The 144,179-nt window shown below is 38.9% G+C and overlaps 2 protein-coding genes and 3 pseudogenes across 2 annotated transcripts; all 5 read left to right on the forward strand.

The window, feature by feature from the left end:
• The first annotated feature begins 42,729 nt into the window (after nt 1-42,729).
• Nucleotides 42,730-47,157, forward strand: LOC149207581 (beta-adaptin-like protein A pseudogene; annotated as a pseudogene).
• A 4,775-nt stretch (nt 47,158-51,932) lies between these two features.
• LOC149207582 (heat shock 70 kDa protein, mitochondrial pseudogene) lies at nt 51,933-53,236 on the forward strand (annotated as a pseudogene).
• Nucleotides 53,237-57,879: 4,643 nt separating this feature from the next.
• LOC149207583 (beta-adaptin-like protein A pseudogene) lies at nt 57,880-74,824 on the forward strand (annotated as a pseudogene).
• A 30,056-nt stretch (nt 74,825-104,880) lies between these two features.
• On the forward strand, nt 104,881-106,562 carry LOC149207584 (transcription termination factor MTERF15, mitochondrial-like). Its single transcript, XM_089395803.1, has 2 exons — nt 104,881-105,055; nt 105,095-106,562. Exon 2 carries the CDS (start codon nt 105,156-105,158, stop codon nt 106,368-106,370), a length of 1,215 nt encoding a protein of 404 aa, XP_089251929.1. The 5' UTR covers nt 104,881-105,055; nt 105,095-105,155; the 3' UTR covers nt 106,371-106,562.
• A 5,769-nt stretch (nt 106,563-112,331) lies between these two features.
• LOC149207585 (FRIGIDA-like protein 3) lies at nt 112,332-113,141 on the forward strand. The gene has a single exon (XM_089398083.1). The coding sequence runs from the start codon at nt 112,332-112,334 to the stop codon at nt 113,139-113,141; it is 810 nt and encodes a 269-aa protein (XP_089254209.1).
• Nucleotides 113,142-144,179: the final 31,038 nt, after the last annotated feature.

Raw genomic sequence — 144,179 nt, forward strand, 5'->3', positions numbered from 1 at the left:
TACATTTTATACACCAGACTTCTTCGTGCACTTCTGGCTGTGGTGCTCTGTCCTGCTTCAAACTCTGCATCTCCAAGCATAGGTTCTATAGTTGCGCATGGATTTGTTGAACTCCCAACCCAGGATCTTGTATTTGAGTCTCATGAAACCTCATCGCCATCTCCAATGCTTCAGCCTGGGTTGAAAGCTTTTGTTCTGATAGTGTCGTCCTCAGGTGTGGTGTCGGGGATGCCACAAACCATGCACGGAGCTGTTTCGGGAATAATTAGTATTTCTAAGAAATGCTAACCCTTTAGGTTTGGTAGCTAACCTAGAAACAACAGTTAAAACAATTCATTATTTTTCCTATGAACGACAAATAAGAGAAATATTATAAGGAACCAACCTATAACTTTCGCTTGATTCCTTGTTTGATCCCTCTCTCCCTTGACTGATCTCGCTGCTCCTCCCTGTACTTAACAAGCTTCAAGATTACCTATACAATTATAGAAACAAAGACCCGTCAAAGCATAATGATCCGTAATTCATAAATAACATAGAATTGAAAACATGATAAACATATGAATGCATTGACAGGTTACACAAACATAGGGGAAAAATCTTGAAAAGCTTTATTTATAGAAAGAAGGATTACAACCCATGAGTTCAATCCAATGCCATCCTTCCAGCTTCAAACCTTCTTCACCTCATGAACAACAAGAAATTCCAAAATACCACAATACTTAGCTTCAATACTAAAACCATCAGCATCTCCTTACAACTCAGAATTATTCAGCCTCTAGATCTCTTGGATGAGTGATCTATTTATACATGAGTGAAGGAGGTTGGATCATCAATGATGATGATGAATGCCTTTCCTTTTTTAGAAATTGGTTCCATGAAAGAGGGAGATAGGAGGTTGATGTTTCCTAATTCCTCTTATCATCCTTGGGCGAACTCAGAGGGGCAGGTGGCACTTGAGAAGCTTCTAGAGGTTTCCCATGGATGGGGAATCTTCAAACCTTCCTGGAACTTTGCCCAAGTTCGATCATAGCAGGCTAAAGAAGGCCTAAGTGTGATGCATAGCACTTAGTCAGTGTGGCACCTACAATGCATTGCAGCATAATGAAGGGCTTCCTACAATGATCTCTTTAGAAACACTTTTTGGATGAATTTTGTGATGGAACTTCTTTGGGAGTGAGGCATTCATATGATTAAGTTCTTTAGGGCATGAAACAACTATATTAGGGATTGATGAACCCTAATAACATCGACATTTAAGTTGGGGTTGATGCGCCCAAATAAATCTGTAACAGTTGCCCATAAATATCTATGTCGGGTGAAATGCTTTATCATGAGGATCAGAAGTTTTGAAACGGAAGGTGACCTGCATCAATTACAATACAATACATCATGATAATCTAATTTTTCTCATGAACTCGCTGAGGAAGGAATTCCCATGCTCAAATTATAAACTTTCATTACATGTACATAGATCAGATAGTCGTCTATAAATATAGACTTATGATTCTACAAATATAGATTTGTGATCCATGATTAGGATGACCATCTGTGTAAATCTTTTGTACATTTGATTTGGTACCCCTAAATATATCGCAGCCCAGATGGATGAAACTAGATCTGGGGTCTTCAATCTCGTTCAATCTTCACTCAATGTACAAGTCTAACCATGTGAATAGATGTTCTAAGGTCGAACATGGAGAGACATCACATGATTACCATCCAATGATGTAAGCTATTAACAGACGTGAAAGGGATCACCAATAATAGAGATGATCCTCAAGGTACTACAGTACATTCCACATGGTGTGAATAAATGATTTGATGTCGAACACCATGCAAAATCTTTCGGTCGAAGGCCATTGATGTCAACCTGTCGCCGGAAGCGAGAAACTTGCCATTGATGTATGCAAGCTTCAAAGCACTGAAAGGGTGTTTCTAAGTCAACTTCTTGGATGATGAGCTGATGTCGACAAGAAGTGACTCGTCGTAGGAGGGCCTTGATGTATCCCACATCTATGAAACAAAACAACGTAAATGATTTTTGGAGATGAGAATCGACTAACGACACAAAGTTCAGGAATGGTGATTATGAAAATGAAGGTTTATAGTATTGCAACGGATGAAGTTTTAACTGGATGACTTCTCTTGAACATATCAGTGACACTGAGATGAATTGGTAGTGTTGACCCAAAACAAAAGTGATGGATGGTGTGATAGACCAACAGTATGATAACCATCAAACTGAATGACCCAACCCAACTTAGTCACAGAGATGAAGTGAAAGTGTCATGTTCAAGAGCGACTCGCTACCATAAGTTTTCAAGACTTTTCCCATTTTCCCCAATCATTGTTGACCAGCACCTCTTTATTTTTTATCAAGCTTGAGGAGGAGAACATATGCTTGTTCTATAATTCCACCCTTCGGGTGAATCCATCGCTATTTGATATTTTAACGAGTCTAGCGAAGGTGAAACTCAGTTTTTTATAGATGGACAAGTTTGTCGCTATTTAATGTTTTTAACGAGTTTAACGACAAAGATAACTCGGTCCTTTTCATGTTTAGAGAGTTTGAAAAGGGACGAAAAGAAAGCTCTATAAGTTCTTTTTCGTAAAAATAATCCCTCAAGTTCAAAAAAGCATAAAACAATACAAGGGAGAACCTATTGATCATGGTCGATCAATGAGTACCTTTTTCATAGTTAATCTATCTCAGCCCAAAGAAGGGGTAAAACTATACTGAGTAGATATCGATTCTAATCCATTAACGAGCTAGAAACAACAAGCGCTCGGCAATCTTTTCATGTTTAGAGAGTCTGAAAAGAGATTAAAGAGGACTCCATTTTGAGGAACGAGTGGTGTCTAGGGTAGCAACTGGTTCTGGTGATGTTGGAACTTCTCAAAACATGTTGATTTATGTGAAGAGGCTAGCTAATAAGACCATTCATTGCAACTGTTCCTCAAAAAAGGTAAAACAACCAAGTGAAAGTGTATGATTGGCCAAAGAGATGGTGGCGATGGGATGAAAACAACCAAGGCTCATCTGATGAAGGAGGCTGATAGAATGGAAATCACGAGGGTTAAAAATGGAAATGGGTTCCTTTTTAGACAAGCTTGAACCATAGGGAACTATCCTTGGATTCAGTTTCATTTTTGCACAAGCTTAAAATGAAAAAACTATGCTTGAAATTGGTTTACAAGCTCCCAGTGTGATGAAAGTGAGAGTCTTATGTAACTAGATGGAAGTCGTTGCGGTGAAGCAAGATGGTTATCCAACACCTTTTGGCTTCGTTCAGATAGATAAAGGTGAATGGGGCGATTCCCTTCACATAAACTACAGGGAAACTTAACTTTACCACTAGGTGCATTCCCTCAAGCTTCATTGCATTCACCTAAGTAGACTACTCATGGCTATCAGGTGGATGGAATGAAGGTTCATTTACGAGATCAAGTGAAAGACTCGACTGGGATTTTACGAGATCTAATCAAAGACTTGACTTGGAACTTTGCTCCAGGGGACCTTGCTTCATTTTTTATTGAGCTTGACACAAGACAATGAATTCTACTCAGATTCCCTGTTTCATTTTTTAACGAGGTTGACACAAGACCAGGAACTATCCTCATAGACCCTTGTTTCATTTTTTAACAAGGTTGACACAAGACAATGAACTATCCTCGGACTCCTTGTTTCTTTTTTTAATGAGGTTGACACAGTAAAAGAACTATCCTAAGACCTAATCACGACTCATAAGGGGTCATGACTGAGAGATCTAGTTCCAATGCCCCCAGTACATGATGTAAAACATCACTAAATTGATCATCAGTTGATATAGGTATGGAACAAGTTGCCACATAATTAACCCGTGGTGGGGATGATACCATTGGTATAAATGGACCATTTAGGGAAGGTGGTTGGTTGGAAGGCATATTTGGACCAGGAAATGAAAGTTGGTCAACGGTGACAATTCTGCCTTCATGTGGGAAACAAATCACTCGAAAGAGTGTTGAAACAATAGCTCCCATGCCATAAACATAGTCACGCCCAAGAAGTAAATTGTAATCTAAAGGTCCTGGGACTGCCATCACGTTTAGATAAATGATTTTTCCTCCCAAAGTAATAGGTAACTGAGGAAGGATCCCTAACAGTTGACTAGTTCCTCTGTTAAAAGACAACATATTTCGGGTAACAGGCACAAGCGGCGGTGAACCAAGTGCTTTCCAAGAAGTTGAGGAAAGGATACTCACAGACGCACCTTCATCTATAATAGTGCCAGATACAATCATATTACAAACTTGTAATATGATTTGGAAGGGCACATAAGAAGGAAGGTAGAATCCTGCGAGTCGATTCCAATCAAAGGAAGTGACTAGACTACTTGGAGGGGGTCCCGTAGAAACAGGAGAATTAACCCATTGAGTTACGAGAACTAGAGGATTTTCCTTCTGTCTAGATGGAACAGGAGGACTGCCCCCAAGTTCATTAGAATCTAAAGAAACAAAAATAACTTGAGTGGTATCATTTTCACTCTCTTTGGGAAAGGTACAATTAGCTGAAGGTGAAATCGGGTCAACTGTTACCTCGACCTGCTTATTTGGGTTGGGTATAGACTCAGAGGATTCACTTTTAGAGAGAGTGAGTTTGACCAACAATTGATTCTGGTCAGTCAATTCATCAACTAGTGAAGGATTTAGGGATATTTTCCTGTAACTAGATGGAAGTCGTTGCATTGAAGCAAGACGGTTGTCCAACACTTTTTTGGCTTCATCCAGATAGGGAAAAAGGTGAATGGGGTGATTCCCTTCACATAACCTACATGGAAACTTAACTTTACCCTTCTTTCCATGAACTTTACTACCACTAGTTGATGGTGTGTCACCAACATGATCTCCAGAAGTTGATGACACAGGATGATGTGAATGAGAAGACCATTCTTCTAAGATCAGAGAAATATTAGGACAATTTCGAAGAAGATGGTCTCCTGCACAAAGTTTGCATGGATATCGAACTTTGTGAGGCTTGATGGATGGTTTCTCATCTGATGTTGCATTCAAAGCAATGGTTGCTTGGTTTTCCCTCTGCTGAACTTGCTTCTTCTTCTTCTTCTTCTTCCCTTTCTTCTTCTTCTTAGCCACCTGGTTACTACTACCAATACTTTCACCAGGCGAACAAGAAGAAGGGGAGGAAGAAACAAACAAGGAGGAAGGCAAAGGGTCAACTTTAGGATCAACTTGAGGTTGATTTTGTCCAGTTGGAGGTGTACTCGATTGCAGAGAAATCATGACATTTTGAACCAAGGAGGTTGAAAATAGCCATACTGGCAAGCCAATGGTAAATCCCGGAAGGGACAATGTTGTAGAAATTCCCACCTGTATATCACCTGATAATGCAATAGACTGAAACAAAATACTTGATCTACTTCTACAACCAATTTAGTGGAAGCTTAATCGAACATCAGCAACATCAATAAGAACACATATAACTGATATGGAGAAATCAATCACACATAACACAGAAGATATAACCCGGGAAAGCCTCAGCTTAAAACCCCACTCTCTGTATTATCATACATAGGATTTATACAAAGCCTTAACTCTCACACAGCTAGCCAACTCTTAGTATAATCCTCACAGATGAAGGTGGAAATACATCAAGATTACATAAAGCCTTAGCTCTCATAGATAGCCAGCTCTCAGTGCAATCCTCCTGGATGCTCACAGGCAATCAAGACTTCTCCTAAGCCTTCTCCTCTGCCATCCAAGCCTCCTATTTCCTTGCGCAGTTTTTCCTAGGTGATCCTCTTGTTACCAAGTGTAACATTGATCTCTCACACTGATCTCACACCCTATAAAACTGCACAATCCTCAAGGAACCTTAATCCTTCTACTTGGATGATTTTCCTTTATAGGAAAAATCCAACCAACTGATAATACATTGTCCCTCCTCTGATCTCAACTAGGTCTTTCTCTAAACTGACATGCATGAGTTATTTATGAGAGAATATTTAGTTATCTGAAGTGCAGCAGTTATATGCATGCAAGCATTAACTAATTGAACTCATGTTAATTTAAACAAAATGTTTAAATCAAGTATAACTGGACTTGACTCAGTTAACTGAGCCAACTAATTACTACTCGAATTAGAACTCATCCTTATCTCTTTAATTGATGGATAAATTCCTCAATTAATAGATAAATTGTTTCATGTCCTCACATAGACTTCAAGTTTGATTTTCCTTAACTAATTAACTCAAGATGAATTAATTAATTAATTTTCAAACTGCTGTTAATATCAAATTCGAGTTTTACTTCCTATTTTTAGTCTAGGGACTGACTAAAATAGGAATCTATCCTGAACTGCTAAAAATAGAAATTTGATTTTTAGCACTTCCTTTTTTCATTCCCTGTTGCCCAATCTAGCATTGGTATTCAAACTGCTATTTATAGTAGTGCTATTTTTAGCACTTCTATTTTTAGCATTTATTGTTGCCATTTTCAACACTCCCTCTCAACAAGAAAGGCATTCAACTCGAACTTGATCCTGTACCTTTGGAATGTTCTGCATGCAACACTTCTACCAACTGTGGTTGCTCCAGCAACTCTCCGAATAAAAAACTCCCCACTGACCTCTCTGGTGGGCTAGAAACATACTTTGATGTTGAAGTTCTACCTGTTGCTAACAAGTTCTCCCTCTCTAACCTCTGAGCTGCTACAACACTCCATGCATCTCACACTGTTGCACACCTCTATGTGCCATCCTGCACTGGTGCAACACTCCTGTGCCTCTCGCATCGTTGTAGCCTCCTAGCTCTACACAGTCTTGGGACTCCTGCACTGTAGCTCTCTCTGCCACTCCATCTACATCTGTCTCTACCCAATCAGTCAATCCTACTACTCCTCATCGGGGCTCATGTAGCAAATTCGAATCAAAGAGGTTGGGTACCTCAATGATACTGCCCCTCCTCCTTGGGACGATCACTCCACAGCACCCCACCTCCTACCTAGAGGTATGGCTACATGTGATTCCTCTGCCCACCTGGCTTGAAGTTTCCCCCTACTGGAGGTCTCTGCATGAGTGGATGCCGCCACCATGTCTCCTCTTGGCTTCCCCAGTTGTGTCTACTCCACAACCTCCTAAAGTTGCTTCACCAATCATGGCTCCTCCACAATCATCTCAGACTTCTTCTAGCGCTGCATGTTGAGAGGTAATGTACTCTCCCTCTCAACCGCCAAGTATCTAACCTTTGCCTTGCTACTCAAGGCTTTGCATGCATCTTGTACCTCAAGTGCATACAGGTTCTTGGCTAGCACACCAATCTGTTTCCACTTTCCCGCCGTCACAAATTTTTTTGGAAAAAGCGCTGATTTTAAATCAGTGATATCTCCCTCATCTGAACTCCGATTAAGCCGATTTCTTTTTTTGAATTTGGGTCTTTTTCTGCAAGGAATCCAAATCTGCTATTTGTTTCTAAAAATTTTGTACAGAAAATTTCATATCTGCTCTGCAAACTCTCGGCCCAAAACTCAAAACTTTAAAATCTCCTCCTAGTATATGGTTCTCTCCTTTGATCACCTTTGCTCTGATACCATGTAGAAATTCCCACCTGTAGATCACCTGATAATGCAATAGACTAAAGCAAAATACTTGATCTACTTCTACAACCAATTTAGTGGAATCTTAATCAAACATGAGCAACATCAATAAGAACACATATAACTGATATGGAGAAATCAATCACACATAACACAGAAAATATAACCTGGGGAAAGCCTTAGCCTAAAACCCCACTCTCTGTATTATCATACATAGGATTTACACAAAGCCTTAGCTCTCACATAGCTAGCCAGCTCTCAGTACAACCCTCAAATGAAGGTGGAAATACATCAAGATTACACAAAGCCTTAGCTCTCACAGCTAGCGAGCTCTCAGTGCAATCCTCCTGGATGCTCACAGGCAATCAAGACTTCTCCTAAGCCTTCTCCTCTGCCCTCCAAGCCTCCTATTTCCTTGCACATTTTTTCCTAGTGATCCTCTTGTTACCAAGTGTAACACTGATCTCTCACACTAATCTCACACCCTATAAAACTGCACAATCCTCAAGGAACCGTAATCCTTCTACTTAGATGATTTTCCTTTATAGGAAAAATTCATCCAACTGATAGTACATTGTCCCTGCTCTAATCTCAACTGGATCTTTCTCTGAACTAACATGCATGAGTTATTTATGAGAGAACATTCGGTTATCTGAAGTGCAGCGGTTACAAGCATGCAAGCATTAACTAACTGAATTCACATTAATTTAAACAAAATGTTTAAATCAAATATAACTGGACTTGACTCAATTAACTGAGCCAACTAATTACTACTCAAATTAGAACTCATTATTATCTTTTTAACTGATGGATAAATTCCTCAATTAATAGATAAATTGTTGCATGTCCTCACATAGACTTCAAGTTTGATTTTCCTTAACTAATTAACTCAAGGTGAATTAATTAATTAATTTTCAAACTGCTGTTAATATCAAATTCGAATTTTACTTCCTATTTTTAGTCCAGGGACTGACTAAACTAGGAATCTATCCTGAACTGCTAAAAATAACAATTCTATTTTTAGCACTTCCATTTTTCATTCCCTGTTGCCCAATCCAGCACTGATACTCAAATTGCTATTTATAGCAGTGCTATTTTTAGCACTTCTATTTTTAGCATTTTTTTTGCCGTTTTCAACAAATGTAGCCATATATGGAGCACCAATATTTCCAAATGGAGGAAAAAGACTAGGATTCCCATCAAAAGGAATTCCTTGATTGGTGGACTCCAGATTTGTTGCCGTAAGTTTCAACCTAAGATCAACTTAAGGAGTGAGCATGGAGGATGTTATTCGTGGTCAATTAATTTTTACTACACTAGAACACAACTTCGCTTTTTTAGTTTTAAAGAGTCGAGAAAAAGCAAAAGATGACTCTAGTCACCTTCAATTTTTAATGAGCCTAAAAGGACAAGTGCTCAGATGATCCTTTTACTTTTAAAGAGTCAAAAAGGAATGAAAGTGACTACTTTGGAGACTCTAGACAAGAGGTTTTACCAGAAAAATCGCAAAACTACAATATACACCTTAGTGATAAATGATAAAGAAATTACCAATGACTTTACTTACGGCAGTCAATCTTCCCGAATGTTGTGTTTAGTGCATTGTGATCGGTAAGGCTGCAGACTCGACTTCCTAGGGATAAAGGATTTCAACCTATTGGGGTATCCCACTATATACGCGATGGTACAGGGAGAACAACTCTGTACTTGAACTTATCGGATCAAAGAGGAGGAATCACCCAACCTTCAGTGAAAACAACAGCCACTAGGTTTAAAGACGCTGAAACACGTCTCTAGCCTAGACCTCTAGATATTTTCGTTAAGTTCCAGTGTGTTATTAGATTAATTGATGTTTATTTTAAGTTGTTATTTCTTAGAAATTTTCCTTTGAAGGTTCACCACAAAATATTTTCCGAAATTCCTAAGAATGCAACTAGAATGAGAAGCACTCTTTCCATTTGTTTTCAACAATGAAAATCCTAGTTATGAGGGATAGAGCATACATGTACTTTTTGGACAAGCAACAAAGAGCACAAACTAATGCAATTACCTAAACCATTCCTTTAAAGCATTCACAGACTTTAATATGCACAATGCATGTTTTTCTTTTCGGTTTCTCTTAATGTGAATGATGCAATATGAAAAACTAATGGCACAAACGATTCATAATTCTTTTCATAAAAATGACGATTTGTGACAATTTATTTTAAAGGGAAAGGAAGACTGTACGACACTTTCGATTTTAAAGAAATGAAGATTTTCGACACTTTAAATGAAAATACAAATCAAATGCACAAATAAATCAATCGATTATTTATGAAGGAAGACTTTACGACACTTCATTTTTTTGAAGAAAATGACAATTTACGACACTTTTCTATCGAAACGACAATCGATCAATACTTGTTTTTGACAATGCATTGTAAATGACAAAACAAATACATAAAAACATTCACCAATCCTAGTCTAAACAGGGCTGAATTAAAGGGATGAAGGTTGCTTTCAGTGATGAGACATCATGCATGTTCCACAAGCAATTAAATCAAAGATGAAACTGGTCAAAAACTTCAGTTCCTAGAGGGAAAACTGATCTTCAATAAATCAGTGTAGGCTGTAGTGATAGACAGTGCGATGCATAGCACTACGTCATGCGGGAACTGCAATGCATAACAAGTCTCAGTTAAGGACAGTGCGATGATCACAATGAGCGATTTTGAAGGTGTTTTTGTCTCATTCAATTCAATTTTTAGTGGATTAAGCTTGACTTCAATAAACAACAACAATTAAAGTGTAGTGGAATGTTCTAAGAAGCTACTAAACTACCAAAAGGGAAAAATGATCTCCCCAGCAGAGTCGCCAATTTTTTTAGGAATAATTAGTATTTCTAAGAAATGCTAACCCTCTATGTTTGGTAACTAACCTAGAAACAACAGTTAAAGCAATTCATTATTTTTCCTATGAATGATAGATAAGAGAAAGATTATAAGGAACCAACCTGTAATTTTCACTTGATTCCTTGCTTGATCCCTCTCTCCCTTGACTAATCTCGCTGCTCCTCCCCATACTTAACACGCTTGGAGAGTACTTGTACAATTATAGAAACAAAGACCCATCAAAGAATAATGATCCATAATTCATAAATAACATAGAATCGAAAATATGATAAACATATGAATGCATTGACAGATTACACAAACATAGGGGAAAAATCTTGAAAAGCTTTATTGATAGAAAGAAGGATTACAATCCATGAGTTCGATCCAACGCCATCCTTCTAGCTTCAAACCTTCTTCACCTCATGAACAGCAAGAAATTCCAACATTACCACAATACTTAGCTTCAATATTAAAACCATTAGCACCTCCTTACAACTCATAATTATTCAGCCTCTAGATCTCTTGGATGAGTGATCTATTTATACATGAGTGAAGGAGGTTGGATCATCAATGATGATGATAAATGCCTTTGCATTTTTAGAAATTGGTTCCATGAAAGAGGGAGATAGGAGGTTGATGTTTCCTACTTCTTTTGTCATCCTTGGGAGAACTCAAAGGGGCAGGTGGCACTTGAGAAGTTTCTAGAGGTTTCCCATGGATGGGGAATAACCTTCCCGGAACTTTGCCCAAGTTCGATCATCGTAGGCTAAAGAAGGCCTAAGTGCGATGCATAGCACTTAGTCAGTGTGGCACTTGCAATGCATTGCAACCTAATGAAGGGCTTCCTGCAATGATCTCTTTAGAGACACTTTTTGGATGAATTTTGTGATGGAACTTATTTGGGAGTGAGGCATTCAGATGATTAAGTTCTTTAGGGCATGAAACAACTATATTAGGGGTCGATGAACCCTAATAACATCGACATTTAAGATGGGGTTGATCTGCCCAAATAAATCTGTAATAGCTGCTGCACATCTGTGAGTGTCATATTAGCCTCGCAGATCATACTCTTCAGTCACTGATCTAGATCCCAAGGGGTCTTTCCCGGGAGCATCGTGATTTCTTTGAACCCAATGATTGATTACGTATCAAATTTCGGCCAGCTGAATTCTTTGTTCAATGCATTTTGGATCTCTTCTATCCCTACGTTTGGGTGATCGCTAGAGTGCTTGATATACCACGTCAATGCACGATCCTGCAGCGCGCTCACCAATGTAGCCTTCTTGATGTTATCATCCATAACCCCTTGTGCTTCCCATACTGCTCTTACCATGAACCAGAACTGATCTGGGTCCTCATTTCCTACTCCTCTGAATATGGGTAGCTTGATCGTATTCGCCATGCTGAATTGTGGGGTTAGTGAAGGTGGAGTGGGTGAAGATGGAGGTGAGGGAGGTGACACAGGGGGTGGCATGGATGGGGGTGGTAGTTGTGGAATTCGCTGCTTTATCAACCGAACTACATTTCTCGGAGTGAACTGAGCAATCTCCTCATCGCTTTCTCGTGAAGGTGAAATTATGGGACTGTTCTCTAATCCCTCGCTACCTTTGTAGATCTTTCCGCTCCGCGTTGTCCCAAACATTAATGTATTCGCATAACCATCTTTTCACATAACAGCATCTTAATCCAAGTATTCAAGGATTTAATGTACTTACCTCGCGGTCCCTTGAGAAACCATTGTTCTGCTTCACTGTAGCTCATGGTTGTGTCTATCGCGAACTCAGTGATGAATCCCCCTATTATCCGGTCGAGCCAGTGGTCCACAACTCTCACGATCTTGTCCTCTGATGCCTCTAACCTGCGCACCAACTCTGGAGTCCACACTATCGGTTGGTCAAGCTTATATCTTCCCTGGTTGTCGGCTAATCTCGTGATCCAATCATACAGTTATGTTGGAAAGGATGTAAAGAAAATCTCATGGATTTCTATATATACGTAGCAATCTAGCCACCTTTTCTCAGACAGCTATGGAGTTTGGTTTTCCTATGTCACGAACTCATGAATATTCTGATCTAACCACTCTTCAATTTCCTTCTTCATTGGGTTCCAGTGTTCCGACATTAGACATCCCTTAGGTAGATCCCAGTCCCGGCAATGGAACCATTTGTTGGCTACTTGGGGCCTGACCCAGGTTCAACAGTGAGTTTAGCCAAGCAAATCCTAGTACTATCGGCCCTTTCAGCAACAGTCCATGGAGCGCGGACTAAGGTCTCACCTGAGGTAGTATGGGAGGGTGTTGGAACCAGGTTTCCGCACCCTAGGGATGTCTTGATGTGGGAGATCGGTGCCCGATCCAGCCTTTGCGCTCACTGGATTACGCGTACTTGACAGTTTCTGGTGTTCTGTGGATCCGCGCAGCCTCAACCGTAATGTGATCCAAGTTAATTACCCAACTCTTCCTTAGTTAAAGTTTGTTTTCTAATTACAAAGACGATATTTACTCATAGACATACATATAAGTGTGTGCAGATAAAGAAACAGGTAACATCAACACATAACATTCATTTGCAGATCTATAAATCAGATGCACAATATAACCATCAATTGATCTTTATTATTAATATCTTCAAAGCTTGATCCAATATAGACTTGACTCTTCCCTGCGCACTCAGCTGCAGGGGTCCGCGCACTCAGCTACGGACTCTACTAGGCCTCTACACACTCAACTAAAGGGGTCTGCGCACTCAGCTGTGGACTCTACTAGGCCTCTGCACACTTAGCTGTAGAGCCTCTATCTCCTACTACAACCCAAGACTCGGACTTATAGACTCAGAGCTGTTTCATCATCCAAGAATATCATAAGACTTAAACACTACCTTCTACCCTTAGATCCTAGCTCTATTTATACAATCCCATGGTCTGCGAAGCATGGGTAGGCTGACACACCTTATATTAAATTTACAATATTTTAGGGCTAACTACCCTAGACTCTTCCACTATGAGCCCACATTTTATTGACCAAAACTCGGGCTTTAAGCCCCAAAAACTCACCATGGGGGCTTCGCTTCCTAACACATATACATTGGACTCAGATTTTCACTATTTTTAGGGCTAATTGCTGCATGCATTTACTACTTTAAATTGTGGAATTTTGTCTCTATTATAGCATCTCTCAATGTATGGGCCATTTAATGTGAATGAAATATCCTAGGGGTAATTCTAACAATGAATTGACCTTGATAATCCATCTCATTTTCACACCTAAGTATAAAAGTTGAAAGATTGCTTTCCTTTAACCTAGAAGGCTAGTGAAGTAGTCTTGAGGCCTCTTTGAACAAGAACCAAAGATCTTCGCTCATATTCATCATAGAATCCATTCTCCCAAGACTAAGGCACTGATCTACCAAAAGGTAGTCACCTAAAATCATATATTTTCACCTTTCTCTAGGTCAAGCCAAGTTGGGTCACCTAGGGAACCATTTTCCCTTAAAACTACCCATCCAAAAAGTTTGATCTCTTAACGTCTCCTGCGTTGGTGTTTCCTCAAGACCTCCTCCAAATTTAAGGCCATTTCAACAGTGGAGTTGTGAGAAAATCCAAGCCCTAGCTTTGGGATCAAACTTTTCCCTAACATCCCTAAAGGCTAGTACCTTATTTGATCAATTCAAACCTTTAAATGGATATTCTTTCTTTGATCCATTTTCATACCTTTTCCAGGTTAGGAATAATCATAGGTTCCCATACTCTTCTCCCATACCCTAAACTGGGTCCACTTGGTCATGTGTGGTCATGTTTTTTTGAAAAGACAATTCTTCAAGAACCATTCGGGATACCAATTTCAATAAGGATTTTCAGGATTGGGAAATTGCTTCATAAGTCATATCCCATAAACCTAACCCTCAAATCCTCCCTTCATTTCCCTAGAAGACATTGTACCTTTCTCAGAAAGTAAGCAAGCTCTATATTTCTAACTCTTCCAAGAAAGGGATTATTTGGGTCACTCCACATCCTTTCATTGTCTTACCCTCCATCATTGACTCCATAATATATTGGGTCTCCTCCCATCAGTGAATGTCAATAAATAGAAGGGAGCCTTAGTTGAGGTGACAATGAGATAAGTCTCCATTTGTTGCCCTTGACCTAGCATTTTCCCTTTAGGGATCCCCCTTTAGGTCCCCTGCTAGTATGAGTGGTATTCTAAGATAAGTATGAGAGCCTTGTGCTCAGATCTGTTGTTATGACATGTATAATGCATATTTGTGACATGTTTGACTAAACGTCTGTCATGGCTAGTAGGGGTCCATTCAAGTCATTGTTTAATTATTTTCATTACTATCCTCATTCTCATGTTATTTTGTCAATTCCAAAGGTTTCCTGAAGTTCCGGGTAGTGGCTTGAGTCATGGCCCTGAAAAGTGGCAAAGAATCTGGGGTCTCTAGCACATAACTACTTGGAAAAGTCCATAATCGTAGGCTTTCCTTGCTATGGGAGTGACTGGAGGCCTATATTCGCATGCATGCCTTGTCATTGGATCGACTAGGGCTCTAGGGAAATGAAAACGCAAGTTTCTTCAGGGGTTAAGAACTTGGAATGATTAGTTGACTCCTGGAGGTTCTGTGGCATGTGTGGAAGGTCATAATGGTTTTGTTTTGTTGGTTCCACTTATTTAACTATACGTGGGGAGTCGAATCACATCAGATTAGCCTCTCATCGCATGTTTACCCCAGTGGACCTGGTAGCTTGGGTAAATTTCGAAGGAGGGTGTTACAAGTTGGTATCAGAGAATGGTTCACCTCTTGGACTAGATGGACAGTGTGTGTTGGTCATTCATTCATGTCGGTTATGTATGTGTTCCTTATACTTGTGGTCTATGTTCTCGTTGCATACGCATGGTGTTGGTCATGTTTGTAGTGGTGTCGCCATGTGAAAGTGGATGGCATTGTTGTTGGATGGTGAAATCATGAGTGTATATCGGTGATGCATTGGTTATGCATGTTGCTCACATATTGTTATGCGTACATTAATATGGTTGTAGTTGTCATGCATAAAATCATGATGTGTGGTTGATATGGTCATGCATTGATGACTGGACTATGGTCAGGATGATTTCTATATGCTATAATGATTATGTTTGTACATGTATCACACTAATTTGGTTGATCTTGTAGATGAGGTGTTCTCCCTGAATTATACTGAGGTATGTTGGTTTGTTTATGGTTTGGTTTAGCTAACATAATATGCCTTGCAGGAAAGAGATCAAAGATGACTAGCAAGATGGTAGACTACAGTTCACGAGACTTTCCCTATGGATTAGATGATTAACATGGTGTTGGACACTCTTCTGACTTAGTAGACACATTGAGAAGCTTGAAGGCAAAAATAAGGAGTTGCAAAGTAGATAATAACAAGATCATTAAGGAACAAGAGAAACAAGAAGAAGTTAATGCAGTAATCATTTAGATTTTTTTCAGAATAGTAGAGTTAGGGGCCACTTTGGATCATCCATGGGCAGGATGATAATACTAATGGGGCATATGGTATTCGGTCTCATGGTGGTCACAGATCAGATAGGGATGAAACAGTTAGAGATGGCGGGCTCTTGGATACTCCCAATAGGAGAGGTGATGGACACAGGTACTATTCTAGTTTTGTTTCTGATAGACACTATGATCATCATCATTATCACCCTTACAGGAGGGATGATAGGGGATATTTTGCGGATGAGTTCAAGAAAGAAAATCCACCTACCTTTGATGAATATTTGAAGAAACTGAAGGATGCAAATTCTTGGTTACTTTGGATGAATAAGTTCTTTGAGCTACATGAGTACACAAAGAATATGAAGGCCAGGATAACTATCTTTAGACTCAAAGGGAAAGCAGACATCTGGTGGGAAGATGTGAAGCGGGTCTGAGACATCAGGATAGAGGACTTGAGTTGGCATGAATTCAAGAGGCTTTTAAGGAAGAAGTACTTGTCATAGAGGTACTATGACAGTAAGACCAAGGAATTTTATGAGCTAAAAATGGGATTAATGACAAATGAGGAGTATAGAACTAAGTTCTTGGAGTTATTGAGGTATGTACCATATCTTAAAGATGAGAAGGCTAAAGTTCAAATATTTGTCAGTGGATTGCCATTAGCATTTAGATATGGGATTAAATACGAAGAGCCTCGGTCACTTGAAGAAGTTATTGGGAATGAATCTCAGCAAGGATGGAAAGGAAAAGATAAAGGTAAAGATGAATGGTAGCCAAAAAAAACAAGGTATTAGAATGTAGAAGAGAAAGAGAACGTTGCCCCATACAAGAAGTTAAATGTAGCTAGGTAGAGACATGGGCCACAACAACATAATAAAAGTGATGATACATGACGGTTGGAGTGTTGGACATGTGGTGAGGAACATATTAAGAGATATTGTTTGTAGAATCAGGGTGGTAGGCCTCAGGAGGTGAAAAATGTTGGGCATGTTGGGTAGAGCATTCCTCGTATCTATGTAGCACTGGATAATAGGCAGGCGGATCGCCAGACATCTACCATTGAAATGGACAGTAAGATTTGTGATCAGTTTGTTTCTATTTTGATTGACCCTGGATCTAACTATAGTTATGTTAGTCCTGACTTGGTGGATAAGTGTGGGTTGAATAAAGAAGTGCATGCAGAATCTTGGTTAGTGCAACTGGCTACAGGTATAAATAATAGAGTTCATCATTGGGTAAGATTTTGTGCATTGGAATTGAATGGTATGTCTACGTCAACACATATAAATATCCTATTGTTGGGTTGCTTTTGGGTATAGACTGGTTGTATCTTCACAGGACTTAGGTGGATTGTTATGATAAATCCACTGAATGCTTAGATGACAATGGAGAACAAATAATATTGCACAGTAAGAAGAAAGAAACATCAGTTATGATGGTGACAACTATGCAGGAAAAGCGTAGTCACGGAAAAGGGTGTATGTTATTTGAAGTGCATATTTCTAGTGAAAAAGGTAAGGATGATGATGATGTGTAAGTATTAAGCAGGTACCCGATCTTGAAGTAGTTTCATGATGTGTTTCTAACAGATATTTAAGAGTTGTCACCTCACAAGGAAGTGGAATTTTCCATTGAGTTGGTACCAGGGGAAACACTAGCATCTAAGGCACCCTATAGGATGAGCACACCATATTTAGTAGAGTTAAAGTTGCAGTTGAAGGAAACGATTGACAAGGGATACATTACGCCAAGTGTATTGCCTTGGGGTGCATCGGTATTGTTTGTAAAGAAGAAGGATGGAACTCTCAGGTTATGCATTGATTACAAGAATTTGAACAAGATAACAATAAAAAACAAGTATCCATTGCTAAGGATTATGACTTGTTTGATCAGTTGAAGGGAGCAACAATGTTCTCAAAGATTGATTTGAGACGTGGATATCATCATGTACACATTAAAGAAGAGTACATCTACAAATATATTTCTGAACCAGGTATGGGAATTATGAGTTTGTTGTAGTTCCATTTAGTTTGACTAATACTCTAGCTACCTTTATGTGCTTGATGAATAATGTGTTGCATCCTTATCTAGACAAGTTTGTTATTTTATTCATTCATGACATCTTGATATATTCTAAGAATGAGGAAGAGCATGTTGAACACTTAGCAACAATGTTGAGATTGCTGAGAGAGCATCAATTGTATTCTAAGCTCAGTAAATGAGTGTCTTTCAGACAGAGGTACATTACTTGGGTCATGTGGTCTCGAAGGAGGGAACAACAGTGGATCCAGAAAAGATAAGGGCTATCATGGAGTGGGCAACTCCTAGAAATGTGGAAGAGGTAAGATCACTTATGGGGCTAAAAGGTAATATAAGAGGTTCATCAGGAACATCTCTCAGATTGCATATCCTATTATGTCACTACAGAGGCAAGGTAAGAAATTTCAATGGACGGAGGAATTTGCAACAAGTTTTGGGAAGTTAAAGCAGTCATTGACAAATACTCTAGTGTTAATGATTATAGATCCGAAAAAGGAGTTTGTGGTGTGTACAAATGCTTACAATAGAGGAATTGGTGGAGTGCTTATGCAGGAAGGACATGTAGTGTGCTATGATTAATGGAAGTTGAATGCGTAAGAGCATAATTATCTGACACATGATCTTGAGTTGGCATCAATCATCCATGCTTTGAAGATGTGGAGGCACTATCTTCTTGGCAAGAGATTTGTACCGATGAGCGATCACAGAGGGTTGAGGTACCTATTTGACCAACCAAATATGAATTCCATGCAAGGTAGATGATTGGTCATGATTAGTGAGTTTGAATTTGAGATCAGGTACATCAAAGGAAAGGAGAACATGGTCACAGATGATCTTATTAGGAGAGTACAAATGAATCATATAGAAACTATGAGTTCTTATGGGATAGATTTACAAGACCAAATCTTACAGGGATTTCATTAGGATGATAGGTATAGGGAGCTTATGAAAAGGTTACAATAGGGTACAGCTAATCGAGACATGGACTTTCTTCTCACAACAAATGGTTTGGTCAGATTTATAGATAAGTATAGATGTGCCAGGTAGTAGTGAGCTCAAGAATCTTATCTTGAGGGAGTTGCATGCGAAATCGTATTCAGGTCACCCAGGCTATTAGAATACATTGATCGTAGTGAATAAGTTCTATTATTGGCTGAATATGAAGAAGGATGTGGTATATTTTATGGCTAGGTGCTTGGATTTTCAGTAGGTGAAGGAAGAGTGTAAGAATCTAGATGGGTTACTACATCCAATTCGGATTCTAGAGTGGAAATGGGAGGTCATTTCCATGTATTTTATCACAGGTTTACCGAGGACATCTAGACAACATGATTCAATCATTGTTGTGGTAGTAAGGTTAACAAAGGTAGCACACTTCATTCCAGTGAAGTCTTTATATTCAGCTAGTGATGTGGCACAGGTTTTCATCATAGATGTAGTGAGGCTACATGGTGTTCCAAATAAACTTGTGTCAGATAGGGATGTTAAGTTCACTTCCAAGGTTTGGAAGGAGTTGTTTGAAGGTTTGGGTACAAAGTTGGCCTTCAACACAACTTATCATCCATAGAGCGATGGATAGACAGAGAGGGTCAACAGGATATTGGAGGACATGTTGAGGATGTATGTGATGCATTAGAAAAGGAGATGGGAGGATTACCTTCCATTGGTTGATTTTGCTTATAATAACAGGTACAATGAGTCTTTGAGGATGAGTGTGTTTGAGGCACTCTATGGGCGGAGTTGTAATACTCTTATAAGTTGGAGTGATCCGGTGAATAGAGGGTTGACAGGACCGAACATGTTGGCAGAGATCGAATAGGAAATGCAAGTAATTAAGAATAATATGAAAGAAACATAAGATAGGAAGAAAAGTTATGCATATCAAAACAAGTTGTTTAAATAGTTTCAGGTTGGGGAACATGTTTACTTGTGCATCAAGCCCAAGAAGAGCTCCTTCAAGATTGGATCATGTGCCAATCTGGCACCTCATTTTTTTGTACCTTTAAAGATTCTTCAAAGGATTGGACCAATAGCCTATCGACTTGCATTTCCTTCGAGAGTGAAATACCATGATGTTTTCCATGTGTCATTGCTTAAGAAGTATGTTAAAGACGTTGATCATGTGATTGACTAGTCTGTATTACAGATGGAGCTAGAAGGAGAATTATAGCATGAACCTCACTATATTTTGCAGAGAAAGATTCTCATGCTCCATAACTGATAAATCAAGTAGGTTAAATTGCAGTGGAATCACTTTGGGCCCGATGAAGCTACATGGGAGATGGCATATCAGATGCGAGCTATGTATCCTTCTCTATTCGTTGGTTGAGGGAATGACCTTGATATATGATTTTGTGTGATGTTTTGGTATATGTACATATGTATATGGATGTAAATACCACCATGAGATGTGTTATAAAGCCCCAATAAGTCATATGGGTGTCATGTCATTATATTTATAAGGTTGGTATGTTTTCATGTTGGTTTTCTTCTCAACAATTTGATCATTGTAAATACTGCAACGAGCTAAGTTATAGTTCTCCATGGGAAACATGTTTTTCTTTTCAGTAGTCTTGTCGGTTGTAGGTGTCATTGAAAACTGAGGACGGTGTTCCCCCAAGGGGAGGTTCTGTAACAACCCTGGTGAAAATTTCATGTAAATAAAGTTAATAAAGGCAAAATAATAACCATGGTTATGGGACACTTATTCCAAGATGAATGTTGGGCAAAACATCCTAGTGTGGGTGTTCATTTGGTTTATTATGGCTAAGGAAATTGACAAAGGCAATGAAAAAGGATTTGGAAAGGAAAAGTGGCATTAATTGACATTTTATTTATGAAAATAATGGAAATTAGGAGAAAAGGAAGGTGAAAGGTCACAGGTTGCATGTGAGGAGGAAAATGAAGGAAAATAATGGAAAAATGAAGAAAATAGAGGCCTCATTAATAAAAAGGCTTCTGAGGATCAATTGGTACCTTTTGTCAATTCATTTTTGGAGCTCTCTCTCTATTCTCTCTCTCACACACTCTTGGACATATAGTTTTCTTGCAGCACTTTAGCATTGGATCAAGAAAAGCAAAGAAGACAAGAGGAAGTAAATATCAAGCAAGGAAGAGCATGATCAAGTGGCTATAGTGAGATTCTTTGCAGGTATTGAGTTACATGAATGGTTTCCTTGCTAGTTTTGGAATGCATGGTTATGCATGTAGGTTTTTGGTTCTCTTATTGTCATAGGCATGGGTTTTTCGAGGTGTGACAATGTTTTTTAGCCTTTCCTTTCCATTTCTGGATAGCCATGGTGTGATGGGGTTCTCATGTTTTGGTTAAGTTGGATTGCCGGATGGATTCGAAATTGAGTGATGTGGTCTCTGAAAGAAAGAACACATGGCTTATTGACCCCTGGATCAGAATGTGGATTGTGGTAAAGCCTTGGCCTAGTAACCCCTGAACCAGACAATGGGTTTCAGTAAAGTCGATTTTGTGTTACCTCAGTGGGCCTAGGAATCGTCGACCAGTGAATGGTGGGATATATGGTAAAACATAGAGGTGGGTGCCCTCAATCAGGCCTAGGAATCCTTGGTCGATGAATAACGGGATATATGGTAAAGCATAGAGGGTGAAGTCTTGATTAACCCTAGGGATCCTCAACTGTTGTATGGCAGTATGTATGGTAAAGCCTAGAGTCAATGAGACATATAAATTCCTCATGATATAGGTGGAGAAATCGTGGCATCCATGCTTGTTTAAGGCCTATTGATTCGGTGTGGATTGCGGTCAATCATGGTTCTATTGATGAGGGTGAGGTGGTTTAGCCTCGGGAAGACTTGGTAGATTTTAGTTATGAGTCCCACATTCATGCTTGGAATATGGCATGGGGATGATTGGCTAAAAGAAATATTTGGTTCAACCAATCTATGGTCGGGTGGTACATGGAAGTCCCAAACCTGGTTGGTTTTTGAATTAATTAATAAAAGTTTCTTTCCCTTGGTATTTCATGTGTAAATGTAATGGGTTATATGTGGATCTTATGGTTGTTGTATCCTTGTCATTTATGTGGTTTATATGCTGGTTATGAGTATGTTTTATGACAATGGTGATGTATGACTCTCATCATGTTTTGATTTGTACATGAATGAACAATGAATATATGACCTCATGGATGATAATGAAAATAATGGGATAAGGCATCAATGCTTCATAGCAATTCTCAGATAAATATGAGACCCCTATGCTAATATTCGTTGTTATGACCTGTAGAATGCATATTTGTGACATGTTAGACGAAATTCTTGTCATGGATAGTAGGGTTCCAAGATAGTCATTGATCATTTATTTACATTAGTATCCTCATTCCCACCATATTTTTCATTTTTGAAGATTTCATGAAGTTTTGGGCAGTGGCCTAAGTCCTGGCCTTGAAAAAGCGGCACAAAATTCGAGGTCATATTGTGCTATTCAACAACCCCCGTTTATTAATAGTAGTAGTTAATATTACATTAATAAATGGGGACCCTTTAAAAAATCCTTCCAAAAATAAACTTAGCATTTAGGCATTTTTCTTATTTAATTTTGGAATGAAGCAAGATGTCAATCAAACCCCTTTTTCAAAAGAACTACTAAATGCTTGCCTTCCCACATATCACATGATTAAGCATCATCAAAAACCTTGCTAACCCACCAAATCTAGTAAAAATTGATTAAAAGAAGACTCCACGCTTTATACCTCGAAACTATCATATTTTGATTTAAGTAGGTCCTAAAGCTTTTCTTGTCAAAACCGAGTCTCACATCGCATATCGCTAATTATAAAGGGCCGACCTTAAAAGGTCACCTTAAAGCAAGTGAAATGTGAAACTGCGATGGCATTGTAACCTTTACCGCATCGCATTTCGAGCATTTAAAAGAGCACCACAAACTTAATCTCAGTTGATATTGTGAAATGCGATCAAGGCCTGGACCCACTCCTTGGATACATTACAAACAAATGTTTAGGTCTGTCACTTTTCAAAAAGGTATTTACATAGAAAAACCTGACAAGTAGCTATGTTTTGAGGCAATAAATGAGTGGCTCGCATCTCGCATCTCGCAGAAATGTAAGGGAAGGTAAGAAAAGCGAAAAGGCATAATGTGATATTGCGATCTATGATATTGCTTCGCAAATCAAAAAACTGGCATTATCGCAATTCAAAGGCTCACCACCCTAGAAGCTTTCTTCCCAACTTATGATGCAGACATTTATGAGCATTAAAGCTAAGAGATAACAAAGCATTAGTGGGCATTTAGTAAGAGTTAACTGCATTTATGTATGAAGAGCCATTTAACGTGATATGATATCTTCTCACTTGCATTCAAATAAAACTCCTTTCATATCACCTTTTCAAAGCTATCTACATTATTTCATTTCATGTTCATTTTTATCTTTGTATATCTGATAGTTGTTGTTCTTCACTTTCAAGAAAAATCCATAGAGAAAATCTTTGGGAGCAATGGTGAAGAAAGGCAACTAGCAGTCATCTCTGAGAAATCAAAAATGACTCCTCTATTTACGGATACCACATGCAGTAGGTAGGGAGGAACCTCTACGTGGGAAGCCATGTATAATATACTGGAAGAAGAGCGACCAAGGATTCTGGAAACGAAGGTCACGGTTGACAGTCGTGATTCTTCAAATGCCTCCATGTTTGAGATAGCATGCTCATTTTTGCATCACATAGTTGCGCATCCAAAAAATAATCCCTTATACAGACATGGTTAAATGGGTTATTGATGAAGCTGACATCTCAAACAGAGAATTCAGGACCAGAAGCCAAGAGGTTATGGGATATTTTATGCCAGACAACATGTGACTTATGTACCACCGACCAGAGCCACAAGTCATCTACAACAAGCAGTTCATCGAGAAGTTTTCCAAAGAGAATGAGGACCCAATAGAATGCACCTAGACCTGGTCAAATAATGAGGGAAAAATAAAAAAAGACAAGAATAGTATGTACTCTACTGCATCTATTTGTCCCTCTCATAGTTTTGCAGTGGCCATGCTATGTAGACTATTTGGAAAACCTGATAGCACTAAATTCTCTGTAGAATAGCTGCCATTGATAGATGCAGCTGTAAACGCAACTATAATGAATTGGGCACAAATTTTGTCTGAGAATCTAGCAAGAACAATAATGGAGTATAGAAGGAAAAGATGTGTTGCTTCGAGGGTTTACCCTCCATTTTTTATGAGTGCCTATGTAATGGATGCAATTTATTTTGGTTCAAAATTTCCTGTCATGGTATGGAATTGGACTATCCAAGATCCACTTCCCATTCATATATACCATAAAGACATGTGGGAATCACAGTTTCAACCACACTTTTACAAAATTTCTCATGGAGTCATGCTCCCTATCCACAAACATCTTTACAATCAAGATGCCCCCAGGTTATCCAAGGAAGCCAAGGTAGATATCCTCCCAGTGGCCAGATGGATTGGGGTGGAAACATTCATGTATATCAGGGTATTTGACAGCATTACCTCCCCCATGTCCTCCCATACTATGTTCCAGACAAATTGATGGCTAGAGAGATAGCTTATCAAATAGCTAGTGAGGATGGGATGAGCGAAACATTAAAGGATTCAAAGAAGTCCATTTGGCCTACATTTCCTTTACAATGTGGATCATTTGCATTGCACGACCTAGGGCATGCATTTAAAGAAGTAGAGATCATGTTATCTCTGAATTACCTAAATTCCTAGGAAGGTAATATGACCCATTTGACACTGTCAAAGACTTTACCACCATGGTAAAAGTGAAAGTATTCAGTAATGAGGAAGATGCATTTGATGACATCTTCTTACAGAAGAACACGTTCACAGAGGTGAAGCATATGGCACAATTACTTTTTGACCGTGAAGATCTTGAATCCTTTCACGATTATAGATAAAGGAGGTTATTGAAGGTCCCATTGGACCAATTATTGATTGAACCAATAAGGGAGCCTACTCCTAGTGTAAGTATAGAAGAAGATTCCAAAGAAAATTCTAAAAATGATTCTGGAGCAGAATCCCAAGAGAAGTCTACCAGGGAGTCAGAGTAGTCAGAGAAACAATCACAAAATGGGAAAAGTAGAAGCAGGGAGTCGGAAAAAGATACAACCCAATCTATAGAAAAGACAGCTGAGCAAACTTCATCTTGCAAACAGGTTGAAATCCTTTCCATGTTAGGATATTCCGACACATAGAAAATAGTTAAGTATAACTTGGTCTAGTGTAGAGTTAGGTAAAGTGTGTTACTTTACTATGTACTTTTGTAACTTACAATCTGACAGTCACGATATGTAGTGATCTGACGGTTCATTCTCTACTCGGTATTACCGACACTTGATCCATGGCTTAACACCTGATTGGTCCATGATATCTATTTAAAGAGCATGGAGGGTCACTTGTAGTGTAACCGTTCATGAGAGAAGCTTATGTAAATTTTCATTCTTTTATTAATAAATTGCCTGAAGTGGCCGCGTTGGCTCAGGACATGGACTGTTTCCCTCTTTGAGGGTTTTAACCACGTCAACAATACTGGTGTATTGATCCGTGATCTATTTGTGAGTGGTGTTCTTTCGTGTTCTTTCTGAGGAACTTACCCTGTAAATTCCTACATGGTATCAGAGCTATTTGAGGGCCGCATCCGTTGGTGATCCAAATCTGAAGCCAGTAGAACTGCATCCGACTGCCGTTTCCTAGATCTACTGTTTCTGACTATTTTTGAGCCGAGAGGACTGCTCTATTGTGTTAGGAGCATCTGTTCCAGTGAGGAACCCCTTTCGTTTCACGCGAAAAGGTTTCTAGTAGCCCTAGCTATGTCATTTTTAAGATCTGGAGGTATACAGTGTTTACTTGCAGTTTCTAGTTATTTTCTCTCTGTTTATTTCAATTTATTTAGCTCTTTGTTTTTTAATTACCAGATCTATACCTTTCATTTCTGCGTATGCTCTTTGCCCCACGACTTTGTGTGATTTGGGCAAATCAGAAACAGAGAGGAAGGATTTTTCTCATGCGTATGCTCTTTTTCGCTGCGCCTTAGTGTGATCTCGGAAAATCAGAAACATTGACGAAAAGATATAGTTTCCAGCTAAAGCTAACTTCAAGCCGTAAGGTTTTTTTTTTGTATGTCTGTGTTGGGTTTTGTGTTTTTTTTGTAGGGAAAAAAAGAGCTTTCTCAAGTAAGCACGCAACCCAAAGCCTCAGTGACTTGACAAAAAATCCTTCCTCTTTTCCAAAAATTACTAACCTTTTAATCTAGCTCACTTGGTCCAAAGCTACTTTATGAGAATAGAGGTCTTGAGTTCAAGTCTTTCTTGGTCCAAATATATTTTATTAGATTAAGTTTGGAAAGGCAGAGGATTTTTTTTAATATAACATTATCATTCATTTCCGCACATTCCCACACTTCGTCGGCATCTTCAACAACTTTTCTTCAAAAATCCATAACTTGTTCATCCCAAAGCCATTTTCTGTCCATGTTCAAGACCTTTAGACTTCTCTTGGAAGGTGTTAAGGTTAAGAAAGAAGATGGTAACTTTATCTATTCCATTCTTACTAAGTTGGGACTAGCCTATTCTGTGTTTGTTTCCACCTTCCATTCTACAAGAGAAGCCTTCATTTCTCAAGGACAAGCCTACAAGTCCCCTTCCTTTGATTCCTTTTGTGATTCTTTAATAAGAGAACAAGAAAAACTCTTACACCTTGGTCTTCTTAATCTTGGAAACTCTTCTAAGAAAGCCTTAACCACCTAGCAACAACCAAATTCAAAGAATCCTAAGAAGCCATATCCTAAAAAGAATGGTCCTAAACCAAACAAGGGTCCTAAGCAATTTCAGCCTTAAAATGAAAAATCATTCCAACAAAATGATAAGGCAAATAAAAACAAAGGGAAGAAGACTGATAGACATTGCCACTTTTGTAGTCGAGATGGCCACTTAGAATCCAAATGCTTTAAGAAGATGGAAGCAGCAATGAAGAAGCATAACATCCATTTGGAGCACTCTTCCACTTCAACTTCATCTTTAGGAATAGCACTTTCTGCATGTGGTTGTCAAACATCTCAGTCAAGATATGCACTAAATGCATCTTCTTCTTCTAATTCTCATGAGTGGCTCATTGATTCTAGAGCTTCTTATCACATGGCCAAAAACAAAGCCATGTTTCCTTCTTTAAATGATTGTAACACAAAAAATATATATGTTGGTGATGATAAATCTCTCATTGTTGTAGGAGCTGGAACTGTTCATATAGACAATGGTCAATTTAATGATGTATTATGTGTTCCAACCTTATCCTGCAACCTTCTATCTGTATATCAGATAACTCATTCAGATGAAGGTAAAATCGTTGAATTTTCCCCTCACGATGTTGTAATTAAGGACCTAAGAGATTCTAGACAGATTTTAGCTACTGGCATTGCTGATGATTCTACAAGGTTGTATAAGTTTAACAACTTTGGGTCATCAAATCTTCCCTCAGTATTTGTTGCTCATAATGATGAAGTGATCAAACTTTAGCATGAGCGATTTGGTCACTTAAACTATCGCTCCCTTCACAATCTATGTAAAGAAAATATGGTGACAGGTCTTCCAATGGTATCTTGCAAAGATGGTGTTTGTTCCAGATGTGTACTCGAAAAACATCATTGAGATAGTTTTGAAAAACGTGCCTCTTGGCACGCCTCAGCCCCTTTACAGCTTGTGCATAGTGATTTATGTGGTCCACTTCCAATTGTTTCATTCTCTGGCTACAAGTATTTCTTAACTTTCATTGATTATTTCTCCAGACGCACTTGGGTATACTTCTTAAAACTCAAGAGTGAAGTATTTAACATGTTTTTCGCCTTTAAGGCCTTTGTTGAAAAACAATCTGGACATCAAATTATTAAGCTAAGATCTGATAATATCAGAGAATATGTTAACAACAAATTCATCAACTTTTGCACTGAGAATGGAATTCAAATGCAACATATTGTTCCATATACTCCACAACAAAATGGCGTAGCTGAAAGGAAGAATCACACCTTAAAGGAAATGGCTAATTGTATGCTTCAATCTAAAGGACTTAGTCTTAATTTTTGGGCAGAAGCAATTAACTGTGCAAATTACATAATAAATCGCACTCCTACTAAGGTTTTAAAGAATATCACTCCAGAAGAAGCATGGAGCTCAATTAAACCAGATGTAAGTCACTTTCGTGTTTTTGGAAGTGAAGCATGGGCCCATATTCTAGATGAGAAACATAAAGCTTTAGAACCTAAGAGTGAAAAATGTATTTTGTTGGATATTCTGAAGATGTCAAAGGATATAGACTTATTCCACTTAAGTCCAAAAATATTATCATTAGAAGAGATGTAAAGTTTGTTGAAAATATATCGGCCTATGAGCCTAGTTCGGCGGATGTGCCACCTCTCTCTATCTCTTCTAATTTTGAAAATATTTCTTCTTCATATGATGAAATCGAGGATGAAATCCTTCCCCACCTTCTCAGGATCCTTCTTCAACTCCTCAGCATCCAAAATGGATCCGTGCTACTCGGGATGAAGCAGGTGATCTTGCCAGTGATCCTACAGATCAACGACATACACATTCTCAGTTCGATAGAGCCTCTTCTTTACTGGCTCAAGGTTTAGCAAATTATGATCCTAACACCTTTGCAGAAGCTTCAGGCCATCCAAATTGGGACGCAACTATGAATGAAGAATATCATTCATTATTGGCAAAATGATACATGGGATCTTATTCCTCTACCAAAGGGACAAAAACTTGTTAGATGCAAATGGGTTTACAGAACCAAGTATGGACCAGATGGAAAAGTTGATAAACATAAAGCTCGTCTTGTTGCTAAGGGTTTTTCACAAGTTAAAGGCATTGACTAGACTGAAACCTTCTCCCCTGTTGCCAAAATGAACTCTATCTTCCTTTTTCTTTCCCTTGCTGCCTCTTTCAAATGGGAAGTCCATCAGATGGATGTTAAATCTACCTTCTTGCATGGGGACTTGCATGAGTAAATCTATATGGAACAACCTACTGGCTTTATAAAAACAAACTCCAGCCTTATATGTCAGCTTAAGAAATCCCTTTATGGTCTCAAGCAAGCTCCTCGGGCTTGGTATGCCAAAATGGATAGCTTTCTTTTAGAAACTGGCTTTTCTAGGTGTCATTCTGACAATACTGTCTACACCAAGAAAGTGGGCAAGTCTCTTATCATTCTTGTTCTTTATGTTGATGATCTTATCCTCACTGGTAGTGATCCCAACCTTATAAACCATGTGAAGTCCAACCTTAAAAAGAAGTTTGAAATGACAGACTTAGGACACTTGCATTATTTTCTTGGTCTTCAAGTCTTGCAATCCAAGGAAGGTATTTCCCTTTCCCAGTCCAAGTATGCATGTGATCTTCTATGCCATTTTCACATGGAAGACTATAAGCCAGCTCTTTCTCCCTTTCAGTCTGGAGCCAAACTTTCAGTCCCTTGTACTTCCCCTGAAGTAGATGCTACCTTATACTGTCAACTTGTTAGAAAACTTTTATATCTGACCCATACTCATCCTGACCTTTCCTTTGTTGTTGGCCTTATTGCTTGGTTTATGCAGAACCCACATGAAATTCATTGGAAAGAATCTAAAAGAATACTTTGTTATGTTCAAGGTACAGTCCAGTTTGGGATTCATTACAGTGCAGAAGCATCTCCTCTGTTGGTTGGTTTCACTGATTCTGATTGGGTTAGTGACCCTGATGATCGAAAGTCTACTGCAGGTTATTTGTTCACTCTTGGTTCGGGACCTATTACATGGGGTTGCAAGAAACAAAGTTCCATTTCTCTTTCTTCAACAGAAGCAGAGTATCATGGTGCTGTAGAAGCTAGTAAGGAACCCCTGTGGCTTCGTCAGATCTTGTCCGAGTTTGGCTTTCAGTAGTATCATCCGACTACACTTTGGTGAGATAATCAAAGTGCCATTTAACTATGCAAAGATCCAGTCCAACATCATTGCAACAAACACATTGAACTGCACATGCACTTCATCAGAAATCTCATTCACGACCATGTTCTTGAAGTGCAATATTGTTCAACAGATGATCAAGTTGCATACATCTTTACAAAGGCTCTCACAGAGGCGAAGTTTACTAAACTTTGATTTATGGTTGGAGTTCAGGAAGTTGTCACTAAGTGGGGATAGGCTATAATGCCTCCTTCCTTCTCCTATTATGTCATATTTGTACATCCTTCAATGCTATCCCAAATTGTTCTTAAGGGGGGATGTTAGCACATTTCGACACATAGGAAATAGTTAAGTATAACTTGGTCTAGTGTAGAGTTAAGTAAAGTGTGTTTCTTTACTATGTACTTTTGTAACTTCCAATCCGACGGTCACGATATGTAGTGATCCAATGGTTCATTCTCTCCTCGGTATTACCGACACTTGATCTGTGGCTTGACACCCGATTGGTCCATGATCTCTATTTAAAGAGCATGGAGGGTCATTTGTAGGGTAACCGTTCATGAGAGAAGCTTATGTATATTTTCATTATTTTATTAATAAATTGCTTGAAGTGGTCCTGTTGGCTCAAGCCATGGACTGTTTCCCTCTTTGAGGGTTTTAACCACGTCAACAATACTGGTGTATTGATGACGTGATCTGTTTGTGAGCGGTGTCCTTTGGTGTTCTGTCTGAGGAACTTACCCTGTAAATTCCTACATTCCATCTCCACCCAGCCAATAAAACCCCTGGTAATTGATTTAGAGGAAGAATGGGAGAACTTTAATAAAAAGCTCCATACAGAGGAACATGCACCAGAGTTGAAAACTCCACAACATAAAGCAACTCAAGAAATTACAACATAGGAGACTGTAAATACTCAAGAGGTAGAGCACATTCCTATCACTCCTACCTCTGAAATTGTTTTGAGGATTGAGGAGATTCCTCATTTAGATGTATTCTATAGTTCAAAACACAAAGCAGTTGTTAAAAGACAAAGGAAGAAAAGGAAATTGGATTCTACAGTAGTTAGTACCCCTGATAATGAACCAATGGATGTTGTCTGGAAAGACTCACCCATCGATCCACCTGAAAATATTACTAGACTGTCACAGTGTTGGAAATAATACTGAGAGGGGGGGTGAATCAGTATTATCAAATCAATATAACTTTTTCATTTCCATATTAAGATTCATATACGCTACTTCAATTAAGGCAAACCGCGTGTATACGCAACTGTGTGTAATGCAACAAGCGTATATCCAGTAAACTTATGATTCAGTTAGTTGATACTTAATGAGTGCATCAGAATATTATTAACCATATGAACAGTAAACAGGAGCAGTAAAATAGAACAGATCATCACACACAAGAAGCACACATGAACACCATGATATAAGGTGGAAACCCAATGTGGGTGAAAACCACCTGCTGGAAGTCGTCTCTATCTTCTTTTAATAAGAAACTTCTTTTTAAAATATTTCTGTACTGGTGTAGTCTTATACCAGTACATAGGCTTCTACCTACAGAAGGCTACAACCTTCTCTCGTTCTCCAACTTCTCCTGGAAGGGAGTTGCAACCCCCTTAGCTCTTATACTAGCCGATCCTTTTACTAGTACGTAGGTGTTGGCCTACTGAATGCTCCAACCTTCACTCGTTTTCCAGCTGCTACTGGAAGGGAGCTACCACCCCCTTAGCTCTTGTACTAGTTGATGTACTAGTACGTAGGTGCCGACCTACAGAAGGCTACAACCTTCTCTTTTCTTCCTCCAGGTACCACGTTTCATAAATTTTCAGACTGGATACTCTTGAAGCACAACACCATAATTTGAAGGCCACGTTTCATCCAATTTTCATACTGGACCCATCAATATCATTGAAGAACACAATCAATCAACACTAGCATCATCAATCTCTGAATCACCCAATACTGAAACACTGAAACCCTGTCAAAAAACTACAATCGCCAGAACACAGAGCAGAACACATAACTCTGCAACAATGTTCAGATCTAACCCTATCATCAAAAATCATGCATCAGAGTGCATACGCTACTTGGAAGAGCCGAACCAGCGTGTATACGCAACTTCACCAAAGCTAACTAGTGTATATGTCATTAATTACTTACTTATGTCTTCGCTGCACTTCCTGACTTCAGACATAACTAGATCATTACATATACAAGGATAATAAGCATGTTAGCAACCAGATCTAGTCCATCAGATCACATACAGATAATTCATTATGATCCTGATCCATTATAGATCTCATCCATCAATACATAATCAACCAATCTGAATATGCAGAATACAGACACCAGTAAACAGTCACCAGAACTCAGACTTTGCATCAACTACCAGAACCACCTGTAACTTCAAACATCATAGCTCAAATGTTATACGCTACTTAGATGTATCTAACCTGCGTATGTATGCGATTTTATTATAGTCAAACAGCGTATACATCTATAAATATTCATTCATGGTTTGTAGCTATTCCAAACTTGAGTTATACCCAGATCATAATATTTACAGAACATTACATGCGTCAGTATACATATCTAGACTTAACAAGATCAAACTGTATAGAGATGATTCATTCCAAGCCATTAGATCCTGATCTATCCTTAGATCTTGTTCTCCATCAACCGCTGAGATTCCTCCTTAGCTCAGATCAAGCAAGGTATCATGAACCCATAACCTGCATACTGGATCTCATACTTCATCAGATATTCAAGATTTTCTCCATGCTTTTGCCTAATGATCTTCTTCTCCTTTTATAGTCTTAGGCCTTACTCAATACCATGGTCCAAAACCATTTAGAACCAATACTAAGGACCCAATACCTGGGTTCAACACTTTGGATGCAATACCAAGGTCTAAAACCATAGGTCTAAATACCACGGACCCAAAAATAAGCTTTCCCACATGTACGCACTTTTCCGTGCATGAAAGTGCGTGCATACGCACACGTGACTTTTGATCAGCAATCCCGCGTGTATACGCACCTTTGTATATAGTGAACTTGCGTGTATACACTACTTGGTATATAGCGAACCTACATATATACGCGACTTGGTATATAGTGAACCTGCATGTGTACACGACTTGGTATATAGTGAACCTGCGTATATACTTTTCTTTCTTCATTCTTTGTAGTCTAATCATCAATTCTTTGCTACTGACATGTTGCACTATGATCTGTCATCTGTGTGAGTTGCCATCAAGGACAACACTTGTATCATAATGCCAACACACAGTTTGCAGGTGCCTATGCTACAACAACCATCGACAAAGCAACAGAGGTGCAAATGTTTCTTAAGGAAAAAGAAAATAAAATTATGTCACTTGAACAACAATTACAACAAGCCGAAACACAGTTAGCTAAGCTCCAACAAGAGTTCGAGCAGATACAAAGAAGTCATCAAACCAGCTTAACAGAAAAGGAAGCCCAAGAAATAACTTATCTGCATAAGGATGATCCAAAAATTGATCAGTTTATTACTGAAGTGCTTGGCCTTAACTCCCAACTGATGCACCAAAAGGAATAATTATGCCAGAAGATTCCGTAATGTAACTCTTATTGCGAAACAAGCGACAAATTAACAAGTCAAGTCATTGAAATGAGACTTGAATATGATGAAATCTTTAAAAAAGTCTCCAACTTCATCACCTGGCAGAATTTAGAAGATGGGAGAAATGCCAACTTACCTAAATTGGAGGAGTCACACAAAGAAATCTTATTTGCAAACTGGTATTCTCGACTTAGAGAGGTAGAAAAGGCAACAGCAGACACGAAAACAGCAACAAACAGTGTTATCAAGAATATTAATAAAAATGTACATAGCGCCAACCTGGTAGCAGAGTCCATTCCAGGTTTTCTTCCTAATGTAAAATATCTTGAACTACAGTGGAGGCAGGCAACAGAAGAAAAACCAGAAGCAATTAGGCAAACAACCAGGTTAAACTGGGAAGCATATTGGTGACATTTAGTGAAACCTCACAACGAGTGGATGACCTTGCGATGCCTAACCACTTCTACGGAGAAAATGGTGCCAAAACTAACCAACGTCGTGTTCACTAGGTAGTTGAAAGATGAAATTTGCCAACCGACACAGCTCAAGCCCAAGATGGACATTTGCGATCTAAAAGATCAAATGCAGAATAGTTAGTCACCATGTTCATTTCTATTTTTGTTTTATTTTTCATTATTTGAGGAAGGTTGTTTAAACCTCCTCAACTATTTTTGTAATAATATATTTTTAGTTTTATAGTTTAGTATTTAAACCCCTCTCATGCATTTAGAGAGGGGCCCAAAAATTTTATCAGAAACAATCTTCAAAACATGCACTTTTGTCCCTTTGAGGAAGTTCTGGTGAAATGAATGGAATAGGATTTATTTTTATCTTATCTGGCATCTTCTACTGAAATTGCACTTTTGTACTCTTAGATGGTGTTGGATGGATTGGAAGTAGATCAATATTGTTGAAGCACATGAATAGCAATTATTACAAATGGTACTTCTATCTCGTAATTCTCTTCTACTTATGTATTAAGCAATAATTTCTCTTCAAGTTCTTTATGTATGAAAGTTTGAATCTTGGTTAGCATTTATTGCACTTCTGTATGATGATGGCCTAAATTTTATGTTGAATACATGAATAATTCTTATGCGATATATATTTCACAATCATTTTGGCTAAATTTTTATACAAAATGATTATTGTTAAACAATTTCATTTCTTATAGCAATTGAATTATCTTTATTACCAATTGTTTTTGGACATTATTGTAGATCACATATTTCAAATTTATTCTCGAGTATAGTCATAACTAGATAGAGTTTAAATTAGGATAAATGCATGTGATCATTAGTTTATATTAGAGTACTTTTAGCTTAAAAATTACTCCAAAATATCACATATCACCCCATTAGCACTATCATAAATTAGATTGGGAAACTGGTCCCATATCCCTAGTCGAAGCCACTACAAATGGAAAAGGAGTTGCCAACCAAGGTCCGGACCAGGTGGTTTTCCCCCATGTTGAAGCAATGATTTTCAAGGCTTCAACAAGTCCCTTACACAAAACTACCTGGACAAGTTCATAGTCATTGGCTTTCCTTGTTGTGGGAGTGACTAGAGGTCTATAATCGCATTCATGCCTTGTCATGGGAGCGACTAGGGCACTAGGGTAGTGAAAAGGCAAGTTTCTTCAGGGGTTAAGCACTTGGAAGGGTTGGTTGGCTCCTGAAGGTTCTGTGGCAGGTGTGGAAGGTCATATTGGTTTTGTTTTGTCAGTTCCACTTCCTTAACTATACATGAGGAGTCAAATCACATCATCGTAGCCTCTCATCGCATGTTTTCCCCAGTGGAACAGGTATCTTGGGTAAATGTGAGAGGAGGGTGTTATAGGATCAAATCGTTTTCCACTCTAAAATAGCTTTACATCTCAAGAGATTTGATCCCTCTTAGATTTTGGTAGATCTAGAGTTAAGATTGATTTAGGCTAGTCTAATCATCAATAATTATTAGGTGGATGGTACAGATTTAACCTCCATGAAATATTGTAGAATATTTGTATAGAGTACACAAATTAATGATTGACATTTATTTCTAAAGTAGTTATGCTTCTTTACTCTTTTAATTAAATTTATTAATTACAAAATATGTGAAATGAAAAAGGTTTTAGGCACAAAAAGGGATTATTGCTTCATACAAAATCAAGTCATAATATGGAAGAGGCATTCGAGTTGTTAAACGACTATGGTTTGACCAAACCTGCCCAGATTAGAAGGGTCGTCCTCTCCAAACTTGATTTTTTATTTATTAGTGCCAAAAGAATCATACAACCTTAGCTCACTCTCCTTGGTACTTTCATGAGGAAAGAGCATATCTATAAACTATGCATTACAGGTGCACAGGTATTTAATACCAGCGAGGATAAGATGAAATCAACAATTTCACTTTTTCAAGAACTATGTGTTGAGGGTCCAACATTATCAAAGCTAGTGGTGAGGCAGTCGTGGTTGCTCATGATTTCAGAGGAAAAAGTTGTGGATTCATTTAAATAGGTCGAGAGTTTGGGGTTTAAGAAGGGATCAAAGGGGTTTGCAGCTACCATGCGTGCAATGTTGGGGTTAGGGAAAGAACACATAGATAGAAGGCTATGGTATTTGAGAAGTTTAGGTTTCTCACAAAAACAAATTTCAAAGATATCAAGCTAGAATCTAGTCATTCTGGTGATTTCAGAGAAAAAATTAAAACGACATGTGAATTTTCTGATCAAATCTACAAGGTTTACATTGGCTGATCTTTTGAATTATCTAAATGTCCTTGGATACAATATGGAGAAGAGAATAATTCCTCGATATAGAGTAATGGAGGCATTGGAGACTATGCAGGTGTTGAAAACAAAGATGATATGTCCTCAATATTTTCAATTAATAGAAGAACATTTTTTGGAGAAATATGTTAATAAGAATGTTTAATCCTTGGTTCTGCAAGATATTTACCACTGGGTGAGAGATGGAAAGTTGAGAAACGATGAGGAGTCATGTGTTAGAGTAGATGTAGTACCAAGGCTAGAGGGCCTGGACCATGACATGAAAGCTAGAAAGTTGAGCATGGACAAGGGAGCACTCAATGGATCAAACATGGAGAAAGTCACTAATGAATGCAAGGATTATGTTCGATGATGTAATGGAATTGAACTGCAGATAGCATGATTATTCATCAACAAGTGAAGAAAACTTGTGGCGACATATTACCTGTATTAAATGGAAGTGAACTTTATAATCTATGTCTAAGTGTTTCAAAATAAAAGCTGTTGTTAGTTTTAATGGATTATTGATTATTGTATGGATGAAGTTGCCTCTGGGAATACCATGAATTTTACTAGATGGTAGGAACACTGCCAGAGTGGAATTTTTGAAATACCATATGTGTAATTTGTACTTGGTTTACATATTTGTCATCTGTAAAGGTAGTTTGTATTAGCAAAAGAAGAAACTTGCATTCAAAAAGCATTCAAAATTCACTAGTTGTTTGGACTTTCAATATGACTAGTTGTTTGGAATGTTCAGAATTTCAATATGGCATTTTCATTGCACTATTTTTTTTTTGGTCAGAGAACCCACTTTATAGTAGTTATATGGTGTATTTGGCAATTGAATGGTTAAAAATATTGTTAGGTCCTTATACTACTAGTGTAACCCCTCATTGTTATTAGTACAACCCCCTTATTATATTGTTGCACCCATGTAGTCCCCATATTGTGATTATTGTGCCCCATAGAAGCCCACTATTGTTATTATTGTGCCCTTACATTATTATTGTTATGTCGGCTCTCATTATACTATGACCCCTTAGAGTCCTATATATAGAAAAGAGGTCTTGTCATTTGTATCATCCAAGAATTGTTCATTTGTGTAATGTAAAGGAGGTTTCCTCCTCGAAGAGGCTTATTTTGAAGGTGTTCATCTTTCTTTTCTATATTTTTGTGAGCTAGTGTCATAACATTTGGTATCGGAGCTTTGAATTCTAGGGTTTCACTGTTCCAAATAGGTCATCGTGGAATTTTCGCTATAAAGTTTTCCTGTGATGTTTCAGAAGCTAAAAACAAACCCATTTGAGATGACAGCTCGCTAAACCTCGAGTCCGAATTTCAGATCTTGTGTCGCTATATTTGCAGAGATATGATCTGAGGAAGTTAGGATTTTACAAGCTCCAGAATTCCATCGCAAATAGGCCATCGTGGTATTTTCGCTATAATTGTTTTTCTACAAAGTTTCAGACTATGAAATTAAAACCCATTTGAGACAAATATTGGGTGAAGCTCGGGCCCAAATTTTAGATCTTGTTTTGTTATATTTTCAAAGATACAGTGAAATACATTTAGGGTTTCTATAGGCTCCTGAATTACATCCCAAATAGGTGACCTTGGGAAAATCGTCATAACTTTCTCTCTGAGCATAAAATTGAAATTTTGTAAGACGTTACAGAAATGAGACGGACTGTAGTTTTCTGTGCATCAGTTTCAGGGCCTAAGGTTGAAACAATGACACGTGGCACGTCATACAAGTTTTCTCTACTAAACCAGTCTATAATTATGTCATCGTGGGAGATTTGACATAACTCTTCTTTGTAGAATCCAATATTGATCAGACTTGTGGGGTTAGAAAGAGGACTCAGAGGGCTACTATAGGATGCAATTTCATAACTTTGAGAGTTGATATTACAGAGTTATAATCTTTTGCAGATCGATCTTCGAAAATCAAGAAAAGACAATACGAGGAAGTTTGATGGCAAGGATTTGTTAAATTGGATACTACAGATGGAGCAATATTTTGATGTACATGGGGTGAAAATATTGCAAAAGGTACTTATTACACCTTTATATTTAGAACTGAATCAATTTTTATGGTATGAAGGGCTTTGTTCTCGTAAACCACTTGTCACGTGGTCAATTTTCACAGAGTAAATGATAGCACGTTATGAGGATACAAAGAGAAACACCTTCTTTAACCAATTGATAAATCTCAAACAAAAAGGTTCAATGGTAGAGGACATTGAGGACTTTCAAAAATTGAATATAAGGGTAAATGATATTCCAGAGAAGCAAAGGATTGATGTCTTCACAGGGACTTTAAAGGATAACATTCAACATGAGGTTAGTCTTTGGGAACCTAATTCATTGGAGAAGGCATTTAGGTTGGAAATAAAAATTGAAAGTGAAATTATGGAAATAAGGAATCCCATCACTCACGACTATAATTATGGAACTGCTTTTTCTCCTAGCCTTCCACAACCTACAAGGTTTACGCCACAACAATTGGAAGAAAAAAGAGAACAAGGGCTTTGTTACAATTGTGATAACAAATACACTAAAGTTCATAAGTGTGCTGAGAAGAAATTATTTTACATAGATTATGAAGAGGAGGAAGAACAATATCAAGAAATATCAAAAGAAGAGGATATACACCAGGAACCAATGCTAGAGAAAGAAGAAATGAATCTAACCATATCTTGTAAAGCATTGGCAAGAATTACCACTCCTAAAACTCTCAAGATAGAAGGACATATCAAGAAGAAAAAGGTTCAAGAAGTGAAACATCACATCAAGAAATAAGAAATGAATGCGACTATATCTTCTAATGCATTGGCCTGAATTACCACTCCTCAAACTATCAAGATAGAAGGACATATCAAGAAGAAAAATGTTCAAGAAGTGAAAGATCACATCAAGCATCAAGAAATGAATCTGACCATATCTTGTAATGCATTAGAAGAAATTACCATTCCTCAAACTCTCAAGATAGAAGGACATATCAAGAAAAAAAAAGATTCACACAGTGAAATACCACATCAAGCATCAACAACAAGTTCTCCAACTTTTAAAGGATAACACCACTTTGGTGCAGAATCGAACGAAACAATAGGTAGATCAACATCGCAGTGAAAGAAGTTTTGATGTAGTCGATTGGGTATTTCTACAGCTACATCTCAAGCAAGCTATTTATGAGAAGGAAATGTTGGCAATACTACATGCACTTAAGAAATGGCAACCTTACATAATGTGAAGACACTTCAAGGTAAAAATGGATCATGATAGTCTTAAATACTTTTTAAAACAAATATTATCTTTATAAGAACAGAAAAAATGGGTCACAAATATGTTGGGTTATGATTTTCAAATCATCTACAAAAAGGGGGAGCAAAATGTTGTTGCAGATGCACTCTCAAGAAAGGATGAGGATGTGGAAGCATTGTTTTGTGTTATTTCTATTATCCAACTAGATTGGATAAATGAAGCAAGGGATGAATGGAATAAGGATGAAGAAGTGTGGCCACTCATTCAAATGTTACAGAAGATCCCAGTTCAAACAATATTGCCAAAAATTCACAAGGAAGGAAAAATCATATTGGAACCTGGAGCAGTCACAGAAACAAGAACCCGACAGCTACGAAATCGATCAATTTCAGAGTATCTCGTCAAATGGAAGAACTTACCCACTGAAGATTCCAGATGGGAAGACAAGAATTTTATACATAAATATCAAGAACTACTCAAGCATTGAGGACAACACTTTTTGAAGGAGAGGGGCATGTTAGGTCTCTATACTACTAGTGTAACCCCTTATTGTTATTAGTACAACTCCCTTATTATATTGTTGTGCCCATGTAGTCCCCATATTGTTATTATTGTGCCCTTACATTATTATTGTTATGTCAGCTCTAATTATATTATGACCCCTTAGACTCCTATATATAGAAAGGAGGTCTTGTCATTTGTATCATCCAAGAATCGTTCATTTGTGTAATGTAAAGGAGATTGCCCCCTCAAAGAGGCTTATTTCCTCCATATCCTCGTAAGGAGGATTCTTCTTTTTTTCATTACAATATTATTAACTTTTGGATGCATTGTAGGGATAGAGTAGCTTCTTTGACAAGATACACGTTTAATCTTTAATTTTCACAATCTCAATACTCCTTTCATTGTTGATAGCATTAGAGATGTTAGGAAACTTTGTTTGAGGCAAGGAAGTTGTTGGAATTAGATTTTAGGATCCATCGTATGGTTAAACCTAGGAAAAGTAGACTTGGCTTTAGAATCTAACCTATTTTTGAACTACAATTGCAATCCTCAATGTTTTAGAAGCTAATTGAACTACAATTGCAATAATCAATGTTTAAGGAGATACACAAACCGAATGTGCTCAAATTAGCTCCAACTTCCATTATGTCAAAGACATTGACCCTAGGCTATTTTTTTTTAGGTGCTTACGCGACAACCTATGGCATAGAATATTTTTTCCTTCAAAATTGACATGGGTACACTGGTAAGACATCGAGAGAGTCATGAATTTATTGAACAATATAAGCAAGATTTTGCAACCCAAATTGGGTTGTGCAAGGATATAAATTCTTATGATCTTAACCTATTCTTGAAAGAACTCAATATTGATATTGAGAGTGTTATCACTTAAGAATTCTAATTTCAAAACCGCTCACATTAGTATGATGGTAAAAAATTCAGTGCTAGTCTAGTTTTGAGTTTTTGTTTGCCTTAGAGTCTGAGTCTAAGGAGTCCACTATGCATCCTCATTCACCACTAGTCTCATAATTTACACAATTTCCATGTGTCAACTTTGTTCAAAGGTTATTATGTGCTACAAAGCTCTTTTGGTGATTCCGTAGCGCATAAGTCAGTTTTAGGTGTTTTTGCAGCGCAACATGTTTCTGGTGATTTCGTAGCGAAACACAGTCTAAGTGATTTTGTGCTGATCCATAGCAAATCTCACCCAGCTGTCATACTTATCAGAATCCGCTGTGTTTTAGATCGTTAGATGTCGTGGTATTGGCACATGTTGCAGTTGTTGCTGAGAAGGAGACAAAGGGTTCTGTTTACTATCTGAATGCATTTAATGGAAAGTTGCTTGATGGCATCAATCAAAAGATTCAGTTCCTCAAGATACAGTTATCTTGACACGAAACAACCTTCACATAAAGAATGGTTATTTCCTAGCATTGCTCGAAATCAAGGCACAGGACTTCGCAACCGACAAAGCATCATATCAGAAAGTCCACCTAGTAATTCTGTTGGGTTTTTCTTTGGATCAACACCACCAGACAACCATGGGGGAACAATGGCATCCTCAAAGCTTGCATCTTCTCCTCATGGATCATGTCTTGGCAGTGGCAGTTTTGCTGGAAGTAGTTCGCCAGTTGGTTCCATGCCAAAGTCTTTTCCTCCTTTTCAGCATCCAAGTCATGAACTTTTGGAAGATCATGGTTTTAAACAACAGAAATATTTGAAATACTACAAGCGTTGCCTGGCAGAGCGCAAGAGAGTTGGTACTGGTTGCAGTGAGGAAATGAATACTCTCTACAGATTTTGGTCATTTTTCCTCAGAAATAATTTCAACCGCTCCATGTATAATGAGTTCCGAAGATTAGCACTGGAAGATGCAGCAGCAAAGTATAATTACGGCATGGAGTGCCTTTTTAGGTTCTACAGCTATGGATTGGAGAAGAAATTTAAGGAAAGTCTCTATGAGGATTTTGAACAGTTAACCATTGAATTCTACAAGAAGGGGAATCTCTATGGTCTTGAAAAATATTGGGCATTTCATCATTATCGCAAGAAGGATGCCAGGCATTTGAAAAAGCATCAAGAATTGGAAAGGTTACTTACAGAGGAGTTCCGAACAATACACGACTTTCCACCAAAAGATAAATTGCCCAAAGATGTTAATGCAAATGAGAAAGCGAGCAATGGTTTATCCTCTATGGATGATGTGAAGACTGGGATATCCATCTGCTGAACAAATCTTGTTGATATTTGAGCCATCAGTTGCATATCTTATCATATATCAGGAATTTTGTTGTGTTATTCAGTGTTCCAGTCTCATTTTCAAGGGCTTCTCCAGGCGTATGTCTTGTCAAGAGAAACTCCATTAACCTCAATGTAATTAAAGAATTACCATCACTACATTGACATTTGTTGTTCTGTCTCTTGAAAGGTCGATAATTGGAGCACAAATTTTTGAGATATATGGGCTAGGTAAAGAAGTGGTTGTATTATGGCTAGGATCTACCACACGAACAATTGTCCTGTTGGTGTTGCTAGCCAGAGAGAGGAATTGCGGGCACGGTTTCCTGGTGTACTTGGAGATTTGGTCAACTTTTCCTTGTATGTTGCAGAAGAGGTTAGAGGTATTCTTGCACAGCTGGGTTATGCGAAGTTGGATGATATTATTGGAAGAACAATCATATGCAGTCTTGAGCCATCTACATCTGTTGGTGACACGTGCTCCAATACTGTTTTCATCAGATTATAAGCATTTTTATTGTCGCTACAGTGACCCTTCATATGTGAAGAAATTGAAGCTTGAGATGCTTACAGTCGTGGCAAATGAGAGTAATACATATGATATTGTGACGGAGCTCAGTGAATATGCTGCAAATGTTGATGTGGCCATTGCAAGAGAGTCTGTCCGAGCAGTTGGAAAAATTGCATTGCAGCAGTATGATGTCAATGCCATTGTTGACCGCCTTCTTCAGTTCCTAGAGATGGAAAAGGATTATGTCACTGCAGAAACTCTGGTTCTCGTGAAAGACCTTCTAAGGAAGTATCCGCAGTGGAGTCATGACTGTATTGCAGTTGTTGGGAACGTTAGTAGCAGAAATGTTCTAGATCCTAAAGCTAAAGCTGCACTGGTTTGGATGTTGGGAGAATATTCCCAGGATATGCTTGATGCCCCTTATGTTCTTGAAAGTCTAATTGACAGCTGGGATGAAGAAGACTCAGCAGAGGTTCGGTTGCATTTGCTGACTGCAGTGACAAAGTCCTTTTTCAAGAGACCTCCAGAAACCCAGAAGGCATTAGGGGATGCCCTGGCAGCTGGGTTGGCTGATGCACATCAGGATGTTCACGATAGAGCATTATTTTACTATAGACTTTGCAACATGATGTGAGCATAGCAGAGCGTGTAATTAATCCACCTAAAAAAGCAGTTTCTGTATTTGCTGATACTCAGAGCAGTGAAGTCAAGGACCGTATATTTGATGAGTTCAACAGTCTTTATGTTATTTATCGTGAGCCTTCATATATGTTTATTGATAAGGAACACCGGGGACCATTTGAATTTTCAGAAGATATGGGCTCTTTGGCTACTACCACAGGATCTACTAACAATGTCCTCCCAAGTCAAAGAGTCGAAGAAACTGACAATGATCTGTTATTAAGTGCATCAGAAAAGGAGGAAAGTCAGGGTCATGCTACAAATGGATCTTTATCATATAATGCTCCTGACTACACTGGTAGTTCTAATTTATTTGTCTCCCATTCTCCATCTCCTACAACTGTTCCACCTGGATCTGAAATTGCAGTGTCAAATGCAACACCTCCTGCATCGATTCAACAGGCAGGTTATGTCATTGATGATTTGCTCGGGTTAGGCCCTATCATGAGTGCACCACAGATTCCTGCATTAAAACTTAGTCCTAAAACAACACTTGATCCTGCCACCTTTCAGCGTAAATGGGGTCAGCTTCCACTTGCTCCAACACTGAAGACCAGTCAAACAGGGGTATTTTCCTATGTTTCAGGACAATGGAAAACGTGTGACATTGAAGACCAACATGGAGCCTTGAAGATCCATCACAGCCACCGCCAAAGGGAACCAGATGTCAGAGAACGAAAATGATTGTAGACCAAGGCTGTCACGGTGTCAGAATCCTACTTGATTTAGATCTCTAAAAACTCCAGTCAACACTTTGTTGCATTTATTAGTTAGTTAAATGGTTGATAGGTGTCATTAGAAGTAGTTTTCGAATTCCCCTCATGCTGGAGGAGGAATCTCGATTAGTTAGAATAAAAACTCTATATATAGCTGAAACAGCAATGTAATCAAGGTTGGAAAACTTTATAACAGAGCATAGTATTTGGCTTATGTAAAGACTCACTTTTAGTAATATAATTTTGATTTTACTTCTCAGGATTCATGAAGGATTTTTCATATTCAGAATGTGTGATGTTGTCTTCTTCTTAGTTATGTTTACAGTGGTATGGATGTATAATCACTCAGAATTCACTGAATGTGCTCTGATTTCCTGTATGCATCTATAAACTGTGTGGTTCCTTATGAGTGTATATTATGAATATTCAAATGCTGAATGCCCTAACTTCCATGTAAGGTCAAGATCTTTGTTGTATTGAAGTGTTGTTGACTCCATAGGCCCAATGGATACTTGTTTAATGTATTTCCAGCATTCGTATTTGTCACAGTTGTTCTACAAGAGTTAGCCATCTTAGTTTTAATCAAAATCATTATTACACCCAGAGAGAGCCCTCTCAGGTTGAGGAGGCTAAGCCTCAGCCTAAAGTAGGTCTGAAATAGTTACTTAGAGTCAACCTGACCAGCAGCCTATCAGGGTCTGATTTTGAGATAACATTTTGGTGCGTCTGCTGGGAGTCTGAAGATTATTCATTCCCGAAATCAAGAGGCTGAACTTCTGAAGGTAGCAGGAGCTCAGAAGAATTTTTGAGGCTGCAAATCTACCTTGGCAACTCCATTGTTGAAGAATTCGAAATTCATAGATTCATGGTGATTCCACTGGAGTTATGAAGGACCCAGATGCTATCATTCTTATTTCAAGGTATGCATGCATAAATTTTTCAGGAATTCATGGTTTCCAAAATCATTTTCCCAAGGATGCATATTTTCTAAGGAATGGTCCAAAATTCAATGGAGAAGATCTGAGTTTAACTTTGAAGCATATATCAGATTTTTGTGATTTTACCGAGCTTCTTAGGGTTAAACATGAGGATGTTTGCATTATGTTGTTCTATGATTCATTTCAAGGGAAATGTAAACGGTGGATTGAAAGCTTTCCTGCCAAATCCATCAAGTCATTTGAAGACTTTTGGTTTATGTTTTTGGAGGAATGGATAGATAGATCAGATGTGGTGGCAAACTCTCCTTCAATTCAAGGTTTCAAAAAGTGGAATGATCATCATATTAATGAAGAAATAGTTGAAAATTTTTCTTTGTCCTTGTCTTCTTATCTAAAATCATTTGACTGCAAGGCAGAGGATAAGATGAAATTTTTGGATGAATTTGCCAAAGACATTGAGAAAGACATTGAAGGTTTAGAAGGTCAAATTCAGGCATATAGTCTTCATAATCATGATCATTATTTTCAGAAGTTTTCTATGGCAGAACACAAGGAGAGAGTGTTGCTTCCTTTCTTTTTCACGATTGAAGAACTGTACACTGTTGTTGAAGATCAGTTTGCACAACCAGAAAGTTACAAGAATCATCAAGTTGATCATGTATTCTGGGATCCTATAGCCAAATATATGGAAGAGTTTTACTTTCCAGTGTTTCAGTTTTTCTATGAAGATCAGAGGCAATTTCAGTGGCACTGGTCATCACAATATCATTGTGGCTCTGAACTGCGATGCAGTCAAAAAACTCAAATATCAGATAAGACAAATGATTGGCTACATTGGAAATTTCACATTGATTGAGCTGAAAGAAGTTTGAATTGATAGGGTAGGTAGGTAGGAAAATGCAAATAAGCTCAAGGTTGACTGAGCATTTTTTTTTTAGTAGATGTAGATTTCTTTTTCCTACAGTGATCATCAAGCTTAAGCCTGAGGTGAAGGCCCAAGAAGCTTGAAGGGGATGTTTGTCAAGCAAATCCATGTTTTTTATAAAGAGGACAAAGCACTGGACCTGCATGTTCTTAGTGTACCACAGGGGCACACTATCCCAAGTGGAGCCACCTGTTATCACTTAAGAATTCTAATTTCCAAACTGCTCACATTAGTTTGATGCTCTGTCCCAAGACCTATTTTTCAGCCAGAACAGAAGCTTATATCTCATGTCATCTTCACTTACCATTATATCGGCAATGCAAGAAAAAGGAGGTGAGATACATCAGAATGGTTAACAGGCAACTGAGAGCTGGGATTAGAAGCAAGAAGAAACAAATTGAAGACTTAAAGATACAGTTGAGAAAACTAAAAGAATCTCCATAAAGAAATTTCACTTCAAGTAAGGATATGTTTCAGAGTTTTGATGGTTTTGCTTGGTATTAATCTTTTCAAACGTTCCCATTCAGATTTGGAGGTTTTAACAGTAAAGTGCTTAAATAGCAAAGTTTTGGGTTGAAACTGTGATTTTTGAAACAATTCAGCAGTTTTGTAGCGCGCTACGAAACTGCTGACGGTGATAATTAAATCTCAGCAGTTTCGTAGCGCGCCACGAAACTGCTGAAGCTAAATAATCCAATCTCAGTCACTAGTTTTGAACTGCAAGTGGAAATGTTGAAAAGGGAATATCTTCAAGGGATCCTGCAAAATTATCAATCTTCAGCAAAGTTAATACAGGTGGAGGAAACATGTATTCGAATGCAACTTTAAACTTTTGTCATAAAGTGAACACATTTACTACAGTCCAAAATATGTCAGGCAGCTTGGAGGAGCTTTTGTCTTCACACATGGACAAAGGTTGACAGCACACAAAGACATGGCATTCTGATATTTTTGTATAATCAAAGGAGAAATACATGTTACAGTTTATTACAAAGCTTGTTGCAGCTCGCAATGAACTCAGAAGTTATTACAGCCAGGTTATAGATGAACAATTGACATGAATCAAGACAACTATTTCGAGGAGGCTCTCAAAATGCGCAATCTTCTTGAAGAATTTCATGGTGATCATGGGCTTCGCCCCCCAACAATACTTGGTGTTCGTGAGCATGTATTTACTGGAAGTGTATCATCTTTAGCCTGGTTCATGTCTAACCAGGAAACAAGTTTTGTGACTTTGGGTCAACGTGTCCTGGCAAATCCTCTCAAGGTCCGTATGCATTATGGACATCCAGATGTCTTTGATAGGATTTTTCATATCACACGAGGAGGCATAAGCAAGGCATCTCGTGTCATTAATATAAGTGAAGATATTTATGCAGGCTTCAACTCCACTTTGAGACAGGGAAATATCACTCATCATGAGTACATTCAGGTTGGAAAAGGACGAGATGTGGGACTTAATCAAATTGCTCTGTTTGAGGGTAAAGTTGCTGGTGGCAATGGCGAACAGGTTCTTAGCAGAGATGTATATAGACTTGGAACGCTTTTTGACTTTTTTAGGATGTTGTCGTTCTACTTCACGACTGTTGGCTTTTATGTTTGTACGATGTTGACAGTCTTGACAGTCTACGTTTTTCTTTATGGTAAAGCATACCTGGCCCTGTCTGGTTTGGATATTGCAATCACCGACAAAGCTCGTTCTTTGGATAGCACAGCTCTGGAGGCAGCTCTCAATACACAGTTCCTGTTCCAAATTGGTGTATTTACTGCTGTGCCAATGATCATGGGGTTCATCTTAGAACAGGGATTTCTGAAGGCTGTTGTGAATTTCGTGATAATGCAACTGCAATTATGCTCTGTGTTTTTTACATTTTCCCTTGGAACAAGAACTCATTATTTTGGTCGGACTCTTCTCCATGGAGGTGCCAAGTACAGAGCAACTGGAAGAGGATTTGTTGTCCGTCATATCAAATTTGCAAAGAATTACAGGCTTTACTCTCGCAGTCATTTTGTAAAAGCATTTGAAGTGATTTTACTACTTATAACAAGGAGAATGCTATTCTTGTTTATGGTAGAGGTTGGAGAAATGCTGTGGTAAAGGTGTGAACCCCGATGAGGCCGTTGCCATGGGTGCTTCCATTCAGGGTGGTATACTTCGTGGTGATGTGAAAGAGTTACTTCTTCTTGATGTTACTCCTCTGTCGTGGGGAATTGAAACTCTTGGTGGTGTATTTACACGGCTTATCAACAGAAACACCACAATTCCAACAAAGAAAAGTCAGGTGTTTTCAACTGCTGTAGATGGTCAAACTCAGGTAGGAGTGAGAGTATTGCAAGGTGAGCGGGAAATGGCTTCAGATAATAAGCTGCTTGGCGATTTTGAGCTTGTTGGCATTCCACCAGCACCCAGAGGTGTACCTCAAATAGAGGTTACCTTCGACATTGATGCAAACGGTATTGTGACTGTATCTGCTAAAGACAATGCCACGAATAAAGAGCAGAATATCACTATCCGGTCATCTGGAGGACTGACAGAAGACGAGATAAAGAAAATGGTGAGAGAGGCTGAGATGCATGCTCAAAAAGATTAGGAAAAGAGGGCATTAATCGATGCTAGAAATGCTGCAGACAGCACGATATACTCAGTAGAGAAGAGTTTGAGCGAATATAAAGACAAACTTTCTTCAGATGTCATTTCTGAAATAGAGTCAGCTGTAATAGAGTTAAAGAAAGCAATTGCTAATGATGATGTTGAAGATATCAAAGCAAAAAACTGATGCAGCAACTGCGGCATCCTTGAAAATAGGCCAGAGTGTACAACAACAATCTGGTGGCTCATCCTCTGGTTCTCAAGGTGGATTTCAAGGTGGAGCCTACTGTTATCATCAGAGCAGCAAGCGTTTGCAGTGGTGCAACACCTAGACAAGAACAGGGTTTCTCTGACTGTTATGCTGGATGATGGTCAAAAGAATGAAATTTTGAGGGAGATTATTGAACTAGATCCTCAAAAGGGTATCTTACAAAGGTTTTTATAAATAACTATCTGCGTGTAGATATGTCTCATGAATTTAGGGCCTTGATAACCGCAGAAGACCATTCTCTTGCATTATTGCAACAAGGTGAAATCGTTTGGAGCAAATTCAAGACACAGCACTCATTCCAATGCTGAAGTTATCTCAGTTCTCAGGTTCTTCAAAAATATTTCAGATAGCTGAGTATGCCCCTAGTGGTACTTAGCTGACAAGTTCTTGATGCTGATTGCTTTCATTTCCAGATCATGCATATCTCTTATCAAATAAGAGAAGTAGATGAGGACCAGGGACCATTAAAGATACAGTAGAATATATTATACATATTACAAGACTGTGTTATGGACAGTGTGAGGAAAAATAGCAAGGTTGCAACTGATGAAGAGAGAAGAAAGCGGCAAATCTTTTTAAAAGTTTTTGGCAGCACACATGTACATGGGAAAAGCTTACAACGCATCAAGGACGTGGCAGTCTGCTCCATTTTGGGTAATTAAAGGATAAAGGACATGCTTATTTGCATTCGAATATTTTGGGGAAAACTAAAGACCAGTAAACAGGGGTAGTTTCCTATCTTTCAGGGCATTAGAAAACATGTGTCATTGAAGACAACCGTGGAGCCTTGAAGACCATCACAACTAAACTAGAAGGGAACCAGATGTCAAAGAACGAGGAATCATCTTAATTAAATCCATCATGCATGTAATATGGAGTTAGAGTCATAGTTGATTTAGATCTCTAAAAAAACTCCAGTCAACACTTTGTTGTATTTATTAGCTAGTTAAAGGGTTAATAGGTGTCATTAGAAGTAGTTTTCGAATTCCCCTCATGCTGGAGGAGGAATCTCGATCAGTTAGAATAAGAGCTCTATATATAGCTGACACAGAAATGTAATAGGGGTTGGAAAACTTTATAACAGAGCATAGTATTTGGCTTATGTAAAGACTCACTTTCAGTAATATAATTTTGATTTTACTTCTCAGGATTCATGAAGGATTTCTTATATTCAGAATGTGTGATGTTGTCCTTTTCTTAGTTTTGTTTACAGTGTTATGGATGTATAATCACTCAGAATTCACTGAATGTGCTCTGATTTCCTGTATGCATCTATAAACTGTGTGGTTCCATATGAGTGTATGTTCTGAATATTCAAATGCTGAATGCCCTGACTTCCATGTAAGGTCAAGATCTTTGTTATATTGAGGTGTTGTTGACTCCATAGGCCCAATGGATTCTTGTTTAATGTATTTCCATCATTCATATTTGTCACAGTTGTTCTAGAAGAGTTAGCCATCTTATCTTAATCAAAATCATTAACCCATCTACAGAGAGCCCTCTCAGGTTGAGGAGGCTAAGCCTCAGCCTAAAGTAGGTTTGAAATAGTTACTTAGAGTCAACCTGACCAGCAGCCTATCAGGTTCTGATTTTGAGATAACATTTTACCTGTTATCACTTAAGAATTCTAATTTCCAAACTACTCACATTAGTTTGATGCTCTGTCCCAAGACCTATTTTTCAGCCAGAACAGAAGCTTATATCTCATGTCATCTTCACTTACCATTATATCGGCAATGCAAGAAAAAGGAGGTGAGATACATCAGAATGGTTAACAGGCAACTGAGAGCTGGGATTAGAAGCAAGAAGAAACAAATTGAAGACTTAAAGATACAGTTGAGACAACTAAAAGAATCTCCATAAAGAAATTTCACTTCAAGTAAGGATATGTTTCAGAGTTTTGATGGTTTTGCTTGGTATTAATCTTTTCAAACGTTCCCATTCAGATTTGGAGGTTTTAACAGTAAAGTGCTTAAATAGCAAAGTTTTGGGTTGAAACTGTGATTTTTGAAACAATTCAGCAGTTTTGTAGCGCGCTACGAAACTGCTGAAGCTAAATAATCCAATCTCAGTCACTAGTTTTGAACTGCAAGTGGAAATGTTGAAAAGGGAATATCTTCAAGGGATCCTGCAAAATTATCAATCTTCAGCAAAGTTAATACAGGTGGAGGAAACATGTATTCGAATGCAACTTTAAACTTTTGTCATAAAGTGAACACATTTACTACAGTCCAAAATATGTCAGGCAGCTTGGAGGAGCTTTTGTCTTCACACATGGACAAAGGTTGACAGCACACAAAGACGTGGCATTCTGATATTTTTGTATAATCAAAGGAGAAATACATGTTACAGTTTATTACAAAGCTTGTTGCAGCTCGCAATGAACTCAGAAGTTATTACAGCCAGGTTATAGATGAACAATTGACATGAATCAAGACAACTATTTCGAGGAGGCTCTCAAAATGCGCAATCTTCTTGAAGAATTTCATGGTGATCATGGGCTTCGCCCCCCAACAATACTTGGTGTTCGTGAGCATGTATTTACTGGAAGTGTATCATCTTTAGCCTAGTTCATGTCTAACCAGGAAACAAGTTTTGTGACTTTGGGTCAACGTGTCCTGGAAAATCCTCTCAAGGTCCGTATGCATTATGGACATCCAGATGTCTTTGATAGGATTTTTCATATCACACAAGAAGGCATACGCAAGGCATCTCGTGTCATTAATATAAGTGAAGATATTTATGCAGGCTTCAACTCCACTTTGAGAAAGAGAAATATCACTCATCATGAGTACATTCAGGTTGGAAAAGGACGAGATGTGGGACTTAATCAAATTGCTCTGTTTGAGGGTAAAGTTGCTGGTGGCAATGGCGAATAGGTTCTTAGCAGAGATGTATATAGACTTGGAACGCTTTTTGACTTTTTCAGGATGTTGTCGTTCTACTTCACGACTGTTGGCTTTTATGTTTGTACGATGTTGACAGTCTTGACAGTCTACGTTTTTCTTTATGGTAAAGCATACCTGGCCCTGTCTGGTTTGGATATTGCAATCACCGACAAAGCTCGTTCTTTGGATAGCACAGCTCTGGAGGCAGCTCTCAATACACAGTTCCTGTTCCAAATTGGTGTATTTACTGTTGTGCCAATGATCATGGGGTTCATCTTAGAACAGGGATTTCTGAAGGCTGTTGTGAATTTCGTGATAATGCAACTGCAATTATGCTCTGTGTTTTTTACATTTTCCCTTGGAACAAGAACTCATTATTTTGGCTGGACTCTTCTCCATGGAGGTGCCAAGTACAGAGCAACTGGAAGAGGATTTGTTGTCCGTCATATCAAATTTGCAGAGAATTACAGGCTTTACTCTCGCAGTCATTTTGTCAAAGCGTTTGAAGTGATTTTACTACTTATAACAAGGAGAATGCTATTCTTGTTTATGGTAGAGGTTGGAGAAATGCCGTGGTAAAGGTGTGAACCCCGATGAGGCCGTTGCCATGGGTGCTGCCATTCAGGGTGGTATACTTCATGGTGATGTGAAAGAGTTACTTCTTCTTGATGTTACTCCTCTGTCGTGGGGAATTGAAACTCTTGGTGGTGTATTTACACGGCTTATCAACAGAAACACCACAATTCCAACAAAGAAAAGTCAGGTGTTTTCAACTGCTGCAGATGGTCAAACTCAGGTAGGAGTGAGAGTATTGCAAGGTGAGCGGGAAATGGCTTCAGATAATAAGCTGCTTGGCGAGTTTGAGCTTGTTGGCATTCCACCAGCACCCAGAGGTGTACCTCAAATAGAGGTTACCTTCGACATTGATGCAAACGGTATTGTGACTGTATCTGCTAAAGACAAAGCCACGAATAAGGAGCAGAATATCACTATCCGGTCGTCTGGAGGACTGACAGAAGACGAGATACAGAAAATGGTGAGAGAGGCTGAGATGCATGCTCAAAAAGATCAGGAAAAGAAGGCATTAATCGATGCTAGAAATGCTGCAGACAGCACGATATACTCAGTAGAGAAGAGTTTGAGCGAATATAAAGACAAACTTTCTTCAGATGTCATTTCTGAAATAGAGTCAGCTGTAACAGACTTAAAGAAAGCAATTGCTAATGATGATGTTGAAGATATCAAAGCAAAAAATTGATGCAGCAACTGCGGCATCCTTGAAAATAGGCCAGAGTGTACAGCAACAATCTGGTGGCTCATCCTCTGGTTCTCAAGGTGGAGCCTACTGTTATCATCAGAGCAGCAAGCGTTTGCAGTGGTGTAACACCTAGACAAGAACAGGGTTTCTCTGACTGTTATGCTGGATGATGGTCAAAAGAATGAAATTTTGAGGGAGATTATTGAACTAGATCCTAAAAAGGGTATCTTACAAAAGGTTTTTATAAATAACTATCTGCGTGTAAATATGTCTCATGAATTTAGGGCCTTGATAACCGCAGAAGACCATTCTCTTGCATTATTGCAACAAGGTGAAATCGTTTGGAGCAAATTCAAGACACAGCACTCATTCCAACGCTGAAGTTATCTCAGTTCTCAGGTTCTTCAAAAATATTTCAGATAGCTGAGTATGCCCCTAGTGGTATTTAGCTGACAAGTTCTTGATGCTGATTTCTTTCATTTCCAGATCATGCATATCTCTTATCAAATAAGAGAAGTAGATGAGGACCAGGGACCATTAAAGATACAGTAGAATATATTATACATATTACAAGACTGTGTTATGGACAGTGTGAGGAAAAATAGCAAGGTTGCAACTGATGAAGAGAGAAGAAAGCGGAAAATCTTTTTGAAAGTTTTGGCAGCACACATGTACATGGGAAAAGCTTACAACGCATCAAGGACGTGGCAGTCTGCTCCATTTTGGGTAATTAAAGGATAAAGGACATGCTTATTTGCATTCGAATATTTTGGGGAAAACTAAAGACCAGTAAACAGGGGTAGTTTCCTATCTTTCAGGGCATTGGAAAACATGTGTCATTGAAGACAACCGTGGAGCCTTGAAGACCATCACAACTAAACTAGAAGGGAACCAGATGTCAAAGAACGAGGAATCATCTTAATTAAAGCCATCATGCATGTAATATGGAGTTAGAGTCATAGTTGATTTAGATCTCTAAAAAAACTCCAGTCAACACTTTGTTGTATTTATTAGTTAGTTAAAGGGTTAATAGGTGTCATTAGAAGTAGTTTTCGAATTCCCCTCATGCTGGAGGAGGAATCTCGATCAGTTAGAATAAGAGCTCTATATATAGCTGAAACAGAAATGTAATAGGGGTTGGAAAACTTTATAACAGAGCATAGTATTTGGCTTATGTAAAGACTCACTTTCAGTAATATAATTTTGATTTTACTTCTCAGGATTCATGAAGGATTTCTTATATTCAGAATGTGTGATGTTGTCCTTTTCTTAGTTTTGTTTACAGTGGTATGGATGTATAATCACTCAGAATTCACTGAATGTGCTCTGATTTCCAGTATGCATCTATAAACTGTGTGGTTCCATATGAGTGTATGTTCTGAATATTCAAATGTTGAATGCCCTGACTTCCATGTAAGGTCAAGATCTTTGTTATATTGAGGTGTTGTTGACTCCATAGGCCCAATGGATTCTTGTTTAATGTATTTCCAACATTCATATTTGTCACAGTTGTTCTAGAAGAGTTAGCCATCTTATCTTAATCAAAATCATTAACCCATCTACAGAGAGCCCTCTCAGGTTGAGGAGGCTAAGCCTCAGCCTAAAGTAGGTTTGAAATAGTTACTTAGAGTCAACCTGACTAGCAGCCTATCAGGGTCTGATTTTGAGATAACATTTTGGTGCGTCTGCCGGGAGTCTGAAGATTATTCATTCCCGAAATTAAGAGGTTGAACTTCTGAAGGTAGCAGGAGCTCAGAAATCTTTTGAGGCTGCAAATCTACCTTGGCGATTCCATTGTTGAAGAATTCGAAATTCATATATTCATGGTGGTTCCACTGGAGTTATGAAGGACCCAGATGCTACCATTCTTATTTCAAGGTATGCATGCATAAATTTTTCAGGAATTCATGGTTTCCCAAATCATTTTCCCAAGGATGCATATTTTCTAAGGAATGGTCCAAAATTCAATGGAGAAGATTTGAGTTTAACTTTGAAGCATATATCAGATTTTTGTGATTTTACAGAGCTTCTTAGAGTTAAGCATGAGGATGTTTGCATTATGTTGTTCTATGATTCATTTCAAGGGAAATGTAAACGGTGGATTGAAAGCTTTCCTGCCAAATCCATCAAGTCATTTGAAGACTTTTGGCTTATGTTTTTGGAGGAATGGATAGATAGATCAGATGTGGTGGCAAACTCTCCTTCAATTCAAGGTTTCAAACAATGGAATAATGATCATAGTAATGGAGAAACAAGTGAAAAAATTTCTTTGTCCTTGTCCTCGTATCTAAAATCATTTGAGTGTAAGGCAGAGGACAAGATGAAATTTTTGGATGAAGTTGCTGAGGACATTGAGAAAGACATTAAAGGTTTAGAAGGTCAAATTCAGACATATAGTCTTCATAATCATGATCATTATTTTCAGAAGCTTTCTATGGCAGAACACAAGGAGAGAGTGCTGCTTCCTTTCTCTTTCACGATTGAGGAACTGCACATTATTGTTGAAGATCAGTTTGCACAACCAGAAAGTTACAAGAATCATCAAGCTGATCATGTATTCTGGGATCCTATAGCCAAATATATGGAAGAGTTTTACTCTCCAGTGTTTCAGTTTTTCTATGAAGATCAGAGGCAATTTCAGTGGCAGTGGTCATCACAATATCATATTGGCTCTGAACTCCGATGCAGTCAAAGAAATCAAATATCAGATAAGACAAATGATTGGCTACATTGGAAATTTCACATTGATTGAGCTGAAAGAAGTTTGAATTGATAGGGTAGGTAGGTAGGAAAATGCAAATAAGCTCAAGGTTGACTGAGCAAATTTTTTTTTTTTAGTAGATATAGACTTCTCTCTCCTATGGTGATTATCAAGTTCAAGCCCGAGGTGAAGGCCCCAGAAGCTTGAAAGGGATGCTTGTCAAGCAAATTTCTGTTTGTCATAAATGGATAAGGCACTGGACATACGAGTTCTTAGTGTACTACAGGAGCACACTATCCCAAGTGGAGCCACTGTTATCACTTAAAAATTCTAATTTCAAAACCGCTCACATTCATATGATGGTAAAAAATTCAGTGCTAGTCTAGTTTTGAGATTTTGTTTGCCTTAGAGTCTGAGTCTAAGGAGTCCACTATGCATCCTCATTCACCACTAGTCTCATAATTTACACAATTTCCATGTGTCAACTTTGTTCAAAGGTTATTATGTGCTACAAAGCTCTTTTGGTGATTCCGTAGTGCATAAGTCAGTTTTAGGTGTTTTCGCACAGCAACATGTTTCTGGTGATTTCGTAGCGAAACACAGTCTAAGCGATTTTGTGCTGATCCATAGCAAATCTCACCCAGCTGTCATACTTATCAGAATCCGCTGTGTTTTAGATCGTTAGGTGTCGTGGTACTGGCACATGTTGCAGTTGTTGCTGAGAAGGAGACAAAGGGTTCTGTTTACTATCTGAATGCATTTAATGGAAAGTTGCTTGCTGGCATCAATCAAAAGATTCAGTTCCTCAGGATACAGTTATCTTGACACGAAACAGCCTTCACATAAAGAACGGTTATTTCCTAGCATTGCTCGAAATCAAGGCACAGGACTTCGCAACCGACAAAGCATCATATCAGAAAGTCCACCTAGTAATTCTGTTGGGTTTTTCTTTGGATCAACACCACCAGACAACCATGGGGGAACAATGGCATCCTCAAAGCTTGCATCTTCTCCTCATGGATCATGTCTTGGCAGTGGCAGTTTTGCTGGAAGTAGTTCGCCAGTTGGTTCCATGCCAAAGTATTTTCCTCCTTTTCAACATCCAAGTCATGAACTTTTGGAAGATCATGGTTTTAAACAACAGAAATATTTGAAATACTACAAGCGTTGCCTGGCAGAGCGCAAGAGAGTTGGTACTAGTTGCAGTGAGGAAATGAATACTCTCTACAGATTTTGGTCATTTTTCCTCAGAAATAATTTCAACCGCTCCATGTATAATGAGTTCCGAAGATTAGCACTGGAAGATGCAGCAGCAAAGTATAATTACGGCATGGAGTGCCTTTTTAGGTTCTACAGCTATGGATTGGAGAAGAAATTTAAGGAAAGTCTCTATGAGGATTTTGAACTGTTAACCATTGAATTCTACAAGAAGGGGAATCTCTATGGTCTTGAAAAATATTGGGCATTTCATCATTATCGCAAGAAGGATGCCAAGCATTTGAAAAACCATCAAGAATTGGAAAGGTTACTTACAGAGGAATTCCGAACAATACACGACTTTCCACCAAAAGATAAATTGCCCAAAGATGTTAATGCAAATGAGAAAGCGAGCAATGGTTTATCCTCTATGAATGATGTGAAGACTGGGATATCCATCTGCTGAACAAATCTTGTTGATATTTGAGCCATCAGTTGCATATCTTATCATATATCAGGAATTTTGCTGTGTTATTCAGTGTTCCAGTCTCATTTTCAAGGGCTTCTCCAGGCGTATGTCTTGTCAAGAGAAACTCCATTAACCTCAATGTAATTAAAGAATTACCATCACTACATTGACATTTGTTGTTCTGTCTCTTGAAAGGTCGATAATTGGAGCACAAATTTTTGAGATATATGGGCTAGGTAAAGAAGTGGTTGTATTATGGCTAGGATCTGCCACACGAACAATTGTCATGTTGGTGTTGCTAGCCAGAGAGAGGAATTGCGGGCACGGTTTCCTGGTGTACCTGGAGATTTGGTCAACTTTTCCTTGTATGTTGCAGAAGAGGTTAGAGGTATTCTTGCACAGCTGGGTTATGCGAAGTTGGATGATATTATTGGAAGAACAGTCATATTCAGTCTTGAGCCATCTACATCTGTTGGTGACACGTGCTCCAATACTGTTTTCATCAGATTATAAGCATTTTTATTGTCGCTACAGTGACCCTTCATATGTGAAGAAATTGAAGCTTGAGATGCTTACAGCCGTGGCAAATGAGAGTAATACATATGATATTGTGACGGAGCTCAGTGAATATGCTGCAAATGTTGATGTGGCCATTGCAAGAGAGTCTGTCCGAGCAGTTGGAAAAATTGCATTGCAGCAGTATGATGTCAATGCCATTGTTGACCGCCTTCTTCAGTTCCTAGAGATGGAAAAGGATTATGTCACTACAGAAACTCTGGTTCTCGTGAAAGACCTTCTAAGGAAGTATCCGCAGTGGAGTCATGACTGTATTGCAGTTATGAGAACGTTAGTAGCAGAAATGTTCCAGAACCTAAGGCTAAAGCTGCACTGGTTTGGATTTTGGGAGAATATTCCCAGGATATGCTTGATGCCCCTTATGTTCTTGAAAGTCTAATTGACAGCTGGGATGAAGAAGACTCAGCAGAGGTTCGGTTGCATTTGCTGACTGCAATGACAAAGTCCTTTTTCAAGAGACCTCCAGAAACCCAGAAGGCATTAGGGGATGCCCTGGCAGCTGGGTTGGCTGATGCACATCAGGATGTGCACGATAGAGCATTATTTTACTATAGACTTTGCAACATGATGTGAGCATAGCAGAGCATGTAATTAATCCACCTAAAAAAGCAGTTTCTGTATTTGCTGATACTCAGAGCAGTGAAGTCAATGACCGTATATTTGATGAGTTCAACAGTCTTTCTGTTATTTATCGTGAGCCTTCATATATTTTTATTGATAAGGAACACCGGGGACCATTTGAATTTTCAGAAGATATGGGCTCTTTGGCTACTACCACAGGATCTACTAACAATGTCCTCCCAAGTCAAAGAGTCGAAGCAACTGACAATGATCTGTTATTAAGTGCATCAGAAAAGGAGGAAAGTTGGGGTCATGCTACAAATGGATCTTTATCATATAATGCTCCTGACTACACTGACAGTTCTACTTTATTTGTCTCCCATTCTCCATCTCCTACAACTCTTCCACCTGGATCTGAAATTGCAGTGTCAAATGCAACACCTCCTGCATCGATTCAACAGGCAGGTTATGTCATTGATGATTTGCTCGGGTTATGCCCTGTCATGAGTGCACCACAGATTCCTGCATTAAAACTTAGTCCTAAAACAACACTTGATCCTGCCACCTTTCAGCGTAAATGGGGTCAGCTTCCACTTGCTCCAACACTGAAGACCAGTCAAACAGGGGTATTTTCCTATGTTTCAGGACAATGGAAAACGTGTGACATTGAAGACCAACATGGAGCCTTGAAGATCCATCACAGCCACCGCCAAAGGGAACCAGATGTCAGAGAACGAAAATGATTGTAGACCAAGGCTGTCACGGTGTTAGAATCCTACTTGATTTAGATCTCTAAAAACTCCAGTCAACACTTTGTTGTATTTATTAGTTAGTTAAATGGTTGATAGGTGTCACTAGAAGTAGTTTTCGAATTCCCCTCATGCTGGAGGAGGAATCTCGATCAGTTAGAATAAAAACTCTATATATAGCTGAAACAACAATGTAATCAAGGTTGGAAAACTTTATAACAGAGCATAGTATTTGGCTTATGTAAAGACTCACTTTCAGTAATATAATTTTGATTTTACTTCTCAGGATTCATGAAGGATTTTTCATATTCAGAATGTGTGATGTTGTCTTCTTCTTAGTTATTTTTACAGTGGTATGGATGTATAATCACTCAGAATTCACTGAATGTGCTCTGATTTCCTGTATGCATCTATAAACTGTGTGGTTCCTTATGAGTGTATATTCTGAATATTCAAATGCTGAATGCCCTGACTTCCATGTAAGGTCAAGATCTTTGTTGTATTGAAGTGTTGTTGACTCCATAGGCCCAATGGATACTTGTTTAATGTATTTCTAGCATTCATATTTGTCACAGTTGTTCTACAAGAGTTAGCCATCTTAGTTTTAATCAAAATCATTATTACACCCAGAGAGAGCCCTCTCAGGTTGAGGAGGCTAAGCCTCAGCCTAAAGTAGGTCTGAAATAGTTACTTAGAGTCAACCTGACCAGCAGCCTATCAGGGTCTGATTTTGAGATAACAGAGAGCATGGTAGATCATAAGGCCCCAAGAAAGAATGAATGGGTTATCTTATAAATTTGGTAAAGCTATGCGAGACTTCATCGACCCCGCACTTCTTAGAGTTTACAATGAAGATTTCCAAGTGGACAATCTATGTACCAAGATTAATTGAGAGCATCAAATTGATCCATATAATTGTTCATATTGAATTGATCTCCAATTGGAGACTAACCATCTTACTAAAAGTGGCTTACAAAATTATTGCTAAGGCCCAAGGTTGATAATAAAATTTATTTCAATAATTTTTTTGGAGAGTTGCATGGATTTATATCATTGACATTTTAGAGGGCCTATATTCAATTATCGTCATGATTAATGATCATTTCAAAGTTGTTGTTGCAAGTTTAGAGATATTATAGATAGGCCCAAAGGACATATTTTTGGACACTTCACACTATCTCCAAGCCAATTTTTTCTTTATGAATGTATTAGTAGACTTGATCAAATTAAGATTATTATAGTGGGATTTATTTTTCACAACTTGGCTATAGATTGGGAAGGGATGGAATGGGTGAGAAAAAAATGGTCCAAAAATCATATTAATGAAAATGGACATTGAAAAATCTTATGATGATGTTGATTTGTATTTCATTAATTACAACCTTAGATCCCAAGTTCATCAAAGTAGTCTCCACCCTATTTTTTGATGCATCAACTAGAATATATTTGAGAAAATATACCTCAAAGACTTTAGTCATTATAGATACATTAGGTAAGCTTTGCCTATTAGCCCCCTCACTCTATTTGTTGGTAGTTTATGTCTTAGGCTATCTAATGGAACATCGAATTAGTTGCATGTGTCATGTTTGAGATATTTTTTCCAGTTAAGGTTAACAATCAATCAATGGTCATTTTATTGTTTTTTATATTCTCACAGTTCAATTGGATAAGGACATTGTGAAAAAGAAAAATGGATCCCATCTATGAAGTTTACAATGTGTTTTGTGCTAAGATTAAATAGAGAAAAAAATCATTGTTATATCACTCAATGTATTCCTCCTTGGCTAACCTAATATCAATGATTTGTGGTAACCAAGAGTAATTTTTGGATTTCTAGGGACCCCTTTTGGCTAGTGTTCACGGTGTTGGACCCGCCAACATGTCAAGGGATCTCCCCCGTAAGAAATTCCAACTAGACCTCATACCGTTTGGAGTAGGAGTCCCAAAAGCAGGTAGTAAAGTAGTGCCTTAACTGGGGTAGCCCGCGGAGGCAAGTATGATAACTTTGTTGGAAGCAAGTGTGTGAGCTTGTAGCAAATCAAGTGACATTCATGGGGGTTCTAACACATAGAGGGGAAAAGGAAGTGTGTCCCTTAGAATCCTATAATAGTACGCAGCCTGAAAGGAACACATGAGCGGAATGACATCACAGGCTAGAAGCAAAATAGTCCACAATCCAAAGTGATGGGTTAATACAACAACACGTCTTCAACAAGATTCATACAATTGCATACAAAATAGTTCATACACAAATGCGTAAGTTAAATAACATACATTGCTAAAGTAACTAGAATAGTCGAACTACAATAAAAACATATGCATGAAAACGTGTTGGCTCAGTTATATTATTAAGTGAAAGTTCCATCCATACATACACCATTGACAACCACTAGCCCAAATAGTGGAACATTACAGTCAACACTACCTGCTCCTCCAAAGAGATGTACTCGCTCTACGCTGTGGAGAAGCCAAGGCTCATCATAGTACCCTCCAAACCTTCTCTAAGAATTGCCTAGCCAAAAGCTTGGCTCCCAAAAGCCTCTTCTATGAGTTATGAGGTTCTATTTATAAAAAAGGGTGGGGTGACCCTTGACATTCACCTTTCTGACTCTTCGACTACACTCATGGCTCTTCAACTTATTTACAAATAACTCTTTACATTACATAGTGACTGTTCACATTCCACTAATGACACTTGGAATTTCACTTACAACATATTTACAAGTAATATACATTTTCCACATGTACCCATGTGAGACAAAATAGGCTAGAGACAACCTAACAAGACAAAACACTATGAATCTGGATTTTGGGGAAAGACCAACTTGGCAACATCCACTTGATGCTTCTCGATCATCTAATGATGCCAAGCCTGGTACTATGCTATGATGTCCCAAAACTACTTGATGTTCTCTTACTAAAAGCAGACCCTTGCCTCCATGGAATCCAGGCATATGGTCTTGGAACCTGCTTCTATCTCGTCTTGAAGCATGTTCAACTTGTGTATACCATGAGAGGACCACCAGTGTGCTTCTGCATGTTTGGTGCATTCACCTCCAAGTCATCCCTGGTGGCCTCTCACCTTAGCTGCTCAATGTACCTAGCGACCTCTAACCGAACTTGGTTCTTATGCTTAGCTTCGGTGAGGGAACCTGCATCTTTTCACTCTCTTCCTCAACTGCTAGCTATTCCAGTTCATCAGCCTAGATTGGCGTTGTTTTCTATGTCATTCCGCCTTGCCCTTGTTCTTCTTCCTGTTTCTGCTTCTTTTCCTATTCTTTCCTTCTCGGCTCCTGTTCCTCCTTCGGTTCTTGTTCTGCTTTCTACCATATTAGCTTTCTACCTCCAAGCCCTGATCTTCTCTCTTCCTCTGAGCTGTTGTTTGTGTCTTCTACTTCATTTTTCTTATGTTGTCAAAGTTGCTTGCATGAAGATTGAATGCGCTTTCGCTCTGCAACTTTTTTCTCCCTTTATTATGTCAGCAATTTCCTCTTTCCCTGATCTTGTACTAGATTGCTACCTTCTGCCACTATTGCTGGTCTTGCTTCCATGTTAGTGTTGATTCCTTTTCTGTAAACAGTTGGGCATCTGCATATATTGGCAAGTAAACTAGTTCTTTCTCAACTGCTTCCCCAGTACTACTTTCAGTGGTTGCTCTTGAAGCAACTCTCTTTGGTTCCATGGTACAATGACTACTAGAGAGAAGTGCTTCACGAGTGTGGTACCTGTGGGACAAAAAGGACACTCATGGAAATCAAACATTAGCTCTTATAAATCTAACTTCATAGCATGATCAAGTAGCAACCAAGGCATCTGATGAGAAGAATTGCACAGTTTGTACTGACAGGGGTGAATGATTGACTGTTGGAACTACACACTGCGCCATCCTAGCAGTCAGTGTGGAAGCTTGATGACTGGAAGTGTGTAATGCACAGTTTAGTTTAGGTCAAGGCCTGGGAGAGACTCTGCTCAAATTTATAAGTGAGCTCTAGAGGTGTCCATTACATAGACAAAAATTGATTTCCTGACACGTATACTTGAGATTAAGGACAAAAATGACACTTGGAAGAAACTTTTAAAGATGGCAATGTGTCACCTTCAGGAAACTAATAATAGATCCCTACTTTGTAGGGATGATTTTCCTCTTAGCCTCTTTATTTTCGGGAAAATTACTATGCACTACTTGGAAATATTGCGTAGTTCTGAGAAGGATTGGGAAACTATCTCTTTCATGTCCTGAGTAGTTTCTGAGCACAATAGGTTCTACAGAATTTCTGGGTTGCCTCTTAGGCTCTTCGCAATTTCCCAGCTAAAGGCAGGCTGTTAGCTGGATCTTCGCAATTATGGAGCTAAAGGAAAACTTGCTAGCTTGGACTGCTCTGCATAATTTTCGAGTTGAAGACAAGTTGCCAATTGGGTCTGCGCAATTCTGGAGCCAAGGCTCACAGTTGGGTTGAACTACACATTTGCTGAGAGCAAGGTTGGTTTCCCTCTAGGACTGTGCAGATTTCCAAGGCAGTGAAAGAACCAGATTGTAACCAAGTCACGGGGAGATCAGCTTATGGTTATTCAACAAATCAAGTAAGCAAACACAAGATATAAAGCAAAATATAAACTCAAATAAAAGCACAAGTACTTGGGCAGTGTAAGACAAGCTAGTGGGATTTTAGTAGGGAGGCTCCAAAACGAAGTGAAGGCAAAATTTTGACGAGGTTTTGTAGCCGCTACAACATTCGTGACACACTGGTAGAACTCTAGCTCTGTATATGGACCTTGTCTCGTGTAAAGCGATTATAACTCCATCTGAAGTATTGTTCGATTATTTAATTATCATGGGTTCTTCACTAGCTTGATTTAAAGATATAGTCCCTACCATTCTCTTGATCGGTCATCACACATCCCAAACCAACCAATTGAGTTGTTTCGATTAAGGATGAGGGGTATATTGATACACAAGTAATATAGACTATTAGATTTTTAGTTTCATCTCTGGTGTTGCTCCACTGCCAGCAGGCCTAAACAGTACCCTGATAGTGTCACTTCAAGAAAAAAAACATTGCTCTGCTACTAGCGAGCCTGGACAGTACCCCGACAGAGTTATTTTCTTCACCTCTTTACGTGGAAAGCCTTTTTATTCTTTCACCTTTATTTTATTATTTTTTCATTTTTCATTTTTCATTTTTCAGAGAACTGTGCATAGGCACTTATTTATTTCATGAGGTAAAATAGGTATCCTGACTTATTGAGAGTAGAAGAGGTTGTCCCTTCAGAGAAAGATGTTATATACACCTCTGACATACTTGTTAAGGTTTTTCCCCTCACCTTACTCTACTTGAATGAGTTGACAAGGGTTAACCGAATATACCAAATCGATTAGAGTAGGTGGTACTAGTTAAAAGTGCACGCGTTGTGACTTCACCAAGATTCACTCTAAAAGGAATATATTTTCCATCAGGGTATCATCAACTGAAAGAACACAAGATCTTCATAAAGAGAGGGGATAAATAGATAACCAAATGTTGATAGTTGTACAGGCCCTCTTGTGTTTGACCCTGCTTTTCTCAAGTGCCAAACATGGTTTCATGGGAAGTTAATCCTATGGCTACATAAAGAAACAAAAAAGCAAGGGACATAAGTAAAATGAAATAAAAACACAAAATAAAACACAAACAAGAAAGAAAACACTACTCCTACTCCTAAGATAAACAATTCATGGGCCCATTCACGTGAAATTATATTTCCAATTCAACCATTGACACATTGGTTGGCCCATGTAGGTGAAGGCATGGTTAACAAGAAAGATATTTAGAAAAACCAACAAGCAAGAAAAATAAAATAATGAAAACCAACATGCTCGAAGTTTGAATGCGTCCATAGAAAAGAAAAGAGTAAAATCACATGATAGACACTCCATGGACATACCATGGTGTTGCATCACACTGTGTGCAGATGATAAGCGTGCACACTCTTTTGATCTCGAAAAACGAGAAAAAATGTAGAAATAAGAAAACTTTCATTTAACAACATGACTTTCTACGTACAACTCCTCCAATGCATGAGCAATACAATCATGTGATTTTGGTGGAGGATGTGAAATCTATGGATCATGTTGATTTTCAATGCAAACATTAGAGTGATGAGGAGCCTGGGGTGGTTCAAACAATTTATGTTCGGGAGCGGAACTGACCTCAAGACGGTGAGAACCTGACATAACCATTAGCTCGGGCTAAAGTGCCTTGACAACTTGAGGGGTTTCCACTTCATCAACAAGTATATCATCAAAGACGGTGGGTTAGAAAGATAAATAGAAAGTGAATCATAATCATGATCCAATGAGTGAGTCAAAACATCACAACAACCATGATTAGAAAAATTCAAGATGTACATCGACATCCTCATGATCTGACGAATCATATAGAGGGGTTGATGAGAAACAAAATTTTTCACTCTTGGAATTTCTAGAAATGAAAGATGACATATTAGATGGATTTGGAAAGAAATGTTTTTCCTCAACACAATAAAATGATCGACTGACATCCTTTGTGTCCTATGAATGATCAAAAGTAGAAACATCTGGGAATGAATTTTCACAAGAAAACTCAGAAATGGCAGGATCAAAAAAGATTTCAGGAAAAAGTGGATGAGGTGTGTTACATAGTATTTTGTCACACCTCCTACACTTCCATGTGACATACCCTGGAGTGCCTGAAACATGACCATTATGTAGTGTACTCATTCAGATATGCAGTTTAGATCCTCCCTAAGACATTGATTGGAAAATTCCTTGAGCTTCCCCTGAAGGAAATAACTCTTAAACCCTAATTTGAGGATCATCACTCTTATGAGGCTAAAAACAACGATGATATCTTGTTGCAATATGCTCGACCAGTGATGGCATTACTCTATTCAATTGTATACCTGCAATGATGCCAAAAAGGAAATTTTCCCAAAGAGGATGTTAAGCTTTGTGATATAGAAGCTTCTAGAGTGGCAGGTTGGAGGTTGTTTAGCGTAGATGAGGTCATGGTTTCCCAACTTGGCCTCTTGGTCTTATCCCTATTAGCTACCTCCTTGAGATGAGGGCTTACTCCTATCTTTGGAGATATCCTAACTCCCTTTCCCAGCCTATATATTCATCTTCTCCCATTCCTAAATGGTTGGTCAGGTTAGAGGCTAGTTGGTTTATGTCTATTTGCGCCCTTATGCTAAGATTGTGCCTATATGCTACTCATTTGGCTTAGAGAAGGAGTGCTTGGAGAGCTTAGCTTGGACTTGTATATTCATTCAAGGAGAGCCTATTGGCATCAAGTCTTGGTTTTATGCTTCCTCCCTTATTCTATTAATATACAAATGCTGGTTCATTTTCCCTAAATGTGTATGCTCATGTATCATTTAACTTAACATTCCTTGATCAGTTAAGTAGGTTGATTTTGAATATGCTATTTGTATTTGCATGCATTGTTGTGTCTTGATCTCTTGTGGAGGTTCATAAACGCTGAGAGTGGCAGGAACGAACCCATGACACAAGTGATTCAAGGTTTTCAACAAAGGAGATTGAGATAGCATCAAAACGTGGTAGGTCATCTTCTTCATCTCTCTTTTCAATTGCAACTTAGGAAAGTGTCTAGTAGATTGTCACTTCGATTGTTAGACCCACTCATTGGGCTAGAGGGATCATCTCTATCTGTAGAAAGGATTTACCTAGACAACAAAATGGTGACTCCGCTAGGGAAGCTATAACCCTTTCCATTCAATCCTTCACCTTGAATTTGTGATGAGTTTGAACAACCGCTAGTTTTCTAGCTTGTTTGCTTTTCTGTAACTATTTTCACTAGCTGGAGATTGCTTGAGGATATTGATTTTTGTCTGATCTTGAAGATTTTTTTATGTTTTCTTTATTTTTCTCGCCCATCATGGTTTTCTTCCTAACAGTCGTGATGACATCGCGGATGTTTTAATTACAGTTGCGGTTATCCCTCTTTTGCCTATGACAAGCAGGATGATCCCATAGTATAAGAGAAAATAGGGTTTTTCTTCTTGTTTTCAGTCTCTATGTCCTCTATCGATGATTTTCCAAATTGTCTATGGTGTTTTCTATTGATTGTCTTGATTAATTTGAAAATTTTGTCTCATTGGATTTGAAGTGAAATCTTATTGAGTTTTAGGGTTTCTAGTCAATTGGTCATCACTTGCTATTTGTTGGTGTAGTTGAGAAGCTTGTTTTGCTGATTGATTGAGTGTTGTTTTCTATGGAAAACATTGAAAACATCGTTTTGCATTTGTTTTAGCTTGTATTTCGAAATTTACTTTTCGTGAAAAAGCATTAGATTAGTTGCATTGAAAAGTTATTTTTGAGATTCATCATTGAAAAGAGATCATGTTTTCCAATGATTAAGAGCTAAATACTATATTAGGTGCATCAAATCGTTCAAAATGAAATAAAATCATAATTCATATAAATGCACCTTAGTAAAGTCAAAATAATTTTGCTTTCGAAAAGTTGCATTTAGGATAGTGAAAAGTGGAAATCATTTTTTCTTTTGGCATTGCATTTAGTGAAATGAAAGATTATATTTCGTTTTCACATTTTGCATTTGGAAGGCGAAAGTGAAATTTAGTGGACGAAATTTTGCATGATGCATTTTGTTTGATGCATTACTGATTGAAATTTCTTCCCTTGATTAGTCTAGCTTTCATTGAAATGGAAAGTTTTCCTTTTCTCATATAGTTGCATCATAAGTGTTCAGGTGACATTGTTTTGAGCCTCAAAATGGAAACTTAATTGAAGATAAACTTTAAAATTTACCTCAATTTATCTAAGGAGCATTTGAAACATAAATTTCATATTTAGTGGTCTAGGCTAGAGACGTGTTCTGGTGGCTATAAAACTCAGCAATTGTCGTTCGTAATACTCTTGCATTAGAAAGTGCTAGCACGAACTTGTGCTCCCCGTACCATCGAGTATATAAAGGGAGACCCCCATAGGTTGCAAACCTTTATCCATAGGAAGTTGAGTCTGCCGCCCTACAAACGTGATACACCGAACACAAAATTCGAGGAGATTTCCTTCATGAACGTCAAGCCCTTGGTAAATTTATTTGCTAAGGTGTATATTGTAGTTCACGATTACTTGGTAATCCTTTTTCCTAGAGTTACCTAAGTAGTCATTTCGATCTTTTCTGACTCCTTAAATTTGAAAAAATCATCGAGCACTTGTCCTTTCAAGCTCGCTAAACCAACAAAAGAGACTACAGTCACCTTTTTCATCCTTTTCTCGAATCTTAAAACATGAAAAGGAAAAGTTTTTATTTAAAATTCTAAAATTAATTGACTATAGAACAACATCCTTCCTGTGGAAATACTCCTTAGTATATCTTAGGTTGATACTGATAGCAACATTTCCTAAGTTTACCAGTTAAGGAAACCCCTCTCATGGGAATCCTAGTTCTTTTCCTTCTTTTGGAAATACTGATGCTCCTTATATGGCAACGTTGTCCCTTCCTGGATTGACCATTGGTCTACCAATTTGGTTGTTTTCAACCTCGATGGTTCCGAGTGTCCAAACTTCTTTTCAACCGAGTTCTCCTCCACTTGAACAACATCAACTTCATGTTGATCCTAAAGTTGACCCCTCACCTTCTTCACATATTTCTTCACCCCGTTCTTCCTCTTCGCCTGGTGAAAGTATGGATTCTAGTAACCAAGAAGCTAAGAAGAAGAAGAAGCCAAATAAGAAATAGGGCAACCAAGCAACCATTGTTACAGATGCAACTAATTAAAAAATCTTCGAACCTGCCCCAAAAAGTAAAATTCCCTTGCATGTTATGTAAGGGTGACCACCTTCTTCGGAATTTTTCTAATATTCCCAAGGTCTTAGAAGTGTGTTCCACAGGTTCACATCAACCTTTGTCACCAGCCTCTCGAGATCATACTGGTGATAAACCCTCAACTAGTAATAGTAAAGCTCATTGGAAAAAGGGAAAATTCAAATTTTCTTGTAAGTTGTGTGAAGGTAATCATCCCATTCACCTTTGTCCTCTTATGGATGAAGCTTCTAAAGAGTTTGAAAACCTTACAGCTTCTCAACCTCGTCTTCCAACTAGGTACCAAAAGCTTTCCTCTAATCCTTCACTAGTTGATTAGTGATTTATCAAAAGTAATCTTTGGTCAATCTCACTCTCTCTGAAAGTGAGTCTCATGAGTCCATTCTCGACCAAACATTGGTTAAGAAAATAGTAGAATTGGTTCCACCTTCAGTTAACCATACCTTTCCAGTAGAGATTGAACCCCATACCGCTCAAGTTCTTTTGGTTTCTTCAGTTTCAAATGAACTAGAGGGAAATCCTCCTGTTCTTGAGGTGCATGAGAGTAGTTCTCCTGCTCCCATAGAGTAAGAGGGCAGATCTAACATTCCTACGACACCCCCTCCAAGTAGTTCAGTCACTTCTTTTGATTGGAGTCGACTGGCAGGATGTCATCTTCTGTCTTATGTGCCTTTCCAGATTACAGTACAGGCTTACCATATGGTCATACCTAGCATAGTTATAGATGGGGGCGCATCTGTTAGCATCATGTCCTCAACTGCTTAGCAAGATTTAGGTTCTCCTCAGCTTGTCCCTGTCACCTATAATCTGTTAGCTTTTGACAGAGGAACTAGCAACCGTTAGGGATCCTTCCTAAGTTACCTATTATTTTGGGAGGAAAGGCTGTCTATATAAATGTGATGGTTGTCCAAGGCCCTTTAGATTTTAATCTACTCTTTGGCCGTGACTATGTTTATGTCATGGGAGCTCTTGTCTCTTCCCTCTTTCGATTGATGTGTTTCATGCATGAAGGAATCATTGTGGTCATTCATCATCTTACATTCATTGGTCCTGAATCAACTCCCAATCAACCATCATCCCTAAATGGTTCCTATATGCAAGCAGTATCACCCCCCCCCCATAGGTTAATTACATGGCCACCTATTCCATGCCCACATCTACTAATGATATAGTAGGTGACATAGTACACCATATACTGGGAGAAATTAGAGCCCAATTTTTCCATTGGATCCCTGGACATCTATCCATTCCAGAGTGTTGTTCCCCCATCTGATGAGAATCTCTTGGAAGCCATGGCCTCTTTTGGTCTGTGAAACAAGGGATGGAGAAAAGTTCCTTGTCTTGTGTCAATCTCGTTAAAAAATGAAACAAGGATAATGGAGCAAAGTTCCTTGTCTTGTGTCAAGTTCGTTAAAAAAAGAAACAAGGACAATGGATCAAAGTTCCTTGTCTTGTGTCAAGCTCATTAAAAAATGAAACAAGGACCATGGAGCTGAGTTCCGTGTCTTGAGTCAAGATCCTTAAAATATGAAACAAAGGATACGAGGATAGTTCTTTTACTGTGTCAATCTCATTAAAAAAATGAAACAAGTGTTGGAGCAGAGTTCCTTGTCTTGTGTCAAGCTCCCTAAAAAATGAAACAAGGGGTGGAGTAGAGTTCCCTGTCTCATGTCAAGCTCGTTAAAAAATGAAACAAGGACCATGAGGATAGTTCTTTTACTATGTCAAACTCATTAAAAAATGAAATAGGTCCCCATGAGCATAGTTCCTTGTCTTGTGTCAAGATCGTTAAAAAATGAAACAATGACCATGGAGCAGAGTTTTGTGTCTTGTGTCAAGCTCATTAAAAAATGAAACAAAGGATACGAGGATAGTTCTTTTACTATGTCAACCTCATTAAAAAAAATGAAACAAGTGTTGGAGCAGAGTTCCTTGTATTGTGTCAATTTCCTCAAAAAATGAAACAAGGGGTGGAGCAGAGTTCCCTGTCTTGTGTCAAGCTCGTTAAAAATGAAATAGGTCCCCATGAGCATAGTTCCTTTACTTGAGTCAAGCTCAGTAAAAAATGAAACAAGGTGTCATGAGCATGGTTTTTTCATGTGTCAAGCTCGTTAAAAAAATGAAACAAATCCCCTTCCTATTTGATTCTTTGATTAGATCTCATAAAATCCTAGTCGAGTCTTTCAGTTGATCTCACAAGTGAACCTTCATTCCATCTACCTATTAGTAACCAGTAGTCTACTTAGGTGAATGAAATGAAGCTTGGGGGGCATGTACCTTGAATTGAGTCATTATGTTGGGGGCATGCAAACTTATCTCAAGCATAGTTTATCTTTGTTTCAAGCTTGTGTAAAAATGAAACCAAATCCAAGCATAGTTTGTTTCCATTTCAAGCTTGTGAGAAAATGAAACCAAATCCAAGCAGAGTTTATCTTTGTTTCAAGCTTTTGTAAAAATGAAACCAAATCCAAGCATAGTTTGTTTCCATTTCAAGCTTGTGAGAAAATGAAACCAAATCCAAGCATAGTTTATCTTTGTTTCAAACTTGTGTAAAAATGAAACCATCTTCAAGTATACTCAATCATAGTTTCCCATGTTTCAATCTTGTGTAAAAATAAAACCATCTTCAAGTATACTCAAGCATAGTTTCTCATGTTTCAAGCTTGTGTAAAAATGAAACCATTCCCATTTTACATCTCAAGATTGCCATTTTTTATCAGTCGATTTTTGCCAGATGAGCCTTGGTTTTTTCATTCCATTGTCACCATCTCTTTCGCCGATCATATGATTTCACTTGGTTGTTTTCCTTGTGCCTGAGGAACATCTACGATGAGTGGTCTTATTAGATAGCTTCTTGAACATTAGATGTTATGAGCAGTTCCATCATTACTGGAACCAGTTTTTATCCTTTTATACCACTCGTTCCTCTAGGAAGAGTCATCTTTCAACTCTTTTCTGACTCTTGAAATATGAAAAGATTTCTTAGTACTTGTCATTTCAAACTCATTAAAGTAAATGAATTGACGTCATCTCAGTATAGGTTTACCCCTTTTTTGGGCTGAGATTGACTATTTATGAAAAAGGTACACCTTGGTTGACATGGTCAAGAGGTTCTCTTGAATATTGTTTTACACCTTTTCAGGTTTAAGAGACAAATTACGAAAAACGGATATGATGGAGTTTTCTTTTTCATCTATTTTTCAGACTCTCTAAATATGAAAAAGGCACCGAGTTATTCTTCCGTCGGACTCCTAAAACTTAAATGACAAAAGACTTGTCACCATGACGAGCCTAAGTTTCTCCTTCCTAGGACTCATAAAACTTACTAGGATGAATTCATCCAAGGGGTGAACTTATACGACAAGAATATGGTATCCTCTTAAAGCTTTTGTAAAAATAAAGAGGTACTCACTACAAATAGTGGGAAAAAATGAAAGTGAAACATCTCTTGTATAGGTAGCATGTTGCTCTTGAACATGACACTCATTTGTTTCTTGTGTCGGGTTTGGGACATCCTCACTTAGTCACTTGTCCTTCCAGGTTTGGGTAATCCATTTCGCCTCTCATTTTATTATTCCACTTTATTACTATGACCCTTGGTCCTATGTTGAGTCAAATGCTGCCACACTCCGGAGTCGTGTCGCCGATATGTTCAAGAGAAGTCCTATCTGCAGTTTATTACCTATACATTGTCTGACTCTTTACTACAATCTTGGATCCTACATTCCACTTTATTCCTTGTTTTGTGTCGATGATCGGGGACTCACTATGACTCTCCTTCAATGGGTCACTTCCTGTCGACTTCAGCTCATTATCCAGGAAGATGAATTAGAGACTCCCTTTCAGTACCTTAGAGCTTGCATGCCTCAATGGAAAGTTCTTTGCATTTGGTGACAGGTTTTCATAATTGGCCTTCGATTGGGTGATTCCATGAGTGTTCGACTTCAAATTTGTTATCACATTCATGAATTGTATTGTCGTACCTTGAGAGCCATTGTAATTATGGGTGGTTCCTCTCATGCTTGTTAACAGTCCACATTAATGGCTAGTAATCAGGTGGTTTTCTAGCATGTTCAACTTTGACACATTCATTTGCATGTTAGAATTCATACTTTGATCGGGTCGAGATGGAGCGCAAGACCCTGAGTTTTGTCTGAAATAACTCAGGCTATGTGGAGTTGTGTATTGTTCATGATTGTACACATGTTTCTTCTATATAGATGGATGTGACCTTACCGTGGGACTTTACATTTATGATGATCCTTTTATACCAGATGGCTACGTCCATGCCTTGGATCTTAGATTATAGATGATCCTTATGTATTGGATGGTTGTGCCCATGCCATGGATCCTTTCATATAGTCCTTACTATCTGAATGGTTGCATCCATGCCGTGGATTCATGTTTTTACATCAGATATGTATATGTCGGCTTAGGGGGCCTTAACCCAAGTTCAAAGTTTGTTTTTCCAAACAAATCCCTACACTAATGTCCCTTTCGACATCAATTCATGGAGCGCAGACTGAAGTCTCACCTGAAGTAGTATGGGTGGGTGTTGGAACCAAGTTTCCACACCCAGAGATGGGAGTGATGTCATTTTATTCCCTAAACCCGTCTTCTCGCAGATCGATAAGCCTTTAAGTCTTATCGATGTAACGTCCTTTTACCCACCCCTAGACCTCTGCGAAGGCCTACGACTGTCTTTCGCATACCCTAAATAGGTGAATCCACCACTTACGTGCCTCTGTGATTCCTTCTAAGTCCGTATTTACCCAGATTGGGTTAAGTGTTTAATAACTTCCATCTACAATAAGATATTCTTCATGTCAACAATTATTATTACTTGTGTTCAGATAACACTATTAATCATTTAAAACCGCGCATCAATACAATATGATTTCATAAACCCATTATTCATTATAGCATAAAAGCACATTCTTTCATAATAGAAATAACAGACAAAACTCAAGATTTTCTAGAATAATCTCTTTATTAATACTTCAGTTCTACTTACAGACTCAAGACTTCCTTGTGCACTCAGCTACAGGGTTCTGTGCACTTAGTTGCAGACTCTACTTTAGGCCTCTGTGGACATAGCTGCAGAGCCTCTCTTCTACTCTAAGAATTTTTCGCTCTTACTCTTACTAACCCATTATATTCATCTTCTTCATCATCATTCCTTTTTTTTTTCCTTAGAATCTCTAAGAATCTCCTTTTTATACAATCCCATGGTCCGCGGACCATGGGTGGATCTACAAAAGCCGATACAACTTACATAAAAGAAGGGTAAAACCCCTTTATGACACTTTACAATCTACGCACTCCGTGACCACATCTTGTGGAGACTTTACATTTTCTACAACAAAACTTGGGCTTTTTTCCCCAAAACTTAGGCTTTTGCCCCAAAATTGACCATAGGGGACCTTGTCCCAATAGGCCCCCAACACAAATTTCATGGCTCGCCCTCGAGTCACTCTACTGGCACGAAGATCTTACTGTGGATACCTCCCAACTCTACTTTTTCCACTGCCACCTCAGTCGTGCTCTGCATGGCTACCTATCTTATCTGCTCCACCAGCTACTCTGTTGCTGGTCCTACACTGTCTTCCTTGATTTTCTGCTGCATACTTTGCAGGCTCGCTAACTTCTCCTAAATTTTGGTTGAAATAATGTAGGCCTCATCCAACCAAGGCCCCAATCTGGCCTTGAGGACCACCTGTTTCCTCTATGCTGCTTCCACCTATTCAAGCAACTGTTTCGCCTCATGCAACTTAGCCAATCGTTGTGCTATAATGATGATGCGCGTCGTCACCCTTGCTTCATCATACTATTGTTCCAATTCACGAGCTTCGGTATTTAACCTCTGTAGGTTAAGATCTTCCTGCAACATCGTGACTACCTCCATGGAATTCTCAAAGAGTGCGGTACAATCCACCACCGCGACAACCACTGCTGCGACTCCATCCTTTATAGTTGCTTCGCGTTGTTCTTTGGCCTCTAGCGGAGTTGAAGGCTGTGACTTCAACTCAAGCTTTGTAATTTTCAGGTTCAGTTCAAACTGAACCTCGACCACTTTTGTCTTTGCATTGTGCACTCCTGTAGCCAACTTCCTGATCTTTGCGTCGACTGACGCTTCCTCCAGGATATGTAGTTTAGGGACTGTTCTGCATGCCTTGGCCACCACAGCTGTAGTTTGTTCGTTTTGTGCCTGATATTTCTTCTGTGCTTCAAGCACTGCTGATTTTTCCATGAACATATGTTCATTTTTTACTTTGTACTCGTTGATCATGCTCAATTCTCCTAGGCCTTAAATTTTTCTATCACACCTGCTTATAGTGTGTGAAGAAACTCACTGGGGAGTGTGGCCAGGTTGAGGGCAATATTCTTCAAAGTGATGACAATAGCCTTGTCGACAGCTTCCACCACACTCAAAGCTCCATCAAGTGTTGTGACTACCCATAGATCCATTAGCCGAACCATCTCTGCTGCTTGAGTGATCCCCACTGCCAAACTGGTTGATGCATCACTACTCTGTCTTGCACCTACCTAAATTCTCGTCATCTGGATCTACAGCTCACGTAGATCCTTCTGTATGGATATCAGTGCATGCTTTTGCTGCTACTCAAAATGTTGTTGTAGTTTGGCTATTGTATCTTGTACCTTATCTCCAATATCATTCAAGTCGCCCTCCATCAAGGTAATTGGATCTAGTGACGACTTAGTGGTTTTTGCCTTCTTGCGCGGTCCTTCCTTTTCTTTCTCCCTATACCACTTCACTCGGAAGGGAGTGCTCTCCTGTTGATCTCTGCCACCCTGCTCTGACCACTCTTCCTCCTTCATTTTAGGTGAAGGAGACTTGTGACTCCTTTCGAAGCCACACTCTTCCTTCTCTGCATGTTCCTTTGTGGTGCGCTCTGCTTCTATGCAAGCCTTCTCCTCAGCCTCTTTCTTCCTCTTCTCAGCCAACTGTTGAACCTTCTGTTTGGCCGCTTCCTTTTTCTTTTTCTCCATGGACTTGCTAGTCCCGACAACCACATCAGATGCAAAATGCCACTATATTGTCTAATGCTTGATGACCTCTGCAATAGCATCATCCGTAGCAAGGTAGGGTAGGTCGAACCACTTTTGCTCTAGATCCTTCTGCGCCCGAATATACACATGATAGAAGTCCACTTTGAACTCCATGTATGCCGATAACTGCTCAAACACGTTAGGGGACAACCATGGTTGTTGGTTGATGGCCGTATGAATGATTGCATCCATCAAGACCTAGAATTTTTTTGACTCCATGACCCGTGCGGGGTCCTTTGTTACCCAAAGAGAGGCAAACTGTACAACCTTCGACAAATCCTTCTCTACAGGAGGAAACTAAGTATCCTCCAATAGCTCCCATGTGACCAACACAATAGACAATGGAAACCACACGTATTGGAATGGCTCACTGACATTCTATGCCTCTGGATAGTTTGTGAGGATCTCATTGCATAAGTAGCGAGACCAGTTGAACTATATGCTCTCTGCGCACTGTGCTTCCAACGAAACCATTGGTGCCAACACCTCGTCCGCGCGACACTTCCACATAACCTTGCCAGCCAGAATCTGCGTGGCAATCTTTACCGTGGGGTCAGAAATGGAAGTAATCGAGTATCTGTGTGGCTTCTTCACAAGTTTAAACTTGTCATTCATATTCTCAGCGAGGTCACACTCGCTCGTCTTTCCGCCAAACACCTTGGCTGGATTCAGCCCTGAATGGGGCAATAGTGTGATCAGATGGATCAACATATCGATGACAAGGATCGGCAAGTTTAAACACAAGCACCCATCATGCACCAGGAACAACAACTGCTTAATGACAACCAGTTTTATATTTAAGCGATGGTAGTGGGGCACCCACAATAGGTTTAGCGACCCTGACTTGCTGACTCCATGAATCCATTCCACAGGCCCCAACGTGGTGACACTAGACTCTTTGTGGAAAACCCTCTGCAAGAAGGTGTCAGTAGACAAGTGGGGGAACCGCTCATGGTCCTCTAAATCATAATCTTCTAGCTTCAAGTGAGGGATCCGCGCCAATCACGGACCTTCAAAGGTGATTTTTTCTGGCAACAGGTGTGTGTGAAGACCAAATTTCTCCCCATTTGAGTCCTTGGTGACCTTTTTCTTTCCTTTGCATAGAGGAATATACTCTGGCATCTTAGAAATAGGGTCCACCCCCTCAATTTCAATGTCTTTCACACCTTCCTCTACCTCCAGATCTACCACTTTCCCCTTCTCCGTCACGCTCGAATTTTCTTTTCACTGAGCCTGTATAGTTGCATGCTTCCTCAATGACTTACACACCAGCATCGACTTCTTTTTCTTATCCTTCTTCAGCTTAGGGACCTCTCTCGTCGACGTAGGCTTCAGCCTAGGTGACCTCAGCATTGTAGGCACTGCTGTTGGAACCTCCATACTCACAACCTCAGGAGATCTCCCTCAGAGGCAATAGTCCCCCCAGTGCTGGAATTTTTTGTGAGCCCTGATCCTAACATGATATCCCGAATAAGCTTTCTGTCTGACTTGGGATACTGATCAAATACGAAGCTTGTGAACAAATCCTCAAGTAACTCATGGTTCATGCGCAATAGACAACAAACTCTTAGAATGCAAAGTGTTTTTCGTTGGATGACCATGTGTAATTTATAGGTGAATTCAAATTCAAATTTGATCGTTCCCCCCAAAATTCGTCCATAAATGCTAGATTGGTGGCAGATTTTTGAAGATTTCACTCTTAAATTTAGCCTTCAATGCCTTAAATGTCGCTCTCCCACTCCTCTTATCCATCTCCTAGGAGTCAAATCATGAACAGTGATGGTAACGGTTACTTTCTAACTATCTGCACGTTCTCACCCCCGATAGCGCAGCTCCCTTCACACATCTTATGGTACTGTGACACCCTCCTGTTTCGTGCTGACCCCTTGTCACACAACTCTACAAACTAGGGGGTGTAGTTTATAGTCACGCGCCTCCTTGTAGATGCCTGGAGTGCTAAGACTGTGCTATGATCATGTAGTCATTAGGCTGGATCCTCGTTGTATGGCTTCAATCAGCTTCCATTTACCTTTCCCGAAAGTGGCTCTCCATTCAATTTCACGAGCTGAATTGCTCCACCATTGGTAATCTCTTTGATAACGTATGGCCCCATGTTAAGTTATGTTATGCTCTATGCTTATAACAGTTTACTTCTTTTTCTTATTATATTCCACGGATTAGCAATCACATGTACATAAAGCAAAGTGCAAATAGAACATTAAACAATTAACAGAAAACAAGCCAAGACAAAACACACAAGATGTGGCGGCTAGCCAGGGACAAACCCCACAATGTGTGGGGAAACCCTTTGATCAAATCTTATTTTATATTCAATAATTCAGCAGAGAGAAATAGTACAATAAATCTGATTTATATCAATAGTAGCAAACCCTAGATTAGTAGCATCAACATTAGCGGCTTCATCATCAAAACTAGGGCAGTCGATATCTCACAAACCGACCGTCGGATTAGCTTGATTCCACCACCAAAAGTTGCAGGCTTCAGAGGAGGTTCAGATGAACCTATAGCACAGTTCAGATGAGGAGATAATCTGGTCCATGCAGGTCAAACTTCACTTCTACAGTTGCAGCTTTAGTTTCAGCAGCTTCCTTCAAACTAAGGCAGTTGATATCTCGCAAACCATTTGTCGGATCGACTTGATTCCACCACCAAAAGTTGTAGCCTTTAGAGGAGGTTCAATGATCCTACATCATAGTTCGGATGAGGAGATATTCTGGTCCACGTAGTTCAAACTTCAATTTTGCAGTTGTAGCTTTAGTTTTAGCAGCTTCCTTCAAACTAGGGCAGTCGATATCTCGCAAACTATCTGTCGGATCAACTTGATTCCACCACCAAAAGTTGCAGCCTTCAGAGGAGGTTCAGATGAACCTACAGCACAAATCAGAAGAGAAGGTTTGATGGTCCACATTGGTCAAATTTTGGATATGCAGTTGCAGCTTCAGTTTCAACAACTTCCGGCTTCACATGTGTGAGAGAGAGACCTTTTTCTGCGCAGTAGAGAAGAGACTCTTTTCTACGCAGTAGAGAGAGAGATGTGATGAGATGAGTGAGTGCAAATGAGGAAAACTCCTCCTGTATTTATACACAACGTCGATGTTTGAATAGATGCGACTGTTGGGCTTCTGAGCCTACATGAGTTGTAGGTTGGCTTGATAATAATTCCATAATCAAAATAAATTCATATCTCCATGAATACTTATCGGAATTGGATGATCTTTAGATCAATCCTACACCTCTCAACGAGAGGAATCTAATGAACATATTATCAGCCATGAATAATATGACCCACATGAAGTTTGGCCCTAGTTTCCAATTTCAACACCCCATCCAGTGCATCTGAAATTTTCCTAGAAACTTATCAAACTTACTATCATATAATAAAACTAAATCGTTTACCTTGAAGGTGCACTATTTGATGTGCCAATCATGCCACACTTTTTCGTGTTGCTTCTGAACTTGCTAATGGAATCCAACCAAAAATCTATCTTCCTCGAGCTCTATCAGTTGTGCAAGCCTCTCTTCTAAAGCTCTGTGGTCCGCCATTCCTATGAAAGCCACTATCCATAGATTAGGCACGATATACTCCATAGGCATCATAGCTTCTACACCATAGACCAACCTAAAAGGTGTCTGACCAGTAAGATTTTTACAAGTAGTTTTATAGGCATGTAACATTGCTTGCTACGTGCACGTCCCAATCATTCCTCTGCACGTTGCAAACCTTTATCAATGCGTTCTCCAATATCTTATTAAACACCTCAACCGCCCCATTGGCCTGAGGATGATATGGCGTACTCTTCTTATGATAAACCTGGAACTCCTCCATCAGCGCGCTGATTGTTTCATTAATGAAATGCGTACCGTGATCGCTCATTAAAATCTTCGGGCAACCAAACCTGGTCAATACATATTCAAATAAGAACTTCGTTGTTGTTGCCCCTGTACAGTCCTTTACAAGTTGTGCCTCCACCCATCTGTTCAAATATGTGGTCGCAGTGATGATGTACCATGCACCCGTCTTCTTGCCTAGAGGTTGAATCGGTCCTATAAAACCAATTGCCCATTTCTCAAATGGTTGCAATGATACCTGCGAATGCAAAGGCAGCTCATCCCTCCCCAATGGCCTACCCATCCTCTGACATGCATTGCACACCCTACAATGCGCTTTGGAATCCTTATGCAACATTGGCCACCACAACCCAGTGCGTAAAATCTTCTACATTGTTGCTTTCCCTGCATAGTGGCCTCCCACAACTCCTTTATGAGCTTTAGCAAGGATACTATCTCAAAGTCAAGCACATAATTTCACAATATTTCGTTTGATCCCATCTTATACAAATGGCCTGCAATAACATAAAAGTCTATCACCTACACCACTAATTCCTTCTTCTATTGGCTAGTGTATCCCTCAGGAGCTATTCATGTAGTCAGGAAGTGGATAATGTCTGCAAAGTGATTTTCTACTACGTGCACCATAAAGAGCTATGCGTCAAGCCGTCCTTCCTCCAAATTGGTAGGCTCCTCTCCCATTTCAATGCGCAACAGATGGTCTGGCCCTGCATTCAACCTTCCCGGCTTGACAATCACCTCGAAATCATACTCCTGAAACAATAGCAGCCATCTGCATATTCCCCCCCCCCCCCCCAACATAGGCTTGTTGACTAGGTATTTTAATGTAGAATGGTCTGTATACATCTTAAAGTGTCTGCCTAGCAGGTAATGTCTAAACTTCTGGAGTGCGTACACCATAGCCAACCCTTCGCGCTCTATTGTTGAATGATTTTTTTAAGCCTTAGACAACTTCCTGCTCACAAATGCTATAGGGTGATCTAATTCTCCTTCACTGACCTGTGTCAGTACTACTCCCAGATCAATACATGAAGCATCCACATGCACATGAAACTCCTTCTTCCAATTCGGGAAGACTAGGATCAATGCGGTGACCATTTTCTCCTTCAATACATCCAAACTCTGCTGACATTCTTCATCCCAACAGAATGTAGCATCCTTCTTTAGTAGCTTTTCCATATGCACAATAATCTGAGCATAAATTTTGATGAACTTCTGATAGTCTCCAGTGTGGCCCAACATTGTGCGCAATTGTTTAACACTCCTTGGTGCCTCCAAATTAATGATAACCTAAATCTTAGCAAGGTACACCATAAGTCCTTGCCTGCATACCACATACCCCAGCAAGATCCCAAAAGGGATGCAGAACAAGTAGTTTTTCAAGTTTAGGTCAATCTGATACTTTTGACACATATCCAACATTAAGCACAGACTATCCACATGGTGCTTGACTAGCCCAAACACTGTCCAATCATTGAAATAAACCTCCACGAATTTGTGAATGAACTCCTTAAACGTTGTGATGACTACGCGTGAGAAGATCGTAGGCGCATTCTCAAGTCCGAAAGGCATCACAGTGTACTGGAAACATCCCCATTTTGTCGTGAAGGTGGTCTTACTCTGGTCTTATGGCACGATCTTAATCTGATGGTATCCAGAGAACCCATCAGTAAATGAGTAGGCTTCCTACTCACCAAGATTATCCATTACTTCATCGATGACAGGAGTTGAAAAGGGATCATGAACACAAGCATTGTTAAGCTTTCTGAGATCTATGCAAATCGTGATTTCATCCTGCTGCTTCTTTTCCTGAACGATCATTGGACTCACCCAATCAGATTCTTCCACCAGTTCAATAATACCCGCTGCAAGCATCTTGTCCAACTCCAAGCAGACCTTTTCCTTGTATTTGGGATTGAGGCGATATGGCCTCTACTTAACAGGCTTCACATCTGGTTTCAAAGTTATTTTCATCACTCCCAAATTGCTTATGATGCCTTTCAGGTCCGAAAATTTTGTGGGAAATAAATACTAATATTCGTGAAGTAGCACAACGACCTTTTCCACCGTAGCATCATCCCAGTAGTCCCCTATCTTTGCAAACTTCAGCTCTGCCTCTGTGCCAATGCTCACTTGTCTGGTTTTCCGTGGCGTGGTGATATTTGGATTCTCTATTTGTGGTCCTGCAACTTCGTGGTGGCCTTCTGCCTCTAGGATATTAATGTTCCTTGGATCCTCATCTTCTTCCTCAGAAGTCACACTACAGCAATCCAGCGCATGGCACAACTAGGTGCTCCAATCTGGTTGAATCAAATCCAAAGGATCCTGTAGTATTCTGAAGTATTATTTATGTTGCATCTCTATGTGTATGGTTATATCTGTAATTTTTTGCGTTCCTATTTAAATCTGGATCAGTGATATCAGAGTGGTCTGCTCTTTCTTTGTCTTTCTTTGCATGTTCCCAATGAGGTTGGGATATTAGGAGTTAGGGCTTGAACTGGTCGAACCTTTGCAAGACCAGCCTCGCAAATCTCAACAGCCTCCCATGGCGGACAAAAAGAAAGACAGGGGGGAAGGATATCTTATCAAAATCTTACTCGAAGAGGCCCTCGAGTTACAAAGGAACGCGATTATGGACAACTTTGCCCAAATCCTTCAGTGGCTACCTAGGGGTGACACATCTACTTCCATCAGCTACTCTGGAAGAGCCACACCCTTGAAGGTACAAGTTAACTTTAGCATTCCTATATTTGAGGGTCAGATAGATGCAAATGTCGTAGATAAATGGTTAAATCTGCTAGAAGGGTATTTTTCTGTTCATGGATTTTCCAGCTGGGAAAAGATTACTTTCGCTCTTCTCAAAGTCACCCCCCACGTCAAGGACTGATGGGAAATCTACTACAGGCAGAAGGATGAAAGTATGACCTCACTATTTTCAGCCGCACCCACTTGGAATTCATTCCGGGCTGCCATCAAGGAGCATCACTACCCTGTCGGAAGCTATGAGGATCAATACATAAAGTGGACCACGTTGCGGCAGGGAAGGGACCAAGACGTGCCAGAGTTTACCAATATTTTCCATACCCTTCACACAAAGTTAGGTATCAAGGATTCAGAGCAGCATTTGGTACTCAAATACTGCGGCTGCCTGCATAGGTACATCCAAGACAAACTAGAATTCCTGAACATCTGCTCGCTCAGCATGACATATTGATATGCCGTCAAGATTAAGAAAAAGTTTAAACAAAAGAAGCGTGACTTTGGATCTACGAATCTGAAACAAGGGAAAGGTGCCCCCAAACCATAGAACAAAGGACAAAGCCAAGGCAAGACAACCCAAGACAACCCGTCAAAGCCACAAGCAAAGAAAAACGCCGCAAAGCCGAAAAAGGACATGGGAAAGTGGTGTGAGTTCCATAAGAGCTCCACTCACAACACAAGTGAGTGTCAGGCCAAACAGTCACTGGTGGCTGAGCTAAAGGTTTCAAAATCAGATGCATGTTCTAACTCTTAGTTAGAACCTGAGAGGGGGAATGACAAAGGGAAGCTGATTATCGATGCAGAGGCCAACACCATTGTTGCCACCACGAAGATCCAGAAGGAGGAACCCGAAGATCCAGAGGAGGAGGAGCACCTCTTCCACTCCTAGATGTGGGTAAAGAGCTCCCCGCTACAGTTCATTGTCGACAACAGAAGCCAAAAGAACCTAATTTCAATAGAGGTCGTGAAGAAGCTAGGCTTACCGACCACAGCACATCCACAACCATACACCATCGGTTAGCTTCACCAAGGACAAGATCTTCACGCGAGCCAGCAGTGTCGCCTTCCATACAACATCAAGCCCTTCACGGATGAGGTATTGTGTGACATTGCCCCCTTTATGTTTGTGATGTATTATTAGGCCAAACATACTTTTGGAAGCGACATGCTGTGTATGAATCAAGGCCTCATGCTGTTATTGTTACTTTGGGAAATAAGTTGTATAGGATACCGGAGGTAGCACTGCATACCGCCATCTCTTTGGTTACTAAAAACAATGCAGAAAGCTCATTTCCAAAACTGGGAAATTTGTTTTCCTGATGATACACCCTCAAGGAAAGAAGAAGATGGTGGCCACAAACTCCAAACAGTGTCCCTCCGCACAACAACTACAGATGGACAACATCGTGGAGGAGTACGAGGACATCTTCACCTCCCCTGCAGGGGTTCCTCTGCACTGTCATGTCAAGCAGTCCATCGATCTGACCCTAGGTGTGCTATTGCCCAATGGACCAATATATCGGTGCTCCATTCTAGAGAAAGATGAAATAAAGAGGCAGGTACGGGAGCTACTCCAGAAAGGTCACATCCATCTGAGTTCATTTCCCTGTGGGAGCCCGATCATGTTGGTACAAAAGAAGGATGGGACTTGGAGACTCTGTATTGACTATTGGACGCTGAACAAGATCACTATCCAAAATAGGTACCTGATCCCATGGATTGATGACCTCTTGGACCAACTAAAGGGGGGAAAATATTTTAGCAAAATCGATTTGAAGTCAGGGTATCACCAAGTACCAATCAAACCCTCTGATGTGTGGAAGACTGCCTTCAAATCCAAGGAGGGCCTTTTTGAATGGTTGGATATGCCTTTTGGGTTGATGAATGCTCCTGCAACCTTCATGAGGCTAATGGATGACATCTTACGACCATTCGCCAACTCATTTGTAGTGGTATACTTGGATGACATCCTGATCTTCAACCAGAGTTGGGAAGAACACCTCCACCACATCCGATAGGTTCTCCAAACACAAGTTATGTGCCAATTTGGAGAAATGCACTTTTGGCATGACCGAGGTTTAGTATTTAGGATACATTATTGATGAATGAGGGGTGCATGTGGATCCAACCAAGATCCAAGTCATTCAAGATTGGCCATCTCCAACCACTTTGACAGAGCTCTGCAGCTTTCAGGGTCTTGCCAACTTCTACCGCAAGTTCGTGTTGGGATTTTCTCATATCACTTGGCCCTTGAGTCAAGTCACCAAGGGAGGAGCGAAAGAAAAAATCTTTTGGTCTGAATCTCAACAGAAGACATTCACAGAGTTGAAACATCACCTCTGCTCGGCACCAGTGCTCGCATTACTAGACTTGCAACAACCATTTGAGATCGAGACAGATGCCTCTAACTATGCTATTGGGGCAATCCTTACTCAACACGAGCATCCAGTGGCATATCACAGTGAGACACTTTTAGACACAGTCCGGAAGTATCCCACTTATGAAAAAGACATGTATTCCATTGTGCAGGCCTGCCGACATTGGAAGCATTGTATTTTAGGGAAGGAAACGGGCATCCACACAGACCACCGGCCCCTGTAGTTCATACAGACCCAAGGGAAATTGCAGAATGATCGCCATCAGAAGTGGTCCATATACCTACAACAGTTCCATTTGAATATCAAGTATAAGAAGGGAAACGCCAATAATGTTTCAAATTGCCTCATTCGACCACCGATCATAGCGTTAACCACCGTGCTCAACTTTTGTGGGCATGAGACTTCTGATTGGTCACTTCTCTACAAGAGCAACCCAGAATTTGGCCACACATACCATACACTCTTGGAGGGTCATCATGTTCTAGATTTTCACCTCCAGGATGCCTTGTTATGCCACCTGGGTCACCTTTGTGTTCCTTCAAGCAAGCGTAACAAGATGATTTGGGAAGCACAATACAGTCAGGTTGCTCAACATTTCGAGGTCGAGAAAACGGCGGCAGTGCTACATAACTATTTCTATTGGCTAAATCTTCGACAGGATGTTGGGAAGTACATCAATCTTGCACTGCCTGCGTCTTTACCAAATCGACCATCAAGAGGCAAGGCCTCTATACCCCGCTGCCTACCCCTAGTCAACCTTGGGAATCCATCTCCATGGATTACATGTCGGGCCTTCCTTCCACTAAGCATGGAAATGACTTTTTTTTGTGGTTGTCGATAGGTTCTCGTAGATGGCCATTATAGCAACCTACAAGAATAATATCACAATAGAATCCATTGCTAAAATCTTCTTTGAACGATTGTGGGTAAACTTTGGGATCCCACAGTCTATCATCTTAGATTGGGACAACAGGTTCCTCAATACATTTTGGTCCAGTGTCTATTCGATGCTTGACACCAAACACACTAAGTCCATAGTCTTCCATCCCCAAACTGATGGCCAGACAGAGTTTTTCAATAGGATGATCGTACACATTCTGTGCATGCACAACTCAAAGCATCCACACACATGGGATGGGAGCCCCCCTATGTTCAACACAACTATAACCGGGCTCTCCATAACTCGACTGGCCACAACCCTTTTCAGGTGGGCTTGGGATTCCAACCACTGTGTCCCATTGATGTGGCCATGCCATTTGAAGTTACTCAGGCACATTCTACTCATGTCCAGTTCAAAATAGAGAAGGAAAACAACTTCATTGAGCGCATACAACATATCCACCAGCAGGTCCATGAAATTCTAGAGAAATCAATGCCAAGTACAAGAAGCGACATGATTAACATCGGGTGCCACACAAGTTTCAGGTGGGTGACAAAGTCTGGTTGAATTTGCAAAAGGAACGCCTTACCATAGCCTATCGAAAACTCAAACCACTCCGATATGGTCCTTACAACATTACCAAGGCCGTGGGAGACAATGCATTTGAGCTCAGCATTCCCCCATTCCTTGGCCTGCACCTAGTGTTCAATGTGGACCGCCTTCGACCATACTTCGCACCATTACTAGACACATCCGACATTGCAGAACATCTCACACCAATAGAGTTAAATCCAGATTGCATGGAACAAGCTGCAACTAATCAGATCATGGACACACAGGTCAACCACACTCACCAGCAGAAGATCCAACTATATCGAGTTGTCAAAGCAGGCCAACTCCTTCACCAGGGAAAGTGGTTCACCAAGGACCAAGTTCAGCAGAAGTTTCTGCATCTCATGGAGGAACTCAATGCAATGGGGACCATTGCTTCCTAAGGGGGGAGGAATGATCCAGGTGGATATTTATGGCCACCTGCCAATTCCACTTGGACCCCCACCATTGCTTCTTTCAGTTTTTCCATTTCCTTAATTGTAGCACAATTTACTATTTTTAGCAGTTTTTTGGGTCCTAAACTTCCGGAGCCGTTTTGAGGCCCTAAACGAGGTTTTTTTTGGAAAACTAGGAGCAACTATTTCTCATCCCAAAGTTTTAGTCCTCAGATAGATCTTTCTAACGAGGTATTGTGCGCATCAAACGAAGATCGTATGCCAAAGTTACGACCCCAGGAAGTTGATGTACCAACTTACCCAAAATAGGGCCCATAGTTTGGCGCTTCATCTCCTAGGGTTAGGTTTTTGGATGGTTAGGGTTTTCCATTGTTCCTCAACAATAAATAGGCCTTCGAGCCTCATTATAAGAAGGTTCAGAGGCATGTAGCCGCCACATCTCTTCTCAGAGATAAGCTACCATCGCCCTAGCTAGTTTATTTCCATTTTTGTTTGTAAGCATATTTCAGTATTTTACAGTAATGAAATGAAATATTATTTATGTTGCATCTCTGTGTGTATCGTTATATCTATAATTTGTTGTGTTCCTGTTTAAATCCGGATCATTCACAGGGTCGTAACTTTGGCATACGATCTTCGTTTGACACGCACAATACCTCGTTAGAAAGATCTATCCAAGGACTACAACTTTCAAGTAAGAAACATCAGTGTATGACCCATGTTGCTCCCGGTTTTCCCAAAAAACGTCGTTTAGGACCTCAAAACGGTTATGGAAGTTTAGGACCCGAAAAACTGCCAAAAATAGTAAATTGTGCTATAATTAAGGAAACTAAAAAACTGAAAGAGACAGTTGTGGGGGTCCAAACAGGATAGGTGGGTGGCCACTGTAGTGCCCACTCTAGGTTCCTGACCCTAATACGACATTATCTTAGACACCTTATTCTTCGAGGACCTCAGATTGAGAATCTGGACCCATGACACTATTATTAGCGATTGAGATATTCATGGTTGTGATGTTTATGAATGCTTTCCATTGATATTATGGTGGCATGAATGGTTATGTATCTTATCTATCAGTATTCTGATGATTGCAATATTAAATAGTTAAGTTGGTCTCTATTTGAAATTATGATGAGGGTAGTAAAGAATATGTATGCGCTCTACTAAAATCATAATGAGGATAAATTTTATAGATAGGTATATTTCTACGATGTTACGATGTTGATAGCTTAATGAATATGTATGTTTCCATTGATGATTATTGATGATGGCCATGAGGGATGTGTCCCCTATGTTACCTACTTCCTTTAGTTTAGACTTACAATGGACAATGATGTGAATGACCAGGAATTGTTAATGATGCTATTATGATAATTGACTAAGATTGAGAAACCTTGTTACTGATGATTATTGAGTATGGCAGGAAACCATCAGAGGCACTCGCATATGACATGTCGATGACACCTGGTTTGATGAAAATTTATATTACTTTATCTTTGAAAGTCTAAGTCGATCTCGGAATCTGCCATATATGCTTAACTATATTCTGATGATATATTAATGGTTGTAGGCACAGATTAGTTGCTTGACCGAATGACTCACATATGGGTGATGGGGTTGTACAAGTGGATGGAACTACATGGGAGGGGTGGGACAGAGTCCCTGATCCCACCCACTAGCACTCCCGCCGTGACTTGGGCTGGAAGGGTTGAAGCACCTTCGCCTTGAAGATCACGATGCCATGAGGGCGGGTTCCAAAGTTGGGCCGCTCATGAGGACATTACCGGGGGGCGTGCATCAAGGCGGATACCTTGATCCCTGACACCATTAGTCTCACTATAGCAGGCAACATAAGAGATGAAAGTGGTCTATGACGTTGCACTATATTTTCCCCTCGTAACTGGATGCTTGAAGGGCAAGTGGTGTGGCACCCTTGGAACTTCAGGGGAATTTCTTGAAGGGCATGACCAACTTGGCACCCTTGGCATCACAAATAAACTATTAGGTGTGGCACCCTTGGAACTTCTAGGGAAGCTCTTGAAGGGCACAACCAAACTTGCACCCTTGACATCACAAATAAGCTATTAGGTGTGGCACCCTTGGAACTTCTAGGGAAGTTCTTGAAGGGCACAACCAAACTTGGCATCCTTGGAATCACTAAAAAGAAATAATAATAAATAAATATAAGCAAGGAATGAAAACTAGGTAAATTTACATCAAGGGTAAATGATGATTAGAAACCAATGTAATTAAATCAAAAATAAAACTTGGAATAAGGAGGATCATAGGAAGAATTAAAATAGAGTACCTTAAAATCTCTACCCTTCCCATCTTGGAAAATACTAGGAATATTATGTGGTTTAATTAGGAAAAAGGGGAAAGACAAACATAATGGTAAGGATAAAGATTAATCCTAAACTAATTTAAACCTAATTAAGAAAAGGGAAAGGTGAATTAAAATGAGAATAATAAATTAAATTTAGAGAAATGTAGAGAAGCTCCAAGTGTCAACAACCAACATAAGAATATCCATCTAGGAGATAACCTGAGTTAAATTAGGGAGTAGATTGGGGATAAAATCTTGACTCGTTAATTGACTTCAAGTAATGAACACAAATTAAGGAATAAAAGGAGGGAATAAAGAGACAACTAGGAGAAGAAATAGGAATCTTGTTGAGGTGAGGAAAATATTAGTTTTAAATAAAAATTTAAGTAAATAATTTTGGGAGACCCTTGATGTCAGAATGACACATGGGTGGGTGAATAATCAAGCTATTAAATTATAAAAAAAATAATTAATTATGCATGACATGACAAGTGTCACCTATGAGGACTCCTATAAAAGAAGGGGCAAGCCATGGAAGAAGGACTTTTTGGGAACCCTATTGTTGGATGGATGAGATGTTGTGAGAACAGTGATTACGAAGCTATAGTGAGTTTGGTGAGGTAGAGGATTTAGAGAGGGGACTCTTGAGCCAAGGTGTGCTCTCCTCTACTAGCTAGTGCTTGTCTCCATTGTACAACCCCATTGCAGCTCGGGGGTCCGCGGGGAAGAAGAGTACCCAAGGAGTAGGTTGGGAGGTTAACCGGTGAGTCTTCGCATTCGGATCAAGTGCGTCATCATTCACTCGCGGAGGTGACCAGCTACAAGGGAATACCAACAACAACAGAGCAAGCAGAGTCTCGCCTTCTGGTGAACGGTACACATGTATTTCATTACTATTGATCTTAGTTAAACATATGTAAATGTTATGAGATGTTTTCCTGAAATGAGTTCCAGGAATGTGTGTGCTAAATAAATTTGAAATTTCAATGCGTTTCTTTTCTAGTTGTATTTGTTGTTAACTTAAAAAAAAAAAAATGTAATTAGTCTGAATCGTGGTCCTTACAGCCACCAACATCCACCTGGATCAATACTTGTATTATATTTGCAAAAGTATAGTAATAGTTAGGGAAAATTATTTGGGGACTTGCCCCTTCTCGCCATAACTTTGTGTTCCATGTTATATATTTACGTTATTGAATTGTTGTTGCACTTTTATCGTTTATGGACTGATGTTCGATGTTTATTATTGAATGAAGTTTTCCGTTGCATTATAAGAAAAAACACTTCAATAAAATAGTTAATTTTTGTAGAGAGGTGTAGTCCAAAACTTAAGTAGTATTGAAACAAAAAAGGTAGTTGATGTCGCACGAACTGCCAATGACATGGGTTGGGTAGTCACCCTAGGTGTTGAGACCATGACATATTCGTTGCAACAAAAGATTTTAGCTAGATCAAAGTAAATCTTGATTTCCATCATAAATATCAAAAACCTAAGCAATTTTCATATCCAATTTGGTAAAGAAAACCACTTAATAAAGGCACACTTAATTTTCATGTCTTCCAAGAAAAACTTGGGAAAAATAGCCCTGCTCACTTAATTACATAGCCTTTAAATATTTCTCCATACTCTTTTGTATGTGATTCATTTTATTATATATGTTTGAAATTTTACTCGAGTGAGAAGAAAAATGCGAGCATGAAAAAAAAAAGTTGGTGCATGCAGTCTTACATTTTGTTTATATTTTTTTGTCCACATTAAAATTTATTGAAGTTGCTCGTTTTAGACTATGCCAGCCATTGATTTTAACCTCCCCATGAAAACTCACTAGAATATGTCTCTCAAATGTTTATAACTACTTAGTTTAGTTACAATTGTTATTGAGTTTCATGTAGGTGATCGAATGATAATATTAAAAATAAAATTAAACTAGGGATAACTAATATCCTTGGCTCCTACAAAGACAAATGTATATATTTTTATTGGGTTTTACAATCTAACAATAGAGCTTCAAGTAGATTGTCTTAACTACTGATCTTATATATGTTAAACTAACCTAGATCCATCTTAACTCTCGATCTATCAAGCATCAAGAGAGATCAAATCTCTCAAGGTGCAAACATTTCCTCAAGTTTTGCACTCAAAAAAGAGGATTGCACCACCAAAGATTTGATCCCTCTTGACGCTTGATAAATCTAGAGTTAAGATGAATCTAGGCTGGTGGAATAAAGCTTCAAAAATTGTAATTGCACTGAGAAGTGCTCTCGCACTCTCTAGCCTAGTATGGTAGAGATGTTGTAACATAATGTAATGTTATGTCTTTTAAATAAAAATAAAAATAAAAATAAAATAAAATAAAACGATTAATATAATTCAACGTAAGCATTTTAAAATGATCAAAATTAAACAAAATAAAAATAAAAGTAGATATAACAAAATAAAAATAACCCTAAATAATTAAATATTAATAAAAATAAAAATGACATGTGGTATTGAGAACCCATGGTATTCATGTGGAATATAGCCTACTTAAAGAGGGAAATTAAATCAACTTAGATCCATTTTAACTGCGCATCTACGAAGCACTAAGAGGGATCAAATGATTTTCTACTCTAAATCTCTCTCTTCCCTTGGTAGATCTGGAGTTAAGCTTATTAAGCACTAAGAGGGATCAAATCATTTTCTACTCTAAATCCCTCTCCACCCTTGGTAGATATGGAATTAACATGGATTTGGGCTTGTCTAATTATCAATAATTATTAGGTGGATGACAGAGATTTAACTTCCATGAAATATCCTAGAATATTCATAGTGGTGTATGTTAGGATTCCAAGAAACTCTCCTAGGTTGTAGCTCGGAGATGCCTGGTAACATATAAATTCAACTTATTGTTGCAAATGGATGAATGGAAGGAATGATGCTTGTCCAAGTCAGATAACCACTTCTACTTTGCTTGACTCCAGACATGCATGAACACCCCCAGACTACAAGGCTTTAGACCACCAACTACTCACAGTTTAAGATTGGGTGAATATGGAGAATACTGACCACACCAGTAGATGCACAAGACCATGTGATGGTCGGCTGCAACCAGTAAAGAAGTCTGCAAATCTAATCTACTAATGCACAGACAGGATGAAAGCTCTCTGGCACCAAATGAAGAGAAACCTGAATAAATTATTCAATGATACATGCAAGATTTTAACACAGAGGTAGGATGACAGCTACTCTAATGCTAAACATCAAGAGTTTAGGAATACAGCATATCAAGCACAACTTGGAAGAGAAGATAAATGGAAAGTGAGCAATTAACAGCAAAAGAAGCTTGTATTAGCTGAAAATGAAGACGAGACGCTGCAAGTATCAAAATAGTTACAGTCTCCAGAAGTTGAACCTTACATCAAAACATCAACCATCAACCCTGATTACATCTTGTTTGTGGGTATATATAGAGTTTCATTACAAAGGCACTTGGCCATTCTAGGTATGGAGGGGTCATAATTGACCACCAACTGCATTTAACTGCTTGATGGAGTCTCTGAGTGTGTTTACTTGTCTCAGTGGGTGAATCTGATCTCCTCGGGTGCTCTATTGTCCTCTTAGGCAGTTGGAGTGTTCATATCCATGAAGTTCCATAACTGCTAAATGCCGATGTGTGCTCATGCTCTGTCCTTTTTCTCTTCGGCCATATTGTCTGTCGAATGTGGTTGTTGAGGAGCAACTGTAACGAGTACTGGTGAGCCGGTCACCTTCGTCCTTCGGGCATACTGAACGATCAAAGGGCAAGAGATGCATGGCAAGTGGACGGGTTAGGTGAAGGAGAAAGACTGGTCATCGGATCAGGAGAACAGACGGCGGATATGGCATGGCGGAAGGTATCGGAGGAGTTAGGAGCGGAGCGAACATGGGCCATTGGATCTCAGGCAGACAGATCCAACGGTGATCAGACGAAGAAGGCATGCGGTGGTTACCGGATGGAGACGGAGGTTTATGCGATAAACGGTTTTGATCGCACCGTCGTTAGACGTCGGGCAGTAAAAGGGCAGGGGCATGCAATCCCATTCAGCGTGCGATGCATGGCGGCGGGGAGAGGGGAAAACCACTCTCCATCGCACGTTAACGTCCCATCACTTCGTGGACGCAGGGAGACTGAATACCGTCCGATCGGGGCGGAGATGATCAGACAGCGAGGAACCAATCATGCAGATTTTCCATCGGACGTGATGGGGAGATGTTGGATCGGGAGGTGGAGATCGACGACGGAGGTTACGGGTGAAGAGTTTGCAGAGGCGCAAGGTCGTATGGGTGCAGTTTTATGAGGTTTTAGGTTTTAATGCCCAGGGCTTAAAAAACAGGGGTGTTGTTGGTTTTTAGAAGAAAAGTGGAGGGAATGGAGGCAACGGAGGGTAAGCGGGGCAAGAGAAACATGAATGATGACCACTGTGTGCCTCCTTTGTGTGTGATTAATCCGACCGAGCTAGTCCCTATTCTTTAAGAACCGAATTTATGTGGCAGAGCTAACACTGGCTCCTTCTGGGATGAGATCCTCCCTGTGAGGTCTTAAGAACTGTAGACCAATGCCTTTCCTGTCAAAACCAGATGAGCAAAATTTCCTAGTGTTCCATTGGGCATGGAGTCTAATTAAGCTTACACCTAAACTAATAAAACAACATATTTACAACTTTAAGGCCTGAAGACCTTAAACAATATAATTTTTCAAAAATTGCCCATTAACTGGGCCATCAAAAGCTGTCTCTCCTTCCATACTTTGCAGCATGAAAGTATTGTTCCCCTGGATCTGAGTGATGACAAAAGGTCTCGTCCATAGGGCATCAAACTTCCCATGGTTGCCTTTCTTCTCTTTTAGTGCATCCCATTTAAGAACCAAGTCTCCAACCTTAAAATTATCTGTTTTTGCCCTCTTGTCAAAGGCTTCCTTGACCCTCTTTTGATGTGCTGTAGACTTCTCAACCAGCTGTTCTCTGATTTGATGTACCTCTGCTAAATCAGTAATCCTTTTTGCCATGTCCTCTTCTTCATTCTGCTCTTCTTGCAAGAACTTTGCCACAAGGAGGGTTAACTAAATTGGGAATACAACCTCAATGCCATATACCATCTTGAATGGAGAATTCCTATGGATTTCTTGGTGGTCACTTTGTCAGCCCACAGTGCATGCTTGAGTTTAGAATCCCAATTCTTTTTGTTGTCTTCCAACAGCTTTTTAATTATCCTTATCAGGCTCTTGTTGGAAGATTCTGCTAGACCATTGCCTTGAGGGTAGTATGAGGTGGAATGAACTAACTTAATGCCCATTGAGTCACACATGTCCACCAAATCTTTGGCCCTGAAGGCTGCTGCATTATCTGTGACTAATTTATGTGGACAACCACACCTGGTGAAGATATTCTCTGTCAAGAACCTCATGACCACATGATGATCAACCTTTCTAATAGGGATGGCCTCAATCCATTTAGTGAAGTAATCAGTGGCTACTAAGATCCATCTGTGCTAGCCACTGGAATGTGGATTGATTTCCCCTATGAAATCCAAGCCCCACTGCTAAAAAGGGCCACTAGCATGTATTGGTTTTAAGGTTAGGGACTTCAATTGCTGCTTTCCTTCAAATCTTTGGCACCTGTCACAAGATTTAACAAATGAAAAGACATCAATTTTGACACCTGCAGCAGAAACAACATGTCCTAACAACTTGCCTTCTTCTAAAGCAAATTGTGACTCTTTAGGATTGACTGAAATCCCAAACCTTCTACACTTCAGAAACACTTTATTCAAATGCTGCAAATGGTCTTGATGGCTGTTGGAGTATACTGTTATATCATCTAGGTAGATAAGGACAAACTTATCCTTCTCTCCTACAAATTCTATATCCATAGCTCTTTTAAAGGTATCTCCAGCATTCATCAGCCCAAAAGGCATCTTGGAATACATAAAAGTGCCCCAAGGAGTGGTGAATGCAGTCTTTTCTTGGTCATCTGGATGCACAACAACCTGATTATACCCTGAAAATCCATCCAGGAAAGACATCACCTTGGCTCCTGAGACTTTCTGCAGCAAATGCTCCATCTTGGGTAGAGGATAATTGTCTTTCTTAGAGCATTTGTTTAAATTTCTGAAATCAACGCAAAGCCTGATTTCTCCACTTTTCTTCCTCACAACTACCAAGTTGGCTACCCACTTTGAATATCTCAGGGGGACTATGATTTTGGCAGCCAACAACTTCTTGATTTCTTTTTCAATCAGAGGGAGGAGCAAAGGATTTATGGGCCTCAGTTTCTGTTTAAAAGGGATGGTGTCTTTTTCTAAAGGAATTTTATGCTGGATGATCTTTTTGTCATACATTTTCAGGTCACTATATTCCCAGGCAAAGACATCAGCGAATTGCTTCATTAAATTTCGGTACTCAGAACTTTGGGCAGCAGATAGATGGGTGGACAGATTTATGTATCGTGGATGATCTGGACTCCCTATATTATGCTTATGGACTGCAAATTGATCTTCCTTTTGGCAACCTTATAAGGCACATCATTTTGGTCAAAAATCTTTTCTAAGGGGACAAGGTCTTTAGGTATATGATTGTTGGGCAGCTGGACTATGTTATCTTTGCCAATTTTTTTCTTTAGCAGGGATTGGGGGCTTTCCTCGAAGGCTTCATTCTCTTGATCAATTTTCATTTCAGAGAATTCATCAATGACTTGTAGAAACCTTTTTACCTCATCATCATCCTCAAAAGCTTTCCATTGCTGGACGTTGTCAGGCAAGGATGGTCTATATTTCATCTGAACTTCATAAACTAGTCTGGGAGGCACAGGAGGGATAAACATGCTAGCAGACACAGCAAGGGAATCAGCAAGCTGATTTCTGGCTCCAGGGATATATGAGATACAAAAATTATCAAAAGAGTCTTTGAGTCCCCATACCTCATCTCTATATGATTTCAACCTTGGATGCTTTGCTTGAAATGTTTTGTTCACTTGCTAAATGATGAGATCAACATCTCCAAACACCTTTATGTTTCTGATTCCTCTGTCTTTAGCTGCATTGAGACCTAATATAAGAGCCTCGTACTCTGCTATATTGTTGGTGACTTGGAAATCTAGCTTAAAAGACAGATGTGTGCTTTCTTGTTTTGGAGATATCAGCACCACCCCTACTCCTGCAGTTTCCCTTGAACATGCTCCATCAAAGAACATCTCCCAAACCTGACTTCCTTGCTCTCTCAGGGCCTGAACTATTGGTTTCTTGAGCTGCATTGAGGCCTTCTGAGATTCTTCAATTTGGAGAATGCATGCCCCAAAGTCGGTGTCCATAGCATAGATACGATGATTAGAAGGATTCTTCTCATCACTGATGATGTATGCCAGCTATGCCTCTCTATATAATCTCCTGCTTACTGGGACAGTGGCATAAGATAGATCATTCTGTAACGTCCCACCTAGTCTCTTAATCCATCCTCTGGACAACAGCATGCCAAAATTAGAGGGGACATCTGCTACCACAATGTCCATCATCAGGCTCTTCATGGGTAGCTGAGTTAGGGTAATAGCTAAATCTTTGACCAAGCCCAGACATTTCACCTTTCTTGAATCAAAGGAGAATAGGTCATGATAAGGTCTAGTAATATTAAGGCCTAACTCTTCCATGACAACTTTGGGCATCAGATTGTGGCTGGCCCCTGTGTCCAGTAGGCAATTGTGGAGGATTTTGTCATGAATGGTCAAGGAGACATAAAATGATGGGGAATTATCATCAGCAGGTTCAGCCATTGGGCTAAGCACAACTGCAGGTTTGTCATCTTGCAAATTGACATAGTCAGTGGAGGTTTGTGTGGCTTTCAGCTCAAGGGCATCTAGAATAGGCTTTCTAAAGACTTCACTCTTTGCAAGCTCTATCAGAGGCACAGATATTTTTAACTTCTGGACTTCTGATTCAAAGTTTAAAGGGGAAGGGGACTTGTTAGGACCTCTTACCTCTTGATATGGTGCTTTGAGGATGATTGGGTCAACTGCTAGCCTTTTCTGTTTAATGCTCTGATGCTCTGTGGGGACAACAGCTCTCTGGACAAGATTCTCCTTGACATTACTTGACCTTAGATTATATCTTTGATGCTCATCAGTCTGCAGAACGGCCTCTCTATCCCACTCTTGACTGATTTGGTCTTGGAGCAATGACTCTTCAAAGGCAGCCAACGTCAAAAAGGCAGCACTGCCCTCATCTTCCATGCAATGAATTTCATCCTCTTCTTCAAACTGTTCCTCCTCCATGACTACGTTTTGGAAAGGAGCCTTAACCCTTTGATTTTCACCAGCTTCTTTACCTCTCTGAATAATCTGCAATTGCTCATTTTCTCTTCTGGATGGATTTGGGTTGCTTGGAGCAAATGTGTTTGGAAGCCTTGCCTTTCCAGAGCTCTGTTCAACCTTTAGCTTAGATATTTCAGCAACCAATGACTATATCATTTTAATCATTTTGTCTAAACTAGGTATTGAAGATGAAGCAGAGGAAGAAGAAGCTTCACCGCTCTGTCTCCTTCTATCAGCATGACTCTTGAGCTTTTCTGCAGCCATGATATTAGATTCTACCTCTAAAGCTGCATCTTGCATCTCAGCTAGAGTGGCACATCTTCTTTCTCTCAATAACAGGCAAAAATCAGAGTCAAAAGCATTGGCATAAGTGAGTTTGGCAGAGGTGGGGGTAGGCTTTACTTCAGCTGGTATTTTACTATACATATGATTGAATCTTTTATTAAAATCAGGCAATGATTCCCCATTCTCCCTCTTGAGGTTTCCAAACTCAGTATGGTAATACAACAGGTCTTTTTTGTCTCCCCAATGCTTCAAAAATACATCATCTAATGCTTCAATGTCTACTATGGACCTAGGGGCCAATTCTCTGAACCATTTTTTAGCCTCTCCATCAAGGCTTTGGACAAATACTCTCATCCACACATCTTCCTCACTGATATCTAGGTTGTCAGCATAACTGTAAAAAGACTCAAGGTGTTCTTCAGCTGTTACTCCCTTTGTACCAGTGAACTTAGGCATGTATTTTTGATACTCTCCTGTAGGCATGGAATTCAAAGGAATGGGCAAGACCAGCGGTCCATACCTAGTAGCTATGATTCTTTCCATCTTTGTGGTTGCTTGTTGGCCTGGAAGATTGAATGGTAGGAAGCAGTGAAATAGATGACAGGGACAAAGGAGTATGATGGACTATATGGGAGGCTTTCTTTGGACTGAGATCCAAAGGGGAACTAAATGAACAAGGAGTTTTATGAATCTATGAGGGTATTTCTTCAATAACAATGATAGGCTCTATATCTTTGAACTGTACATGCTCAGTTACAAGCCCCTCTTGCAGAGATACATAAGATTGTTTAGACTTAGCTGATCCTAATGCTCCTTTCTGTGATGTTTTTATTTGCTTAACAATCTTCTCAGGGTCAGGCACTGGGTCAACTGGTGATTTTTGAGGATTTCTCCGAGTATGCCTCACAAACTGAGCCAGAACTGTAATATGGAGTCACCATTAGGTTGGTCGTCCAGTAGAGTCGCCAGATAGATGATTACAACCAAAAATGTGTCCAAAATTTCTCTATCATCAAAGTTGGAGCTGTGTCGTTCTCCCAGGGAAGCTGAGCTTCAATCTCTTCTCCCCGACAATGGCGCCAATTATGTTAGGATTCCAAGAAACTCTCCTAGGTTGTAGCTTGGAGATGCCTGGTAACATATAAATTCAACTTATTGTTGCAAATGGATGAATGGAAGGAATGATGCTTGTCCAAGCCAAATAACCACTTCTACTTTGCTTGACTCCAGACATGCGTGAACACCCCCAGACTACAAGGCTTTAGACTACCAACTACTCACAGTTTAATATTGGGTGAATATGGAGAATACTAACCACACCAGCAGATGCACAAGACCATGTGATGGCTGGCTGCAACCAGTAAAGAAGTCTACAAATCTAATCTACTAATGCACAAACAGGATGACAGCTCTCTGGCACCAGATGAAGAGAAACCTGAATAACTTATTCAATGATACATGTAAGATTTTAACACAGAGGTAGGATGACAGCTACTCTAATGCTAAGCATCAAGAGTTCAGGAATACATTATATCAGGCACAGCTTGGAAGAGAAGATAAATGGAAAGTGAGCAATTAACAACAAAAGAAGCTTGTATTAGCTGAAAATGAAGACGAGACGCTACAAGTATCAAAATAGTTACAGTCTCCAGAAGTTGAACCTTACATCAAAACATCAACCATCAACCCTGATTACATCTTGTGGGTATATAAAGAGTTTCATTAAAAAGGCACTTGGCCATTCTAGGTATGGAGGGGTCATAATTGACCACTGATCCAGGTGGATGTTGGTCGCCACCCACCTATCCCATTTGGACCCCCACAACTATCTCTTTCAGCTTTTTCAGTTTCCTAAATTATAGCACCGTTTACTATTTTTAGCAGTTTTTCAGGTCCTTAACTTTCAAAGCCGTTTTGAGGCCCTAAACGACGTTTTTTGGGAAATCTGGGACAACATGGACCCATGTTGCCTCCCAAAGTGGTAGTGCTCGGATAGATCTTTCTAACGAGCTATTGTACGCGTCAAACGGAGATCGTATGCTAAAGTTACGACCCCGGGAAATTGATGTACCAATTTACCCAAACGGGGCTCACAATTTGGCGTTTCATCTTCTAGGGTTAGGTTTCGAGATGTGAAAGGTTTTCCATTGTTTTCCCAACAATAAATAGGCCTTCGAGCCTCATTGTAACACAGTTCGGAACAGTTCAGAGGTTCTATTTGTAAGCATATTTCAGTATTTTACAGTAATTAAATGAAGTATTATTTCCGCTGCATATCTGTCTTTATGGTTATCTCTGTATTTTATTACGTTCCTGGTTAAATCCGGATCAGTGGTATCAGAGCGGTTTGCTTTTTCTCTGTTTTTCTTTGCATGTCCCCAACGAGGTCGAGATACAAGGAGTTAGGGCTTGAACTGGTCGAACCATTGCAAGACCAGCCTCGCAAAACCTGACGGCCTCCCATGGCGGATGAGAAGAAAGACGAGGGAGCAGGGGATCCTATCAAAATCTTGCTCGAAGAAGCCCTCGAGCGACAACGGAACGCGATGATGGACAACTTTGCGCAGATCCTTCAGCAGCTACCCAGAGGCGACGCATCGGCTTCCAACAGCTACTCTGGAAACGCCACACCGTTTAAGGTAAAAGTTAATTTTGAAATCCCCATCTTCGAGGGTCAAATAGATGCAAATGTCATAGATAAATGGTTAAATATGCTAGATGGGTATTTTTCTGTTCATGAATTTTCAAGTCGGGAAAAGATTGTTTTCGCTCTTCTCAAAGCAGCCCCCCACGTCAAGGACTGGTGGGAAACCTACTGCGAGCAGAAGGATGAAAGTACAGGCTCACTATTTTCAGCCGCACCCACTTGGAATGACTTCCGGGATGCCATCAAGGAGCAGTACTACCCTGTCAAAAGCTATGAGGACAAATACATCAAATGGACCACACTGCAGCAGGGACGAGACTAAGATGTGCCAGAGTTCACAAACATTTTTCATACCCTTTGCACACAGTTGGGTATCAAAGATTCTGAGCTGCATCTGGTACTCAAATACCGCGACTGCCTACACAGATACATCCAGGAAGAGATGGAGTTCTTGAACATCTCCTCACTCGACACAGCATACCGATGCGCTATCAAAATCGAGCAAAAGTTCAAATAGAAGAAGCGAGACTTTGGATCTGCAAATCCGAAGCCCAAAGGACAAAGCCAAGGCGGGGTGACCCAAGGCAACCCCTCGAAGCCGCAAGAAAAGAACAACAGCACGAAGCCGAAGAAGGACACAGGAAAGTGGTGTGAGTTCCACAAGAGTCCCACTCATAACACAAGTGAGTGTCAGACCAAGCAGTCGCTGGTGGCTGAGTTGAAGGCTTCCGAATCAGATGCATGTTCCGACCCTGAGCCAGAACCTGACAAGGGGAATGGCAAAGGGAAGAAGATCATTGATGCGGATCCCAGTGCCACTGTTGCCATTTCCAAGATCCAGAAGAATGAGCCCGAAGACCCAGAGGAGGGGGAGTGTCTTTTCCACTCACAAATGTGGGTGAAGGGTTCGCCACTGCAATTCATTGTCGACAGTGGTAGCCAAAAGAACCTTATTTCAGCAGAGGTCGTGAAGTGGTTGGGCCTACCGACTGCACCACACCCACAGCCGTACAGTATCGGGTGGCTTCATGAAGGACGAGATCTCAAAGTTCGCCAGCAGTGCCGCCTTCCCTACAGCATCAAGCCCTTCACAGACGAGGTATTGTGTGATGTTACACCTCTAAATGTTTGTGATGTATTATTAGGCCAACCATACTTATGGAGGCGACATGCTGTGTATGAGTCAAGGCCTCGTGCTGTCATTATTTCTTTGAATAATTCATTATACAGGATACCGGAGGTAGCCCCACCTACTGCCACATCTTTGATCACTGCTAAGAAAGGCAGCAAGCTCATCTCCCAGACCAGAAAATTTATCTGTTTGGTTCACTCCCAAAGTAAGGGGAAGATCGTTGCTACATCCATGACCCCTGCAAAGGGTTCCTCACCCACAGAGATACCACACAAGTTTCAGGTGGGCGACAAAGTTTGGTTACATCTACAGAAAGAACGCATTACAAGAGCCCATCAGAAGCTCCGCGCACTCCGACATGGTCCTTACACTAGTACCAAGGCTATGGGCAACAATGCTTTGAAGCACAACATTCCTCCATTCTTTCGCTTGCACCGAGTGTTCAATGTGGACCATCGTCGACCATGCTTCCCACCATTTCTGGACACATCAGAGATTGCAGAACAACTCACTAAAGACCTAGCTCAACAGAAGCTTCCTCATCTCAGGGAGGAACTCAATGCAATGGGGACCATTGCTTCCTAAGGGGGGAGGAATGATCCAGGTGGATGTTGGTGGCCACCCACCTATCCCATTTGGACCCCCACAGCTGTCTCTTTCAGCTTTTTCAGTTTCCTAAATTGTAGCACAATTTACTATTTTTAGCAGTTTTTCGGGTCCTGAACTTTTGGAGCCGTTTTGAGGCCCTAAACGAAGTTTTTTGGGAAATCTAGGGCAACATGGGTCCATGTTGCCTCCCAAAGTGGTAGTGCTTGGATAGATCTTTCTAACGAGCTATTGTACGCATCAAATGGAGATCGTATGCTAAAGTTACGACCCCGAGAAATTGATGTACTAATTTACCCAAACGGGGCCCACAATTTGGCGTTTCATCTTCTAGGGTTAGGTTTCGGGATGTGAAAGGTTTTCCATTGTTTCTCAACAATAAATAGGCCTTCGAGCCTCATTGTAACACAGTTCAGAACAATTCAGAGGCATGTAGCCGACACATCTCTTCTCAGAGATAAGCTACCATCGCCCTAGATGGGTTATTTCTATTTCTATTTGTAAGCATATTTCAGTATTTTACAGTAATGAAATGAAGTATTATTTCCGCTGCATATCTGTCTTTATGGTTATCTCTATATTTTATTGCGTTCCTGGTTAAATTCGGATCAACCGCCAACCGCATTTCACTGCTTGATGGAGTCTCTGAGTGCGTTTACTTGTCTCAGTGGGTGAATCTAATCTCCTCAGGTGCTCTGCTGTCCTCTAAGGCAGTTGGAGTGTTCATATCCATGAAGTTCCATAACTGCTAAATGCCGCTGCGTGCTCATGCTCTATCCTTTTTCTCTTCGGCCATACTGCTTGTTGAATGTGGTTGTTGAGGAGCAACTATAACGGGTACTGGTGAGACGGTCACCTTCGTCCTTTGGGCATATTGAACGGTCAAAGGGCGTGGACTGCATGGCAAGTGGACGGGTTAGGTGAAGGAGAAAGACTGGCCATCGGATAGGGAGAACAGACGACGGATATGGCATGGCGGGAGGTATCAGAGGAGTTAGGAGCAGAGCGAACGTGGGCCGTTGGATCTCGGGCGGACAGATCCAACGGTGATCGGATGGAGAAGGCACGTGGCGGTTACCGAGCGGAGACGGAGGTTTACGCGGTAAGCGGTTATGATCACACCGTCGTTGGACGTTGGGCGGTAAAACGACGGGGGGCGCGCGATCCCATTCAGCGCGCGACACGTGGCAGCGGGGAGAGAGGAAAACCACTCTCCATCGCGCGTTAACGTCCTGTCACTTCGTGGATGCGGGGAGAGCAAATGCCGTTCGATCAGGGCGGAGATGATCGGACGGCGGGGAACCAATCGTGCAAATTTTCCATCGGACGTGAGAGGGAGTCGCTGGATCGGGAGGCGAAGATCGATGGCGGAGGTTACGGGGGAAGAGTTTGTGGAGGCGCAAGGTCGTATGGGCGTGGTTTTTTGAGGTTTTGGGTTTTAACGCCCGGGGCTTAAAAAACAAGGGTGTTGTTGGTTTTTAGAAGAAAAGCGAAGGGAATGGAGACAACGAAGGGTAAGCGGGGCAAGAGAAACAGGAATGATGACCACCGTGTGCCTTCTTTGAGCGTGATTAATCCGACCGAGCTAGTCCCTGTCCTTTAAGAACCGAAGTTATGTGGCAGAGCTAACAATGTATACAAATGAATGATTGAAATTTATCCCCAAAGTAGTTATTCCCTTTTCTCTTTTAATTGAATTGATTATTAAAAATATATATATATAATATGAACAAGTGTTATATGAAGTGAATTATGTTTTTTTGGACATGTGGTATTGATGAACCATGGTATTGTAACAAAGCCTATTTACGAATTAAAAATCTCCATGGTAAAGTGAAACTAAATTACCATAGTTAAAAATCTTGTTCCATGTTTTTTAAATGTATATATGTTTAACTTAGATATACTAATTCTTTTTATAATTAATATAAATTTAAAATAAAATTATAATTTAATTAGATTTTATGGTTTTTTTAATTTTAGCTACTTTAGATATATCATGAAGTGTTTTAATACTTATTAGATTTACATCTCAATAAATTTTTTAATGTTTAGTATTAATGGATATGTATAAAAGTTTATCAATCATTTAATTTATATGATTTTAGAAGACTAAAATCATTTTAAAATAAAATTTATTAAAAAAAATCAATAATGTTCATTAATAGTAATAAAAAAACTAATAACATTATCATTTAATTTATATGACTTTAGTGGTCTAAAATTATTTTAAATTAAAATTTAATAAAAATTCAATAACCTTAATAAATATTTAACAATTATTAATGGTAGTAAAAGAATAGTATAAAACGTTACTGAACAACCAGCCACAGGACACATGAATAAAAGTGAACGTATTTTCTTTGATTTATTTCTCTCCTATTTAACACAACATCTAATAGGAAAAATGTTTTTGGAAATCCCAAACAGTCCCTGGTAACCTGGTAGGCTTTGTTGACAATCTTGACTCAATCCCTTTATTTGTGACCAAACCCTGATAAAACCATACTCGGTCACTGTTGTAAACCCTACTCAGTCGTATAGTGGTTCTCAAACCCTAATAAAATAAAACCCTTTTCGCTTACCCAATTTTTTAGGTTTGCTTTCCCTGTCCCCTTACTCACCCAATCTTTTAGGTTTGCTTTCCAAACTTCACTGACCTTCTGCAGCCGCTCTCGACTTCTTTCTTCTGCACGCATGATGATGACGATGAACATATGGAAACGACTATCAACGGCAATGCCTCCTGTTGTATTTGCTGTTACCGTGAAATCCCACATAACATTACTCAATTTCTGCACTCAAATAACAACCCCATTAGCAACCCAACCAGAGAGGGATGTTGTCACAGCATTTCTCCTCGACAGATGCGGTTTCTCACAGGGCGATATCGCAAAAGCCTTTAGACACAAAAAGGGATTATTGCTTCGTGCAAAATCAATTCATAATATGGAAGAAGGTTTGAAGTTGTTAAATGGCTGTGGTTTGACTGACCCTGCCCAGATTCGAAGGGTCGTCCTTTTCAACCCTGAGTTTTTATTTCTTAGAACCGAAAGAAACATAAAGTCTAAGCTCACTTTCTTTGGTTCTTTCATGAAGCCACGGGATATCTACAAACTATGTGTTAGGGGTTCACGGGTATTTAGTAGCAGCGAGCATAAGCTGAAATCCACAATTTCACTTTTGCAACAGCTGGGTGTTGAGGGTCCAGCGTTATCGGAGTTAGTGGGGAAGGTGCCTATGTTGCTCGCGACTTCAGAGGAAAAGATTGTGGAGTCATTTGAACAGGTCGAGAGTTTGGGGTTTAAGAAGGGATCAAGGGGGTTTTCCCATGCCATGTGTATGATGTTTGGGTTAGGGAAAGAACACATAGATAGAAGGCTACTGTATTTGAGAAGTTTCGGTTTCTCTGAAACACAAAGTTCAGAGATATCAAAACGGAGTCCGAACATTCTGGCGATGTCAGAGGAAAATTTGAAACGGCATGTGGATTTTCTCGTAAAATCTGCAGGGTTTACATTGGCCAGTCTTTTGAAGTATCCAGCTGTCCTTGGATACAGTATGGAAAAGAGAATAATTCCTCGGTACAGAGTAATGGAGGCATTGAAGACTATGCAAGTGTTGAAAACAGAGATGATATGTCCTCGATATTTTCAGTTAACAGAAGAACAATTTTTGGAGAAATATGTTAATAAGAATGTTGAATCCTTGGTTCTGCAAGATATTTACCATTGGGTGAGAGATGGAAAGTTGAGCACTGATGAGGAGTCATGCACTAGAGCAGATGTAGTACCAAGGCTAGAGGTCGTGCACCACTACATGAAAGCTAGAAAGTTGAGTGTGGACAAGGGAGCACTTAATGAATTAGAGGTGGAGAAAGTCACTCATGAATGCAAGGATTTTGTTCGATGATGCAATGGAACTGAACTGCACATAGCATGATTATTCATCAGCAAGCGAAAGAAAACTTGTGGGTGACAGATTACCCGTATTAAAGGGAAGTGAATTTTATAATGTATGTCTAAGGGTTTTAGAATGAAATCTGCTGCTAGTTTTAATGGATTACTGCTTTTTGTATAGATGAAGTTGCCTCTGGGAATACGATGAATTGTACTGGATGGTAGGAACAGTAGGAACACTGCCAGAGTGGAATTTTTGAAATGCCATATGTGTAATCTGTACCTGATTTACATATTTGTCATATGTAAAGGTAGTTTGTCTTAGCAAAAGAAGAGACTGGCATTGAAAAAGGATTCAGAATTCACTACTTGTTTGGAATTTCAATAGAACTAGTTGTTTGGAATGTTTGGAATATCAATATAACTAGTTGTTTGGAATGTTTGATATTTCAATATGACGTTTTCCTTGCACTATTTCTCTTTTTTTTGGGTCAGAGAACCCACTTTAGAGTAGTTATATGGTGTGTTTGGCAATTGAATGGTTAAAAAAACACTGCTTTAAATTGTCAAAGTCATATAGTGGCTAGTTAACATTTATGAGAAGCATTTTTGACAAAATTACTTTATTCTTTTCCATTCAGGGTAAATTCACCCTCGTTCTTGGCCCCATTGCATTTACTTGCATAATGATACATCTTATACAGCCCATTGTTATCAGTACTGGACTGGTCTCATAACTAGTTGACCTCAAAAAATGGAATCTGTAAAAATAATAACACAAAAACTGATTTAACCTAAAAATATATAAAGTATTCCGATTTTGATATATATATATAGACACAAATACACAAAGTTCTTGAGAAGATCAGGATGTGTTCTGAACCAGTGCAGACCAAAACTGGTTCGAGTGGCCCGTTCTCCGAAGGAAAACCCCGGAACTGGCCTGACTAGTCCGTATAGCCAGCTCTGTTCTGGTTCTGTTAACATTTTCAGCATCAAAAACACAAATAACACATATTGATAGATACCGATTTGCAATTAACGCATGAACTTTTGTTAACTGTCATGAACTCTTGCATTTAGATAGGCAGTTTTCTATTTTATCGAACAGAGTTTGGACCGTCTCTAAAGGTATGCTTTTCTCATCAGCAAAGATCTCATCCTTGCAAAGAGCAAACAAATAATATTACAAATTATTTGTTCTTAAAATATTCAGAGATGTTGTTAAATGAGTAGTCCAGTTGTACTATACAATACTTTCTACGGGTTATGACTTCACCCTGATATTCCCGATTTCATGTCTTTTAAGAAATTTGAAAGTGGTCTAGCATATCTTTTGTTTAAATGGGTTGATGAATTGCCCTGTCATTTTGCATATGCTCGACTTTTATCCATGGGATCTAATGTTTTCATATGATCTTATTTGGTTATGTATTTTTCTTTATTTGATTATGTAATTGGTTATGTATTTTTTTTATGTAATTTTTTTCCAGTTTTATAATTTTATTGTCTATAGAGTTTTTAAGTTTTGATTACTTAAATTTTATGGGATTTTTTTTGTTTTTATTACAATCTCATTTTCATTTGGATCCATTGTAGGGATAGAGTAGTTGTTTTGACGAGATATATGTATAATATTTAATTGTTACAATCTCAATACTCCTTTTATTGTTGATAGAATTAGAGACGTTAGGAAACTTGTTTGAGGCAAAGAGAATGTTTTAGAAGCTATATGAACTATAATTGCAATCCTCAATGTTTTAGAAGTTATTTGAACTATAATTGCAATCCTCAATGTTTTAGGAGCTAGATAAACTGAACGTGCTCAAATTAGCTCCAAGTTCCATTTAGTAAAATGTGGGACACTAGGCTTTTTTTTAGGTGCTCAAGCGACAACCTATGGCATAGAATATTTTTGCCTTCAACATTGACATGGGTAAGCTAGTAAGACAACACGATAGTCATGAATTTCTTGAACAATATAAGCAGGCTTTTACAACCCAAATTGGGTGGCGCAAGGATATCAATTCTTTTGATCTCAACCTCTTCTCGAAAGAACTCAAGATTGCCATTGAGCTGGTAGATCATAAGGCCCAAAGAAATAATGAATGGGTTACCTTGTGAATTTGATAAAGCTATGCGAGACTTCATCGACCCCACACGTCTTAGAGTTTACAATGAAGAGTTCCACGTGGACAATCTGGGCACTATGATTAATTGAGAGAGCATCAAATTGATCCCTATAATTGTTCATATTGAACTGATCTCCAATTGGAGACTAACCATCTTATTAAAAGTGGCCTACAAAATTATTTCAATAGCTTTTTAGCAGAGTTGCATGGACTTATATCATTGACATTTCACATGGCCTATATTCAATCATCATCATGATTAATGATTGTTACAAAGTTGTTGCTAGTTTAGAGATATTATAGATAGCCCCAAAGGACATACTTTTGGACACTTAACACTATCTCCAAGCCAATTTGTTCTTTATGAATTTATTAGCAGACTTGATCAAATTGAGATTATTACAGTGGGATTTATTTTTCACAACTTGGCTATAGCTTTTTAAGGGATGGAATGCGCGAGAAAAAATGGTCCAAAAATTATATTAATGAAAATAGACATTGAAAAATAGTATGATGGTGTTGAGTGGCATTTCATTAATAATAGTCTTATAGCCCAAGTTCATCAAAGTAGTCTCCACACTATTTGTCGATGCATCAACTAGAATTTTTTTGATCAAATCTACCTCGAAGCCTTTAGTCATTATATATCCTTTAGGCAAGCTTTGCTCATTAACCCCCACTCTCTTTGTTGGTAGTTGATGCCTTAAGCAATCTAATGGAACACAGAATTAGCTACACGTGTCATGTTTGAGGGATTTTTTCCACCTAAGGTTAACAATTAATCAATGGTCATTTTATTTTTTCCCCAAAGTAATCAATTGACATTTTATTGTTTGTTATATTCTCACAAATCAATTGGATGGGGACATTGTGAAAAACAAAATGAATCCCATCTATGAATTTTACGATGTTTTTTGTGCTAAGATTGAATAGAGAAAAAAATTAGTGCTATATTAGTCAAGGTATTCCTCCTTGGTCAACCTAATATCAATGGTTTGTGGTCAACCAAGAGTAATTTTTGGATTCCTGGGGACCCCTTTTGGCTTGCAAACTTTTGTAGTTGATGTGGAATTATGTGTTGGCCAAAATGGCTAAGCTAGATTATTGGCAAACCCAGTCCTTGAACCTTGTTGCCAAGTTTCAAGCGTGTTTTAAAGATTTGGTTTCCACCATGGTTTATTACTCTTCTTGTTGTTGATCCTCTAAAAGAGCTTTCAACCTTTAATTTCTATCTTAAGAAATTTTCTATGGACACTACTCCAAGGCAAGAAAGAATTGGCTGAAGTAAAATGGGACATTTTGGTGTAGCACTTTTTAGCGTTGTCAAACACGGCATAAATATTTGTGACAAGTATATTGTCTAAGCCAACCACAAGAAGGAAAAATGGAAAACTTTTGTGAGATTTAACATTAGCTTAGGTTACCCTTTCTCTCCTACATAAATGCTTTTTCTTTTCAACTATTTTTAAATCATATTTCCTACCTAGCAAAATTGCATATCCTTTCTTACTTCGGAAGTATTTGCACCCACTAAAACATATCGAATGAGCTGGTTATTCCCTTTTTGACCTCATCATGATGCCTTTTTACCATGTTTTTCAATTGAGAGCTCATCCTGAGTGTATAAGGTAATTATGTTGTTATTTTAATGGTTTTCCCATTGTTTTTGGTAAATTAAGGGGGTTAAAAGTTATTTTATTACTAATGATGGTTTAACTAGTTCAATCCCTATGACTAATATATGGATCTAGTAACCAATCTCATTGTTCAACATACCAATGCACTTCTAAAACAAAATCTGACACATGGGTCTTTCTCCTCGGTTCCTCGATAGTTCCATGTTCGTTACATTAGTTCCAAAGCAAACGGGGTGGGTGCTCTTCTCTAGTGAAACCTGCTATCAAACCATGCCAAAAATAGAGTACTGAGAGAGCCATGTAGCCGTAGGCAATGATCAAGGATATTCTTATGCATTTCCATGTCATAAGAATATCACTTGATCTGATTTGTTTTCTATTCTTGCTAAGGATTTACTAGATTGTAAATAGTATCTCTTTTTTTTACCTTTCACATCCTGTAGTTGATATGCTCAAGGCATGAAAATGGGGATTTGTTAGAATTTGCATGTGTGTCCTTTTGTAATGTCTATGTCTATATAAATGAGCAACAAAACAATGTAATGACATATATAAATATATTGAGAGATAGATAGATAGAGGAATATCATTGGATTCTTATTTGCGTTATTAAACCTTTAATCTATTAATACAAAGTGAATGAGCTAATGTTCAGAGATGGACTTGTGCGTGATTTTCCTTTAGCATCGTAGTTCTCTAGCAGTGTGAAGCTAATTGGGAGGGCTCCTGTGATTTTCCTTTAGCATCGTTGTGATTTTCCTTTAGCATCGTAGTTCTCTAGCAGTGTGAAGCTAATTGGGAGGGCTCCTCAATTTGGCCAACATTGTTCTTCAACTTGTTAGTATCAAAATTGATAGGCATATATGGTTTGTTGTGTATTTCTTCGAATTTCATAAACACTGTGTGTTTTGTTTCTTTGTTTCCTTGCTTATGGTAATTTTCATTGTGTGTTATGTTATGTACAATCCTTTGCAAAGAGTAAGTCTTCCATTGAAGGTTGAAACACGAAGTTGTGCTTCTTATTTTGTTATATGAACACTTGAATTTGATACTGAGTAAAATATTTCAACCTATATTATTAAAGTCACTTTGTACTTGCCAATCCACGATGAAAGCCATCTCTATGAAATCTTAGTTTATCTAGTAGCCATTAGACTTTTTTTTCGTTATTTCCTATATGTTAGACTTTCTTTTCCACATTTCCCTATAAGTCTCCACTTAGAATCAAGCCTAGTAAACTAGAAAGGAATAGTTTTCATTAAAGATTGGAATAGAGACCTGCCTGGTAACCAATTATAGAAACATTTAAGAGTGTTGCTTGAATGTATTGGACACCTAATCCTCTAAGGGTTGGTGTGGAAGCTAAATAGTCTATGGAAGTCCAAGAGACCTTGGAATACGAAACCAAAGGTCATGTGAATGTACTATAAATGTATATCATTGTCCATAATAAACACACGCTCATGTTTATCATTCATATTTTGTGTTTGCCATGTACGTGTCTTAACATGGTACCAGAGCAGGGGTATTCCTGCCCTGCCCAAATATGAGCCACTAATTTTGTGACCTCTCTGTGCATGTCAGTCTTGCATTTCATGAATATGTTGTCAGCGAAATTGTAGTTGCCATCTCTGCCTTGTTCTGTAGCAGCTCTATGAAACATTCCCTGCACAATTACATCGTCTTGCAGAAACACACCTGTCATTTCTGTGTGCACTGTTCTGTGAACATTTACCTTCTATTCAAAAATAGAAAAAGAAAAAAGGGGAGGTTCTTTATGTTGAATAGAGCGTTTCTCTGACGAATTTGCAGATTTAACAATCTACAAATTACCCTAGTCTCCTGGCCTTTGTGAGCACTGGTTGAATGTATCTTAGGCATGAATTGGTCAAGGAATACAAAACGTCTGGTCATTTTTGTCAGTATAATTCTCGATTGCTCAGTGTTTCGCCTGAGACAAATATACTCTTGTAACTCTTGTATTGATTCCCGTGTTCGATATTCTGCAACGCATTCAGTCGAGGATGAAATCCTTCGACGAGTCTCTGTCACAACTCTGCAAAGACAACATCAGTGAATCAGCTCTCGATCTTCAGAAGAACCTGACGGAGTATTACCATAACCTCCATAGAGACCTGCAATCGAGGTACAAAACCCTAAAGGTAAAGGAGGAAAAACGAGAAGAACCCGGAACCTTGGACAAAAATGAAGGGGAGAAAACATCAAAGGTCGCCGGTTCGAGTGTCGTCAGTTCTTTATTCACTAAAATTTTCTCATCTGTTGAAGCCCGCCCTAAGATCCTGCGATAAAGCTGACGGTGATAGCCTCAAAAATTACATAATCGACAACATTAACGAGTTTGAAACCCTTCAGAAGGAATTGGCGGTGGCATTCAGTGGAGTCCCTGATGCGGCGAAGCTGGTGATAAAAGCTCTGGACAGCTGTGATTTCGCAGAGTGTGGCTTGACTCACATAGAGGAGAAGAGGCCCCAAATTTCTATAAACAGAAAATCTCGCATCTTACTCTTAGATTCACTTTTCCTCGTTTTTGGTAACGATGACAGCCGTGTTGTTCAGTCGGATGTCAAGGATTCGGCCCGGAAGATTGCTAAGGCTTGGAGAAAAGAAATTAAATTTGATAAGTATACGGTTTCCACCGGTAAGGGGGATCTTAGGGCGTTCCTGAAGCTCTTGGCTTCGTTTAAAATCGCGGCAGATTACCCGAGGGATGAGCTTTGGGGTTTACTGTTTATTATTTCGAGCAGCGAGCAAACTCCAGAACTGTGTCGGTCTCTTGGGTTGTCTCCTTACATATCAGAATTTATCGATAAGCTTTCAGAAAGTGGTCAACCATTAGAGGCTCTTAGATATGCGGATACATTTGGCATACTGGATAAAGTAGATGCTGTGGATTTGTTGACATCATTTTTGAGAGATTTGGAGAAGGCTGAAAAGGAAAGGAACATGTCTGCTTTCAGCCATCAAATTATATCTCCAGACTCCAGAGTGAGATGACGGCAGTGAGAGCTGTTATTGAGCTTGTCAGAAAGTATGGTTTGCAAAGTCATTTTCCTGAAGACAAACTAAAAAAACTGGAACAGGAGAGAGAAGACAGAATAAAAAAGAGAAACAAAGAGAAAGAAAGAAAGCTTATAAGAAAGCAAGAAAAAGAAAGAAAGAAAGCAAGCTTCTAAGAAAACAGAGCAGGAAGAAGACAGAAAGAAAAATGCTAAGAAAAATGCACAGCATAAAAGATTTCAATCTTTTGAGCCTGGCCGTTGGCTTTCAAAGAGGGAAAACTATGCTTCAAAGAGGGCTATGCATGCTTCATCAAATGAGATAACCAGAGCGGTTGGTGGTATGAACAACTCAAAAGCTTCACCCTACAATATTGATGGGGCTCAAAATAAGTATGGGATTATTGGTCATGATCACCGTCCATCAGATTTTAGTGCTGCCAACACTGGGCTTGCTGCCGGTGCCTTTGCATCAGCACCTTCCATTGCAACTCAAATAAATAATGAGAGAAGACTGCAGGAGGGACACCCCTTATCTTTTGAGACTGTTAATCTAACCCCTATTGGATCATCATTGTACAACTCTATGGCTAGAATTGATCATACGTTAGAGTTGTTAAATATCCTTATTCATTCCACTATTGATGGAATGGTAAATATTAGGTCTGATACACTTTTTTAATATATATATATATTTTTTTTTTGCAAAATGCACATGAGAAAATTGACAAGAAGAGCTACATCAAAATAGATATCATTCTGAACCTATTTTTGTTCAGAACATTGAGACAACAACCCATCAACAGCAAGTCAATAATGTTGCAGTTGATTCAGATCGATTTCCCAATGAAGCAGCAAAATCACATGCAGATGTAGAAGTGCAGTCTGCACTTCCCAAGCCCATCATCAGACCTTGGGAAGAGTTTGTCCACAACAAGCACAAAATTGGTCTTGGATATGACAAGGACTTGTCCTTTCATATTCCAGATTACTCAAAGCCCGTCCAGTTTCAGAGTATTGGATTCTTTCATGACAATTCAACTTCAGTTGTTCCAGATTCTGCTCCTCTTCCATATCAGCCACAACAAGTTGTTAAATGCCAATACTGTGACCTAGTTGGCCATATATGTTCACCCATGTAAGCATTGCCATAAAACCAATCATTCTTCAAACAGATGCGTAAAAAACAAGCTTCCTGTAAGAACGAAGATTCATCTTGGATGGATCACTTCTTAGCAATGGGCATCAACAACGAAGAAGATATTTCAGTCATACGTCCGAACTTGTTCTAGAGTATTGAATAGTCTTGCAGTTGAGTTTTCTCCATCATCTCACCTTGTATCTGACGGGGGGGAAATGATGGTCATCTACAAGCTTCAAAGCCACATCAAGTGAGCCTGAGCCACAACCTACCATACCAGATTCAGAGTTGTAGCCAGAGACAAAGATGCCCCTGATCATGCCTTCAGTTGGTGATGCCTCTTCAAAGAATTGGGGACACTTCCTCTAGCAGAAGACTTCAGCGTCTTGCCAGCTTGGAAGAGTTTCAGGAATTGCATTAAGCATTCTAGAGTTGTTGGTCATCCTTAAACCATCATAGGTTGAGACCTCCCTTTTCAAGTTGAGGTTCTCCCTTTTATGCGGGGTGAGACCTCCCTTTCATGGTTGAAGGTTTCCCTGTTCAAAACATCGGGAGCACTTTCTCTAGCAAAAGACTTGAGCTTCATGGCAGACTTGGAAGAGTTTTGAGAACTGCACTAAGCGTTCCAGTGTTGGTGGTCATCCTTAAACCATCGCCCTTTATACTAACATTTCAGAGAGCACATTCAGCTTAGTGCTGCCATGCATTTTTGCACATTTTGTATTACAACTCTCTTCTTGGACTCATACATAACCCTTCAGATTGGGGGAGAATGTTGAACACCTAATCCTCTAAGGGTTGGTGTGGAAGCTAAATAGTCTAAGGAAGTCCAAGAGACCTTGGAATACGAAACCAAAGGTCATGTGAATGTACTATAAATGTATATCATTGTCCATAATAAACACACACTCATGTTTCTCATTCATATTTTGTGTTTGCCATGTATGTGTCTTAATAAAATGAAAGAGATTCATGACTAGCGAGGCTTTTTTGTGATTAACCATTTAGTGAACAAAATATCTGTGGTATTCTAAGTCTTTGTTTCAAGTTATATGGATTTTTAAAGGTGTGATCTTGTTATGAAAAATTAGATAGATTTTAAGAGTCTTTTTTCCTCAATTAGAAGTCCATTCATGTCTTAAACCTTGCACATACATTGTTAGTATATCACAAACTTATGTTCCCAAATTCATAATTTCATTTCCATAATTTAAGTTAATTAAATTGATTTATATTGTTGGCATCGTTGTTGGGGAGATGCTAAAAGGGATTACCACATTTATGACTTATTTTTTTTTACATATCTTAAATTCCAAGAATTTGTTTTGTGTGAATTCTTTCTTTCGTTCAAATACTAGCATTATATATCCAGTGAGGTAGTTAACAGTAAGACACAAAGATGGCCTCGCTCTAGAATTTTCGGAAGTGTAACAACTCAATGCATTCAAATTAGTGAGTCTACTATCTCTTTGGTTCTATAGCTATGCTAGACCCATATGAGCAGGGCTAGAGGAAATAAAGGTACATTTAAAGGAAAATGTAGAGCAGTTATTCCAAATAAAAACACCCCTTCAAATGCTAACTTCTTGGTAGGAAAATCCACAAGAGGGGACAAGCATTCTGACCTCCAATAAAAAATCCAAGGCCTATAGTATGTAGCTTAAGAAACCAAAGACCTACAACAAGTGGAAATGTAGAGTCTATAGTCTTTGAAAATCAATGTTTTCTTAGCTTGGTTTCCCTTTCGCCTCCCATGTCATGCCCTCCATTGAGCCCTCTATTCTCACCTTGTGATTCTAGATGTGAGCCAAAAGCTAAGAAATGTGTTAGGGTTAAGCAGGGATCGGTCTCTATGGTTGTTGGTAAGAACATCTAGTTTGAGGACATCCTAGATATTCTCAAGGACATCCTAGATATTCTCAACATAACACTGGTGTGATGATTCAGCGTGAAGCTAGTGTGGAAACTAGCTCTTATGTCTTGGATTTTTGATAATTTGGAGTTGCTTCTAGGCTATATGTGGAAGAAAGTGTAACTAGGTTCTATATTTACAAATGTAATTTTGATCTTTGTACTTGTCGAGAAAAATAAATATTATTTTTAAATTATGAGAATGAGTTTCTTGCTCATTTCATAGGTCTAGGAAAGTCAGAGTCAAAGAGCTCTTCTTGAGCATATATGTAATGTATATAAGTCTACCTAGTGACTAGATTATCCCTCCAAGACCAACACAATCCTCATGAAGAAGACAACAATCAAAATAATAAAAAGAACAATCATGTTAGCCTCAAATTGAATTAAATAGACTAAAGAAAGTCATCTCAGTTCAATAAAAGGACACAACACTTCACACTGTCATGTCGGCTCAAATACAGAGACCTAACTACTATATATACGCAATTAGGGTCACCACAGAAAAGCAAGATTTCAGATTCTTCTCTGAAATTTGGATGGGTGCAGTAGGTACAAGAATCTCGGATCAAGGCAGCATAATAGTGTCTTGGATCTCTAAAACTTCAGGTAAGTACAAGACCTCAGAGCCTCTCGGATGGGTACAAGAATTTGAACCTCGCATTACAGAAGGATACATCTCAGATACCCCTACTATTTCGGGTATAATTTTAGTAAGAAAATTACAATCTTCTCCTCCTTGGTGGTGACAGTCTAGGGTGCAAGGAAAGACCACAATCACAATCTCGTTATAGATGTAATGACATAGACCTTAGTGTTGATCACTGTCTCAGTATGTTTGTTATGAAGAAGATGAAGATGATACACTGATCACTGTCTCGACATAATAGTAATCCCACAACAATACTCTCTCAACATATTGTACATAGTTATGATATCAACATAATGATCTTGGTGAAGACAAGGGCATGATGAAGACCTCAGTGCATCGATGAAGACATGATGATGATAACAAAGAAGAATGCATAAATGATCTAGGTAAAGGAACAACAATGGTGCAACAATAATGACCTCAATGATGCAACAATGATGACCTCAATGGTGCAGCAATGATGATGATCTCAGCAGTGTCAAAGATGAGGATTGGTGTCTTGGTCTTGGAGTGGCCTAGTAGGTCAAGGGTCAAGGTCTTGGTATTCGTCAAATGGAATCTCTATAAGAAGAATTGTGTGCGGGTTTTCCTCTCCAAGAGGGAGAGGTTTTGGCCCTGGCAGAAAGCCAAACATCTTGTGTTCTTGTCTCTTTGGTTTTGGTAGCTATTTGATGAAATAAGAAACACACACTCTAATAATGTCAAAGAGAAGATTGTGCTAAGAAGAAAATTAAAATGCCTCACAAATAGTTATCAAGTTAAGAAGAATCACATCAATCCTACTTTCCCTAGATTCTTCAACATGGTATCAAAGCTAAGGTGATAAAGTCAAAGGAAGGGTAGCAAAAGAGACATAGAAGGACCAGTATTCAAGATGGGCATCAAAGCAAGAGATTTATCAAGATTAAAGGATTAACCCACAACAGCAGTCTACAACAAAAAAGGCTTTTGTCAAAAAGTCAAGTTTCGATCACAAGTACTCAAACTAGGGTTCATGGTAGCAGTTTCGATGTCTCTCACAATCTTAGTCTATGTCATGCCACATGGATCTCAATATAGAATGAAGTTGTTCGTTGATGGATATCAATACCATAAAATGATCATCATGGAAAGAAATATCAAGACTCTATGGTTCTACACAATGTTGCATATGACAAGGTTCCATAATCCACTTATGTGATATTAAGACAATGTTATCTCAAGTTCATAAATATGTTGTGAATCAGAAGAATCAGAGTATAAGTAGAAGAAACTTGAAGACAAGAAGGTAAGCTTCATACCATTACATCAAGGATCTCATCCGGAGGAAGCATCAATGCATCTGCTTCAACCATCATCAAAGCAATCAAGGTGAAGATTTCATCTTCACATGACAAGTAAGTATCTTTTCAATTTATATATTTGGTTAAATGACTTCATGATTGCAAGGACATCTATAGGTTGGATGGGCCATCAATATTCCTTGCATGAAGAAGGAGGATAGACATAGTCCTCTAAGTAGCTGAAGTCATTAAACATATCAATAGGTCTCCTATGAATTTATGGAAAGGGATGCTTATGAAAGATCCCCTCACATAGCAATATTGGAGACATCAAAGTGATGTAGGTGATAAACTCATTCTCCAAATATGCAATGAAGAAGGTCACATATTCTTCAAAAAGGGCATCAAGGATGTAGGATATTTTCATAAGATCCCATCTACAAGATCTAGGAAGGAATATAATCATCATCATTCTAACTGATAGGCAAGGTAACAAATGTCCATGAACAAGAAGGTTACCTCATTCAACAACTTGTGGTAGGTATGCTAGATAGAGAAAGACAAGTTGATGGCAAAAATATTGAAGGTTAAAAGAACTCAACCATGTTCAGAAAGGAAAGGCAAGGTTGGTCCTCAAGCAAGACAAAATAAGTATAGTTAAGATTCAGTGCTATAGAAATATTTTGGAAGCTCATATGACTAAAGATGGAGGAAGATGAAGAAAACGACCAAGGAAAGAGGGAGTAACAAATCTCTCCTATGAGTAAGATAATATCCCTCACAAAAGGGTCCTATCATAAGCTCTTAAATCTTGTGTTAAAAGATATAACAATGATAATAAGATGCATCATGGCATCATGAAAGCATTAGAAACAAGAGCTCATAACATCTTCATAAGTATCATGAAGGACAAAAATCCATGGCAGACAACATGTAGGATATATAGCTCTTGGGAACGTCAGTGGACATTGAAGGAAAGAAAGGAGTCATCTAAGACTCATCATACATCAAGTCAAAAAGGAACATCTGCCAGTTGGGGATATACAAGATCCTCAAAATTCTCTGATGGAATCCTCATTATAGGGTTCACTAATCTAGAAAGGAAGCAAGTGTTTCAACAAGAACTCCAACGAATGGAATCCATGAGATGATGATATGACATGAAGCAGATCAAGGGATTGAAGATCTTTTCAATCGAGGAAGCTGCTGGAAGAAGCCTTGATGACTTGAAGGTAAAATAAGGTATATATGCATGTGTTTAATATTGTAATGTCATGTCATATGGTTGCAGGTAATATGGATCTTTTCTTCTATCTTAAGAAGCATGATCACGAGAAAAAGTATCTCTTCCTATGAAAAGATGTAGGAAGGCATAAGTCACACTAGATGAAATGAACATAATATGTCCTCATATGAGGTGATTAACTACAATAAAGAAACTCTAATTGAAAGCTTTGAAATGTGTGAGATGTTGAGTCAGTCTTTGCAGCATTCCTCCAGTGATCAAACATGCTCTTACAAAGTGATTTCAGGGTGTCAAAGTCAAATTTTGTCATTTCAATGAGTCTTCAAGTAAAATTTGGTCACTAGGTATTAGGTCTAGGGTTGTTTTCACTCCTTCCAAAGTTTTCCAAGTGTCTCACCATTTGGCTGAGTGTACCATCATTCAAAGAGTTATCATCATTTCAGGTTCCAATGGGTCATTTTACACCTTGTTCATGCTTTAGTTGTACTTGGATAAGGCCCATTTCCCTCTCCTAGGGTTTTGAAGGTAATTTTTCTTGGATGGCCAAATGATCAAAAAAACTTGTGTCTTGATGTTCATACACCTTCCCCTATCCTTAATATACCTTCTTAAACGCTTCCCATCACTCATATCCCTCAAATTCATCATTTTCCCGCAAACCCTAGTTTACTACTACAATTTGACAATTTTCTAGGCTAGGCTTGTGTTTTTCCCTTTTGGACCCCTTCCCCTCACTCAATCTTTGAAATTCCACTTTCCCCTACTTTCTAACATCCCTCCCTAGTTCCCAAAATTTTCTCAATAATTTAGAAGCCCCTCATCCCTTTCATTTCCCTTCATTTCCACAAATCCCCTGTTCCACACATCGGGATAGGTTTTCTTCAAACTATGTTTCTGAGCAAGAAAAGATGAATTTGACAAAAGTGAGAGAATTTTTTGTCCATCATTGACCCAAGAAGAAAAACCTCTTTCAGTTTTTACACAGGTTTCGTGGATTGGAATAAATGTCGAAAACATCATTGGTCTCAGGAGGATTGATGCACCTCTGGAGTGACTTTGGTAAAATCATTTTTTCTCCTGGATGGAATGCCCAAATGACTTTCTTGATGAGTCAAATGATAACTAGATAGATAGATCTTTCCAATGAGCTATCATGAGCTCAATTTGGAATTGAGGAAGACCTTCAAAAGTTGACTGCAACAACACTCTGCATTTAGGAAACCTCATTTTGCACATTTTGACCAATCTTGGGTGATTTGACTTTTGGCAGGGTAAATAAACTCCAAACTGAAAAATTCAAGATGTGTTGGAAAGTAGACTAGACAATATTTCCAACAAGCTATCACACGCCCAATTTGGACACCAGAAAGGCCTTCAAAAGTCGTTTGAAAAAAGGTGCTATGCATCAGGGAGGCGCTGCGCATCAGAGGGTCGACACTGCAGATGAGAGAGGCGCTGCGCATCAGGCAGTGTTCTCCAGTGTAAATTTACACTAATGTTGTGTATCAGAGAGGCGCTGCGCATTGGGCTCAGTGCACTACGCATTGGCCAGGGAGTTTCCAAAATCACTCAAATTTATCCCAAACTCTCCCAAATGCTGCATTTCACTCCTACAAGTAAGTTTTCATCGATCTTGAGCTGAAATTAGTCTTCTTCATGTTTTGTTCATGAGTTTTGCTTCTTAAAACCAAAACCCTAGCTTGCCTTCATACTTTTCACTTCATTGCAAAATTTTCACCTCATTACAAAACCAACATCCCTTTTCTCTTTTCCCAAACTTCATTGCCCTAAAACTACCCATTGATTCCATTTTCTCTTTCCTTTTTCCCCTAAGAAACTAATCCCCTTTATTAAACCCTAAGTCCCTTATAAGTCAAAACCCTAATTTCCTAAATCTTTCCCTTCATTCCCCTACTCCACTTCATTACTGTTGTTCCATTTGCAAAATCTCTTCATACTCATCTTCTTTGTCCTCACCCATTGTCATTGTTCACTATACCATCATCACATTACATCATTAAGACAAGCATAATGGAAAGAAGCAGTGAATCAAGTTTTGAAGAAGAAACACTTAGTGATAGCTCAAGGGAAAGAAATGTGCAGCCCAGGAAACCTCACAAGGGTGGAAAAATCATTAGGGAGGAACCTATTAGCATGAGTGAACTCTTTGCTTGCTCTCTAGCCACCACATGTTTCAGATATCAGTCATGTTTTGAGTTTTGTGAAATGGTTGAGAGGGTCAAATGTCACCATGAGTTAGTAAGGCAGTTTGTAATAAACATGGATAACAATATGGTACATCTTGCTGCGATAAACTTCACTCTTTCACCCACTATCGTTGCAGAGGCCACAAGAATTCTGGATGTAGGGGAAAAATGGAACAAAGGGCAAAAAGAAAGATAAAAAGCTCAACATTTTGGCTGATGTTACTTTAGCCCAACAAAATAACCCATGATGCAACTTTGAGCCAAAATTCGGCAAATTTTGAGACAATTTTGTCATTTTCCAAATTTTGTCATTAAAAACACAAGAATTTTCAGCTGATGCACAGCGCCACCAGCACTACGCATTGATTTGGCTCAGTATTTTGCAAAATGGATTGCATTTTTGGATTCCTCATGGAAAAACAATGAAACCTAGAACGTTTTATAAAATTTGGAGGAGATCTAGGTCACCTAAAGGGCAAAAAACACTCAAAAAGTACCCTCTCTGCCACTTTTTGGACACAAAGGAACCAGTCTTGAGAGAATCCACTTTTGAGGGGGCAAATGACCTCCAAATTAGAAAATTCAAACTGTTCCAGAAACTAGACAGACAGGACTTTACAACAAGCTATCTTGGGCCTGATTTGGATGAGTGGAAGGCCTCCAAAAGCATCCTTGAAGTGGCACTACGCATCAGGAAATTTTTTGCCAATTTTGCCTAAAAACTCAGAATTTCACCTAGTTTGACTATCAATTGACTTTTTCTCTTCTCCTTGGTAAATTTGTGATAGTAAATGATGTAATATGATGTAAATTTGATGAAAAATGACTTGATGGGGTAGATACATCAGTTAGAGGTGGTTTGAGGATGAATGAATCAGTTTCCATAGCTTTAGAGGCAAGCTGTTACATTGCATATTTTCTAGTTCCTAGTTTAGATGTTGTTGAAACAACGCCTTGACTCATAGATTCGACCCCTGATGGCTAGAATAGGTGGTTTGATGCCTATATCTTGTACTTTCTTAGCCATTTGTTAAGGTTGGACTCTTGTGGATGCATTGAGCTACTTTGTACATCACTTCTGTAGTTTGGCAAGGAAATGAACCAGGGTTTTGCAGCATTTTGTGGGATTCTTGTGGTAATGTGAATTAGCATTGTTTTCTACTCTGTTATTAAGTTTATATTATGTGTATATGTGCCATCATCTATCTCTTTTCTACATAACTAAATGAATGAAGATTAAATGGTGGAATCCATTGATGTTCAATGTTCTGCCTTGGGGTTTTATTTAGTTTTAAATGTTTTCTACTGTTTGAAGAGGACTATGACATTTGCATGCCCTCTTCAACTCCTCACCAGTCTTTAGACCCACCATCACACTCATTTCAAAGTGCTAAAAAACTTTCCTACTTCGCCCCATAGAAATCTTTGCAAATCTGTGTTGATTTCCCAGACCCAAAGCTGCCTTCCTCATCTAATCCAACAACCAACCATTAAAATCAAACAAACTCCTCTAAGCAAACATAACTAGCCTAAAATTTAGTATTCATATCAGTCATCTCAAGCCTTACTTTCATTATTTTCTTTGAGATTGACAAGGGGAAAGCCCTCTCTCGACTTGGTAGGGCTAGCTACTAGGTTAAGCGTGGTTTGATGTTACCCTAGACCTGCCTTTCTTAGCCTGAGATAGATTTAGTCCCTAACATGCGAAAGGAAGATATCGTGAGATATGCAACAATAATGAAGGCAATCAACATCCAAAAGACCAAGAAGATTTGACTAGGAAATCTCTTAGAAAGATATGAAGAAATGAAAGTCTGAAAGAAATGAAGACCCTTGATAATGGATATCTTTGGGAGATATGTCAACATGTATGCTGGATGTTGATACCTACATAAATATGTCATGATGAAGAGCCATATTGTAAGGTATGATTTAATGTAAGATGATGTTTTGATTTCTTGAATAATATATGGATAATGCAGAGCTACTCGAACAAGAGTTGTAAGTACAAGTGCAACCAACATTCATATGATGGATGGAAACCGCTGAAAGAAGCATGGAGAGAAAATAAGTAGCCATATGAAGAAGGTTCCATATATGTACCAAGAAAGCCACCTTCCATTAAGAAAAGAAATGACATGACGAAATAAGAAGGAAAGTGATTGATGGTTGTTGCCCTACAAGGAAGAAGCTCAACTAAATTTCATGACATCAAGGAGAGAAGTTGATCAAGCAGCTAAAGTACCCACAAAGAAAAAGTTGTTGATATATAGAAGAGTCCCTAGCTAAGAGAGAGATCTAACAAGGATTTTGAATTAAGATCACCCCTGACTACAAAGGAGTGACAATTGTGTTTTTCCATGTCATGTGTCATTCACTAGACCAAGACTAACAGTCGTAAGTATAGATGAAGGCCATGAATGGAAATTTAGACACACGGTAGACACAACATTCTTGTCTTCTCTTGGGAAGAAAGAATGGTAGGATTGGGTAATCATCTGGCATCCGATACTCTTTAAGGATGTGTAGGGCATCCAAGACAAGAGTAGGCAAGAGGACTGATATTCTTTGAGGGTTTGGAACCCAAGATAAGAATAGTCCTAGAAGGTCATACTACATGAACACCTGAGTGGGTATGTACCTTGAGAGACAATGATGAAGGTGTCTATAAATCATTGGTCTCGCCAGCATTGTAGCTCATGGTCTCGTGGAGAGATGGAGCTGTTAGTCAAGGACTTGCGCTATGACAATGTTGATTGATATGATGTTATACAAAGGGGATTACTAATTTGATTCCCCTTATGAGAAATTCTTCAGATTGAGAATGACCAAGTACCATTATAAATACCTCCCTAGTTAAGAGGGAGTGTTGAAGAAAGTTTAACTAGGTTTGGTATTTACAAATGTAATTTTGATCTTTGTAATTGTCAAGGAAAAGAAATATTATTTTTAAATTATGAGAATGAGTTTCTTGCTCATTTCATAGGTCTAGGAAAGTCAGAGTCAAAGATATCTTCTTGAGCATATATGAAATGTATATAAATCTACCTAGTGACTAGATTAGCCCTCCAAGACTAACGAAATCCTCATGAAGAAGACAACAAGCAAAATAATAACGAGAGTAGTCATGTCTACCTCAAATTGAATTAAATAGACTAAATAAAGTCATGTCGGCTCAATAAGAGGACACAACACTTCACACTATCAAGTCAGCTCAAATATAGAGACCTAACTACTATATATATGCAGTTAGGGTCACCACAGAAAAGCAAGATTTCATATTCTTCTCTGAAATTTGGATGGGTGCAGTAGGTACAGGAATCTCAGATCAAGTAAGCATAATAGTGTCTCGGATCTCTGAAACTGCGGGCAAGTACAAGACCTCAGATCCTCTCGGATGGGTACAGGAACCTGAACCTCACATTACAAAAGGATACATCTTGGATACCCTTGCTATTTCAGGTATAATTTTAGTAAGAAGATTATAGTCTTCTCCTCCTTGGTGGTGACAGTCTAGGGTGAAAGGAAAGACCACAATAAAAATCTCGTTATAGATGTAATGACATATACCTTAGTGCTGATCACTGTCTCAGTATGTTTTTTATGAAGAAGATGAATATGATACACTGATCATTGTCTTGACATAATAGTAATCCCACAACAATACTCTTTCAACATACTATACACAGCTATGATATCGACATAATGATGTTGGTGAACACAAGGGAATGATGAAGAAATTAGTGCATCGATGAAGACATGATGATGATAAAAGAGAAGAATGTAGAAATGATCTAGGTAAATGAACAAAAATGGTGCAATAATAATGACCTCAATGATGCAACAATCTTGACCTCAATGGTGCAGTAATGATGATGATCTCAGCAGTGTCAAAGATGAGGATTGGTGTCTTGGTATTGGAGTGGCCTATTAGGTCAAGAGTCAAGGTCTTGGTATTCGTCAAATGGAATCTCTATAAGAAGAATTGTGTGCGGGTTTTCCCCTCCAAGAGGTAGAGGTTTTAGCCTTGGGAAAAAATCAAACGTCTTGTGTTCTTGTCTCTTTCGTTTTGGTAGCTATTTGATGAAATAAGAAACACACCTCTAATAATGTCAAAGAGAAGATTGTGCTAAGAAGAAAATTAAAATGCCTCACAAATAGTTATCAAGTATAAGAAGAATCACATCAATCCTACTTGCCCTAGATTCTTCAACACTATAAGCCCCAAGTACATATTCTAATGAGAGGTTGGTTATCCTTATATTTTTCTTCCAAGGAGGATTGTCTCAAAGTAAAATAGAAGAACTAGGTGTGGGGGCATTTGGGCTTGGTATTGAAGCCCTATACAATGATTTTTTTATCTAATCCAAGAATAATGTTCAATTCAACAAGTTCGGGCTATCATATGGGTCTCTCAATGGTGTTTTGGTATGAGGAGGTGATGTAAGCCATAGTTAACAAGATATGTAAATTCATTTTTCTAGACAATAATTGGTGGGCCATGATCGACAAGTGGTGGGCATGGATCTTGATTGAGGTAGACATGTGGGAGGGCTTGTATGAGGATATTGAATGAGTGTTTAATGAGAAAGCTTAGGGGCAATGGATTGATTATTGGAAGATCTCTTCTGGTGCTTTGATTTCCATATGGTTAGACATGTTTAGGCTCAACGTACCAAGTCAAAGGTTCCCACTTTATGGTGAAATAGATTATGGAAACAATTAGGTGGTGAGATTGTTATTGGTGACTCTTTCTAGGTGTAGTTATATGCATCAACTGCACTGTAGAATGTTGCAATTGACAAGCCATTTGCTTTGGAAGCATTCACCAAGATGAATGGTAAGTATTTCTTCCCTATGGCCTCCTCTCCTCCATTTCCTTTGTAAATCCCCCCAACTCCTTCACATACCCCTCCTCTCTTGATTTTTTCAGCACAATTGATACAAATACTTTATTTCCAAGCTATGATAATTACTTCCAATTATATATATGTTGTTTGGCACAACAGAGAGATCATTAAGTAATTATACTTTAGAAGTTAAACTAAATAGACAATAGAGAAATAAATATCACAATGCACAAGGAGACTCAGAATATTTAACCCTGGAAAAACCCACAATGGGGGAAAAACCCACCCAACCTTTTCCTTAGAGAATCAATGCAAAAGGAGATACATCAAAGTCAACTAATCATAAGATGACCAACCACCAAGGACCAAGTCAACCCTCCAAGATCCAAGACAAAATATCCTTTTTTTCAATCCATAAAAAGGTCTTCATATCTCCAAAATATGTGTCTTAGACAACTCAGATACCGGTGTGATTATACGCCTCACACAACTTGCATACCACAAAGATAATGTGCTTGAGACAATTCACATACCATAGAGATAATGTGTTGCAGACAACTCATATACCATAAAGATAATGTGCCTCAGGCAGCTCGCATACCACGAAAATAATGTGCCTCAGACTCTCGCACACCACAGAGATAATATGCCTCAGATAACTTGCATGCCAAAGAGATAATGTGACTTAGACTCTTTCTTTAGCCTCAGAAATATATGCTTCAAACTCTCACTTTAGCATCATAAATATATGTCTCAGATTCCTCAAAACTTTGCATAATATCACAAGCTCTATTGCCTCAGATCTTTGCATAGGATCATATATATTGTTGTTCTTCACAAGGTCATCTTGGAGGAAGATGAATGGGTTATTTATAGCCTCCATTAAGTGTGAATGGGTGTCATTATAGGTAGACCGACATGATTCCTTTGAGGTTCAACTTGGTTAACTTGGAGACAAGAATACATGTTTTAAAAATACAAAATTATTCCTTCGTAAAGGTCGCGAAGAACATGTCTTTCATATTTTTATTTTGACAAAATAATAAATAATTTTTTCTTTTATCACGTGTAATTCATATTTACATGTAAAAAATTGTACATTATGAATGTTGACCATAGCTACAAAATTTAACACCCTCTTAGCTAGGGAGGTATTTATAATGACTATCTAGATGTTCTCTATATACATGTTGTCTTTAAGGAAAGGTTCAACTCATCGATAGCATCATCATCTAGGTCAATGCTCTTAACCTACATTAGCATCATCATTAGTATGTACCACAACTCAAGTTAACTCTCCTAACCAATGGTACTAACTAGTCACCATGATCCAATGGGTGCCTCACCTCATGGTACTTCGACTGGTTCAGAGTTGCCATCACCTATGGCCAAACCCTAGGGAAACCCATGTCATCAAATCCAAAGGCCTCACTCTAGGCCATGATGCTGAAGAGGTACCCAATCCATGAATTTCTAGGCCTCAGGGACCATTCTTTCAAGAATGTTTGTCCCTTATGTTATCTGATCAACAGTTCAAACTATGCTCCTATTATCACCAACAGTTCAAGCCATGCCCCTGTTGATGTCACATTAATGCTCCCTCTGACAAGTAGAGGAAAGATCAAGATTAAGATAATAATCATTATCATCAATACCATAATCACCACCATAAATATAATCTTGTTTCACTATCAAACTAATATAGACATAGTATAGGTGAAGGACCAGAGCCTTCATCAATGATAAACAAGATATTTAGAAATAAATTCGAGCATGATGCTAGGAGGCTCCTACTCACTCTAGAAAGAGATTCAAGAAACCTTTTGGACTATTCTCAACCAAGGTCTAACTGACACAGGGAGAATATCCTTTGCCGAACCATTCTTCAAACCAAGTTCAAAGTGACATAGGGAGAATTCGTTCTCCAACCAAGGTCAAAGTGACACAAGAAGAATGTCAATATGTCAGACCATTCTTCAACCAAGATCTCTATAATTTACACAAAGATAACCTCCCTAATCAGGTAAGAGTAGATGACACATGAAGAATGGCAGTCTATGATGCTATCTAATTTATCAAACCATTCTCTAGATAAGGTCATAATGACACATGGAGAATATCGTACCATTATCTAACCAAGGTCATGAAGACACAGGAAGAATTTCCATTCATAATGGAGTCTCATTAGCTCTCCTTCTCAAAGAGAGGCAATTTCCACAAACCCAAGCTTTTCCCGGGAGTACATAAACTTCCCTCTAGAAAGAGGCATTGCAAGAATATCAGCTTTCTAGTTATCAGTGGATATGTATTGGAGCTTCACAACTCCTTTTAGCACCATGTCTCGAATGAAGTGATACGTGCTTCAACCTATCATCATGGTCACCACCAACAACACCTGATTAAAAATAATCTAGTAAGTAGCCTTATAAGTCATACTGCTTCTCAAGTTGCCAATCCAGCTGCAATATACTTAGCCTCTGCCATACTAAGTGCAACAAATGACTTCTTCATACTTATCCAAGAAAATCATAATGGAGCCTAAACTGAAGCAACATTTTGATGAATTCTTTATGTCTTCAAAACTTTCTACCAAAAATAAGTCCACAGTTGTATTTCTCATCCATGAATATCTATATAATGCTAGTAACACATGTTGAGAAACACATCTTAGCTCAATCATAATATGTTTTGTTCCATTCACTAAATCACAAAATGTTTTCCAGACACCCAAACTGGGTGCTCCCTTTCACTCCAAGACATGTCCTATAGTAGTTTAGGTTTCTCTCACTGCCACTGTTGTCTTTTAGTATATCAATTATCAATGAAAATCCATTATATTGTATAGATGTAAAATCCCTCTGAAGATAAAAACATGATTCCTGAGGAAGTATAGAATTCTACGTTAATGAGCTCTTCTACTCACAAACTTGAGGTATCTCTTATGTACACTTCTTCCTCCTCAATTATTGAGGAAATACGTCTCTACATCAACTTGGTGCAATATTCAAAACAAAGATAATAGAAGTGTACCTCACAATAGGGACAAATGTCTTGTCATGATCCTCTCCCTCTTACTAGGAGAACCTTCTTGTAGACACCATGATCAAAGCATACTTCAAGCTCTAATTACTCCCTCTAAGTTTAAAACTGATTTGGTAAAATATCTCTCAACAAAAGTCATGATTCTGGGAAAGTCCCCTTGCTTTTCTTCATTCTTGAACTTCTTCCACCTGCTTGTCAAAGCCTTGGCAACCTTCACTATGTACCTGCAATCCTCACTAGGAGGCCATGGAAGAACAATTACAACCAAGAAAAGAATTCAAAAACAAGAGACTAACTAATAAAAGATAATAGTAATAATCAAACAATAGATATCTAAAACACTTATATTTTGATCTTAGCTTCCTTGCATCATTGCTACTCTCTCATCCTTGTCTTCATCATGATGTCATTCTCTCATTGCTAGGGTTATGGTTTGTATTTTCAGCAGAAATGACCAATCCTAGGGTTTTGTCCATAAACCCTAGGATTTATTCTCTAGGCTGTTTTTGGCTTGCTAGGGTTTACAAATATCTATCTATGGTTTTTAATCTTAAACCCTAGATCTTCATAACCTTTCAAAATTAGTCTAGGGTTTACAAGCCCTAGATATATGACACTCATCCTTGCATTCTTTTGCAATTTCATACCCAAATGTCCAAAGCTATAGAGCCTTGCTTGCAATGATTCTTTCACACATATTGTGACAACCATGGTCAAAAATTCATGTAAAAAATTATATAAGACCAAGGTCACGGGACACGTATTCCAAGATGAATGGTGGGAAAAACATCGTAGTGTGGGTGTTCATTTAGATTATTATGGCTAAATAAATTGGTAAAGGAAATGGCAAAGGCTTTGGAAAGGCAAAATGACATTTTTGGAAAATTATTTATGAAAATAAAGGAAATTAAATGAAAAAAAAGGTGAAAGGTCATAGGTTGCAGTGAGGAGAAAAATGAAGGAAAATAATGGAAAATGAAGAAAATAGAAGCCTCATTGATAAAAAAGACTTTTGAGGATCAGTTCATAGAATTTTGTCAGTTCAATTTTGGATCTCTCTTTCTATTCTCTCTCTCTCTCACTCTCTCACTCTTGGACACTTAGATTTTTATTGGAGCACTTTAGCATTTGATCAAGAAAAGAAAAGGAAAGAGGAAGCAAAGATCAAGAAAGGAAGAGCAGGATAAAGCAGCGAAAATGAGATTATTTACAAGTATCGATTTGCATGTGTGATTTCCTTTCTATATCTAGTATGCATGGTTATGCATGTGTGTTCTTGGTTATCTTGATGTCATGGGCATGGGTTTTGCCAAGTGTGACAATGTTTTTTAGCCTAACCTTGCCATTTTCAGATAGCCATGGTGCGATGGGGTTCTCATGTTTTCATTGAGCTAGATTGTCGGATGGATTCGAAACTAAGTGAGGTGGATCTCCGAAATAAAAGAACACATGGCCTAGTGATCACTGAACTAGACTGTGGATTGTGGTAAATACACTGGCCTAGTAACCCTTGAATCAAAATGCGGGTTGCGGTAAATCCAGGTATTGTGTGCCTTGGTGGGCCTAGGAATCCTTGACTGGTGAATGGAGGGATATATGGTAAAGCCTAGAGGTGGGTGTTCTACATCAGGCCTAAGAATCCCACGATGGGATATACAGTAAAGCCTAGAGAGTGGAGTCTCAGTTAGGGTCCAATGATCTGGTGTGGATTGCGGTAAAGCCCAGAGATTGGTGTCTCGTTATGGCCTAGTGATTCATGAATCAGACTGTGGATTGTGGTAAAGCCTAGAGACTAGGAGACAAGAAAATTTCTCACAATGTAGGTGGAGAAAAATATGCTGGCATCCATGCTTGTTTATGACCTAGTGATCCGGTGGGGATTGTGGTGAAGCCTGGTATTGCATGTTTATTGTTTAGGGCCTAGTGATCCGGTGAGGATTACGGTAAAGCCTAGTTCTATTGATGAGGGTGAGGTGGTTTAGCCTTGGGTAGCCCCAATTGATTTTGTTGGTTTGAGTCCCACATTCATCCTTGAAATATGGCACAAGGGTGATTGGTTGAAATAAATATTTGGTTCAACCAATCTATGGTCGGTGGTACGTGGAAGTCCCAAACCTAGTTGGCTTATGCATTCATTAATAAAAATTCCTTCTCCTTGGTATTTCATGTGTAAATGTATTGGTTCATATGTGGTATTTATGGTTGTTGTATCCTTGTTATTTCTGTTGGTTATGAGCATATTTTATGGCAGTTATGATGTATGGATCTCATCATGTTTGGTTGATAAATGAATGAAAAATGAATATATGACCTAATAGATGATAATGCAGCTAATGTGATAAGGCATCAATTCTTCTTAGTGATTCTCAGATAAGTATGAGACCCCTATGCTCAAATTTCTTGTTATGACTTAATTATTACCTGTGCACAATGTATTAAAAAAAATGTTTGTCATGGTTAGGCTTGGTTAGGTCAAGTCCTTGATCAACTTTTGTGTTAGAGGCTTTGTCTTGGTGTCATTTATTGACTTGTAAAGTCTCATCAAGTTTCAGGAAGTGGTTTGGAGACTAGCCCTTAAAAGGTGGCTTAAATATCATAGTCTCTAGCACAAAATTAGCTAAAAAATACTGTAGTCTCTCCCTTGAAAGAATTTTGGGAGCGAATGGAGGGTCCCAGATGCATGCATTCCCATGTCATGGGAGTGACTGGGAGTTTCATTCATTGAAAGGCTAGGTTAACTCAGGGGTTTGACACATGGAGTGGTATATTAGCTCTTGGGGGTCCTGTAGCACACGAGGGAGGTTTGTAAGGTGTTGGTTCGTCAGTTCCACTTCCTTAACTACACTTAGAGAGTTGAATCATATCATAGTCATCACATGTTTACCCTAGTGGAATGATTAACTTGGGTAAATGTGGGAGGAGGGTGTTACAAAGTGGTATCAGAGCATGGTTCAACACTTGGACTGGATGGACATAATGTGTTTGTCATGCATGCATGTAGGTTATATATTTGCTTGCTGTGTGTGCATGGTGGTGGTCATTGTTATAGTTGTGTTTCCATGTAGGATTTGATGATGTTGTTGTTGGGATGTGCTTGTCATGAATGCATGTCAGTTGTATATGCAGTTGTTATGCATGTCAATGTCTATATTATGCATTATCATGGTCATGGTTATGCATGTATAGTAGGTGAGACATGCATTGTGAGGAAATTGTATGTAATTTGTGTCATCATGATGCTATTGGTATGTTATGATGATAATGTGTTGGATGAGATAAAACATGAGAAGCAGATCATCAAAGTGAGGTTGCAACACTAGACTTCGGGGTAAGAGCAGATCGTCATATAGATTTGTATGTTGGGCATGCAGGTATGTGGTTAATGGTTGTTATAATACTTAGAGTACTTATATACTTGTCATTCTATTGTTGTCGTGGTTACACGCATGGTAGTAACTTGTTGTTGTTTTATGTTAGTTAACTTAATGATTATGTTATATGTTGTTGATGAGTATGCTATATGTTAAATTGTTGTTGTTATATGTTAATTAAATTGATGATTAGCGTTATTCAATTTAAGATATTAATGTTATATGTATTGTGTTAACTTGGATTGACCTATGTAGATGGTTAGGGTTACGATATTCAGGTATGAGCTGACATATTTTTGATATTGTGTCGTACTAATTTGGGCTGACTGTGCAGATGTGACTGTTATGCATGAATGACAATTGTTTATGAGTTTATGATGTGAACATGTTAGATAGTTATTGTTATGTAAATCATGACCTTATTTATGTTTGATTTGATATGTTGTGAAGTTATATCATGATAATCTAGATTGATTGTGCAGACAAGATAACATCCCTTGAGATACATTAAGGTACGAATTTTCTTATGTTGTCTAACTTGGTGCTTGAATGTTTGGTTATGTCGTTTATATGTTATTTGAATGTTTGATTAATTTCATGACCTGAGTATGTGTCTATAAGATTTCATGAAGAAATGATCTTGTTTTAAGATGGTTGTAGTAATACATATGTGTTGAGCCAACTAGTATGTCCTTGAGTGTAAGTAGGTGATAGTTGTAGCATTATGTATTATGACTGATGAATGTGAGTTGATTGTTGAGTATGACATGGCTGTTATACTATATAAAGATTTATTCAAATTCATAGACATGATGTCTTGATATGCGTGAATAGTTGCAGGACAACATGCATGATATTAGAATGATAAGGTAATAGTTGAATTGTTTATATAACTAACAATGGAGCGATGTGATAGTACATAGTAAGACTTGATTGTAGCAAGGTAAAAAGGTAAAAAAAAAGGGAATTGGGTGAGGATTCTTTTGGTTATATTTGGAAATTGCAATTCCAAACGAATGAATGATTTGAATACATGAAGTCTTCTTAACCTAGATTTTGTTTCACACTACGTGGATATACGTCATATTCCTAAACATGTATTTGAAAAATATATTAGCTAGTTTCTAGTTATAGTTGGGTTCGTCGAAAGAATTGGAATCCCTTGAGGAATGATATGTGTAGGTGTACAATGTCGTGGTAAGATAACTGGTATATTGTTATGTTTACTTATGCATTGACAATTGTGTGTTTATGGCAGTATAATGCAGGGGATTGCATGGAAAAAGAGACTTCCATGAAATATTTAAAAAGACTCAGGTTGAATTTACTTTGGAGGCATTGGGAACCCATGGGGTTGAGTCATGGTGCTTTTTGGGAGTTTTGTGCCTTCGGTATTTTTTGATTTGTTTGAGCTTGATTTATGGGTTTTGATTGTGTCTGGTGCAATGCCTTGCCACTTTGTTTGTAATGTCATATTGCTATTGGTTTTCATGGTTTTCTTTTGTTTGCTTCTTGGTCTTTCCTTTTTTGTTTTGAGAGTCTTGGGAATTGGTTGGGAAAGAGGAAAGTTAATGGAGCTCGGGAAGAGTTGAATGATACCCACAGGTGATGTAAGGTCTAGATGAAATTCAGTTCACGTATAAGGGAAGTTGAAGGAAAGAATATGATAATTGGTTGGACTGGTTGGGTCCATTGTGGTAAATGGATGGTGGTAGTACAATAAGAGAAAAGTAACCAGGAAAGGTAAAGTAAATGGATTTGAGGCGTCGAATTCCTTGGATTTTTTGGGAATCGTTGTTCTCAATGTTGTGCATGCTGTAAACAAATATAGGGAGTTCTCTTAACCTTGACCTTATGGTATGTGATAATTATGTTGTGATCATTATTGTGCTAATGTCTATATATGTATACATGTATGTATGTATGTATTTATGTATGTCATGTATGACAGGGTTATCATGGATCATGATTATTTTTATGCTAATGTTTATATATATGTGATACCTTATGGTATGTGATAATTATGTTGTGATCATTATTGTGTTGATAAGTATATATTTATTAATGTATGTATGTATGTCGTTGTCGGACATGATCGTGATTGTTTTATGCTAATGTTTATATATATGTGTGTGTGTGTGTGTGACTATCTAATAGGGTTGTCATAGATCATTCTTGTGGAGGAATGTTTGCTTATGCAGGTGAATGGAATGAAGAGGTTCCTGGCTATGAGGAATCAAGTGGAAAGAGTAGTCTTGACGAATCTATGAGGTCAGTATCATGTGGTTATGAGTTGTTATTATGTGATTATACGATGTTTATGTTTATGTTATGGACATTCTATGATTAGGGATACACAAACAAAGTGAGAGCAATATGACCTGTGACATGCTGGGATAAGCATGGATGGTGAAGAGACACTGGAAGCAAGGTTGTTTGGTAGAGATAGTGTGGTTTTGGATGTGCAGTGCTACTGTTGTGTATATGTTGTGCATATTGTATATTAGTGACTGTACCTATGGTGTGGAGTGCTTGTTGTATATACAATGTTGTGTGCATATTTCATATGGAGTGTTGGGTATAGATGGTGCTATGTACATGTTGGATATGCAGTGTTGTGTATGTATTGTACTATGCACATGATGTATATACAACATTGTGTGTGTAGAATTTCCTGTAGATTCACAATCTCATGCAATTTACTAAAGCACATGACAAGAATATACTTCTACTTTCAATTGGTGGAAGCCAATAGATCGATGAAAGCAATATGAAAAATAAGAAGATAAATCAATGACACATAAAACAATAAGTATCCAGGGAAAGCCTTAGCTGAAAACCCCTTACTGTCTGTATTACATTAATTCAGAAATCCAAGATGATAATATAATGCTTGTTCTCACAAGAACAATCCCAACACTCATTATGATCAATCTCTCTACTCATAAGCAAGCTCAAGTCAATCTCTAGCCTCTTCTGTTTCTCTCCAAGCCCCTGATTCCTTGCGTAATTCCTACGGTTGAATAGCCCATATTAATGGGAATCCAGTGTGTCCAAAACTGCACAATCCAAACTAGGTCCATTTCCTGATTACATGCATGATCTATACAACTCAGTAAATCATACAACTAATAGTACACTATCCCTGCAGTCTAGTCTCAGTTGGGTCTTTCTCATAACTCACATGCATGATATTCTGATGAGGGAATCTCTAGTTAACTAAAGTGACACTTGTGGATGCACTAGTGCACCAACTGACTGCTAACTCTCTATTAGTTCCACAAATAGTTTGGAACTAATTTAATTGTCTATAACTCAGTCAAACTAAGTTATCTAATTACAACTCAATCTAAACTCATACTGAGCCCCTAAAATTTAGGGAGAACACTTACATGACTTCCAAAATACTTCCAACTTGAAATTCCTAATTTAACTAAGTCAACTTAACTTAGTTAACTATTACAAGTTTCTATGAGAAAATAATTACAATTTTAACTCACAATTTAATTCAATGACAAATTAAATTGGAATTTATGGATGTTATTTTTAACATTTCTTGTTGCTATTTTCACCACTCCCTCTCAACAAGAAAGGAATTCAACTCAATCCCAATCTTGAACCTTTGGAATGTTCTGCATGCAACACTTCTCTCTAGTGTTGTTGCTGCAACAACTCCCTAAACAAAAAAACATCCAACCTGAATCAGTATGATGCATATGTCATAAAAGTATCTGACTGTTATTGCCTCTATCATCTAAAAACTTTGAATTTCTACTGACTCTTCCTTGTTGCAATGTTTTCAACCCTTCTCTTCTCTCTTCAATATCTGAATGCTCGAGCCTCTATCACTCTGATCTTTGACTGCATCAATCACCATTGATTCCTCCCACTACTATGTGCCTTGGGCTCCTGTAGCAAGGTACGATCCATGAGATAGAACCATTCAATGGACCCTGCCCAAATTTATGCCCTATTGGGACTATTACTTCACATCGCCCCAACTCACACCTAGAGGTATGGCTGCATGTGCTCCCCCTAACCACTTCGCTCAAAATTCCCCCCTATTGGAGGTCTTTGCATGAGTGGATGTCTTAGCTCGGTCTCCTCTCTCCTTCTCCAATTATGGTTGCTCCACAATTGTCTGAGACTACTTTTGAGATTGCTTCTTGTCTACTTGAGTGGATCTCTCCACTTGGTCTCCTCTCAAACTTCTCCAATTGTGGCTTCTCTACAATTTCATGAAACCGCTTCAGAGGCTTCTTCTGGGGCTGCATGTTGAGAGGTAATTTACTCTCCCTCTCAACCACCAAGTCTCTAACCTTTGCCTTTCTCCTCAAGGCTTTGCATGCATCTTGTACCTCAAGAGCATAAAATTTCTTGACTCGTGCACCAATCTGTTTCATCTGATCCATGACGATGTGTCTAAGGAAAACATTTCCCTTACTAAAAACTAAATCAGAGCCATGGTCTTCCCATACCATGACTGAAACAAGATTCTTATTTAGTCCTAGAACATACATCACATCTGTGATCCTGAGAGGGGAGCTAGACTATCTTTGAAAGGTAACCATACCGATCCCATTAGCTCTATACCTCTCGTCACCTCCAGACTTTATGCTATGCTTGAGGCCTTTCTCCTCAAAATCACTAAAGAGATCTCTATTCCTCGTCACATGGAATGAGGCATTGTTGTCAAGATATCACATGCCTCCCATGACAGTGTTGGCCATGCATGCAATGAGAGAAATCAAATTTGAATTATGAAGCTAGAGCTTCACCTGCTTCCGCTACTGTTGGCTCCTTCTTCCTTGCCTTTTTCTGTGGGCAGTTCGTGGCATAGTGCCCATGCTCGTGACAATGAAAACACTTGAATTTCATCAAGTCCATCTTCTTTCTGACCTCCTCACCTTGGGAATTCTTTCCCTTGGCCTTCTTTGCCTTACTCGCTAAGGCAAAATCCTCTTCCAATTCCTTGGAAGAGGTCCCATCTCTAGTGTTCTATCAAAACTCCTCTTGTACTAAATACGACCACAGTTGTTCCTAATATAACAAATTCTCCCTCCCATTGACATAGTCTTGATAACTATGCCAACTCTTGGGAAGTCCTAGAAGAGCTAGGCTCACCATATCATCCTTGATAACGATGATTCCAACACTTCCAAGCTCATCCTGACAATGAGTGAACTTGGTCAAGTAATTTGGAATTGAGTTGCCCACCTCCATCTTGATTTTTTGCTTTCAGTGCCAACTTCCTATTGTCATTGTTGTTCTGGAAAATTTCCTTGAATGCTTTCCACATAGCATACAAATTTTCCTTCCCATGGAGACTCAAGACAATGTGGTCTCAAACTCCCTCAAGGATTATCTGTCTTGCCCTTGCTACACACTTTTTCCATTCGACCAGATTCTAAGCATCCGATGCTGGTGGCTTAGGAATGTCTTGATAAATGAATTCCTTCAAGAAATTATCCTCCAACATGGCCTCCATCCCATCCTTCCAGGTTATATAATTCGAGCTTCCATCCAAGGCATACTCGAGCCATAAACAGTAGAATGCGATCTGTCGATCCTGGAGTATGAAATGAAAATTCTAATTTCACCTGTAACCCAAAACTCAAAACTTCAAAATGTCCTCTAGTATATTGAATTCAACTGTGATACCATGTAGAATTTCCTATAGATTCACAAGCTCATGCAATTTACTAAAGCAAATGACAAGGATATACTTCTACTTTCAACCAACGGAAACCAATATATCAATAAAATAGTATGAAAAAGAAGAAGATAAATCAACGACACATAACACAATAAGTATTCAAGGAAAGCCTTAGCTGAAAACCCCCTACTATCTGTATTTCATTAAGTCAGAAATCCAAGATGATCATACAATGCTTGTTCTCACAAGAACAATCACAAAACTCAGTATGATCAATCTCCCTGCTCATAAGCAAGCTCAACCCAATCTATAGCCTCTTCTGCTACTCTCCAAGCCTATGATTCCTTGCGCAATTCCTATGGCTGAATAACCCATATTAATGGGAATCCAATGCTTCCAAAATTTCACAATCCAAACTAGGTCCAATTCCTGATTGCATGCATGATCTATATGACTCAGTAAATCATACAACTAATAGTACATTGTCCCTGCACTCTAGTCTCAACTGGGTATTTCTCAGAACAGACATGCATGAATTTCTGATGAGGGAATCTTCAATTAACTAGAGTGACACTTGTGGATGCACTAGTGCACCAACTAACTATTAACTCTCTATTAGTTCCACAAATATTTTGGAACTAATTTAACTGTCTATAACTTAGTCAAACTAAGTTATCTAATTACAACTTAATCTAAACTCATACTGGACCCCTAATATTTAGGGAGAACACTTACATGACTTCCAAAAGACTTCCAACTCTAAATTCCTAAGTTAACTAAGTCAACTTAACTTAGTTAACTATTACAAGCTGCTACGAGAAAATAATTACAATTTTAATTCACAATTTAATTCAAGGGCAAATTAAATTGGAATTTTTGGATGCTATTTTTAACATTTCTTCTTGTTATTTTCAATAATGTACATATGGTGTTGTGTGCATGCTGGATATGTGGTGCTGTGTATATATGGTGCTATCTGCATGTTTTATATGCTGTGTTATGTACATATGGTGTTTTGTGCATGTTGTAAATGTGGTGCTATGTACATATGGTGTTGTGTGCATGATTGTACATGTGGTGCTGAGTGCATTTTGTGTTGTATACATGTTGTACATGTGGTGTTGTGTACATTTTGTGCATGTGGTGTTGTGTACATGTGGTATTTGTTACACAATATTTTGTCACACTTCCTATTCACTTCCCGTTCCACATCCTGAAGCACCAAAATAATGAAAACTGTGAAGTGTACTCACCATGAAATACATACAGAAGCATCCCTAAAGAATTGAAGAAAAAATTCCCTGAGTTAATTCTGGAGAAGTTTGCTTAAAACCTTAGTTTTCAGGGTCAATGTGCTTTGCACCACAACTGGCCCGTGTTGATGGCAAATTGCACCTTGTTGGCCTAATGCTGCCAACATGGGTTTTGATATGAAAAACAGCATTGAACCTCTTTTGGCAGGTTTTCCCAAAAAGAAGTAGAAGCTTCACATGCTAGAAACTTCGAGAAAAATGAGATGGATGTTGTTGGGTAGAGATATGGATGAGATTTCCCATTTAGATCCCTTGATCCTACCTTTAAGGGCCTTCCCCTTGATATGTGGACCTTCCTCCCTCTTTTGTGGATCCCTAACTCCCTCTCCCTTCCTATAAATCAAGTCCCTTCCATCCGCAAATGGTTGGTCATTGATTGCTTGCATTCTTATGCTAAGATTATGCCCAAATACTGCCTATATAACTAGGAGGAGTGCTTGAAGAGTCTTGGCTTGGACATGGAATTCCACTACAAAGGAGGTCTCCAACATCAAGAAAATGGTTGTATGCTTCCATTTTTGACTCATTAATATATACATTTGGTGTTCACTTTCCATAAATGTATAAATATTTATTCATTTAGCTTGATGCTCCTTGATCTATTAAGTAGTTTATGTTTGATATGTACTATGAATATTCTTGTATCTCTTGTTGTATTTTGATCTCTCTTGCAGGTATTTAGACACAAGGAATAGCGAGGAGCGAGCTTGGAAGCTAAGGGATCTAGATCATCTTCAAAGGTTGAGAACTTAGCATCATAGAGAGGTAGCTTTCTCTCCCTCACTTTGTCTTTTTCTACATAAACTAGGAAAGTCAACACTAGTTTGTCTAGTTTGTTTCTAGACCCACACATTGGGCTAGAGAGATTGCTTATGTTCGCATCTTCACAACAAAATGGTGAATCCAATGGGGAGCCTATAGCCTCTTCACCGTCCTTCTTCGATTTGGTCTTTTGATCAGTTTGTCCGACCATTGAATTATTAGTCAATTTGAGTTTGTATAGGTATTCACCTTGAATGATCACTACTTTAAAGTGTTAGGTCTGGACTGTTTGTTGAAATTCTTTTTATTTTTTCCCAACTTTCTCGTCTAGCACACTTTTTCCCAAAAAAGTCGCGTTGCCAACACTTTTTTCTTACTAACAGTCATGGTGAAACCTCTTTCAACACAAGTTTGGTTGTGACAACTACATTGATCTCATAGAATTGAGAAAATTTAGGGTTTCTGTCATAGATTCCAGTGTGTCTTGGCCTCTTAGATCTTTCCCTGTCCTCTGTGTTTGGATTTGCCAGTGTTTTGTGTGGTTGTCTTGATTAATTTGCAAAATTTGTCTCATTGGCTTTGAAGTAAAATTCGATTGAATTCTAGGGGTTTTAGGTCAATTGGTCATCACTTATTGTTTGTTTATGTCACTGAGATACTGGTTTTTCTTATTGATTGAGTGTTGTTTTCTGTGGAAATCATTGAAAATGCATCATCTTGCGTTTTATTTAGCTTGTTTTTTAAAAGTTGCTTTTCAAGTTGCATTAGGTAATTTGCATTTGGAAATCATTTTTGTTTTTAATCAAGCATATATTACATTGTTTGACTTTTAAACTGAAAAAATTGCATCACCATTTGTTCAAAAGGAAAAGTGAAAAATATCTTCATTTAAGTGTTTTTGAATTGGATTTCATGTTGCTTTGGTTGATGCATTAGTTGCATTATAGCATTTGAATCAAATCTTCATTTTGCTTTGGTTGATGCATTAGTTGCATTAGATCATTTAAAATCAAAAGAAAAATCATTCATATAAGTGCATCTTAGTAAAAGTGAAAATCATTTTACTCTTGAAAAGTTGCATTTAGGATAGGAAAAAGTGAAACCCAGTTTTACTTTTGGCATTTCATTTGGAAAGTGAAAGTGAAAGTTAGTGGAAGGAATGTTGTTTGGTGCATTATTGATTGAAACTCCTTCCCTTGAGTAGTTTAGCTTTCATTGAAATAGAAAGTCTCTCTTTTCTCATATAGCTACATCTTAGGCGTTCAGGTAACATCGTTTTGAGCCCCAAAATTGAAACATAATTCAAGATAAACATTTGAATTTACTCAATTAAACTAAGGAGCATTTGGAACATTAATGAAAATATTTAGAGGTCTAGGCTAGAGACATGTTCTGGCGTCTATAAAAATAACAACTATCGTTATCTACGAATGTTTTATCCTAGGCGTGATACCCTGTTCCACGTAAGGAAGTATATAGGATCGTTCTCCAGTAATTTCGGGTATATCGGAGGTGCTCCACATTTGTAAGTATATCAGGATTCTCTCAACAAATGGTTACACATTAGACAATGCTAACATGGACTTGTACTCCCCATACCGTCGCGTATATATTGGGAGACCCTGCTAGGTTGTTATCCTTTAGCCACAGGTAACAGAGTCAACCGCATTGTAGACATGATACACTAAACACAACATTTGGGGTGATTGCCTGCCCGTACTTCTTGGTGTTGGGAACGGGTTCCCCCAAGGACATTTTTGGGGCTAAAAGCCCATGTTTTGGGTCAATTTTATAATAAAGTTGTAAAGCCTCCGCATTTTGTGGTTGTGGAGCACGAAGGTGTCAAGAGTCATAAAGGGTTGTCTGCCCTTATTTTGTAAAGTGTAAAGTCGACTGTAAAGATCCACCCATGGTCCGCGGACCATGGGATTGTATAAAAAGGAGCTAAGTAAGTAAGATCTAAGTAGTTTTAAGGGAAGAAGTAAGAAGTAGACGAGTTCTGGAGTCTTGGTAGAGAAGTCTAAGTGTTCAGGTCTTAGCGTAGGTAGAGGCTTTGCAGCTGAGTGCACAGAGACCTAGGGTGGAAGTCCGCAGCTGAGTGCATGAACCTCTGCAGCTGTGTGTGCAAGGTAGATAGAGTCTATATTAATATGAAAATACCAATAAAGAGAAGCATTTTGCAAGTCCTGTGTATTTATTTCTTGTTAATGCATCTAGTTATATTGCATTTTGGTTTTGATTTACTATGTTCATGTGATGCACGAATGTATGTGATTGTATTTGTTAATTGAACGCAAGTAAGAATATCTATTTTCATGGCGCTAACTGTGATTGCTTAGTAAGATAAGTAAAACACTTAAGATAACTTGGGGACCTATACAATACACTGTCATAACAACACGAAAATACCTGGATTACGGGTTAAGGCTACGCGAAGGTCAACCGTACACCTTCGCGGAGGTATTGAAGGGCGGAATAAAGGGGTAGACTGGCAGAGCCCTAAAGCTTAGTGACTTGTAAAAAAGTAGGAACATAGGGCATAAAATGACATCACGACTGTTGGGTTGTGTTATATTCTTTCCACGACCAGCCCACGTAGTTAACTAGGGGGTTAGGAGGGAGGTGGAGCCCCCCATCGTTGTGCAGATTGTGTAGCGGGAGGGTCACAGGGGGTTTGAGGGATACTCGTAACCCCACTTTATGGGCTGCCCTGAAAAATTTTGGTTTTGGACCCTATGTTAGGTTAGGCGGACCCCCCTATGGTTTTGTTCATGATTTTCGCACATGTTTTTTGGACGCAATGGTTTTCAGTCCATGGTTTTGGACGTGATGGTTTTCGGTCCATGGTATTGGATGCTTCAGCATGTATAAATATGTATTGTAACATTGAAAGGAACATAATGAAAAATCAAGCTGGTAGTCCCGGTTTTGGGATCTAGGGGAAATCATTGTGTATATGTGTTTTATGTGTTATGCTCTCGCAGTTTTTATTTTCTATGATTTAGAATTCATATGTAGGTAATTTTTGTATAGGGTTAAAACCTACATTTGGTATCGGACCTGTTTTGGCTTCAAGGGGACGCCTTTGTTGTTGAGAGGTTTCGCTCAAGCCTGTGGTAGACCCTTTTCAGTGGGAGTCGATTCTGGTGGTGAAAGAAGATGGTGAGTAGCGGAAAGATAGAGATCAAGAAATTTAATCTGGTGGTGAAAGAAGATGGTGAGCAGTGGAAAGATAGAGATTGAGAAATTTAATGGTCAGAGTTTTGAGTTGTAGAAGCTCAATATGGAGGATTTGTTGGTGGATAAATATCAATGGATTGCGGTAGATCCGGGCACTAAACCAACGAGAGTGTTCGATGAAGAATGGAAGAAGTTGGATCAGAAGGCAAAGAGCACAATATGATTGTGTGTCCTAGATTCAGTATTGCTGAATGTATTAGGGGAAGCTACGACAAAGGTTTTGTGGGACAAGTTAGGGACTTTGTACCAATCTAAGTCTCTGGTGAATAAACTGTTCTTGAGGAAAAAGCTGTATAACCTGAGGATGAAAGATGGAGACTCGGTGATAGATCATCTTAATGCATTTAATACTGTGGTAAGTCAGTTAGAATCTGTTGATATTA

The sequence above is a fragment of the Pinus tabuliformis genome, chromosome 1_2, assembly GCF_031772625.1.
Source record: "Pinus tabuliformis cultivar Carrire ecotype Pingquan chromosome 1_2, CPIR1, whole genome shotgun sequence".
Taxonomy (NCBI): domain Eukaryota; kingdom Viridiplantae; phylum Streptophyta; class Pinopsida; order Pinales; family Pinaceae; genus Pinus; species Pinus tabuliformis.

Coding starts and splice junctions, on each gene's coding strand:
- LOC149207584 (XM_089395803.1), top strand. CDS start 105,156: ATGATGATGACGATGAACATATGGAAACGACTATCAACGGCAATGCCT.
- LOC149207585 (XM_089398083.1), top strand. CDS start 112,332: ATGAAGGGGAGAAAACATCAAAGGTCGCCGGTTCGAGTGTCGTCAGTT.